Source organism: Cibotium barometz, chromosome 35 (genome assembly GCF_041138505.1).
Source record: "Cibotium barometz isolate CiBa-2024 chromosome 35, ASM4113850v1, whole genome shotgun sequence".
NCBI lineage: Eukaryota > Viridiplantae > Streptophyta > Polypodiopsida > Cyatheales > Cibotiaceae > Cibotium > Cibotium barometz.
This window is the reverse complement of record NC_141080.1, coordinates 41813180-41957358: the sequence shown is the minus strand read 5'-3', so window position 1 is coordinate 41957358 and position 144179 is coordinate 41813180. Positions and strand designations below refer to the sequence as shown.

Here is a 144179-nt window from a genome sequence, read left to right as displayed (position 1 = left end):
GTAAGAAAATGTGGTAGGTAGATCTCGTTGTCTTATAGGGATTACAACTATGCTTATCATAATGGGATCTCGGCTATGTTTGGTTGTGTCAACTGGGTGTCACGTTAAACTATGATGCTATGCCAACTGTAAGGTACTTGTTTGAACAAGTTCTAAAAGTTTATATTCTTTTTGTTTTAGAAGATTTTAGAACTTTATCTTATTTGTATTTTAATATTACTTAATTTTATGTGATTAAATGTAAGAAAATTTGGTAGGTGGATCTCCTTCTCTTATAGGGATTACAACTATGCTTATCATAATGAGATCTCGGCTACATTTGGTTGTGTCAAATTGGGTGTCACTTTAAACTATGATGCTATGCCAACTATAAGGTACTTGTTTGAACAAGTTCTAAAAGTTTATATTCTTTTTGTTTTAGAAGCTTTTAGAACTTTATCTTATTTGTATTTTAATATTACTTAATTTTATGTGATATAGGAAGATGAAGAAAAGAAAATAGGTGAGGAGGATGAGGATGAGTGGAGACCAGCCTACTTTATCATTATGTATTTTACCTTTGTCTTTGTGTATTCCATGTTACTTAACTCAAGACTTGATGTAGCTTACCTATCATGGAATTTTGGCTTTAACACAAGATGCAACTTGCGTTCTATGGCATTTTGCATTTCATACTTGATGTAGCTTGCCTTACATGATATTTTGGATTTAATACAAATAATGTTTTAGGTTTTAATATATTTCAAATGTATATTTCACTTATTTTAAGTACTTATATGTTTGAGTTTTTTTTAACATGTATTTTGATATGTTTGTGTATAAAAATTAGATCTATCATTTGTTCAATATATTAAATTAAAATAGAACAGATTGAGGATAATATACCAATATTTCCCAAAACAATTTGTTCTCAGCATCGAAGTGACAATTATAGCATCGTTTATACCGATGCTTATAGCATCGGTTATACTGATACTTATAGCATCAGTTATATCGGTGCATATAGCATAGAAAAAATAGCATTTCTTATAGAGGCACTTACAATGACGCTTACACCCCGACACTTTTCCAGTTTCCTCTATAAAATCCACGCTATAAACGATGCTATCCCCTCTTTCTATTGTGGTGCATCTAGATCATCATCATTGGTATGTTCGGATTCGATTGATTTATCCTCATCTTGGATAGGGACACATTCATCTTCATTGGTTGGTGGTTTCTTGCTCTCGGCATCTTGCACTTAATTCTCCGCATGTTCATTTTCAACTCCCACTTCTCTTCAACATCCACCTCTTAAAAAACACTCTTTGAATAACAAGAAGTAACTTGTATAATATACCAGTAGCGACTTATTATGTAGATCCGGTTGAAAGATAACCTAGTGCAAAAGAACACAACATACATAAGAAACTATATAATAAACGTTGCAATAAAATATAAATAGCTAGATTTTATTTGTTTACAATGTTGAGGTAGCACAAATGTGTCTCTCTGTTTGCAAAAACTTTGTAAATTCAATCGTAATAAATCATTTTGGATGCTTTTTTATGGTTGCTTCAGGACCTCGGTACACCACATCGTCGAACCATTTCACATACAATATAAAAATATGGAATTCCATGAATCCAACCTTTAGAATATTTTGAATTATGCCATAATAATCAAGCATTACTCCAATCTCTTAATCAAATCTTTCTAGAAGTTGCAATCTTGAGTATTTCTCTTTGTATCTTTATGTTGAGTGCCAAAGTGCCTTCCCTCAAACCACATGGAATTGTAAACCTTGTCCTACGACCAACACCAAACGAATTATATATATATAAATGAATAACCATATAACATGATTCTCTTTGGGCTAGTTAAGATTTATAAAGTTAAGATATATATATAAATGAATAACCATATAACGTGATTCTCTTTGGGCTAGTTAAGATTTATAAAGGAACACTTCCGTGAGACTCTCTTACTCCCATTCCATTTTGTGTCACCATCTCTCTATATTTTTATGCATTTTTCATTTCTTTATCAAGCCACTCAATGGTAAAATATTTCAGAAGTGATGCAAGGTTTGGTGGAAATGGTAAGCATCTTGAACGCATCCTAAATCTTCTTCTCTTGTGATTCATAACTTCACTACTGATTATACACAATTTATTCACCTTGTTCATCATTATTCTATCCATTCTCCTTTGCCTTATGGTACATGCAACACCATCTTCTCATCATTCTCATTACTTCATGATCGTGGCATTATGGGGTCCACCACTAGGGAGAGATACTTTGAAATATGGATACATGCTTCTTGCACTAACCACCCCTCTGCCATGATTCCTTCTAGCCTTTATCTTTGCCTAACAAAATCCTTCAAGTTCTTTATGAACTTCTCGAGGAATAACATCCACGAGTATGCACAACATCGCACATGAATAATTCATCTACTAAGTGCACCGCAAAATATAGTTGACCAATGAGTATAGATCTTATAAAGTTCTCCTTAATTATACACAAGCGGCATTAATAGTGGATGGATGTATCTCCTTGGAACCTATGTACCTAAGATGGAGATGAGTCAATTTATATAGCATAATTAACCCTCCAAACTAGCATAATAACAAAAGAAAACCATGTTTGAATTTTTCTTGTATATACCTCACCATCGCCCCCATTTTATATATGGTCTTGAACACTTTTTGATCTCCACACCCACCAATGCATATGGGAAGAATTAACTATATATAACAAAACATTGTAAATCAGTGTTACGTTATTATAATTAAATAATCATGAAAACTTTATAAAAAGATTGAACATACATGTAACATCTTATGCTAATCATGTGATTTTAGTCCATATAATTGTATTGAGCTCCTTTCTTCTTCTTTTTTTTGAATGCCCCTTTTAAAGAACACATGATACTTATAGGTGTATGAAAGGATTCGATTTGATTCTTCACTCTCTTATGCTCCTTCATTTTCAACATACAAGGTGCTGTTGATAAAAGCACCTTTCTATTCTCTTGAATGCTTGGCCAGGTGGCTGGTAGATGATCATCAATCAATCTCAATTCCTCTCGAATAGAAAGAGAATCTTTGTTGGCCAATTAAGTGGTCCAAAATGTTTATTTAGTGATAGACAACATCTTGAGGATTGGTTTAATTTCAACTCATTAGTAATCATGTTGTGCCATATTTATAAACTCTAGATAAGCTTTCATCATATATCTTTTAAGTAGTTAGATTAAAGAAAGCTTTGAATATCTCCGATGAGTGCCTAGGTTAATATAACAAATATAAATATAATTAAAATCTTTTAAGTAGTTAGAATAAAGAAAGCTTTGAATCTCTCCGATGAGTGCCTATGTTAATATAACAAATATAAATATAATTAAAATCTCAGAAAGGAGCAAAGGGAATTAGATAGTTGTTGGAATGATTTTTAATACTAGATTGGGGAGTTGACTCAAAATAAATAAGAGCCTCTACACTCCCTATTTTCGCGTTGTTCCGATAAAGGTTGTTATGATGGTCATGCTACATTATCAAATAGCTATGATGATCGGCATTCGGTTCCCTTTTCTCCTATGGCTAAGAGTTAAGCTGCTCAAAGTTAAAAATATTACTATTTATGTCCAAAGATCAATTGTCAACTAGTTGAGAAAATCAATATTCACTATGTACAACCCATAAATTTGATAATGGAAAATATATGGTAAAAAACTCACTATATGTACAACCCATTAGGGCCTAAAATTGATGGGTGTTTTGCTTGTCAAGGGCATTTTTACAAGTCAAAAAAGGTTTAAGTTTTATTTCATGTCAAAAAACATGCAATAACTTAAAAATTTATTGTCATTGTGAAATGTTTTATTTAAAAATGAAATAACTCAAAAGTTACTTGCTTTTCATTTTTTAACCTTATATATATATATATATGTATATATATATATATATATATATATATAAGCCTTATAAATAATATTATATCATAATAATATATCCCTAAAGCATCATTTTAATGTGATTTGAATTTTGTATTATCAATAAATTTTTAATTCTTAACTAGTCGATTATAGAAATGAAAATTGGATGCCCTTGAGTCTCACTGTCTCATAATTTATTCTCTTAAATTCAAAGCATGTAAGATTAATTGTTGGCACAGTGCTAGTAGCTACAACCTACCACCTCACCTACCCAAGTCTCTCCTTGCTTTAGTCATTGCATGTGTTGAGTGGTGCTAGTCTTATCTACCCTCATCGACTCCCTTGCTTTAGCCTTTTCATGCGTTGAGGTCCATCCACCTACGTGCTATTGACCAAATCCCTCATCTTGTCATGCTTCTATGTAACCCTCTAACGGTATGGGTGGGTGGGAGCAACACATCTTCTCTGGTTCGACCCCTCCACCGATTCTCACACGGTTGGTCCCTTGCTTTAGCCTTTGAATGTGTTGAGCTTCATCTACCGCCTCTATGTTGGTGGCCAAAAAGTCCCTCATCTCCTTAGGCTTCTCTCTAACCCTCCAACGGTGTGGGTAGGAGGGAGTAGTACACCTACTTTCTCTAAGGAACTCATGATGCATCTTGTCTCCTAGTGGACGGCATGAAGGACCTGCAGTGGCAGCCTTCTCATCCATTTGGCAAAACACTAGTGGCCACCAGGTAATATCCTTTTCTTTTCTTTTTATATTCATCCTACTTGTGGTCTACAAGAAATATCCACGGTTTAAGTCCATATTGTTTTCATCCTTTTATTAGTACAAAACAAGGTTAAGAAAGGGTTTGTAAGAGGTGCTCGGTGGAGGGGAGGGGTGTGAGGGAGGAAGGCGGGTGGGTTATGACTTGCTTGGTTTGGGCCCCTATGAACACTTTTGGGGGAGTGATTCATTCTTGAATCTTCCAAGATTTTCTTTGAAATCCAACTTTCCTCGCCCTCTAGAATATGCAATGCTGGATCTTCTTTGGCTCCACCTTTGTCCTCTACAACACGCCACTATTTGGTATTGTGAGATCCATGCTCTGAACATTCTCTGAGGAGCCCCGCTGAGGAGCCCCGGATCATTACTAATATCTCATGTTTGGTGCACTCTCCCATCCACTCTAATCCTCCTTGGGTGTAGTCCATGCTTATGGAATTGTGCTCTCTCTTTCTGCAGACTACAATCATCTAGTTAGTTTGATTGAACTTGATGGCTAGTTAGGTATTATATTGGGTTAACTTGAATTTTTATATTTTTCTTTGCCCCATGGTGATACATTTGACTAACTTGATGATGATTGAGTGTGGACAAAAAATGAATCTTAGAAAACTCAAAATAAATGCATTCTTGCAATATTGTAGGCGATTCACCTTGGTGACTTTCTTACTATTGTTACACAACTATCCCTACTTAACATAATTAAAGCCTTAGCTTAAAGTATTTTTCTTGGGAGGATGGGGTGCATTGTAAAAGTATTGATCTTGAGTCTTTCGTCATGCTAATGCATTTGGCAACCAATGATATATATATATATATATATATATATATATATATATATATATTCACCTTCGTCTTTAGATATGGAGGGTCGGTCTATGGTAATGTCAAATAGGGGGAGACATAAAATAGCCTCATTCATGCCCAAAGTGGTAAATGTCAATGCAAGACATGAGAGTGAGATCTCTCCAAATGATGCCATGGTTGCTTCTGAGTCTTCATCAAGCAAGTCCAAAAGGACGTGGAGAAATCAATGGAACCTTCTTCATCCTTCGGCATACTTGTGCAAGTCCCCATGTTATGAGGATAGGATCAAATGTACATGGTGTCAAGATATAGGCAAATTCAATACGTTTTCGGAGGGAGGATTCCAATGCATTTAGCTTTTAGCATTGAATGAGCATGCAAAATCAACTCTTCATAAAATGGCAGCAAGTGCTCATCGTGTGAAGATAAAGATTGTTGGAAAAGGACCAATAGATAAGGGTATTGAAACTATAGTGCATTCGAATATCTTAGAGAACTAACTACGAGAGATGCCCACATGGATACAAAGGGTAGAAGACATCTAGAAAAAGACATGGGAGCTATTAATGGAACAATTTCATATCAATGAGAAGGTGATGGAAGAAAGGAATGAGGTTAAATCATGGCTATCTAATAACTGCAAAAAGAAGAATGGCTAGGTCCTATCCCTACAAGGGATAAGGATAATAGGAAAAGAAGGGATTCCATTCATTGATTAAGGTGTAATTGAACCATTGTTGTGTAGAACGTAAAGGATGATATTTAGGAAATTCATAGCACAACATGGCTAGGTCCCACCTAGAACATCGTCTTAAGAAACAAAGGAAATGATATCCTAATAGAGTAGGAAATTAGAGGAGTGGAAATAGTCCTAATGACATGAAACTCAAACAAATCAACTCATAGCTTTAAAAAAAGACCTATGCAGTTAGAAATTAAGGCTTGCAGAGTCTCCCCCTGAGGATGTTGCAAAAATTAACCTCCAAGAAAAATGAAAGCCTAAGGTGTTGAAGGAAGGATGAATTAAGGCTTACAAAGTCACCTCACAACAAGGAACAAAGCTAAAAGAAATGGTGAACCAACAAGAAGAAAATCTGAAAGAAACCAAGGAAAAGTATGAGAAGAGGCTGCAAGAGACCAACCAAGCTAATAAATGAATGTCATGTTACAACAAACAAAGAAAGACTTTGAAGAAGAAAGCAAGAAGTAGTATGAAGAGAGCATAGGACAAATAGAACCTAACTGAGATTCAAAGGACCCCAAAGGTTCAAAGAAAACACATAGAGCATTTAGAAGGAGAACGTGAAGACCTTAATATACGACACTTGCACATGTAGTTCATTGTCTCCATGCAGAGGTATAGAAAGGGAAAGAGAAATTGGAGTTAGCCTATTGGTAGTATTTTTCAACAAATAGTCGCTCATTTAACAGATTCTATGAGTCCCTAGGAGATAAAGTTAAAAGTGCAAACAAAAGAAGAGCTTCTTAAAAATACTTTTCTCCACTTTGAAGAAATGGCAAGGCAAGCTCCGGACTCCAACAACAATTATGTCACTCTACTCTAAGCATGAGAAACTCATGAAGTAGAAATCATAACTTAAAAGGATGCCTCAAGTGTAGTAGCATTGGAACAACAATTGACTCAACATTAGAAGCCACAAGAAACACATCATCCCAATGATATTACGATGAAGCAGCTCGTGAGTGCACATCTCACTTCATTGTCGGGGGTGACTATGAGGGTCCCTCCACACACTTTTAACTTGTTTTTCTCAACACATCGCAGCTCACTTTGTTGTCTCAGAACACCATATTAAAGAATTTGGAAAAATCCCAATTTCCAATTTGCAAGATTGTAAATTAGGAAACCCCCTCATGTGACATATCATCAGAAAGAGTTTAGAGAGTAGGATCTAAATGCACATTCTCCAACTTCTTTCAAGTTTTTATGCTTAAGACACAAAAAAGTATATTGAAAAGAAAAATTCCCAAAGTCGGGGGATATTTCCAAATTCTCCAATATGATAATTCGGTGACTATGAGGGCCCCTCCACACACTTTTAACTTGTTTTTCTCAACACAAACACTCTCGTTATTGCAGTATGACATAGATATTAGTGAAGATCCAACACAGGGGTATATAGGCCTCATTTGCATCCCTGTGTTATAGATATTAGTAAAGATTTTTAACATAGGGACGCAGACCCCACAATCATCATAGCCATTTTCCATAGTGACATAGGTCTTATTGATTATACAAATTTGTATAGGGATGCAAACCCCACAATCATCATGGCAATTTTCCATAATGACATAGGTCTTATTGACTATACAGCTATGTACACTTATGCTCTTTATCCCATAGTACTTAGTTTTAGATCATGGTGTCGACGAGTACTCATGTCATGAACTCCATCAATCTAGATGTGAGGGAAGAAATGATCAAATTGTTCATGCCACCTAACTTTCCCTCCACACCAACCCATTTTGAAACCCTCTCTTATAGATTTACATGGTTCCAAACTCAGGGGTAGCTTGACGTTTAAGATACACATAAGTAATCATGTTTACATAAAATTTCTCTTTTATCATGCATAAGATGGTATACTTAAGCGCTTAAAAAAACACGTTTGCGAATAAAATAGGTAATATTTTCTAAAAAAAGAAACATTTCCAGGCATCTTTCAAAGATTCCTTGTAAAAAATACATTTTTTAAGGGTTTTTTTGAAAACATTGTACTCGTGTTTAAAGTGTGTCCCAAAAATGATAACATTTTGAGCACTGTGTACAAATTTGACATGATAGAAAATGACAAATAAACTCAAAAATTTGAGTTTTTTTACAAAATGTTACTTGAAAAGTAGACTTCTCAAATAAAAGTACAAATTCATGACATAATTTAGAGTCTTACATTAACGATTGGAATGTCAATAAAAAACAATATTATGCTCAGTGGTGCAGCTCCCATATTCTTCACTACTATTGAGTCATCACTATCGCTAGTGGCAGTCTCATCCCCTAAGGAAGTTGATGATGTGTACTCCTCCTCACTATCCACACAAGTACATTTTCCCCCTCTAAGTGAACTCTTAGAGCAAGAACTCCACTACTTCATTTGGCGTGTAAGCAACACATTTGGCAATGAACCATTTGCCTTATGCATAAAGCTATGCATGAGTCCTTATGCATAAAGCATTATGCATAAGGCTTATGCATAAAGCATGCATGAGGTCTTATGCATAAAGCCTGTGCATACAGCTATGCATTGCGGCCTTATGCATAAAGCTATGCATGAGGCTTATGCATAAAGCACTATATGCAAGCCACACTAGCCTAAATTGAACCATACCCTGGCACTATGCATTAAGCATGCATGCAAAGATCTTAATGCATGCATAGATTAAGCTCTATGCCTACATAAAGCTATATGCATAGAGCTTATTGCATGCATAGAGGGCTATGCATAGAGCTTAATCTATGCATAGATCTCTATTCATTATGAATGCATGCATAGAGCTTAATCTATGCATTAAGCTCTACGAATAGAGCTTAATGCATAGATTAAGCTGTATGATTAGAGCTCTATTTATAGATTAAGCTTTATGCATAGAGGACCTACAAAACAAAACCCCTCTTTTTGGTAGATAAAAATAGAGGAAAGAGAGGATAAAAAGAAAGGAAAGAGAGAAAAGATAGGAAAGCACTTACCTCTTTTTGGTGATGTTGAAAGAGAAGATTAGAAGACCTACAAAACCAACAAAAGTTTTCGGAAAGGATTAGTAATGCATACATACAAAACCCCTTAAGAACCTAATGCATACATACAAAATCAAAAAGATTAAGCTCTATGCATGCATAGAGCTTAATGCATGCATAGAGCTTAATCCATGCATAGATCTCTATGCATTATGAATGCATGCATAGAGCTTAATCTATGCATTAAACTCTAGGAATAGAGCTTAATGCATAAATTAAGCTCTATTCATAGATTAAGGTCTATGCATAGAGGACCTACAAAACAAAACCCCTCTTTTTGGTAGATAAAAATAGAGAAAATGGATGATAAAAAAATAGGAAAGAGAGGAAAGATAGGAAATCACTTACCTCTTTTTGGTGATGTTGAAAGAGAAGATTAGAAGACCTACAAAACCAACTAAAGGGTGAGGAAAGGATTAGTAATGCATACATACAAAATTGAAAAGAGAGGAAAGAGAGAAAAGCATTTACCTCTTTTTGGTAAAGTTGAAAGAGAGGATTATGAGACCTACAAAACAAAACAAAAATTTGAGAAAAGAATTAGTAATGCAAAACCCTAAAAGTGTGAATAGCATGGATACACAAGGAAGTCTAAGCCTTATGCGCATAAGGAGGTTTAAATATAAGCCTCTTATGTATAAGAGGCCTCTTATGTGTAAGATTCCTGTACTGGATATCGTTGCTGAGCTGCTGGTCTCAACAGAGAGTCCAGAGTGATATTGTTTTGTGAGAAACAAGGACTGAATGGAAATTTTGAGTTATGACATTTGTAACCAATAATTGTTTATCAATGGATTGTTTTTAAAAGTTAAAGTTTAAAGAGGAGTGTGTGTGTATCTGTATTGTAAGGAAAAAGTTAAGAAAGGCATTCAATTATGGGTGGGTGAGTACTTGTCTGGTTCTACTAATTATAGTGGTTGGGCGGTGGCTTACTCGAGTAGTTAAATAAAAGCCAGAAGACTTCTCTAATGAATAGATCAATGAATAGATCAATGGCTGTGCCTGATTCAATTAGGAAAAAGCGTCGATCCCTTCAAGTTAAGTCTGTAATAGTTTCCCTTCTATCTGGTTTATTTAGATGAAGGTTAGTTCAGTATTTTGACCTCGTTAGAAAAATTCGTTAAGAAAATAAATGGTGGAATCGTCCCCATTTTCTGGGCATGGGAAATTTTTTCGATTTTGATTTTCGGAATGACCACCAGCTTAGTCTCGTGCCCGGACATTTGAGGGCGAGGCCCCGAGTGAGAAACCCTACCCCGGGCAAGAGGAAGCTACTTCCGCTGCTACCATCTGAGAATTCGGTGTGCAGAGGGGACAGTTGGTATCTCACAGTTGGTATCAGAGCGCTGTTTGTAAATTTACGTAACAGCAACAGAAATTGCTTAAAATTTTAAAGTAAATCTGGGAAATAATATTTTCACTTGTTAATATTATGTTGAATGAACTTCAAAAATTGAAAACTCATAAATTGAATTGAAAATTTATAGATGGACACCCCGAATGTATCTGGCATTCTTGAACTCTCCCAGAGTCAGGATATGATAGCCTTTGCATTCGAGCACCTCATCAACTCTGCTATGATCCGAGTAAGTTGAGTGAGACTCGCACGTAATAATGAATTGTGTGTACCATGGTATGTCTCCTTCGGAGTTTCACTTCTTTATGCGTACACGATTGAGGCAGTGATTTTGGGAGCCGTGATGCTCTATGTATATATCGAAAACTTTTGATAATAAACAATGTTTTGTAAAAAAAAAATCCAAATTGTTTTCATGATTGTGAATATGGTTAATAAAATTATCAGACTAAATCATGTTCCATGAAGTATGATGAAATAAATATTTGTTTAAAGAATAAATCATAAAAATTAAATAATCATAAATCTGTTGTCAAAGTTAAGTTGATGAAAATCTCGTTTTGTCAGAATCATGAGGCGACGCGGCCCGTGCAAGGCAACCAGATCCTCTAACCGATGACGAAGAGTTAGATCCCGATGTTCGAAAAGCCTTGCACAGATCCCAGCCTGGTCCCTTCAAGGGTAAAGGGGAGCAGTTAGGTAAAGTAATGGAGAAGTGGATTGAGGCTATGGAAGAATACTTTGATGTATTTGGCTACAATGAGAGGAGCAAGATGGCTCTCGCTAGGTTAAAGATTGTGGAAACGGCCAGGGTCCCTTGGAGGAATCACTGCGAGACTAAATGTCTCGATCGGAATACCCAAACCTGGACGGATCTTAAAGCTTACCTCAAAAAAAGGTTTTGTCCTCTGGGCTTCCTTGAAACTAAAATGAATGAGTTCTTGGAACTAAAGCAGGATAGCCGGACAATTGAAGAGTACCATCAAGATTTTGCCCTTCTCCTCAAATATTCCCCACAATTGGATGAAGAGCAGCTGATGGTGGCCAGATTCATTCTATGAATGAACGAGCCATTCGACACTTTAGTGAAGAATGCCAAACCTGTCTCAATGGTCGAAGCTGTAAGAATGGCAAAGGACTTTGCCAAAGCCTTTGTAGTTAAGGTTCCGCTGAAGCCTGCACCCTCTAACTTTAAAAGATTCCTAACCTCGGGAAGTACTTAAAACTTTTCTCCCCCAAAGAGGCAGCAAGGCCCAAATCAGAATCAGGATACTGGGAGATTCAGAAGTGAAGGAAGACCCTTCCCATAGAACACTTTCTCAGGAGTCCCACCTCTTTCAAGGATTCAGAGGGATGAGCTCAAAAGTGAGAACCGGTGTTTTGGATGTCAAGGTTTTGGTCACCAACTGAAAGACTGCCCGACTCCTGCCATGTCAAGGGGACAGGGAAGACAAGGACTGAGAGTGCAGAGACCAGCCCCTTTCTATCAGTCAAATCAGGGTCCATCTCATCAAAATCAAGGCATCTGCCTCTGTCTAGAGTAGCCTCAGAACACCTTTCGAGAACTGGGGCAACCAAAGAGAAAGAGTTTCGCCCTCAAACTGCAACAGCCATAGCAGTCACAATAGCAAAAGTAGTGGAAGAGGAAAGAGGACAGATTTATGCAGCAATCGAAAACCAAGGGACAAATTGCCAATTCTCGGTCATTCATACTCTAGCCGAGTATCAAGGTAAGCCTTTTAAGCTTTTGATTGATTCAGGCAATACTCATTCTTTCATTTCCTCAGGATGCTTGCGTAAGCTAGTCTTAGAACAGAAATTAGGGAAACCTATGCAAGTTGAATTGGCTAGTGGGAAGATTCTTTTCACTCACCTTGAGACAGATCGTACTCAGTTCAATCTAGATGGGAATTTAACTGACTATCAATTCAGAGTTATACCTTTGGGAGTTTTTGACGGGATCCTTGGAATGGATTGGCTCCACAAAAATCAAGCTGACATTCACTGTCATAATGGAACCATTTCCTTCCGTGACCTTCACGAAAATAAAGTTCAAAGAATCGGAATTTCAGGATCCCCAAGTTTGCAATTAGTAAAAGCTTCTAAGTTACTAAAAGGACTTAGAAAGAAGCAGCTCATTTATGTTGTCAAAATGAATCCAGTAGACACAAAGTCAAAAGTTAAAGAAGCTGAATGGTTAAGTGATTATGATGATTTATTTCCAGCAGAATTAACAGAGATGCCTCCAATTCGGGAAGTAGATCATGTGATAGAATTGACCCCCGAGCTCAGCCAGTAGCCCTCTGCACGTACAAAATGCCAGTTCTTGAAGCCATTGAACTCAAGGAACAGCTTAGAGAGCTCTTAGAACAAGGGTTTGTAAGACCCAGTGTTTCACCTTAGGGTGCGCAAGTTCTCTCAGAAAAAGAAAGATGGAACGCTAAGACTCTGTGTGGACTATAGAGGCCTCAATCAGCTGACAGTTAAGAATAAGTATCCTATTCCTAGAATTGATGAGCTTATGGATAGGCTAAGTGGAGCCCAGATCTTCACAAAGATAGATCTCAAATCAGGGTATTATCAGATCGGGATTAATGAGCAAGATGTCCCAAAGACAACCATCAATACTCGGTATGGAAATTATGAATTCACTGTCATGCCGTTTGGATTGACCAATGCCTCAGCTACATTCAATCGCTTAATGCAGGACATTCTGAGAGAATACTTGGATGATTTTGTGCTTGTTTTCTTTGATGATATTCTGATTTACTCAAAGAATGCAGCTGACCATGAAGCTCATGTCAGAAAAGTGCTTGAGATTCTAAGGAAGCACCAACTCTTTGCAAAAAAGAGCAAATGCACTTTCTCTACCGACCATGGTGAATACTTGGGCTTTTTGGTATCCAAAGATGGAATTTCTCTAGATTCCGCAAAAGTCCAAGCAGTCATAGATTGGCCTGAACCAAATACAGTGAAAGAAGTCAGAGGATTCTTGGGATTGAATGGTTGGTATAGAATTTTTATACCAAAGTATGCTCTCATAGCTTCCCCCCTAACTAATCTTCTCAAGAAGAATACCCCGTTTTAATGGTTTGCCAAGTGCCAGAGTGCTTTTTATAAGCTGAATCTTTGATCGCCTTGGTAACCAATCCCATTCTGAAGTTGCCGGATTTCTCTCTACCCTTTGAGGTAGTAATTGATGCCAGTGGTTTTGCCCTGGGAGGTGCATGCAGGAAGGTCATGCAGTGGCCTATGAGTCCCGAAAACTCAGAATGCATGAGAGGAATTATGCTATCCCATGACTTGGAACTACTTTCAGTAGTATATGCCCTGAAGTTGTTGTGGAGACATTACCTACTGGGTCAAAGATTCACTTTGATGTCAGATCATCAGAGCTTAAAGTGGATCTTCACTCAGAAGGATCTCAACATGCGCCAAAGAAGGTGGATGCAGACCCTATAGGAATTTGATTTTGAAATCAAGTACCACCCAAGCAAAGAAAATGTGGTAGCAGATGCCCTCAGCAGAAAAGCCTCGTTGCTTGCAATTACTGTAGTGTCAAATCCTTTGATTATTGAAGCAAGAGAGAAGATCATGGAGGATAGCCCTATTGCTACCCTACTTATGCAAGAAAGCAAAATTCCATAGGAGTTGAACCGAGTACCAGGGTACAGCCTGGATGATGGAATTATGCATTATAATCGCACGTTATGCATTCCCAATGATGAGGGAACTAAGGGTCAAATTCTGAATGAAGCCCATGATAGCCTTATTGCAGGAGATCCAGGTTTCATCAAAACCTACATGTCTGTGAAGAAAAGCTTCTTTTGGTCTTGTCTAAAAAAGGATGTGCTTTATCATGGATATCCTGATCAACAGTCTAGATGTTCCTATTAGACTGTATGTTCATGAGAAGCCTATGATGTCTTAATCGGCACACCGACTTCCTTCATACCTTTGAAATGTATGCAATCTTAATTGACACCAACTTCCTTCATAAATTTGAAATGTATGTAGTCTATCCTAAAAGAAACTTCTTCAAAATGAAGATTAAAAAGGGTCTTAAAGATAAAAGGAGTAGCCGCCCTCACAAGCAGCCTATTAGGAAAGTGGTCAAGCTACCCAACAAAGAGGATTCTGTAGTATGTTATACAAGTTTCAGCTTGTTCAAAATATATCTTTCAAGATGAAGATGTTGTGGCCAAATATTTGGATGAGGTACAAGTACTACCTCAAATTGACTTGTTGGAAGAAGATGATGATGAAAATGAATAAAACAATTTAGAGGAGGCCAATCAAGACCATGAGGAACATTGATCCAAGGATGATGAGTCACCTCTCGATCATAACAATGCTTTATTGGATAATGATAGTGATATTGATATGAAACTCCATGTTTTCATTGAGCTTCCATAAGATATATAGATTGAGTGGGGCGTGGCAAAAGAACTCCTATTGAGAAGGATATTCATCATTGCACAAGTGATTTGAATTGTCCTCAAATTGGTGCAACCGAGTGTTTATGTGATTGGCCTCATATGCGCATGAACTTGTAAACACATTGAAAGTCGAAAATTGGGTGTAAAAAACCAAGGAAAGACAATATTCAAAAGATCAACTATAGCAAGTTGTGTAGAGTCACACTCATCACATCAACAATAAACAAGCGGTGCTTGTGTGGCGATGCTCCTCATGGTCCACCTACACACACTTGGCAAAATGATCGTTAATGTATTGCATAACAATAAAGTATAAAACAAAACATTGAAAGCAAGTAGCCCAAGCATTTAGGATTATCTCCCATGGATGCCATAATCAAAAACCCATCGTTAATTTGACAGTGATTATGTAGCCAATGAAACTCCATAGCACACATGATCCTTTGATAGTGTCTGAAGGAGGGTTAGAGACGGCTCCATGAAGAACACCTCTAAAATGGAGGTCCAAAAACATAAAATCATTACAAGAACATCAGAAAATAATAAAAGGAGAAGGTGGGAAAATGGAAATAACTTTAACGTGGTGGAACATTGCCAAAGTCACGGACTCTCAACCACCCTGTGCTCTAAACCTTGATATATGCATATGAATATTTGTGTATGTTGGATTTTTCATCCCACCTGAAAAAACCCTCCCAATAGCAATGTAGTCTCTCCAATAATAGCAAGACACTTTGTCACACTATGACACAAAGTTAGAATCAAAACACACTTGTATGAAACCTCATAGCCTCCTCACCTCCCTTTCTCTCCCTAGGTTAAGATAAAGATAAACACATCAAAGGTGAGATCATATTGCATATGGAAGGAAAGATGAAAGGCTCAGGAGAAGCAAGAATTTTTGCCAGTCTGGCAGCTCCAAACAAGAGGGCAATTCTTTGTTGGAAGAAAATCTTCCGACTTAGGATTATGTAAACGGAAACATACGAGGAATGTTGGTAAGGTTCATCCGTTCGAATTGGGCAATTTGGACGGAATATATTAAAGTAAAAGAATATAGCAATCACTTACAAGAGGATAAGACACATAGGATTTGCCTTTTGATTAGAGATTAAGAGGAATTAATCATTACTAAGAAGATTTAATGGCCAAAAGTCTATAAAAACATAGATACACAGAGAATTACAGTTTTAAATCCAGATAGACTATATAAAAGAATATTACATAGGTAGAGCTTTGCATCTATATAAAAACTTTCAAAAACGGACAACCGAGCGAAAAGTTATGAGCATTTTACTACAAGACTATAAAACTGCCAAAATTCGCCTAAAAGTTAGCAACTTTGGGAGAAATTCTGATCATCAATGAAGGAAAGGATTAAGAAATTAGTTACATGAGTGGAAAGAGAATATAAAGAGCTTCCTAGCCATATGATCAATTTTAGAAACCAATACCCGAGTGATGAGTAATTACCGGTTGAAATTTGGGTATTAGACCACAAAAACTGCACTTCCCTCTCTTTGCATGAAACCTCAATTTTCACATAGCCTCTTGCCTTTCATCTCCTTCATGATTCAAGCTAGAGGGTAAGGGTTAACATTGCTCACGGGAAAATCGTAAAGATTTATCTATGGTACCCAAAGTCTTTCCACATGCTCATTACTGCTAAAACCATTGGTACCTCCAAAGGTGGGCAGCAATAAGGCAAGGGCTACCTTGAGAAGTCACAGGCCCACCAAGATAATAACTCCTTATCCCACTTATCTCATGAATCATCAAAGAGGTCCAAAATTGGATTAAGCATGAGGAGCTAATGCCAAATGAGACATTCACATGTAAAGAGAGTGTTTGAATAAGGGTTTGAAGATAAGAGAATGGCAATGACACGAAATGCTCAATTGAGGAGGCTTCATTCATTGATTTGAAAGGGAGAGGAGGGCTCCTTTTATAGGTGGAGAATCACCCTCTCTTCCATTTTTACAAATTACAACATAAAAATCTTCAACCCTTCAGTGACATAAGGGTAGATATAACCATCAATTGTCCTCTTAGGCTAAGTCTTCTATTGATTATTAAATTGAAGACTTTTTGACTTTGAAAGTGTGATGAGATAATAGCCAAGTCTAAGTGGCATGTAGGTGGAGATCCCACTTACATATGGCTCCTTTTCCATGTAGGCATTCTAGAAGAATCTTTTCCAATTATGCACCTACACACACTCCTCCACATGCCTTCCACACTCCCCAACTTGTAGCCTTATGGTGAATACTATATTAATAATACAATTAAAATCCATGTGAGCATGAAGGCCCACTTTTATTTTCCACATCACTAGCCTATCTACCATACCAAAGTATTTATCAAGCATACTTGTGGCATTTACAATGTGTGCACCGTAAATCAAGTAAAACCATTATATTTGAAGATAGAATGCTGTTATCAGGGTAGTCGCCAAGCCGCCGTATCACCATGCCATTATTACATTGTGGGTGCCACAATCTTCTTGGACAAGCTTCCACCTTATTACCATTGAGAAACCATCAAAATATGCACAAAATTGAAAATGAAGGATATCAATTTCTCATGTCACATCTTTCCCCCCTAGCAGATCCTCCATGCTTATCTTGGGGATTTGCTGGCCATGGTGCTCGAGGGTAAAATATCTTTAGTCAGTACTCATTGGCACGTCCGAGAACCTCCTGGCCACTTGCATCCTCTAGAAGATAGGTGTTATTTTTGAACTTTTGCTTTATCCTGAAGGGGCCTTCCCAGCGTCGACGAAGAAGCTTCTTATCTAGCCGTTTCTCGGACATCATACCTCATGATGACTAAGCTTCCTTGCTTGAGTTCTGGCTTCTTCTTCTTCTTTGTGAGAGTGTCATGCCTTGCCTTGAACCGTTTGTTGTGCAGCCTCCAAATTTTGAAGTGCCTGAACTTGCCTCTCATCCAAGGTCTCCAGTTGTACTAGGCGTTGGGCATGTGTTTCTTCTTCATTATTCAAGCGTGTAAAAGATGTGTGAAGGGTTGTGATTTCCAACTCTATTGGCAAAATAGCCTCCATTCCATAAACTAATTGAAAAGGTGTGAGACCGAGAGAGAGTTTGTGAGTTGTCCTATAGGCCCATAGGACCTCTGGCAATGCACATCCCACTTTCTCTTCATAGTATCCACTAGCTTAGACAAAGATCCACAAAGCATTCCATTAGTTTTTTCTACTAAACCATTACATTGGGGATAATAGGGAGTTGACATAGCATGCTTTATTTTTAATTTCTGCACCAAAGCTTCAATCAAGTCATTCCTGAAAGACCTCCCCCCATCCGTAAGGATTTCTAATGGACACCCTAATCGGGCACATATGTATTTCTTGAGAAAGGATGCCACATCCACTGCTTTATTATTGACCATGGCCTTTTCTTCTGCCCACCTTGTTGCATAATCTGTGGCCACCAATATGTAATACTTCCCATGTGAGGAACGAGGAAGTGGGCCCACAAAATCTAATCCCCACCTTTCAAATGGACCATATGCTGCGATAGGGTTTAAGGGTCCGAGAACCAATTGCTTATGCCCATATGCTTGGCATACTTCATAGCTTCTGCGCTTAGACATCTTTGCTAAGTCGAGGCCAATAATAACCTGAAGGATAATGGAGTTGTGCTGGCTGAGGTAAAGTGACCTGAATATTCATGACATAATTCCATAATCCTTTTAGATTCTTACAGGCTCACTACCCTCCTAAGAATCTTATCCTTACCTTGCTTGTAAAGAACATCCCCTAGAATTGTGTAAGGATGAGCTTTCCTTGTAAGCCTTTGCTTCTATTGAGGATTCAATCCAGCAGGAAAGTATCCTGTATCTAAATAGTGTTGAACATCTTGGAGCTCAGGCCAACCTGTATCCATTAATGCAAGAGTAGCTACTTTAAAAGAAGCCAAGGTTTTAGTAGCCAATTCATCAACCTTTTGATTATCCTTCCTGTTAGCATGCACAAATTTACAAAACTCAAAAGCTTCTTTTAACTCCATTGCCCTTTTATACAATTCTTGGAGATTAGAACTCCTTGCCTTATATTCTCCTTTCATTTGTTGGATGACCAATTGTAAATCTCCTTTAACCTCTACCTCTTTAATTCCATCTTTTATGTAATCTTCTAATCCTCAAATTAATGCATTGTACTCAGCCACATTATTTGATATAGCCTTTGGAAATTCCCTACGCTTGGCCCATACCTCTTTTCCTTTTCTAGATCAAATAAAACTATCCCCCCAGCCCCACATTGCCTAGAAGGGCTAAAGGCTCCATCAAAATGCATAGTGAATGCAGTTGGTGGTGTCTCTAAATCTTCATATACTTCTTCCTTTGTTGATGTTCCTTCTTCCTCTTCCTTCCTTTTGTAAGAAAGTCTGCAAGAGAGGCCCTAGTAGTGTTTTCTATAATAAAAGTGAAAGAGAATTCTTGAAACTCACAAATCCAATTTGCAAACTTCCCTCCTGTATAGTAGGATTAGGTTTGCAAACCAAGAATTGTAAAGAAGGTTGAGATGTGAGGAAGAAAAAAGGGCGAGGTAACAAGTATGACGACTTGAACTTCTTTACTGCAAAAACAAGAGACAAACCACCTTTCTCCATTTCACCATACCTCTCCTCGGCATCAGTGAGTTGTTGGCTTGCATAATACACTAGTTTCATATGCCCTTGCTCTCCATTTTTTAAGAGTATAGCACCCACTAAATGTGATGAGACACTTGGATTCACATAAAAGTCCTCCCCCCACCTAGGAGGCTGCACAATTGGACTTTGACTCATGCATTCCTTGAGCAAAAAAAAAGATCGATCAGGCCCCCATTGGAAAGAAACATTCTTCTTTGTCAACAGATTTATAGGATACATCTTCTCGGAGAACATGTCAACAAAGCATTGGTGTAATACTTTGTTTTACCCAAAATCCTTCTTACCTCCCTTACATTGGTAGGTGGTGGGAGGGCCACAATTACCTGCACCTTCTCAAGATCCATCTCTATGCCTTCTTCTGAGACTACATGTCCCAAGAGAACCACCTTCCTTCATTCACCAAGCGGCATTTTCCACGATTAAGACACCCTTTTGCATCATCAATACTTTGCACGGCCAACCTCAACTTTTCCAAGTGATCCATGCAGCTTGAGGGTGGTTGCAGGATCAGGGTGCCCAGTTTTGTCCACTCAGACACCCTATAAATAGTAAAAAAACAGGCATTTATTTACCTTTTAGTGGCCAACCTCTCCTAGCTAACGAAGGATTTTCCTTTCAAGTTCTTTTGTTGGAACGCCACATGCAAAGTTGGGAATATAGTTGCATAATTTGATTAAGCATTAGATAGTTAAAAGTCCTCATTTCCTTAGGTACAAGCTCAATGTATACACCATGTCCCAAATTTGGGCTGGTTCCATAAAATGCTAATATCTTTCACATATAAACTCGTATGATATTTCCACTTTGCATCTTAGATCTTCACATAATATAGAGCTTAACTTGATTTTTTGAGAAATTTTTAAGCTATTTGTCTATTTTCTTTAAATATTTCAAGGTCTTTAAAGTGTTATAATATATGCCACTTTTTGCACCCACAATAACGACCACTTAAAAATGCCTAATCTTGTAGATCAAAAGAGTGGTAGATAGTGATACATTGGTAGAATGTGGTGGTTAGTCAAAATTGCAAATCCAATGGTTTGATTTTTAATGATCTCTTTTCTAAAATTCTTCTAGGCTATCAGAAGGCCTGCAAATACTAATAATCTAATTAGTAAAATTACATTTTTGATGTAAATCATCTAAAACCTATAGGGACTAGTGTACTTGTATTGGTGCATCTATGGAAAAAAAATTAGATCACTCTAAGTATGAAAAGATCATTTTTTATTATTTTATCATATTTTTGGTTAATTTTGATAAATTGGACTAATTTATATTAATTTAAGTTATATTGGGGTTAAACTTGAGTGTATGTGTATTTTCTATTAGTTTCTTGATCTCGTTTGAAGTACCTTTCTCCCCCAAATTCGTTGTCCAAGAATTGTCCCAGTCCAGCATAAACTGGACAAAACTGGACACCCTGATCTTGCAACAACCCTTGAATAAATTCAAAAATCATCCAAGAAGACCCTTATAAACTTTCCTGAGTAAGGTGCAAATACCTGACTCTCATGAACCGTTGAAAAGTTGCTGGTGAATTGGTCAAGCCAAATGGCATCACCCTATAGGCATACACTCCCCAAGGGGTGATAAATGAGGTTTTACTTTGATCTTCTTCACAAATCCGGATTTGAAAGTATCGAGAGTATCCATCACACACTGAATACAACTCATGACCTGTAACTTGATCCAAAATCTCATCTTGAAAGGGTAGAGGATAATAATCCCTCTTTGTGCATGCATTCAGAGAGCGAAAGTCCACACACACATGCCATTTTCCACCCTTTTTGGGAGTGAATACAGCTGGGAAAATCCATTCTCAATTCTCTACTGGAAAAATAAATCCAGCTTCAAGCAAATTAGTTACCTCATTCTTAAGCACCTCTGCTTGCACTACGCCTTAGTCGCTGTACCACTGGCTTACTTTGGGGCTTAAGATCAATCTTGTGCTCTACTAGGGTAACTTGGCGTACTTGTGAGTAGCTGTTTACAAAAAGGTTAGAAAATCCATCCAACATTTTTAAGTAATTCTCCCTTTCAGTACCTGTGCTATGGACTCATAAAGAAGAAGCTCATTCTGTTGGTGAAGACTAGTGAGGTGCACATCTCCTTTCTTGAACATGGTTGAAGAGGCTTTCCCTTCCAAGGCTCCATTTTCTTTAGCATCCCCTCGATCCCTTCCCAGGGAAAGATCAAATGAAACTCCCTCCACCTCCCCTTCTGAGATGAAATCCTCGTAGCTACCACTTGTCTCCTTTTCATCGGATGACTCTGACTCTGAACTTTTGGAAGTTGAAGGTTCACCTCCTACCACTTTATTGTGATGACTCTTGATGTTGTAGTGGACCTTCTTAGTCTCACCTTATAGAATAAGATCACCTATCTCCCACTTTTGAATTGCCTTCACTTGGCGAAGCCATGGCCTACCCAATATCAATGGGTAAGCCATAGCATCAGGCTTTGTAGGAATGACCTGGAAAGTTGTAGGCACAGAAATACCACATACATCCACTCCCAAATTCTTGACAGTTCCTATGGTTTTCACCCTAGTATTATCAGTAAGTTTGATGCGATAGGGAGAGTTAGTAGAAGATAACTTTAAATTGGCATCTTTCATTGGTTTTTCACTCATGACATTGATTAACACACCTCCATCAATGTATGCATTAGAAATTTTTTGCCCATCATCTCCTACATCAATATCCACCTTTTGAGCCATAGAAGTCCCATTATCGCTCTTCTTCTTTTTCTTAGATTCCTTTGTGCTAGCCAGCTTACCCCATTCCTTTCTAAGCTTTGGAGAGAGTGCCAAAAGCTGCTCAAATGTGATTTGTGTCGTTTTTGCTCCTAAGATCTGTTAAGAGGTCATAACTAAGAGATCCCTGTCCAAGAGGAAAGTCAGATTGTCCAATTTTTCTCCTAGACGACTTCTTCTTCTTCTTATTTTTCTCCTCTTCTTTAGATTTATCTTCTTCTTCTTGGCTCCTAGTTTTACGACCCCTTTTTGCCATTAATGGCATCAATGTTTCTTTCCTCTTCTCCTTCTGAGCATGTTTCCTCTAAAAGTGCTAAACTTTTATCCTCTCTTTTTCTCAATTTTGGACACTCAGTGCGATAGTGTCCCTTCTCTTAACATATAGCATGTGACACTACTTCTATCCCTAGGTTTATCCTCAACTCGTGGAACCCTAGGTGGCTTTGCGTTCACACTAAGTTGTGCAATGTTATGATCCAAGGATGGAGCTTGTACCTAAGATGTTGAGGCTATCTCTACTCGTGGTGGGGTCGGCACACTCGGAGAAGATTGGAATGTCAACTCAATATGAAGAGTGGCCTCCTTCTTCAAAGCAATACGAAGAGCCTCTTTAAAATTAGTGGGATCTTTGCTAAGAACTTTTCCATGCAAGCGGGGATCCAAAGCCATGATAAACTTGCTCATCTTAAGGTGCTCCATTGCTAAAGAACTCATTGAATCTCCCATAGAAGGTGGAAAAGAAGAAGCAACAACATGTAAAGCAGCTTGTTGATATTTGATGAACAAGGCTTCATATCTCACTGAAAAGGCTTCATACCTCACTGAAAAGGTAGAAACTATCTCTCCTTCCTTTTGAAAAATATGATCCAATTGCAATAGTAAAGCATTTGGTGACTCCACTGTCCCAAATCTCTCCTTCATTGCTTTGGTCAACCTTTCCCAAATCATTCTTGGACTCCTCTCGCAAAGCCTCATGCCAAGCTAAGGCCACACCCTCCAAGAAATCTGGAAGTATTTCTGCCCTCTCCTTCATAGACCAACCCGTCAAGAAGCATGCTCGGTTAAACTCTCGAAGATAACTCCCCGGGTCTTCTCTTTCGATTCTTGGAACACCAAAATGTTGAACATCTTGCACCAAAATATGAGTAGCAATGCCTTGGGGTTAGCCAGTGCATGTCTTACACATGACCCTATAAGCCTTGGATGTAGACAAATTGCCAAATGGTATGGTAGTATATCTTGGAAGGTGCCTATCAAAACACCAACCTTGAATTCTCTATGTTTCTTCAAGCATTGGGACTGGCTGAAAGGGTTGCATTATTTTTGAAATGACTCTCCAGATTGGCTTGTGATGCATCCCCAAATTGCATTGTCTGATTGCACATGGGAAAGTGAGAATAAAGATAACCATTTTCATCCACGATGTTGCATATGTGATGATTTCCCAACGTAGAAAGATTGTATGCCTTTCTTGGTCAAGTGGTGGATCAAACACACTACTCCAATGAATACTCTGCAACAATAGTGAGTTTCCTTGATTCAGAGGCCTACAAAACCATTTGAAGTGATGTAATATAGTTTGTCAATCTCGAATGAGAGCAGTCGAATATGGAGAGCCTAGAATACGACCACGGAAATGCCTCGATGATCCAATGTCCATATGCATTTGTTTGCATGTTAGTGCACAACCTCTCAACATGCGTATCTATGGTTTGACTTGCTCTATAAAGAGTGGCTTTTCTTGCTAATAGATGATAATGAATGTTAAGTACATTCAGCCCACCATGCATTTTGGGCGAACAAATAAGGTCCTACCTTAACAAACGTAACCCTTTTCTATCCGCTTTGATTTTTCACAGGCATTCCATTACTTTAAACATGAAATTGTCAATCTGTATGCTTGATCAAGGTAGGAGTGAAAGATAGAGTTGGACATATGCTATAACTATTGATTGTACTATATGCATTTGCACATGTAGAGGCCATGGAAATAATTTTCAATATTCCATTTTAGAGTGCAATTTCACCATCACCCATTGAGTTTCATCTTTTAGTATTTGAGTTTACAAAAGTCACTAAGCAAATGTCATGGATATATTACCTACATTGCATAATCCATATAACATCAAAGCCACTTCATTTGGGATCATAAAGAACCGATAGATAGTGTGGTCAAGTAGAGAGGTTTGTTTCAAATGAATTCTCTCCTTTGACATTGATATCTTTGCCACATGTCGAGATGTGCCAAGATCTTCCATGCAACATTCAATGACCTTTGGATGAATGGGTAAGTGATATAAATCACTATGACTTCCCGACACATGTCCTTCATGAGTAGAGTGTATATGAATCAAAGCATATGAATCGTCACTTGGATACTTCACTTGAACCTTGAACAGACAACCACGTTTCTTGGTTGATCTTAATCTCCTAATGGTTCCCTTTTGGCTTGCTGTACCAGCTCTATGGCACATGTAATCAACCACAACCTTGGATGCATTGTTCTTTTTGGTTGATCGAACCATTACTAGTCTAACCTTGTGCTCAATCATTATCTCTTTCAAGTGGTTTTCCACATTTGGCTTATCTACAGTTAGTACTGTTGCTTGTACTCTTTCTTTGGCTTGGCATTCTAGTTCTCCTCCATGGTTTGATCTCTTACAACCACCACAGGCATTGATGAAGTCCCTAATAAAACAAGTGGGTATCTCGTGTTTTCTAATATAAGTACACCATCTACATTTGATTCTTTCTATTATCTCAATTATGCCTTGATGATAATCATCCTCCATAATATAATCAGACAATGCCACAATGATTCCCCACTCTTCTAAGCATGCAATCCTTAGATTTGGTGTGGTATTCAAGAAAAGAAAAGGTGCAACATCTTCTTTCATCCCCAAGAAAAGGCCATCCATCATTCTTCTCCATTTCTTTAAATCTTGATTACCTCTAGAATCACGAGCTTTCAAGGTTTCCAATGTGACTATCACATCTCCTTGAATGCCTCTCATCATAAAGTTATAGCTTGCCTTGTCAAACGAAGAGTATTTAGGAGACAAATATAACATGGGATTGGGTGAAACAATGTTACTTTGATTGGATCAAACTTGAATACTTTGATTGCCGCTCTCGACGAAAGAGATTTTCCACGTCTGAATCATCACTTGATGAGGAGTGACTTCTATGACCATTGGAGTACTCTTCAATATTGAAGTCACTTTGGTCTTAGTTCAACAAATCCATCCTTCAAAGAACATAAACTGATTCAGATTGTATACAGCTTCATTTCAAGAACACAATACATATCCCACATTATCACTTCTATTTTATTTATGCTTTCCTTAATTGAGATTCAATTCTTATCTATTGTAAATGATAACATACATAATTTTGAGAATATACTTACAAATTTCAAATAAATAGAGAAGAAATCTCAATATGGATAAAGAAGTGATGGGAAAAATGTAAATTCGGTTCGAGTTTACTTCTGGTCCGAGTTCACTATCACTATATCCCCCATTAAAGACCATAAATTTTGCTTGTGCATGCGTCGTAATGACAATTATGTTGGTCCGAGTTTACTTTAGTTCTTGGTGACTGCTTCTCGTTGTTCACTGCTCCAGTGGTGTTCCTGGTTCGAGTTTACTTTAGTGTTGGTCGTAGAGATCCAATGGCACACAATGGTAGATGTGATCACCAACATGCTCAGCCATTGATCCCAACAACACTCCACCCCCGTGTGACTTATTCATGAGGGGGGGCAGAGTGGATATATGGGTGGAGTGGCGTAGCAGTGCGGGTATCTGCAGCAGCAGAGCAGGCAGCAGAGGCAAGTGTCAAATTATTGATCTGATTTGATCACTCCCGAATCCAATGCTATTTATTCTGCTTTTATTGAAAGAATGTGGTCTGCTCTCATAGCACTATTTTCCACTTCAACGAAGACATTAAGCACAAAATACAAAAATAAAATATGGCCTAAGGAGGCCGTGCCGTGCAACCTCTGGCCATATTTTATTTTTTTATTAGTAGAGGCATTATTTTAATAGTGGGATCAGCAAGGTGGTCGGCCAAGTTCTCAATGGGCCTTTGCAATGACAATTGGCAGTGGGTTAGGATGGGTAGCTCGTTTTCTCCAAATTACTTCTCCGCCTTGTCTCTTGCTTTGCGATGTGCCTGCGCTTCATGCTTTCTTATAATTTGCTATGTCCACGCAACTTTTCTTCTTAATATGTTTGAGCCCTGTTCCCTCAAGATGAGTCCTCGTACCTTGAAGCATGTAAAATATGGCTACGCCGGCACATCCTCCTCAAGCCATATTTTTGTTGTGAGGCCATAATTTGTAGCTCTACAAAATAAAAATAAAAGATGGCTTGAGGAGGTCACGTTAGCATGGCCTCCTGAGGCCATACTTTGTTTTGTGAAAACCCTCTTTTCTCTATAAAATATGTGCTCGACAGAGCAAGCAAAGAGGGTTTTCATAAAAAAACAATATGGCCTTAGGAGGCCACATCAGCGTAACCTCCCATGGCCATATTTTTTAAAAGCCTTATCTAGCCCTTTACTACTATTGCTCAATTTGAGAAAATGACCCAGAACATAGCTCAAGTTTGAGTCATTGTTAAATTCTATACTTGAAGAGAATGTTTCTTGTGAGTATCCTCAAAACATGGTTTACCCATGCCTACGGATGCAATATTGCAAGATCAAGTACATGAACCACATCCATAAAAGATCATTCAATAACCCTTTCCTTAGCACATAAAGCCACCATGTCATCCAAGACATCATCTAGAAGCTCATTAGCGTCATAATCACATGCATTATCCACTATATGTGGCATTACTTTATCTTTCAACTTCTATTGGATTTCTCTCCCCATACAAGTAGAGTCGACTTAAGATGATCCATGCATCATTGCCAACTCAAGAACCTCAGAACTCACATCTTCCACCCCTTAATTCTTTTTCTCTTTCGTCTCTCTTGGCACCAACTTGTTAAGCATCTCTTGGCACACCAACTTGTTAAGCTTCTCTTGGCACCAACTTGTTAAGCATCTCTTGACCAAGTTCCATAGCCCCAAAACCCTCAAATAATAAAGTACCCAAGTCCATGACAAGATCAAACATAACCTCATCACCACACACATCTAATGTATACACAACACCTCCATAACAACACACTCATCCATAATAGAAGTTCCACATTCTTGAAAACTCGAACTTCTAGAAGGAACAATCAGCTCAACCTCAAAAAAACGTTTGTGAAAGATAAATCCTCATCATCAAAGAAATCATCTCCTAACAAGATCCAACTCAGGCAAGAAGGTAGCACCTTCAGATGCTCTCTCATTCTCATAGATGTTTGAAAATTCTACATCTTGTTGGTCTTTAAGAACCTATAAAACTCTCTTTCCTTAAAGTTGGGAAATTGATAAACCCCTCTTTCTTCTTACTCCTTCCTTCTGCTTCTTCTTATCACTTCTTAGCCCCCCAATGTATTTCTTTTCTAATAGTGTAAGAAATCACACACTCATAATAATTCAATTTCTCCTTCTTTACTATTCTCCTAATTTTAATCCTCTTGTAATACAAGACATTTTGAAAGTACTAAAAGAACTACTTAGAGCACAAGTTATACCTTCAAGAAAGAGCTATTTCATGTACACATGGCATATCTTCAGACAGTGATGAGTACATAACCTCATAGTTGGGAAACTGATGAACCCCTCTTTCTTCTCACTCCTTCCTTCGGCTTCTTCTTATCACTTCTTAGCCCCCCAATGTATTTCTTTTCTAATAGTGTAAGAAATCACACACTCATAATAACTCAATTTCTCCTTCTTTACTATTCTCCTAATTTTAATCCTCTTGTAATACAAGACATTTTGAAAGTACTAAAAGAACTCCTTCAGTTTAGTTCTGCAAGGATTCCCTTCAACTAAACATCTAGATTTTGGATAAATATCAATTTAGTGATTTTACTAATTAAAATATCCAAAGATATTCTTTATACCACATGATTTCTCAGCCTTAATTCATTAGGTAGAATTATGGTGGAAATTCATCCTTTGACACTAAAATTTAATTCAAATCCATCTTTTCTTAAATATCATAAAAATTCTTCTTTTAACTAAAATATCAATACCTATTTTTTTAATAAACTTGAAATTCTTCTTTTTCTCATTTCAATGAGTGCAATCCAATTATCGTGGGAATTCCTCTTTTACCATAACTTAAATCTACTTAAAATTCTTCTTAAAAATTACATAAAAGTATCCATTAGATCCATTAAGCTAAAAAATCCACTTTTCTCATTCAAACATTTGAATTCCAATATGGTGGGAATTCCTCTTTCATCATTTAATCTTATCTATACAAAAAGATCAATTTAACTAAATTTTCTCTTAATATTTAAATAAAAAATCTTCATTAATTCCTTTACACTAGGAATTACACTTTCCTCATTTAAATATTTGGATTCCAATATAGTGGGAATTCCTCTTTCATCATTTAAAATTTATCTATGCAAAAAGATAAATTTAACTAAATTTTCTCTTAAAAATTTAAATAAAAATATTCATTAATTCCTTTACACTAGGAATTACACTTTTCTCATTGTAGCTCTCTCTCTCTACAACAACTCTTGGAGTTTCTCTTCTCCTCTTGGTGGACCAATTAATTGGTCGGGGGCTTCACTGCTAATAGAGAATCAAGCCAAACTTGGAGGTAAAATCAAATTTTGTGGTTTTTTCCAATTATCTCAATAACTCTCTTCTTCTCAATTCCTCTCAAGCTTGATAATATTTTTAAATAATTGTTTTAATTCAAATCAAGCTTTCTCTTAAAGTCTTAATGTTGAATTAAGAGAAAGTTAATCTTTATGCTTAATTGTAATGCTTTCTTTAAGTAAATCTCTTTCTCTCTCTAAAAGAATAGCCATCTTTACGACTAAATTCCTTGAAAAAGGATGCTTCTCAATGATAGTCTCTTAATTCAAAGCTAAACTTTAGGCTTGATAAACTAGAGATTAAGAAAATGGTATTTTTCATGATTTTGTGTTAACAAAATCATGGTTATTTCTTTTAGATTATTTATAAGTTGTTAAAAACTACTTTGATTGATTCTAATTGAGAAATAGATTATCCTATCAATTTGGGATATTTGGATTCCAATATAGTGGGAATTCCTCTTTCATCATTTAAAATTTATCTATGCAAAAAGATAAATTTAACTAAAATTCTTCTTTAAATTTTTAATAAAATATGCATTATTTTAGCATCACAATTTTTTCTCTTACTTCATTGGAATACATGGATTTCCATTGTCATGGGGATTACTCTTTTAACATAAAAATGGATTATTAAAAATTTCTCTTTTTTGTAATTAACTGTTTATGCATAAACATAAAAATCAATTTTCCATGATTATAATGAGAATCATTCAACTAGACTAGGATGATTAATTCTAGAATATGGTTGGAAGTCCTCTTTTCATAATATAAATGAAAATGATTTGTGTTTATTTTTCAAAAATTTTGCCATAGCTCCGCTGCTATTACTGATAATTCTAAATTTGAAAGAATAAAGTTTAGTGTTATACATGTGATTAGAATAACCACTAATTGGATCATTATCCAATTATGGATCGATTCTTAATTTTACCATAAATTAAATAGCATAAAAGTATTAAAAAAGCTATTATTTTGGCCTCCAATTAGACAAGCATAGAAATTACTTTTAGATTAGAGAAATGCTTCATGAGAAGCTTCATTTGAATTGAGAATAGATCATAGGAATGACATTATTTGGGGGAGAGAGAGAAATACTTAAAAACCATTATAAGTTAAGCATAAATGAAAATTTATGTGTTTCTTCATTACAATACATTAAAAAACTTCAATAGTATTCAAAAGCCATTCAAATTAATGCTTCTCAAGCTTGAGAGGGGTTGAGAAGAGAAACATTTGAAGATTTAAGAAAAAGAAGACAATAATCCACACTTTATCTCCTAAATTACTTGATTCTTTGATCACAGTAGAGGCCCCCAACCAATCAATTGGTTTGGTATGTTGTTGGAGTCTCCAAGGAAGATTGAAGAGAGAGAGAAGCTCCAATCTCTTCAATTTGTAGAGGGTTTTTAGAGGATAATAGAAAATAAGCTTAACCTAGAGTAATACCGGCATAGTTTAGTTCACACATGAGAATATAAAGGAATGAGGGTCTATTTATAGGTGAGGGAGGCCACTAACTGATTCCAATTGCACCTTCGAAAATCTATTTTGATTTTCTATTTCAAGGAATTTTTTTTTGATATTTTTAGAATTTATTTTAAAAATATCCCAATATTGATTTACCACTCTCTAGAATTTTTTATCTCACTAGGCAAAACAAGGAAAAACAATATTTTCTTATATTCAAAAACATAGAATGATTACAAGGGATTGAAGTAGAGGCTTAATCAATATTCAGCCCGAGGAGGAATCTTACACCCCCGTTAGAAGATTTTCCCAATGGTGGAATCACCCCTGCCTTCCGAGCTAGGGGAGTTTTTTCGGGCTCGGTTTCAAAGGAACCGGCGGGCTTGTCTCTCGTGCGGACATCCGCGGGTGAGGCCCCAAGTATGGATCCCCGCCCCGCGTGGGAGACTGACGCTGCTTCCTCCCCGCCAGCGCCCCCTCTCGGAGGGGGGTCTCATAGCTGGTATCAGAGCTTGGTTGAAAGCTAATAAGGAGAAATGAATTCTTATCAAAAAATTGTTTTAAAAAAAATCAGAAAGAGAATTTACATATTGTATTTTCATTCCGTAAGCCTAATTAATGAAGATTTTAATTAAAGAATTTGATTTTATAGATGGAAGTACCACACTTATCTAATGTTCCTGACCTTACCCAGTCACAAGACATGGCTGCGTTCACCTTCTTCGAGCATCTCATCTCTTCCGCTCTACAACAACTCGAATGAGCCGAGCCAGACTCCCATGCCATTTTGAGGATCTATAATTTTTCTGACCCAGCGGAGAGATGGCAGCACAAGTGGTTTGCAAGGCAGTATGTCCACACCTCTTGCAACCAGTGTGTGATGATGAGGCAGAATCTCTCATTGACCATGATTTTGATGAAGCTGAAAGTGATACATGGTGTTATTTTATATCACTCAAGGCCTCAAAATTTTAGACTTTCCTGCCAAATCTACAGACTCCTTAGTAGTCGCTTTATTCCTAAGGAGAAGATAATAGCTCCCTTAGCAGTAAGGGAACATTTGTATCAGCGCATGTCTATAGCCCAGTATCGTCGTCTTCTGCGTCTCCGAGGAGATTTTGACTTCTAGAGCCGAGCTGCTCTATGTATATACTGTAACCCTTCTATAAATAAAGAAATGTTTTGTGAAAAAATTCCTTGTTATATAAGTGATTGTTTATTGACGAATTGATAAAGTAAAATTTGTTATCGTACATATGTCATAGATCTCCTATAAAGATCATTTATCTTGTTTAAGATATGTTTTTTCAAACCTCTTAAGTCTTAGGATCTCGTGGACGATATCAAAATTAAAAAAAATTAATAATATATCATTTTTGGCAGAATCATGAGGCGAGGAAACCGTGGCCATCAACCAGACCCTCTCTCTGAAGAAGAAGAGCTTGACCACGACGTTCGCAAGGCTCTTCACAAAACTCAGCTGGACCCTTCAAAGGAGAAGTGAACCTGGGCAAGGCTGTGAAGAAATGAGTGGAAGCTATGGAAGAGTATTTTGATGTCACAGGCTACAATGAGCGGAGCAAAATGACTCTTGCCAGGCTGAAAATTATGGAAACAGCCATGGTGGCATGGAGCAACCATTGTGACACCAACCATCTGGAAAGGAATAGCGAGTCCTAGAACGATCTTAAAGCTTATTTAAGGAAGAGATTTTTTCCCCCCGGGTTTTTAGAGACCAAAATGAATGAATTTTTAGAGCTAAACCAGGGGAGCAAAACATCGAAGATTATAACTAGGCATTTGCTCTTCTACTCAAGTATTCACCACCTCTAGACAAAGAGCAACTTATGGGGGCGAGGTTCATCCGCGGAATGAATGAACCCTTAGACACACTGGTCAAGAATGCCAAGCCAGTGTCCATGGGAAAAGCTATCAGAATGGTGAAGGACTTTGCCAAAGCCTTCATGGTGAAAGTCCCACTAAAGCTAGCTCCCTCATCCTTCAAAAGATTTCCGACCCCAGGAAGTTCTTCCAATGTTCTGCCTCCAAAGAGACATCAAGGTCCCAAACCAGAATCTAGAGATGGGAAGTTTTAGGAATGAAGGAAGACCTTTCCCTCAAAGTACATTCTCAAGAACTCCAGCCCTCTCATGAATGCAAAGGAAAGAGCTTCGAAGCAAGAACAGATGCTTCGAATGTCAGGGGTTTGGGCACCAGCTCAAGGATTCCCCATCTCTCTCTGTGGGCCAAGGAAGCTAGATGCCGGAAATTTCGGACCACGGAATTACTTGCCTCTATAGCTGTCCATCCAACAGCCTTGGAAAACACCACGAGCCTGGGGTACCACCAGCACACTGGCTGGAACACTTCTCACACAATTCACCACACAACCCACACCAGAAAAAATAGCACAATGACCCTCTTCTAACCACAACACTCTGATCATGAGAGAGAGAGAAAAGCAGCGCCCTGCAAAACTTCATAGCTCTGCTTGCTACCAGTAGCAACAATACTAGCAAAAAAATAACAACACACCCTCTGGAGCTGGCAGCAAACAGGCCAATGAAGCGACACACACACACACTCTCTACATTCAAAGGAAGCAACTCAACCAGGTAGCCCACACACTCTCTCCTCTATCAGACACCGGCCGCCAGCAGTAATACTGTCATTGTTAATCCCCTGAGAAAAGCCCACACTACTGTAACAATCATGTATTTACAATAGCCACGACCCACCTCCTACAGAGCCGCCCAATCACTCATGGCATAGGAAAAAAAAACAAAAGAAATGCAGCTCTTCCATTGGCGGTTTGACAAGGCAACTTCACACTACTGCGCTACTAGCAGCAACCACAACCAGGTACTCCACATGTCAAAACTCTCTCTGCATCACCCGCTACAAAGAACTGGTGGCAAACACACAAAGTACCCACCTCTCCACAGCCTGCTAATCACCCAGCAACACCTAAAACTTCCGCTACCTATAGTGGCCAACTCAATGAGAAACTCGAACAGACTGAGAACTGGCGGCTCTCCAAAACAAAAAGAACCCCTTATCTCTGTCATAGCAACCCACCAAAACCCAACAAGATCACCCTGTCGTCCGCTCCCTTTTACTCTCCTTGCTACCAGCTTCTCCCGACGGCAAAAAAATAGAGCCACACCTCGAAAACTCTTACCCTTCCTCAAAACTCTTCAACTCTGCTCTCCGTTGTGCTTTTGCAAAGCTGTCGTCAGAATAGTGGGCGGCCAGGTGAACGTTGACTTTGCCGGCCACATTGGTGTCTCGAAAGGCCTAGAGGATGGCCACGTTAATATCTCGAAAGGTGGCCTTCATGCTCACGTCCACGATGCCAGGAGGGCCCCTCTGCGATCCCTCATGCTTCATTAGTATGTGGGGTGCCGGCACCTTTCCAAAATGAACACAAGAGCTGCCACAAGTCCTCGATCAGCTATATCATAATTTACCAAATATGGCCACTACCCATACACTGCCAACCTCAAAGACCTTCCGCAAGCCTTCCACACATTGGAGACCAACCTTCCTCAAGGCCACACACAGCTACAATGAAAAAAACTTCCAACCTCAAGAACCTGCTTTCAATAAAAACCATGCATGTACTAGCTTACTACCAAACCACCCACTCTGTACATCTGCCAGGGCATTCAGGGCCAAGTCTTTTTACATACCATGCATCCCATATGTACACAAACCCAAAACACCTTTACCAGATTTTGCCTGACACCAGGGTCCCAAAATTCAGAGACAAACTCCTTCAATCAGTCCAATCAGGGTCCCCCGTGTGCCAAAATCAGGGTAACCCCAGAAGAGTGCCAACTTAGTCTGCAGCCTCCATGCAAAGCAGTCTCCAAAATCCCTCTCGGAATTGGAGTAACCAAAGAGAGAGAGTTCCACCTTAGACTGCAGAACAGCAGCTAGAGCTGTCACTATAGCTGATGAAGTGGAGGAAGAAAAAGGACAGATCTATGCAGCAATAGAGCATCAAAGGAATAACCATCAATTTTCAATCCTCTAGACTCCATCAGAGTACCAGGGTAAGCAATTTAAGCTTTTGATTGATTCAGCCAGTACTCATTCCTTTTTTTCCCCACGATGTTTGCGTAAATTAGTCCTAAATAAAAAATCAGGGAAACCTATGCAAGTGGAATTGGCCAGTGGAAAGATTCTTTTCACACACCTTGAGACAGACCTTTTTCAGTTTAGCCTAGATGGGAACGTAACAGAGTGCCAGTTCAGAGTCCTACCCTTGGAAATCTATGATGGAATCCTTAAAATGGATTGGCTCCAAAAGAATCAGGCTGATATTCATTGTCACACACAAGAACCATCTCTTTCCTCAACCTTCATGGGAATAAAGGTCAAGGAACTGGAATTTCTAGATCCCCAGTGCTACAATTAGTCAAGGCTTCTAAATTATTAAAAGTGTTTAGAAAGAGGCAAGCTGTTTATTTTGTTAAGATGAATCCGGTAGACATAAAATGCAAGGCTAAAGGACCAAAGTGGTTAAGTAAGTATGCAGATGTGTTCCCTAAAGAGTTGACTGGGATTCGTGTGTCTTGCAAAGTAGATCATGAGATTGAGTTAACCCCCAGGCTCAGTCAGTAGCCCAGCGTGCATACAAAATGCCAGACCCTAAAGCCATGGAACTTAAGGAGCAGTTAAGACAACTGTTAGAGTAGGGATTTGTCAGACCCAATGTCTCACCTTGGGGTGTGCCCATTCTCTTTCAAAAGAAGAAAGATGGAACGTTAATACTGTGTATTGACTAACAGAGGATTGAATCATTAACAATTAAATCCTATTCCTAGGATTGATGAACTTTTGGATCGGTTAAGTGTGGGACCCAAATGTTCACAAAGATAGATCTCAAATCTGGGTACTACCAGATCATAATCAAGGAGCAGGACATCCTAAAGACAGCATTCAATATGCGCTATGGGCATTTGTGGACTGCAATGTGTTAGAGTGCCTTCCAAAAGTTGAAGACAGCCTTAGTAACCAACCCTATGCTTAAGTTGCCAGATTTTACCAAACCCTTGGAGGTAGTTATTACTGATGCCAGTGGGTTTGTCTTAGGTGGTGCTCTTATGTAGGAAGGTCATGGAGTGGCCTATGAATCCAGAAAACTCAGAACACATGAGAGAAATTATGCCGTCCATGACTTGGAGTTACTCTCAGTAGTGTATGCTCTGAAGTTGTGGAGACATTATCTTTTGGGACAAAGGTTCACCTTGATTTTGACAGATCATCAAAGTCTGAAATGGATCTTTACCCAAAGAGATCTCAACATGCGTCAAAGGAGATGGATGCAGACCCTATAGGAATTCAATTTGAAATTAAGTATCGACCGGGGAAAGAAAATGTGGTGGCAGATGCGCTCAGCAAAAAACCTCCTTGCTTGCAATTACAGTGGTGTCAAATCCATTGATCAGTGAAGCAAAGGAGAGAATCATGCAAGACAAATTCTTTGCCCTTATTGCTACCCTTCTAATGTAGGAAAGCAAGACTTCTCAGGAAATGAATCGAGTTCTTGGGTAGAAAGTGGATGAAGGATGCATGTATTATAATAATCGGCTATGTATTCCCAATGATGAGAGAATAAAGGAAAGAATTCTAAGAGAAGCCCATGATATCCTGGGACATCCAAGGTTTATAAAAAAACTATATGTGTGTGAAGAAAAGCTTCTTCTGGCCAGGACTCAAAAAGGATGTACTTTATCATGTGCGAAAATGCTTAATGTGTCAGAGAGTTAAGGCAGAGAGAGTCAAGATGCCAAGGAAACTGTAGCCTCTACACATTTCACAGATGAAGTGGGAGTGTATCACTATGGACTGAAAGAAGCAAGTTCACCCTTGCTCGCATCTAAAAATCGTAAGAAATTCCAAATTAGTTGGAAGTGCAATCAGGTTACAACTCCATTTTTGTGGTAGTTGACAGGCTAACCAAAGTTTCCCATTTGATTCCAGTAAAAGAAACATACACTGTAGTGGATGTTGCCAGAGTTTTCCTTAAAGAGATCTTCAGACTGCATGGCTTACCTAGGAGGATAGTAAGTGATAGAGATCCCAAATTCACATCAAAATTTTGGACTTCATTCTTCGAAGTAGTCGTAACTTTCTTGGATCTCAGCACAGCCTATCACCCCGAAATAGATGGCTAGACTGAAAGAGTGAATCAAGTAATAGAAGATATCCTTCGGTCATGCTGGGACACGGAACCCAAGAAGTATAATATCCTTTTATAGGCATTAAACCCTATCTTTTGACTCTAACTAAGAGGTTGTTCACACTTAGAGTGTTCCCACAAAATTGACTATTAAACTAATGACTAGATGCCCATATTTCTAATAGACATGTCATCAATCATGGTGCCAGGCCACCGATCCTGTTTGCATAATCACAGCCATGTAACTCACATGTCATCATTAGTCATGCATACATAATCATGGTTGTAAATGGTAATGACATATTACCATGCCCCTAGTTCCTATAAAATCATACAATGTTTTACATCATGAATATATTTTGTGCAATTTTGGGAGCTACCTATAGCCTTTTTTAAGGATAACATAATGATCTCATTGTGATTTTATAGTCTGCAGACTCATGACTAAGATTGACATGTCACCAATCACAGTGCCATCTCACTAATCACGATTTGTATAATATCGATCGTGACTACCACATCATCTTTGTAAAATTGTGACACCAATCATGACTACACAATCTCACAATAAAATATTCATCACATGCACATATCTAATTCTTAATCCTTGATCCTTATCTAGTGTTCTACTCTACCAAAAAGGCTAAAAAAACATAAGGTTTGTCAGGCCGTTGATATTGCATGCATCATGGCCCTGATATGACTGTCTTTCCAAAGAATTAAAATTCATCCTCCAGTACCCTGAACAATTCTGTGCTAGCATTCACAATTTGACCAATTCTAACAAATAAACTCTAACAAGGGAAAATGGTATGTTTTAGTATCATGGCATGAAAGGACATGAGTCCCAACCCATTGTACGAGGACTCAGGGTCACCATTATCCCTTGAGAGAAATGATAGAACACCCAAGAAGAGGACCAAGGGAAATATTTGGTCCACTAATAAGACAACATATATCAGACCTCTCAAGGATCAGCACCAAGGCACCATACTCAACCACACCTATATAGTAGCAAATAAGAAGGTTTATTTTGAGTACCATTCTTCTCAATATATGCACCTAGTGATGATGAAGTAGAAGACAAGGAGAAGCTAAATCAAACAAATCTTGGAAGTCTGGCGGCAAAAGCACTAAAATGTAAGGTGAATCCCAAGATTTGCACAAAATGTTTGGCATCTTACCACATCTTGTAGGGCTCCATGAGAGGTACAATCATCATTGGCACCGATGGGTCCAAAAGGCCATCTCTATCACAAAAACACAACCTACCCTTTGGCATATATCCCACACCCTTCTCAGAGAAGCTAGATTTCTTAGATATATGCCAAGTAACAAGGTTAACAACAACACATCTAAATTCTCTACCATCAAGGATCTAGAGTTAGGGAAAGCCTACCCACGTGCATGACAAGTAGGTGGCATCGATGATGCAGATTAAGTGAGCGAAGAGATATAACACAGTTGACATGCACAAAGCTTACAGATTGTATATAGGTGAGAAAGATGATTGGGCTAGGGTGCTCTACAAGGATTTCACTCACTACATGAGCAAGCATGGAAATATAGTGGTAAACCCTTATATCCTCACATAGGTACTAAGTCATGCTACCTGCAATTCCCTTGCTAGAGATCCACTAAGAAGAACCCAAAGAGATTTCCCTAAATAAAGAAGAATTGAGGAAGGGATTGGCAAAGCATTCAACAATGATAATAACGGAGACAAACAAATCTTGGGTTGGGATCTCCAAAATAATCAAAGAAGAAGAGAGTCAAGACCACCCCCCGATGCCACCCGATATATATTTTTTCACCACCATTGTAAGATTCCTCCTCAACTTGAATAGTGAATAAGCCTTTACTTCAATCCCCTATAATCATTCCCTATTTCTGAATACAAGAAAATATTATATTTCCTTGTTTTTGCCTAGAGAGATGAAAAATTCTAGAGAGTGGTAATTCAATATTGAGATATTTTTAGATATATAAATTCTACAAATATCAAAATCAAAATAAATTTTCCAAGGTACATTAAGAATCAATTAAAAATAATTTAAAAGACCTTAACCTAAGATTCAAGATTTTTTGAAATTTTTGGATTATGGTCCAATTAAGGTTCCTATGGGCAAATAAGATTAATCCAAGTGTTGGGATGAGATAAATCCAATGAATAAAAAAAATAAAAATGAGTAAATGCCCACATAAGATGAAAGTTGACTAAGTACAAGGTTTATTTGTTAAAAACTATGAGATATTACTAAAAAAAATGAGATTTTTTAGAGGAATCATACAATTTTCACACCTTGGTAAAGAAAGGGGGAGACTTCAAGGAGGCTCCTATTTCACACATGTGAATGAATTTTAAATTCAAAAATATTAAGATATTTTTATCTCTCCTCTCTCCTAGATCAAACCAAATAAAAAAGGGAGCCAAACTGGTCCAAATCTTGTCCTAATTCAGCCAAACTGAAGCTAGAAAATTCTAGAACATAGCTGGACTCAGTTATTGGCCTCACTCACCTATAAATAGACCCTCATTCTTTTGTATGAGGCTAGAGTGTGATTGTAGTCTAGAAGTTTGGAAAGAAAAAGTCCAACATGACAAAAGTCTTTGAGAGAGCACGAGCCAAGATTTTGAAATGAATGATATAAATCACGAATAGTCATAATCATTATATGATGTCCTTATAGTATGTGTGATGAAGATACAAATTACCAGTAATTTGCAAATGGATTCCTATCATCAATATTCAAAGAAGAATACTTTTAATTTAGAGTAGACAAATGACCCATTACTTAAAGAAGAATACCTTTAATTTAGAGTAGACAAATGACAAAGGAGAATACTTTTAATTTAGAGTAGACAAATGACCCATTATTTACAACAAAGCACGTGCTCAAGAGGATGACTCCCCAATACCTTTGATGTTTCATTGGGGAGTCATCCTCTTGAGCCTCCACTTTCTACTAAACTTGGCATCTTTATTGGGCTATGAGAATTCTTGATAGAGTTGTTCAAGGATGTGACTACTCTTTTCTTCGATTTTGTGCCCCTTGCAACCTTTCTTTTTACATGTCTTCCCACTTCATAAATGCGTGAAACTTGCAAGTGCTGATATTATACATCAAATTAGATTTATTTTTTATATCTTTTGTTGTGTATCCTTGAGCATAGTTTGTGTATGAAAAGATTATGCATGTGAATGTTAAGTTGCCAACACCATATGATTATGTTTTCACACATTGAATGAGGGATTTATTTTATTAAATTTAAATCGCTCATTGTTTGTCTTGAAAACATTTAATGTTTGGCTTATCTTGAGATTTACACTAGAGGTGGTTTACCAAGGTGTGGATCACCTCTATATAATGGAAGGTGGATACAAATTCCTATAATAGAGCTTAGTTTCATTGTTAAGACAAACGAGAAAAGCAACCTAGGTCTTGAAATTTCTTACACATTAAAGGATGGTACTTTTTTACAAATAAGATAAGAAGTCAAGGTCATGAAAACTACATTGAATCTAACATTTTTCTAGTACGGAAAGACTGCATTCATATAGTGCATGCACTTGCTAACCTGTTTTCTTATGCTCTGGTGTATATGTGAAGGCTAGTGTACTAATGTAGTCTAGAAGTTTGGAAAGAAAGAGTCCAACATGACAAAAGTCTTTGAGAGAGCAAGAGCCACGATTTTAAAATGAATGATAAATAGTCATGATCATTATACGATGTCCTTATACTCTGTGTGATGAGTGCTAGAAAATGAAGTTTCAAATTACCATTAATTTGCAAATGGAGTCCTAGAACCAACATTCTTGCAAATTACCATTAATTTGCAAATGGAGTCCTAGCACAAACATTCAAAGAAGAATACTTCTCATTTAAAAAAGACAAATGACCCATTATTTACAACAAAGCACATGCCAGATTAAGAAAATATAGAATTTAGATTATTTAAACAGTCATAAAATTGTAGCAATGGTGGATATTCAATACCGAGAAAATCTTTAAAAAATAAATTATTTAGACAAAAATCATCCCTCCAATCCTCACATTATGGTCATAGGAACAAAAAGGCACGATGCCCTTCGTTTATGCACCAAAAAATAGAGTTTGATTTTAGAATTAAGACATTCCATTTCCTCACTTTAGAGAGTTTCAGATATTTCTACATATGGCAAATGCTGGCGAAATTCCTCGTGCTCTCAGCTCAAAAACTGCCCATTATGAGCCTCGGATCACCTGTGTAATGGCCGAAAGTGGGGGGCTCATGTACGGCTACGATCTCGTTATTGCTATTTTTTGGTATTTTGCTGCCCTCTTGTGATCGCTTGTCATCCTCTTCAATTTTAAAATGCCCCATGCAAGCCAATGTCTCATAGCACTTTTTCTATTGCTTTGATTGCTTTTTAAGATAAGTGGGGAAATACGTGGTGAAAAGCTCATAATTATTGGCGTTAAACTAATAATTAAAAAGTCGCTTACAAAATTGCCTCCTATTGCAGGCGGTGCCAGTGTATTTGTCGGAGATTGCACCCCCAAGCATGAGGGGAGGCTTGAATCTACTCTTTGCAGTTTACATATCAATTGGGATACTCTCAGGAAATATTGTGAACTACATGGCAGCCAAGATACATCCATGGGGGTGGCGACTGTCACTAGGGTTAGCAGGAATACCAGCTCTTCTGCTAACAGCATGTAGTCTAATGGTGGTGGAGACACCCTCATCGTTACTAGAGAGGGGCCATCACGAGGAGGCAAAGGCAGTGTTGAGCAAGATCAGGGGCTCAGTGCAGGAAGTAGACAAGTATCACAAGAGCGTAGCCAAAGGTTTAAGCCTTACACGGAGCTCTTTTGTGAGAAGCACAATAGGGCCCAACTTGTGCTGGGTTTCGCATTGCCTTTCTTTCAGCAGGTGGCAGGCAGTGACGCCATCCTATTCTACGGGCCTTTCCTATTCAAGGTTGCCGGCTTCGGTGATGATGCATCCCTCTACTCCGCCATAATCACCGGAGCTACGGCCTTCCTCTCCATCTGCGTCGCCACCTTCGTCGTCGACAAAGTGGGTCGTCGTCGTTTGCTTCTCATTGGATGTGTTTTCATGACTGCACCCCTGGTAAAGACTCGTATAACTCCACTTGTAAGCTATAAATTGTGTGCGCGCGCGTGTGTGTGTGTGACAGAGAGAGAGAGAGAGAGAAGGTTTCTCGCGTAGATGAGAAGACGGACGACAAAGATTCCTCGCCAATGAGTGACAGGGCTCTCTGAAACGCGATTGGTATCCCACAGAGATGGCACCCATTTCTTCAAATTTGTTTATAATTGACGTTTAAGGTCGAGGTTGCATAAGTCTAGGTTAAAATTTCACTTGAGTTTACACAAGATATTGACAATCAGTTAACATTTAGGCTTCTCTCATACTCCACAAATGCTGTCGAATGTGGCAGGCTACGCCTTGCCTACACATGTAGCTTTTAAAAAAAAAAAGCATGGCTAGATCCACATGTGGCTTTGAACATACCGGAGAGGTAGGGTTTTTGGATGCATTCACATAATAGGCCATGTTCAAATAGGAGAGGTAGGATTTTTGGATGTATTCAAATAATAGGCCATGTTCAGAAAGAAAAACTTCTACATAATGTGGTGTTTACATATTAAATCATGCTCTTAAGTATCTTGTGGGTGTATGCAACCTCTATGCATTCACTACATATTTGGCACCTTATGATTGAATACTTGCATTTAGTAAGTATAATATATTTAAAACTATTTATGGATTTGTCTATTCACTTATGGTGGCAGGTGGTGATTGGAACCATTTTTGGGACCAAGCTTCGAGGAAATGTGAACAAGCTACCTCTAAGTGAGGATGTCATAGAGGTGGCAATGGTTTGTCTCTTTGTACTCGCATTTTCTCTATCATTAGGGCCCCTTGCATGGCTCATACCTAGTGAGATATATTCACAAGATGTTCGGTCAGCAGGACAAAGCCTCGCTGTGTTTGTGAATATGCTCTGCAAGTTTGTTATTGCTCAAACATTCTTGTCCATGTTGTGTGCCTTCAAGTTTGGAGTATTCCTTTTTTTTGCGGGTTGGGTCATAGTGATGGGAATTTTCACCTTACTTTTTGTGCTAGAGACCAAGCATGTACCTCTACACAAGATGATACAACTTTGGCAAACTCATTGGTTTTGGCATCACATTGTCCTTTCATCATCATCTTTAGATCCTTCCTCCTCACCAATTTAGATTGTAAATATCATTTTACTTTGTAATAAACTTGAAATACATATCATCTTGGAATGCTAGGAAAATAAATAAATTTATCTCTTGGTTTTAGACCATATCTTCTCTAGTTTGATGTAAGCAAAGAAACAACTTTCACTTTTATTATGTTCTCAAAAATATCAAGAATAGATTAAAATTATGTATTGAATAGGTTTAGTATTTCTTTGCTTTTATTTCTCCACTATAGAGATAAAGCTATGTAGACAAAGTTGGAAATTTACAAGGGCACTACAAGAGGATGAGGCATAGTTAAATAATGTAGTCGTGCCACTAGTGAGAGAGTGGTGGTTGAATGAATTGAGTGAATGTTGTAGGGGCATCGAATTTCAGCATGTGGCTACACATGTGGTTGTATCCGTGTGTTTAGCTATGTGTATGGTTGTATGTATAGTCGCATGCTAAGACATAAATCTAGAGAAGTAGACTTTTCATAATCACTTGAGAGAAAATATGTGTTGGTTTGTGGTGGGATGAAATAGAGGTGCCTAAGGGAGACCATTTACCACACTAATGTGTGTTGGTTTGTGTTAGGGGGTAATATAGGATGGCTACATGTATAGTCACATACTCAGATAGAATTCTAGAGAAGTAGACTTTTTATAATCTCTTGAGAGAAAATGTGTATTGGTTTATGGTGGGGTGTAACAGAGGTGCATAAGAGAGACCAGTTATTACATGAATGTGTGTTGGTTTGTGTTAGGAGGCACTATAAGAGATGGGGAGCATAGTCACATTGAAGAGGAGAGAGAATAGAGAGGGGACCCGGGTAGGTGCACAAGGTGTGCACAGTTGCAGTGCGCGGCTATAGCCACGTACTGGAAAACAAATCCAGCCATTCTAGAGAGCATTCCAAAGAGCTAAAAATATCTCAAAACCATACTTCCTTTTGCCCTCACTTTCTGTCTAACAAAATCCTTTAAGGCCTTTATGAAATGGTCAAGGAAGATCATCCATTGAGCATGCATAACACCGCACACTGACACTTCATCTATCAAGTGTACCACAAGATGTAATTGACTAGTGACTATAGTACTTGGGAGGTTTTTCTCAATCATGCACACTACCACCACTACCATTACTAAGGCTGCATCAATAGTGGATGGATGGATCTCCTTGGAACTTATATACTTATTATGGAATTGAGTCCATTTAATTAGCATGACATGTCTTACAAACTCGCGCAACAATAAAATAAAGCCATATTAGAATTTTACTTTTTCTTACCTCACCACACCGCTATCCCCATTTTGTAAATGGCCTCGTGTACTTTTTGATCTCCACACTTGCTAATTCATATGGGAAGAAAGAACTATGTATCACAAAACATTACAATCAATGTTATGTAATTACAATGTAAGACCATGATGAAGCTTTTATACGTAAATTGAACAATGCTTTCCTTGGACTCCTCAAGATGGCTAGCAATCGAGGACCACTCTAGAGTATCGTATGCCTTAGATATCTCTTTCATGTTGTAATTTGTTGTAGAAAAGGGTAGTAGGTGGCCCTCCAATGGCTCAAAAAAATAAGTACCACAAGAATCACAACAAAGCCAAGACTTGTTGTAGGAAAGGGTAGTAGGTTGACCTCCAATGGCTCTTGTAATTTGCTATAGGAAAGGGTAGTGGGTCACCCTTCAATGGCTCGAAAAATAAGTACCACAAGAATCACAACAAAGCTAAGACTTTGCAGTGGCTCAAACGTGAAGTAATCACACTAATGCAAAAAAATGTGATTAGTTAGTGTTTAAATAATGTGATTTAAAAACACATGGAACAAAATGGGGGAGAGATGTGGAGGGCACACATGTCCTGACATCTCTCCCCCATTTTGTCCCCATTTTATTTTTGTTGGCAGTTAGGCATGGCTATAGCCACATGTGGCTATGGAAGAAGACCAAAAATACATACCAAGAAAACTTAAACAACAATTTAAGTAGCCGAGTTATGATAACATAAAAGAGGGGATTCTCATCTTTGATCGGGTGGAAGGCCATCTTTCCTTACTCATTTTAAATGTATTTGACCCTTAATATTTTGTAATTAAAATTTTGGTTTTTCAAAGGGTTTAAACTTATACAAATTGTTCTTTTTTAATGTATGTTTAATGTAAGAAAATGTGGTAGATAGATCTCGTTCTCTTATAGGGGATTACAACTATGCTTATCATAATGGGATCTCGGCTACGTTTGGTTGTGTCAACTGGGTGTCACTTTAAACTATGATGCTATGCCAACTGTAAGGTACTTGTTTGAACAAGCTCTAAAAGTTTATATTCTTTTTGTTTTAGAAGCTTTTAGAACTTTATCCTATTTGTATTTTAATATTACTTAATTTTATGTGATATAGGAAGATGAAGAAGAGAAAATAGGTGAGGAGGACGAGGATGATGAGGATGAGGATGAGTGGAGACCAGCTTACTTTATCATTATTTATTTTACCTTTTTTGTGTATTCTATGTTATGTAACTCGACACTTGATATAGCTTGCCTACTATCATGGAATTTTGGCATTAACACAAGATGCAACTTGCGTTCTATGGCATTTTGCATTTCGTACTTGATGTAGCTTGCCTTGCGTGATATTTTGGATTTAATACAAATGATTTTTTAGGTTTTAATATATTTCAAATGTATATTTCACTTGTTTTAAGTACTTATATGTTTGAGTTTTTTTAACATGTATTTTGATATGTTTGTGTATAAAAATTAGATCTATCATTTGTTCAATATATTGAATTAAAATAGAATAGATTGGGGATAATATCCCAATATTTCCCAAAACAATTTGTTCTCAGCGTCAAGGTGACAATTATAGCACCGTTTATACTGATGCTTATAGCATCGGTTATACTGGTACTTATAGCATCAGTTATATCGGTGCATATAGCATCGAAAAAATAGCATTTCTTATAGCGGCACTTACAATGACGCTTACACCCTGACACTTTTCCAATTTCCTCTATAAAAGCCATGCTATAAACGACGCTACCCCCTCTTTCTATTGTGGTGCATCTAGATCATCATCATTGGTATGTTCGGATTCGATTGATTTATCCTCATCTTGGATAGGGACACATTCATCTTCATTGGTTTGGTGGTTTCTTAGTCTCGGCATCTTGCACTTAATTCTCCGCATGTTCATTTTCAACTCCCACTTCTTTCATGAGCTCTTCAACATCCACCTCTTAAAAAACACTCTTTGAATAATAAGTAACTTGTATAATATACCACTAGCGACTTGTTATGTAGATCCGGTTGAAAGATAACCTAGTGCAAAAGAACAAAACATACATAAGAAACTATATTTTAAACGTTAGAATAAAATATAAATAGCTATATTTTATTTGTTTACAATGTTGAGGTAGCACAAATGTGTCTCTCTGTTTGCAAAAACTTTGTAAAGTCAATCGTAATAAATCATTTTTGATGCTTTTTCATGGTTGCTTCAGGACCTCGATACACCACATCGTTGAACCATTTCACATACAATATAAAAATATGGAATTCCATGAATCCAACCTTTAGAATATTTTGAATTATGCCATAAAAATAAAGCATTACTCCAGTCTCTTAATTAAATCTTTCCACCAGAAGTCGCAATCTTGTGTATTTCTCTTTGTATCTTTATTTTAAGTGCCAAAGTGCCTTCCCTCAAACCACATGGAATTGTAAACCTTATCCTACGACCAACACCAAATGAATTATATATATATAAATGAGTAACCATATAACATGATTCTCTTTGGGCTAGTTAAGATATATAAAGGAACACTTCCATGAGACTCTCTTACTCCCATTCCTTTTTGTGTCACCACCTCTCCATATTTTTATGCATTTTTCATTTCTTTATCAAGCCACTCAATGGTAAAATATTTCGGAAGTGATGCAAGGTTTGGTGGAAATGGTAAGCATCTTCTTGAACGCATCCTAAATCTTCTTCTCTCCTAATTCATAACTTCACTACTGAGAATACACAATTTATTCACCTTGTTCATCATTATTCTATCCATTCTCCTTGCTCTTTCTTTGCCTTATGGTACATGCAACACCATCTTCTCATCATTCTCATTACTTCATGATCGTGGCATTATGGGATCCACCACTAGGGAGAGATACTTTGAAATATGGATACATGCTTCTTGCACTAACCCCTCTGCCATGATTCCTTCTAGCTGTTATCTTTGCCTAATAAAATCCTTCAAGTTCTTTATGAACTTCTCGAGGAATAACATCCACGAGTATGCACAACATCGCACATGAATAATTCATCTACCAAGTGCACCACAAAATATAGTTGACCAATGAGTATAGATCTTATAAAGTTCTCCTTAGTTATACACAAGCGGCATTAATAGTGGATGGATGTATCTCCTTGGAACCTATGTACCTAAGATGGAGATGAGTCAATTTAAATAGCACAATTAACCCTCCAAACTAGCATAATAAAAAAAGAAAACCATGTTTGAATTTTTCTTGTATATACCTCACCATCGCCCCCATTTTATATATGGTCTTGAACACTTGATCTCCGCACCCACCAATGCATATGGGAAGAATTAACTATATATAACAAAACATTGTAAATCAGTGTTACGTTATTATAATTCAATAATCATGAAAACTATATATAAAGAGTGAACATACATGTAACATCTTATGCTAATCATGTGATTTTAGTCCATACAATTGTATCGAGCTCCTTTTTTCTTCTTTTTTTTGAATGCGCCTTTTAAAGAACGCATGATACTTATAGGTGTATGAAAGGATTCGATTTCATTCTTCACTCTCTTATGCTCCTTCTTTTTCAACATACAAGGTGCTGTGGATAAAACCACCTTTCTATTCTCTTGAATGCTTGGCCAGGTGGCTGGTAGATGATCATCAATCAATCTCAATTCCTCTTGAATAGAATGAGAATCTCTCTTGGCCAATTAAGTGGTCCAAATTTTTTATTTAGTGATAGACAACATCTTGAGGATTGGTTGAATTTCAACTCATTATTAATCATGTTGTGCCATATTTATCAACTCTAGATAAGCTTTCATTATATATTCTTTAAGTAGTTAGATCAAAGAAATCTTTGAATCTCTCCAATGAGTGCCTATGTTAATATAACAAATATAAATATAATTAAAATCTCAAAAAGGAACAAAGGGAATTAGATAGTTGGAATGATTTTTAATACTAGATTGGGGAGCTGACTCAAAATCAAAAATATCCTCTACACTCCCTATTTTCACATTGTTTCGAAATTTCTTGTTTTTTATTTTTTAATTATATATATATATATATGTATGTATGTATGTATGTATATATATATTTGTATATATATATATACATATATATATATATAGGTCTTATAAATAATATTATATCATAATAATATATCCCTAAAGCCTTCTTTTAATGTGATTTGAATTTTGTATTATAAAATAAAATTTTAATTCTTAACTAGTCGATTATAGAAATGAAAATTGAATGCCCTGACTCTCACTGTCTCATAATTCATTCTCTTAAATTTAAAGCATGTAAGTTTAGTTGTTGGCACGGTGGTAGTAGCTACAACCTACCACCTCACCTACCACCTCACCTACCCAAGTCCCTCCTTGCTTTAGTCATTGCATGTGTTGAGTGTGCTGGTCTTAAGCATTTAGCTTTTAGCATTGAATGAGCATGCAAAATCAACTGATCATAAAATGGCAGCAAGTGCTCATCGTGTGAAGATAAAGATTGGTGGAAAAGGACCAATAGATAAGGGTATTGAACCTATAGTGCATTCGAATATCTCAGAGAACTAACTACGAGAGATGCCCACATGGATACAAAGGGTAGAAGACATCTAGAAAAAGGCATGGGAGCTATTAATGGAACAATTTCATATCAATGAGAAGGTGATGAAAGAAAGGAATGAGGTTAAATCATGGCTATCTATAACTACAAAAAGAAGAATGGCTAGGTCCTATCCCTACAAGGGATAAGGATAATAGGCATAAAAGTGTTACTTTCACCAATATTGATTCTTATGCATAAAATGATGCATAAAAGAATTTTCTTAAAATTATAAAAGTGTTACATTCAGCAGTATTGATTTTTATGCATAAAAGAATTTTTTTAATTATAAAAGTGTTACTTTCACAGATATTGATTTTTATGAATAAAATGCTTAAAAGAATTTTTTTTATTTATAAAAGTGTTACTTTCATCAAAATTGATTTTTTTACATAAATAGATGCATAAAAGGATTTTCTTTTATATAAAAGTATTATTTCCATAGAAGTTGGATTTTATGCATAAATAGATGCATACAAAATTTTTATATCAAAATAAGAGCTCTCTTTAATCCTATGTTTAGATCCCATGAATATTGGTAAATGAACAAGTAAATACGAGAAAGTTAGTTTAGGGAGAACCTTTCCATACTCAAACCCCAAATCAGACTATGACCAAGACTTAATCTCCTTCGTCAGTTTCAAGAAAGACGATGTGACTAGTTAAAGAAAATTTCACTCAAATCACCCACTGAATCTGAAATCAAGTTAAGACCATTGATTCTGATCTGAGGATCAAGGTTACAGAATCCAAGAAATTCTGTTGGAATTTTAGACCTGTGATCTAGAAGTATTGGGATACGGATTTAAGATATATCCATTGTATTCAAAAGAAAATCAAAACTAAAAACTTGCATAGAAACCTTGTTTTCTTATAGGACTATCTTACGCCAAAATGGTGGAGGGAGCATTTGGTATATGTGTTTTTCTGAGGGAAGTTCGGTTTGCAACAGCTGGCGGGGGAGTGTTCAAAGGACGGATCATGTGGCAAAAACCTGCCCAGGTCTTGACCAGCCTGGGTATGGGAAAAAATGGTGTGCTTTTGGTACGATGGGTGAGGGCCGACGAAGCGGTCCTTCCCTGAGTGAAGTGCCAGGACACCTAAGGAGAATCTTGGAGGGTTCTAACCAGGTGATGCATGGGCTTGCGGTGCTTAGGACATCGATGCGTATATTGTGGAAGATATATATATGTATGATGACGAGAAAATTATTGTAATCTCTTATTGGATCTCGTTGCTGACCTGCTGGTCTCAACACAGAGTCCAGAGTGATACTATTTTGTGAGAAACAAGGATTGAATGGAAATTTTGAGTTATAACATCTGTAACCAATAATTGTTTATCAATGGATTGTTCTTAAAAGTTAAAGTTTAAAGAGGAGAATGTGCATATCTGTATTCTAAAGCAAAAATTAAGAAAGGCATTCAATTATGGGTGGGTGAGTACTTGTCTAGTTCTACTAATTTGAGTGGTTGGGCGGTGGTTAACTCGAGTAGTTAAATAAAAGCCTAAAGACTTCTCTAATGAATAGATCAACAACTCTGCCTGATTAGAAAAAAAGTGTTGATCCCTTCAAGTTAAGTCTGTAATAGTTTTCGTTCTATCTGGTTTATTCAGATGAAGGTTAGTTCAGTATCTTGACCTCGTTAGAAAAATTCGTTAAGAAAAAAAATGGTGGAATCGTCACTCATTGTTTTCTGGGCATGGAAATTTTTTCGATTTCGATTTTCAGAATGACCACCAGCTTAGTCTCATGCCCTGACATTTGAGGGCGAGGTCCCGAGTGAGAAACCCTGCCCCAGGCAAGAGGAAGCTACTTTCGCTGCTACCATCCGAGAATCCAGTGCGTAGAGGGGACAGTTGGGATCTCACAGTTGGTATTAGAGCGCTATTGTAAATTTACGTAACAACAACAGAAATAGCTTAAAATTTTAAAGTAAATGTGGGAAATAATGTTTTCACTTGTTAATATTATGTTGAATGAACTTCAAAAATTGAAAACTCATAAATTGAATTGGAAATTTATAGATGGATGCTCCGAATCTATCTGGCATTCCTGAACTCTCCTAGAGTCAGGATGTAATAGCCTTTGCATTCGAGCACCTCGTCAACTCTGCTACTATGACCCAAGTAAGCAGAGTGAGACTCGCACGTCATTTTGAGAGTCTTTACTTTCCTGACCCTATTGAGCAACGTCGGTATATGTGGTTCTTTGGAGGATGATGTATTAATGTCAGTACCAGTCAGCGTTAGGGGCTCAGGGTAAAATATTTCCTTAGCCATGATTCTGATAAGGCTGGGACTTGTTCAGCATGTACAACTCTTTGATCATTCACCCAGGAACTTCAGAATTCCATGCCAAGTTTTTAGGCTTCTTAGCCGCTTTATCCCTAGAAGTAGAATTACAGCACCTCTTTCTGTAATGAATCGTGTGTACCATGGTATGTCTCCTTCATAGTTTCACTTCTTTATACGTATGCGATTGAGGCACTGATTTTGGGAGCCATGATGCTCGATGTATATATTGAAAACGTTTGATAATAAACGATGTTTTGCAAAAAAAAATCTAAATTATTTTCATGAATGTGAATATGGTTAATAAAACTATCAGAGTTAATCTTGTTTCATGAAGTATGATGAAATAATTATTTGTTTAAAGAATAAATCGCAAAAATTAAATAATCATAAATCTGCTGTGAAAGTTAAGTTGATGAAAATCTTGTTTTGTCAGAATCATGAGGCGTCGCGGCAGCGGCCGGTGCAAGGCAACTAGATCCTCTAACTAATGATGAACAGTTAGATCCGGATGTTCGAAAAGCCCTGCACAAATCCCAGCCTGGTTCCTTAAAGGGTGAAGGGGAGCAGTTAGGTGAAGTAGTGGAGAAGTGGATTGAGGCTATGGAAGAATACTTTGATGTAGCTGGCTACAATGAGAGAAGCAAGATGGCTCTCGCTAGGTTAAAGATTGTGGAAACGGCCAGGGTCACTTGGAGGAATCACTGTGAGACTAACTGTCTCAACCGGAATACCTAGACCTGGACTTATCTTAAAGCTTACCTCAGAAAAAGGTTTTGTCCTTCGGGCTTCCTTGAAACTAAAATGAATGAGTTCTTGGAATTAAAGCAGGATAGCCGAAAAATTGAAGAGTACCATCAAGCTTTTGCGCTTCTCCTAAAATATTCCTCGTAATTGGATGAAGAGCAGCTGATAGCCAGATTCATTCGAGGAATGAACGAGCCATTGGACACCTTAGTAAAGAATGCCAAACCTCTCTCAATGGCCGAAGCCGTAAGAATGGCAAAGGACTTCGCCAAAGCCTTTGTCTTGCACCCTCTAACTTTAAAAGATTCCTAACCCCGGGAGTACTTCAAACTTTTCTCCCCCAAAGAGGAAGCAAGGCCCAAATCAGAATCAGGATACTGGGAGATTCAGAAGTGAAGGAAGACCCTTCCCACCACAGAACACTTTCTCACTCACGAGCCCCACCTCTTTCAAGGATTCAGAGGGATGAGCTCAGAAGTGAGAACTGGTGTTTTGGATGTCACGGTTTTGGTCACCAGCTGAAAGACTGCCCGACTCTTGCCATGTCAAAGGGACAAGGAAGTCAAGGACTGAGAGTACAAAGACCAGCCCCTTCCTATCAGTCAAATCAGGGTTCATCAGTCAAATCAGGGTCCATCTCATCAAAATCAGGGCATCTACCTCTGTCCAGAGTAGCCTCAAAAATCTTTCCCAGAACTGGGAGGCAACCAAAGAGAAAGAGTTCCGCCCTCAGACTGCACAGCAGCCAGAGCAGTCACAATAGCAGAAGTAGTGGAAGAGGAAAGAGGGCAGATTTATACAGCAATTGGAAACCAAAGGCCAAATCGCCAATTCTCCGTCATTCATACTCCAGCTGAGTATCAGGGTAAGCCTTTTAAGCTTTTGATTGATTTAGGCAGTACTCATTCTTTCATTTCCTCAAGATGCTTGCGTAAGCTAGTCTTAGAACAGAAATCAGGAAAACCTATGCAAGTTGAATTAGCCAGTGTGAAGATTCTTTTCACTCACCTTGAGATAGATCGTATTCAGTTCAATCTAGATGGGAATTTAACTGACTGTCAATTCAGAGTTATATCTTTGGGAGTTTTTGACGGGATCCTTGGAATGGATTGGCTCCACAAAAATCAAGCTGACATTCACTGTCATAATGGAACCATTTCCTTCCGTGACCTTCATGGAAATAAAGTTCAAGGAACCAAAATTTCAGGATCCCCAAGTCTGCAATTAGTAAAAGCTTCTAAGTTACTAAAAGGACTTAGAAAGAAGCAGCTCATTTATGTTGTCAAAATGAATCCAATAGACACAAAGTTGAAAATTAAAGAACCTAAATGGTTAAGTGATTACGATGATCTATTCCCAGTAGAATTAACACAAATGCCTCCAATTTGGGAAGTAGATCATGTGATAGAATTGACCCCCGGAGCTCAGCCACCACTAGCCCTGTGCACGTACAAAATGTCACTTCCTAAACCCACCAAACTCAAGGAATAGCTTAGACAGCTGTTAGAAAAAGGGTTTGTAAGACCCACTGTTTCACCTTGGGGTGCGCCAATTCTCTTTGAGAAAAAGAAAGATGGAATGCTAAGACTCTGTGTGGACTACAGAGGCCTCAATCGACTGACAGTTAAGAATAAGTATCCTATCCCCAGAATTGACGAGCTTCTGGTGGGCAGGCTAAGTGGAGCCCATATCTTCACAAAGATAGATCTCAAATCAGGGTATTATCAGATCAGGATTAATGAGCAAGATATCCCAAAGATAGCCATCAATACTCGGTATGGGCATTATGAATTCACTCTCATGCCATTTGGATTGACAAATGCCCTAGCTACATTCAATCGCTTAATGCCCCAGCTACATTCAATCTCTTAATGCAGGATATTCTCAGAGAATACTTGGATGATTTTGTTCTTGTTTTCTTTAATAATATTCTAATTTACTCAAAGAATGCAGCTGACCATGAAGCTCATGTCAGAAAAGTTCTTGAGATTCTAAGGAAGCACCAACTCTTTGCAAAAAAGAGCAAATGCACTTTCTTTGCCGACCATGTTGAATACTTGGGCTTTCTGGTATATCCAAAGATGGAATTTCTTTAGATTCTGCAAAAGTCCAAGCAGTCATACATTGGCGTGAACCAAAGACAGTGAAAGAAGTGAGAGGATTCTTGGGATTGAATGGTTGGTATAGAATTTTTATACCAAAGTATGCTCTCATAGCTTCCCCCCCGACTAATCTTCTCAAGAAGAATACCCCGTTTCAATGGTCTACCAGGTGCCATAGTGCTTTTGATAAGCTGAAGATCGCCTTGGTAACCAATCTCGTTCTGAAGTTTCCGGATTTCTCTCTACCCTTTAAGGTAGTAGAACTGATGCTAGTGGTTTTGCCTTGGGAGGTGCACTCATGCAAGAAGGTCATGTATCTTCATGTGCTTGATGAAGGTCATGTAGTGGCCTATGAATCCCAAAAACTCAGAACACGTAAGAGGAATTATGCTATCTACGACCTGGAACTACTTTCAGTAGTATATGCCCTGAAGTTGTGGAGACATTACCTATACTGGGTCAAAGATTCACTTTGATGAGACAGATCATCAGAGCTTAAAGTGGATCTTCACTCATAAAGATCTCAACATGCGCCAAAGAAGGTGGATGCAGACCCTGCAGGAATTTGATTTTGAAATCAAGTACCGCCCAGGCAAGGTGGTAGCAGATGCCCTCAGTAAAAAAGCCTCCTTGATTGCAATTACTGTAGTGTCAAATCCTTTGATTATTGAAGCAAGAGAAAAGATTATGCATAGGATAGATTCTTTGGCCCTATTGCTATCCTACTTATGCAAGAAAGTAAAACTCCATAGGAGTTGAACTGAGCTCAAGGGTACAGCCTGGTGGATGATGGAATTATGTATTATAATTGCAGGCTATGCATTCCCAATGATGAGGGAGCTAAGGGTCAAATTCTGAATGAAGCCCATGACAATCTTATTGTTGCAGGACATCCAGGTTTCATTAAAACCTACATGTCTGTGAAGAAAAGCTTCTTTTGGCCTGGTCTAAAAAAGGATGTGCTTAATCATGTACGTCAATGTCTAACCTGTCAGTGTTAGAAAAAGTGATCTATGTCATATCATAGACAAGGTCAAAGGGATGTGGATGAATGTGGTGAAGGCTAGGAGTTATCCCACATGCAAAGGCAAAGCCCATATGGTACTTGGACCTATATAAAGGGTCATTTCAATGTAATGTAGAACAATAACTCATTCTCAAGTACACAATCTCTTGGTCAAGTAAGTGCATCTTGTGTTGCTTTGTATTGTTTTTTGTCATTTGTTTATAATCATGTTTAGCATTATATTTGAACCTCCATAGGCTAGCCTAGCCCTGGATCCATGATTTCCAACATGGTATCAGAGCCTGGCAGGCTGTGGCTTAGCTTAGTTTAGTTGTTTTGCCATTTCTCTTCAATATGGTGCCCGCAAAAGGAAGTGCCATTGAGAAGAAGGAATAACAAAATTATTGCATTAGTCTTTGCATCATTAGGGTTTCCTTAGGTGTTGTCCATTGCATTCATTTCAAAGAAGTAGAGAGAGCTTTTGCTCTTGTTCCCGCATTGCACATCAAAAGCTAGCTCACTGTCATTAGAAAGAAGCGGTGTTCTCCATAGCTCACAAGCAGAGAGAGAAGAAGAGTCCTAGCAGTGGTGGGACTTGACACTGTCAACAGTCAGCAAGAAAAAGAAGACCAGCTAGGCAACGCATCAACGTAGTAGCTTACTCGACAGCAGCAGCAGGCTGCAAGCATTCCATCGCCAACACGTAGAGACAAAGAGAGAGAGGCTAGAGGGACCTCCCTCCTCCTCAGCAATAGTCAGCAGCCTCAGCCCAGCAGCACAAGTGTTGTGCCTGTGCCCATCATCATCGTTTAGCAAACACAACAAGGTTTCTCTCGGCTTACGCCCTCACTACTTCACGTAGTCATAGCAGTCAAAGCCACGCAACAGCTATGTACATTGCTTTGTGATGAGCAAGGGGCCCTTCAAACAGCAAGGCTGCCCACATGTGACCCACTTCAGCTCCTTAGCCACCACTGCGTCTACAGAAAGGCTGTCCACGAACCTTCAACAAAAGAGCAAAGCAAGAAGCTGACGGCAGCGAGGCGAGTGATGATCCGCACATCAGCACATCAGAGATAGCTCCATCAAGGCAATAAGCTGTAGAAGCAGCATCAGAGGCGGCATATTTGTGGCAGCAAGCGAAGCAGGCGATGCAGTTGACCAGATCTAGAATCGGCAGCGTGGAGCCCTTGACAAACTAGATCCGAAATCAGCGCAGCGCCGGTGGAATAAATCTGGCCATTTTTTCATTTGAAATAAAGGATTTTTATTCTTTATTTTGAGACTAAGGTTTGAAAAACTTTTAAGTAATATAAGAGGTTATTCATATGGTACTTAAGAAAGGGTGTATCTTTTACCTTTTTTGGAAAATTCTTTGTACTATGTGGATGCCACAATGGAATGCCCACATGCATTATGAAGATGCCTCAAGGATGGGAATGCACGTACGTCCAGTCTATGTGCAATGTCAAGACGAAGAAGATGCTATGCAGAATGAAGATGCAGATGAAGATACAGACAAAAATGCAAAAATGGATGGAGACAAAGACGAAGATGTCAATGAAGATGAACAAGATGCTGTCTATGTTTATTATTATGTCATGGCTCACATGTCATAATGACGAATGAAATATGCCCTCTCTTACCCAAATGTTTATGTATGGACACCTCTAACCACCGATGATGTAGGTTATGTGTTATTTTTATGATGCCCACAATATCTCTCAGTAGGCCATGTAGCCCTCAAGGGCGGATTGATGGGGAGTTGGGTCTCCATGACCAACAAATGATGATGATGCCCATGGATATGATGATGATGATGCTATGATGATGATGGGGTATGGGAGAGGAATGTTTTCATGTAGGAATGTTTTCATGTCATGCTATTTTCTTTTTGCAATGTAGAAGCTATGCTCCCTATGAGCGATGCTAATTTCTTTTATGTACTGTAGAGCTATACTCCTTATGACTTAAGCTTTTTCTTTCATGTAATGTTAGAAGCAAGGAAGGGCATTATGATATGCCTTGATCAAGGAAGGGTGTTAGAAAAACTGATCTATGTCATATCATAGACAAGGTCAAAGGGATGTGGATGAATGTGGTGAAGGCTAGGAGTTATCCCACATGCAAAGGCAAAGCCCATATGGTATGCCTTGATCAAGGAAGGGTGTTAGAAAAAGTGATCTATGTCATATCATAGACAAGGTCAAAGGGATGTGGATGAATGTGGTGAAGGCTAGGAGTTATCCCACATGCAAAGGCAAAGCCCATATGGTACTTGGACCTATATAAAGGGTCATTTCAATGTAATGTAGAACAACAACTCATTCTCAAGTACACAATCTCTTGGTCAAGTAAGTGCATCTTGTGTTGCTTTGTATTGTTTTTTGTCATTTGTTTATAATCATGTTTAGCATTATATTTGAGCCTCCATAGGCTAGCCTAGCCCTAGATCCATGATTTCCAACAGTCAGAAAGTCAAGGCTAAGAGAGTAAAAATGCTTGGGAAGTTACATCCATTAGACATCCCCCAGATGAAGTGGGAATGTATCAGTATGGATTTTATTATTGGATTACCTTCAGTGCAATCAGGTTACAACTCCATCTTCGTGGTAGTTTGATAGACTAACCAAAGTTGCCTATCTAATTCCAGTAAAAGAAACCTACACTGCATTGGATGTGGCCAGAGTGTTCCTCAAAGAAATCTTCAGATTGCATGGCCTACCCAGAAGAACAGTAAGTGAATGAGACCCCAAATTCACGTCAAGATTCTGGACTGCATTTTTCGAAGCAGTAGGAACTTTCTTGGATATCAGCAGAGCTTATCACCCCAAGACCGATGGTCAAACTGAAAGGGTGAACCAAGTAATCAAAGATATACTTCGGTCATGCTATGGCAGGGAACCCAAGAAGTGGCTAAGCTATCTACACCTAGTCGAGTTCAGCCTACAATGCTTCTTATCACCAAAGTATTCGGATGAGCCCTTTCAAAGCTCTGTATGGACAAGATTGCTTAACTCCATTAACTTGGTCCGACCCATTGATTAGGGTCGAGATGTCCGCACAGATGCTTAACGACATGGAGCAGCACATGCAGTCAATTCGCAAAGATATAAAAACTTCCCAGGATAGACGGAACCAATATGCAGATAAGAAGAGGATAGACAGAAAATTCGAAGAAGCAGATATGGTCTTCATTCGAGTACACCCCAGGATAGACGGAACCAATATGCAGATAAGAAGAGGATAAACAAAAAATTCGAAGAAGCAGATATGGTCTTCATTCGAGTACACCCCAAAAGAAGTTCTCTATCTCTTGGGAAGTACAAGAAGTTATCCCCCCCCAGATATTATGGGCCATATCTGATTACAAAGAAAGCAGGTGACTTAGCCTACGAGCTTCTTCTGCCTCCTCATCTCAAAGTACATAATGTATTTCATGTCAGCCTTCTTAAAAGTATATACCAAGCACGAATCATGTGCTTGATGAAATCTTAACTTCTTCAACCCAAGGGCAGATGGAACTCCAACCTGAGGAAATCCTTAATGTTCGAGAAAAGGTTCTCAGCAATAGAATTGTGAGAGAATTATTGGTGAAATGGGAGTTCTATCCTTTTGAAGATGCCACCTAGGAGAAAGAAGCTGAACTGTTGTGGGATTACCCCCAGTTTGCGAGATGAGAAAATGTCACGTTTTTCAAGTGGGAGAGAATGTAAGATTCCTCCCCAGCCCCTCAAGATGGCTCGTATGTTCCCCCTGTAATCAATTCCCTCTTCAGAATAATAAAAGATCTTGTTCTTACCTATTTTGGCTTAGAGAGAGAAAATGTTCTAGATAGAGGTTATTCAGATTTGAGATATTTTTGGATGGAAAAATATCTCTTCTTATTAAAATAAATTCCCCCGAAACAGAAGTTCAAAATGATTTTCAGAAGGTGCATTAGAAATAAATTATAATCTATTCAAAAGGCCTTATTCTAAGAGTCCATATTTTTTGAAAATTTTAAATTAACGTTTCAAGGGGCCAATCAGATTCATCCAAATGTATGGAAGAGATAAATTGAAGAAATAAGGAAAATCCCCCCAAAAATGAGTAAATACTCACATAAGATGAAGAGTGGACTAAGGACCAAAGGAAATACTAAAAAAATGAAGAGTGGACTAAGGACCAAAGGAAATACTAAAAAAATAAAATTTTGACACCTCGAGTGGGGATTCCCCCTCATGAAGGAGGCGCCTATTTCACATGTGTGGTGGAGTTTTAAATTCTCAAATATTGAGATACTCCTCTCTCCTAATTCAAGTCTAGTTCCAAAAAGTAAGCTAAACTAACCCAAAAATGGTTAAAAATTGACCAAACTGATCTGGAAAATTCTAGAGTCAGTTTGCTTGGTTAGAAGCTCACTTTTTCCTATAAATAGAAGCCTCTCCCTTTGTAGAAGTTTAATAGTGTTTTATGCATTGTTACTCTACTCCACCCCAAAGCTAAAAACAGTGAATTTATTGATAATCCATTAGTTTTTGACCATTCCCTCTTCAAAAGAATTGGTGGGTACTCTTGTTGCAAACAAGAGTAGATCCCTCAAACCATCAAGCCAAAGGAAAGCTCACAGAAATTTAAGTAAGCTAGACTTCTCTAATGAATAGATCAACGACTGTGCCTTATTCAATTAGGAAAAAAGCGTTGATCCCTTCTAGTTAAGTCTATAATAGTTTCCCTTCTATCTGGTCTATTCAGATGAAGGTTAGTTCAGTATCTTGACCTCGTAAGAAAATAAATGGTGAAATCATCCCCATTTTTCGAGCATGGAAATTTTTCCCGGTTTCGATTTTTGAAATGACCACCAGCTTAGTCTCGTGCCCGGACATTCGAGGGGGCGAGGCCCCGAGTGAGAAACCCTGCCTCGCGCAAGAGGAAGCTACTTCCGCTGCTACCATTTGCGAATTGGGTGCGCAAAGGTGGCAGTTGGGATCTCACATTATGCATAAGCCTCTTAGGCTTATGCATAAGAAAGCGAGAGAGAGAGAGAGAGAGAGAGAGAGAAGAGAATACCATTCAAAAATTTTAAACATAAGAAGCTTATGCATGAGAGAGAGAGAAAGAGACAGTGAAGAGAATACCAATCAAAAACCCTAATTCTAAACATACCATTCAAAAATCATGAATATATGAAGAGGTGGGAGAGACAAGTGGGATAGATATTACCTTGTGATGAGGAATCGTCCTTGGGAGGAGACTTGAGAGGAGACTTTGTGAGGAGAGGACAAAGGGTGAGGTGCAGCCATCATGAGGAAGAGGTACAACATAGGGAGCAGAGGGCAGGGAAGCGAAAATAGTTGCAGCGTCGACGCCGACCAGATAATTTGAATTTTTTTTTAATAGAACGTCTATAGGTGCGTCTATACACTACAAGGGATCGGGCTCATACCCACGCTCCTAGCCACCGCAGAAAATGACTTGTGGAAAAAAAGTAGCGGGCCCGTATATCAATGCGTGTATCGCGACCAGAGACATGCGTGTAAAAGCGCGTATATAGACGTAGTCAGCCACGCTGATACAAGGGCTTATACATGCGTTTTGTAAGTTTAGCTGCACTTATACATGCGCATTTCACAGAGTATCCACGTATATACACGCGACTTTTACAGAGTTGACGCGAGAGCCAAAAAAAAAATCCAGAGAGTGCTATTTGGTACTTGAATGCTGTTCTAGCATTCCAGCACCCAATAGCACTCTCTCGATTTTTTTGGGGTGCATTGCACCATCCATGAGGAAGATTTAGTGCATTGTCATTACACGATTCAAGAACGACATGAATGCATACATTGTCAATACACGATTTAAGATAGACATGAATGCAATACTATCAATTCACGATTCAATATTACTATCAATATTCTATGTGTACACATATACAAGCCTTATTATACCTGGTAAATAAGCCTTGCACCATGGGGAGAGTCACACGATGGTTACTATTATTGTTGGAATTTGACTTTACATTCACGGTAAGAAAAGGAACACAACATTTGTTAGCCGATCATATGTCAAGAATTCCAAATGGGGAACCAGCAACTCGTGTTGAAGATGATCTCCCTGATGCTTGTTTATTGAAATTAGACATGGTACCCGAATGGAGCAAGGAAATATCAGATTATCTAGCTCATGGTTTCGCGCAGGAAATACCTTTGAACAAAGATAAAATGTGATGGCTTATGAAGCTCACTTCACCTTATCAACTAATTGTGGGAGAACTATAAAATCTAGGAAAAGATAATGTGCTAAGAAGATGCATTAGAGAAGATGCGTTCTGTCTCATAATATTGGATGAAGCTCATTCAGGGATAGCAGGTGGGGATTTTGCTAGAGAGATCATAGCTCAAAACATGCTTCAAGCAGGACTATGGTGGCCTATATTATTTAGAGATGCCATAGAATTTGTCAGAAAGTGCAAAGAATGTCAACATTTCTCTATCCCACAACAAAAGGACAAGATGCTGCTCACCACTATTATTGTGAGATAACCATTCAAGAAATGGGGAGTTGATTTTGTTGAACCTATTAGTGTAGCGGCACATTCATTCTAAGCTCGATACGTGATCATGGACAAAACCACGAGCTATTTCACAAAATGGGTAGAAGCCAGAGCCTCAAAGAAAGCTGATGTACGAACAACAGTAAAATTTTTATACGAGCAAATTATCTCAAGGTCTAGCTGCCTAGTAGAATTAGTTAGTGATTGCGGCTCACATTTTATTAATCAAGTGATTGATTATTTACTTGTTGTAGGATTCTTAGTGGTCCACCATCAAAAATCATCACCTTATTATCCACATGCCAATGGTCAAGGAAAGAGTACAAACGAAATTTTGTGTACTATCTTGACAAAAACCTTGGAAGCAAGTCAAACAGACTGGGAACATAAACTCACAGCCCTATGGGCATATCAAACATCATATAAGGTAGTGATGGGGTACACTCCTTTCCGTCTAGCTTATGGTGTTGAAGTAGTTATGCCTATGGAATACCTTGTCCCAAGCTTAACGATTGCAGCACAAGAACTTCTGATAGAGAATGCATTAGCTAAAAGGCTAATTGACTTAGATAAGCTTGATGAGACTAGGCTAATAGCATCACATGGACTTATGGTTGAAAAACTACGTAGGAAACATTGGCTTGACAAAAATATAAAAAAAAAAGAATAGACCTTGTCCTCATGTATGGTGTAGGAAGCACTAGGAAAAAGAAACTTAAATACTGAGGCCTAGGACCATTTCGAGTATCTGAGATCATGCCTCAAGGGTTAGTTCGAATTGAGACAATTGACGGCATACAGATGGAGGGTTACGTCAATGGAAGTAAATTAAAAAAATATTTTGGACCACTGACCCAAGGGATGCTCTTGCAAGAACATCTCTTAAAATAATAGAAACAGCTCACAAAGGAAAAAACCCAGCAAGCTCAAGAGGAAGGTAAGGCCAAGGAGGCCAAAGCTAAACAATTACTTCAAAAGAGACTGATACATGTCAACATGGCTTCTAGGACTCTCTCGGTGGACGAACGAGAACTAAACATTGAGCTAGCATGACTCAAGGTGGGACTTACTACAGCTAAAGGCCATGTAACAAGCATTCCATTAATAGATACGGGGTCAAGTCATAACTTGATCTCGTATGAGACCTGGGTAGCATTAGATAGACCATGCCCAGAGCCCACTGACGCATAAGTATATAGTGTTCACTTAATAACTACACGAGGAAAGGGATTTTTAAATGTTAACATTTCCATCAAAAATAATTCCTGGGAAGGTGTTTGTCATGCATGTAGGTTCCATGGAAGAGAAAATGATTCTATGACGATCCTGGATCTGTGCCAGTAAATGCAATATCCAATGGGAAGAGAGGACAATGTTGTTGAGCGCGGGTTGAAAAGATGCAGGGGGGAAGAGAGCTTGAGCTCTTGCAAGCACACACACACACTCACAAAACCCTAATAGAGAACACACAAGGTGAGAGGCTGAAAATCTTCTTCTCTACTCAACACTCAACACACCATATACAAGATAAGAGTACACACAATATGAAAGGTACTCAACCAATACATACACGGGTTCTCTATAGTGTGAACCCGACTAAATGAGCTAGCGCTATAACTATGCTAGTCTCTAGAATGATTGTCACACAGCCTGTCATCCCACTGGCCGCATATCTCCCAAGATCTCACCATGCCAGTGGTGTAAGTGTGGGGCCTATCCCCCAGGCGGGTCATCAGTGGCCACCGCCTCACTAGACGAGCTCGATATCTCAACACTCCCCCTCGAGCTCAACTCCATCTCATGTACACCAAGCGAAGCCCTGAATCTGCGGAGCTTCTCTGTACCCAATGCTTTGGTGAAGATGTCAGCTACCTGATCCTCTGTGCTGACATAAACAAGGTCAAGGTCTCCTGCCAAGACCTTCTCTCCGACGAAATGGTAGTGAACCTCTATGTGCTTCGTACGAGCATGAAAGACTAGGTTCCTGGCCAACTGTATACTGCTAATGTTGTCACAAAAAATGACAACTTGTCTATCCACTGATAGACCCAAATCTGCAAGTAGCTTTCTCAACCAAGCTACCTCACATGCTGCCATAGAAGCATCTCCTCTGTACTCAGCCTCTGTACTCGATAGAGCAACCGTAGGCTGCTTCTTGCTGCTCCAAGTCACAGCAGCACTCCCCAAAGAAAACATGAATCCACTGGTAGATCTTCTATCTGAGGTACTACCAGCCCAATCAGCATCTGTGTACCCATGTACACATATCTCTGTCCCAGTCTCATAGAATAGTCCACAATACAAAGTAGACTTCACATACCTCAGTATGCGTCTCACTGCATCCAAATGCGGTTTCCGTGGAACCTGCATAAACTGACTCACCAACCCAACAGCATAGCTCAAATCTGGTCTGGTGATCGTCATGTAGATCAAACTTCCTACTATGCTCCTGTACATAGTAGGATCCTCCAAGATCTCTTCTGAATCTGCACTCAACTTGCCATTCTGATCCAATGGCACAGAAATAGGCTTACAGCCTGTCATACCATACTTGGACATGTCCAAGCCATACTGTCTCTGCAGTAATCCAATACCATGTGGTGACCTAATCATCTCAATGCCCAAGAAATATCTGAGCTCCCCCAGATCCTTCATCTCAAACTTTTGTCTTAGCAAGATCTTTACATCAAGGATCTCTGCATCATGGTCCCCCGTAAAATGATCAAGTCATCTACATAGATGACAACAAGCACAACTCCTCTATCACCATGTCTCACATACAATGAGAAATCTGCATTGGCTACATGAAAGCCAATAGTGACAAGATATTCAGAAATCTTGTCAGACCATGCTCTTGGTGCTTGTTTTAAGCCATACAAGGCTTTCTTTAACCTCTGCAAACATGCTCGGGGTGTCCCACATCCTCATATCCAGGTGGCTGCAACATATACACCTCTTCTTGCAAATCCCCATGCAAGAATGCATTCTTTACATCCATCTGATGTAAAGACCATTGTTTTGACGTAGCCACTGCTATCACAACTCTCACCGTTGCCATCTTGGCAACTGGGCTGAAAGTTTCCTCATAATCAATCCCATATGTCTGCGCATATCCTTTGGCTACCAATCTAGCCTTGTACCTGTTTATGCTTCCATCACTGTTATGTTTAACTTTGTACACCCACTTGCATCCAATGGCTTTCTTGCCTTCAGGCAATTGCACTAAATCCCAAGTCTCATTTCCATATAGTGCATCCATCTCCTCATCCATAGCTTTCTCCCAACACACATTTCCAACAGCCTCATCAATGCATGTGGGCTCAACAACCTGCACAACCTTTGCCATATACGCATAGTGATGTGCCACATAACCATCATATGTAAATCTCTGCACAGGGTTCTTCACTCTCCCTGATCTTCACAGATTTTCATTCATGGCTTCCATAGCCTTCTTTACACCAGGTGTTCTCATAGCTGGGATCCCAAGCTCCTCATCAAGACTCATATCTGAGCCACTAGACTCTCCATCAACATGAGAATGCCCTGCAGAAATGTCAAGCATACCAAGGGGCTCAACCACTTTCTCTTTTCCTTTACGTGATGTACTAATCACATTTGCAGGGCTGGTATTATGACGCAGCCTGCCACTCCATGGTCTATCAACAGACTCACTAGATGAGGACTCTCCTGGTCCACTCAAAGACTGTGATTGCTGACCTGCATTCTGTGCAACCACACTTCCACTCACATCAGCCCCAACAGCTTCTTTTTCAGCAGCATACCAGCTGCTCATCTCATCAAAAACAACGTCCCTGCTTACCCTCAACTCACGTGTAGCAGGGTTATAACACCTGTATCCCTTTTTCTCAAGGGAATATCCAATAAACACACATTTTTCAGCTTTCGGATCCAGCTTAGTTCTCAGCTCATCTGGCACATGCACATATGCAATGCATCCAAAAACTTTCAGATGAGACAAATCTGGTTTTCTGTCAGTAAACCTCTCCTCTGGAGTCACATCATGTATGGTTGCAGTTGGAGTCCTGTTCATGGTGTATACTGCTGTAGAAACAGCCTTTGCCCAATAGCAATGCGGCATATTCTTCTCTTCCATCAATGCTCGCGCAATCTCAGCAATGTGCCTGTTTTTCCGCTCAGCAACTCCATTTTGCTGCGGAGTGTATCTGCATCCGAATACCATTCTTCTTCAAAAATTCAGAGAACTCATTGGAGAAGTACTCTCCCCCTCCATCTGACCTTAGGCACTTTACATATTTTCCTGTTTGCTTTTCAACCAAAACTCTGAAATTCTAAAAGTCAGTGAATACCTCACTCTTCTCCTTCATGAAATATACCCACACTTTCCTCGTGTGGTCATCAATGAAAGTCACATAATACCTGTAGCCTCCCATAGATATAGTCTTCGTAGGACCCCATACATCTGAATGCACAATATCTAGTGCATTTCTGCTCACATATCTGTTACGTGGAAACACATGCTTTGTTTGCTTCCCAAATTGGCATGCTTCACATATTTTCTGCATACCTTCCACTTTAAATTTTGGCAGCCCTGTCACAATTCCTTTTGTCTGCATAGACTTCAATCTCTGCACATTTACATGTCCAATTCTTTTATGCCATATGTCTGTGTCTGCAACAACTCCTGAACCATTTGCAAACATCGCAGCACTCATTTCAGGCATGTCTACATTCAATGTAAACATTCTGCCCACTCTGTTGCCTTTTGCAACCAACCTGCACTTGTCTTTAAAATCTTCAACATAACACCCATCAGGGTTAAACCGAACCTGCAAACCCTGCTCAATCATCTGGCCAACTGAAACCAGATTCTTTGTTATGTTCGGTACATGAAGTACATCTGCAAGGTACTTCACTTTGCCATCCTGCATAGACAATGGTACATCTCCAACATGGGCAATTGGATGAGCCGTGTCATCCCCTGTTTCCACAAAACCTGGTCTTTCCGGGTTTTTCATCTCCTTGAACCACTCCCCATGACTCGTCATGTGGTTCGAAGCGCCTGAATCCACATACCATACATTATCTTTTTGTGCTGCATCAACATTTTCAGACATGGCATTCACAACATGCTGCATAACAAACAACCTTTCATTATCCTCATTATTTCTACTTGAGGATGCATAGTTGTTTTGCTGCACTTTCCCATTTTGCATGTCAGCCTGCTTCTTATAACATTCTGCCTGCACATGTCCAGGCTTACCATAGTAATAGCATTCACGTGCATCATTATATTGCCTTTGCCAATTTCCACAGCCTCTTTGACTCCCCCTGCCTCTGAATTTGCCTCTTCCACCTGCGTGTTGTTGTTGTTGTTGATTCTGGGACTGTTGTTGTTGTTGCTGCTGCTGACCATAATTCTGATTACCTGTTCGGCCACCTCCTTGACCACGTCCACGGCCTCCTCTACCTCGTCCCCTTCCTGAACTCGTGTAGAAGGCCTATTGCTCTGAACTGTTTTTGCTTTGTGAAGACTGTTGGTCTTCACCCAAGTTCTTCTCTTCGATAATCAGCATAGACACCAAATCTGTAAAGTTGGGAATGTTTTCCCGAGTCTGAATAGACGTCTTGAACGCCTTGTATTGTGGCCCGAGACCATGTAGACAGACTTCCACCTTGTCATCATCATCTACTAACACACCAATAGATGCAAGGGATTCCACAATACCCTTTATCTTCAATGCATAGTCATTCACAGACATGCTCTTTTTCTCCACAGTATGAAGCTCATTCTTCAACTATATCTTGCATGCCTTGGTATTTGTTTCATAGAGCTTTACCAAGGTGTCCCACGCGCCTCCTTGGGGGACTTGGCATCCTGAATGTGCCCAATCATGGTGTCCTGTATACTAATGGAGAGCCAATACATGACTTTCCTCGCTCCTTCGTTCCAGTCTTTAAACTCTTTCACATCTGCAGCAGTCGGATTTATATCCGGTATCTCCGGTGCCTCTTCATGCTCACCTTCTATGTAGTCCCAATAGCCTTTTCCCATCAGGAAATTCGTCAACCTGAACCTCCAAGCATGGAAGTTATTCTTATCCAGCTTCTCAGCCACAATCTGTGTTATGCCATCATTAGACATCTTGCCAGACACACAATTTCACCAGAAACTGCACTCTGGTTTTTCCTGCACAAATGCTGTATTTTCTGCAGCGGTACTGTAGTACTCTCAAATGTCACAACCAGTGACTTCAATGCACATACATACACCCAATGGCAACTGTAGACCTCTTTGCAGCACCCACAGTGTCTGCACAATCAATCTGTCTTCCTGCAGTTCTTAAAACAGAGTTCTGCAGAGAATCGATGACTTACCCGCAATGCTCGAAATCGCCTGCTTTTTGAAAAACGGAGGTCCAGACGCGCCCGAAACGCGTTTTCGGCCCGAAAATTGTAGTCCGAAGGACTGTATAGTTGCCCTATAGCTTTAATCCCGCGAAGAAAGCTCCTCAATCAGAGACCGTTTGTCGGTGCCTCCCGTAGAGCTCCCGACAACAAGGGTGTAGTCACCAACACAATAGGGAAGAGTAGTTGAAGCTCTTACCCTCGTACCGCTTCCTGTGGTTCTCTTGCTTGCAGCTCAGCCCTTAACACGAACCAGGCTCTGATACCATGAAAAGATGCAGGGGGGAAGAGAGCTTGAGCTCTTGCAAGCACACACACACACTCACAAAACCCTAATAGAGAACACACAAGGTGAGAGGCTGAAAATCTTCTTCTCTACTCAACACTCAACACACCATATACAAGATAAGAGTACACACAATATGAAAGGTACTCAACCAATACATACACGGGTTCTCTATAGTGTGAACCCGACTAAATGAGCTGGCGCTATAACTATGCCAGTCTCTAGAATGGCTGTCACACAGCCTGTCATCCCACTGGCCGCATATCCCCCAAGATCTCACCAACCATGCCAGTGGTGTAAGTGTGGGGCCTATCCCCCAGGCGGGTCATCAGTGGCCACCGCCTCACTAGACGAGCTCGATATCTCAACACGGGTGACAAGGTCATGTCCATACCCTTATGGAGCTTGACAAACAGAGGGAAACAGATCATAAATGATGAACAAACAACATCGAATACAGTGGCAACACCTCTTAAAACAAAACAAGCATCAGTCCCACGAAGCTCACACACACAATACCCAAAATCTAAGGGTACACAAAAGTGGGTACCGAAGATTCAACTTAAAATCAACCTTAAAAAAAGTACACCATGAATTATGTGGGACCACAAGAAGAATCTACAAAAAAATAAAAAATCTGACCTTGCTGACATAGACAAATGGGCAGGACTCCAAGCATCCCAAGATACCTCAAGGGTTCCATAAGGAATAGGTCCGAAAAGACTTACTGCGAGCACAAGGATACTACCAAGGCAATATGGCATTATGGGTACCCAAACCCCACTCAGTGGTGGCCAACACCACAAGCAGTTCAAGTCATAAAAAAGAGAGTAGTAAAAGCATACAATATCAACTCCCACCTCAAGCAGGAACCTCACCAACCTTTGTGTGGAGGAAAAAGACAACTCAGCAAAATGGGTTGGGAATTGCCAAAGCAATGATAGTAGCCACTCCAATTACAGAATTGAACAGAAAGCCTAAAGGTAGAAACAAAGAAGTTCAGCAAAGGAACACAGATAGAAGCCCTCGACCACAAGGCAAATTAATAACATTGTTTAGCTGGGTGGAAGGAACAATTAAAAACTCCCACGTAAAGCTGAAATGACTGCATAAACAAATGCCCAAAAGTGTTCAGGTGACCCCTTGGTTCTCATGGTAGTAACACAGAAGGGTATCCAATGGTTGCACAATGGGTACAAGGTAAGCATGGTATCATTCACTCATTTTGTGCATGTTTGACTACTTGAGGATGAAGAAAAAAGAGAAGGTATCAATCTTATGCATTCATGATTCAAAAAGGTTCATGCCATGGACCAATTCAGAAAGGTTCACACCGTGAACTGATTCACAAAGGTTCACGCCGTGAACCAATTCAAAAAGTTTCACGTCATGAATTGATTCACAAAGGTTCACACTGTGAACCGATTCACAAAGGTTCATGCCATGAACCAATTCAAAAAGGGTTATGCTGTGAACTGATTCACAAAGTTTCACGCTGTGAACCAATTCAAAAACCTTCACACTATGAAACGGTCATTTCTCACGGGCCAATCTAGCAACGCCACCATGTGGTTTTCTTCATTAAGGCATATGCCCTGTCTGACGACTGCGTTATAAAATCAAATTTCTTTCCTCTTCTATCATTTTGCATTGTGTAACCTGTACTTTCAATTGCACGTCGCTTTCGCTCCTGATGAATGTGCATCTTCCATCTTGGATTTTGGGCTTAATCGATTGTCTCCTTTCAATGTGGGAGCTTGATCCTTTTTCTTTTCATTTCCTTTTTCTTCTTGTATTTTTTGATCTTCACGATTGATCGAAATCTTGTCGGCAATGCTTATTGTACATACATCATAATTATTCCAAAAAATAAAATCATGGTATCCTCACATGCATCTTAACAACAAAAGCAAAAATGAAAACCCTCATACTAAACGGCATCGTCACTAAAGATTCACGATATTTTCACCTTGTGGTTTAACGAAATCTCAGGTTCATGAACCTGCAGTTTCATAGAACCTAAACGGTTCATGGAACCTCAATGGTTCATAGAACCTGTAGTTTCATGAAACCTCAATGGTTAATGGAACTTGCAGTTTCACGAAACCTAACCAGTTCACTGAACCTCCCTATTTCACGGAACTTAACTTCACGGCCCATAGTTTCACGAAACCTAACTGATTCACGGCCCGTAGTTTCACGAAACCTAACCGGTTCATGGAACCTCAATGTTTCACGGAACCTCACAGTTTCAAACATACCAAAAGGCATTGCAAGAGACCACTATTATCCAAACAACAGAGGAGCTCCTGCAACAAGTTACTCCCAAATCTTCATGCCAGCAACATCTGCAAACATATAGGAGCAAAGAAAGAAAATTCTTACATGGATACGGGCACGGCACAGAATTTCACATCGAGCAATTGTGGGGCTAGTGTCAGATTTTTAAAATTGCTAGTGGTGTTGATTGATCAACCAAAGGAGCCCTACAATGGCTATGAATCTGAACAATTAAAGTTTGACATGAACCAAGGGCTATCTGACAGGGGCATGATGATCTACTACCACCGTCCGAGATGTCTTTTGAGCTACACGTATGTAACATTTGAAGACATGGAGGATGCAAGATTTTGGCGATCCCACTCAACAGTCTAACACTACAAGGGATCGGGCTCATACCCGCGCTCCTAGCCGCTAAAAATGACTTGCAAAAAAAAGTAGCGGGCCCGTGTATCAGCGCGTGTATCATCGCGGCCAGAGACATGCGTGTAAAAGCGCGTGTGTAGGACAGCTCCGACGCGCTTATACACGGGTGTATACACGCGTTCTGTTCATTTCAGATGTAGTCAGACGCGTTAATACATGCGTCTATACACGCATTTTTTTATTTAGATGCGCTTGTACACGCGTTTATACACGCATATATTCAGAGTATCCGCGTATATACACGCGATATTTAGCAGTTTTAACGCGTTCATACACGCGAACAGAGAACAAAAAAAAAAATCCAGAGAGTGCTATTTGGTGCCTGAATACTGTTCCAGCATTCCAACACCCAATAACACTCTCTTCTGGATTTTTTTTTTTGTGCATTAGACCATCCACGAAGAACATATGCACGAGGAAAATTAAGACAAGAACGACATGCATGCATACATTGTCAATACACGATTCAAGACAGACATGAATGTAATACTATCGATTTACGATTCAATATTACTATCAAAATTTCACACATATATACAAGGGAGTTCATATCTCGAAGTAGCCCATGGCTTCAGTTTACAAAAAAATATATACAACCACATCCTCAATATGGAATGTGATACTATAAGTCTGAGTACTACTCAGACCCAGATGATGACTCGGTGCTCCCTCCAAAATATATACAAGGGAGTTCATATCTCGAAGTAGCCCATGGCTTCAGTTTACAAAAAAATATATATAACCACATCCTCAATATGGAATGTGATACTATAAGTCTGAGTACTACTCAGACCCAGATGATGACTCGGTGCTCCCTCCATGCTCAGATGAGCTCACATCGGTCGGAATGTCCGATGAGTAGTACTCACGTCCACCCTCTGCAGTGGCGGCGGGTGGATCATCAGCAGCTTGTGCCTGTTCAAGTAATATATAGTATATAAGTGTATATATATGTAATTTAATAAACCAAAATCATTCGTTTAGAATTTTCAAGTACCTGTCGATCGTATGGTCTCATGGCTATCTCAAACTGCGCGTCCGTAATACATCCCTCGGCTCTGAAGATGGCCCACGTGTCACGTCTGCTATGCCGGCGAGCATACGCAGTATCGTGGGTTGTGGGCTTCCTCCCCGTAACCCGTCGCTGTATCATAATCAACACAATTTGTAAGATTAAAACAATCATAGAATCAATGAATTAAGTAAACAATCAAATAAAGTGGCAAGATACTTACGAACTCTGCCTCCCATGACTCGACGCCCCCAGATCCGAAATGCGAAGATCCAATGGTCTCCATCTGGATCCGTCGTGCCTCCACATGCTGCCTGCTCTTCACGCCACCCTCTACTCGTTTCTTTGCCTCCTTCCACTCGCGTTTGTGCGCAGTGGCAGGTTTCTCGGCAGGATAGCCACCCGCAGCTACATTTAGCCGGTCATCGTACGCGAGTTTTTTAAGGTGAGATCTTTTATTACTTAAGATCTCCCTTATTCGCGTCCTTCCCCATACATCCGAGAATGTAGCATGTGGGGGATTGGGGTACCGACTATGTACAGCCTCTATCACCTCCCCAACTAATCGGCTATTTTGATCTTTAAATTTAATAAAATAATTTCTATATGAGTTTGATACTACCCCACGCATGTACTCCATTACCTCCCTCCCCCCTGCATCCATCACTATCCCGCCCCTATCCGTCACATCATAGCAGACCACTCTCTCCATCTCTCTCATCTCCTCCTCTTCCGAACTGTCTCCTCTAACTCTTCTCCCTCTATCTCCTCTCTCACCGCGTGCCCTACTACCTCCCCCACCTCCCCCACCAAAGCACCCGCCGCATCCTCCACTCCCACTCTTCCTACTGCTGCGGTGGAGTCACGACTGGGGGATTGTCTACGTGACGGTGGCTGTGAGCCCTGACGTGACGGTGGCTCTGAGGGAGCACGTGATGGTGGCTGTGAGGGTGTACGTGAGTGTGTCTGGGACGAGGTATGTCTCCTCGGTGGACGTGGAAGAGGAGAAGCTGCATGCCGTCTCGTCGGACTCGGTGGGATAGACGGCACTGGAGTGCCCTGGATACTCGCGAGACAGGGGTATAGACACCAGGCATGGAAGGAGGGGGATGGGCATACATATACTCTGTAAGCTCAACCGGACCAGGATGGCGCCCAAAATGATTCAGCATCTCCATCAGCCAATTGCTGTACGCAAATGGATCGGATGAAGAACCTGGAATATCCATAAAGAACCTGCAACAAACATCTTCATGTATATCATGGGCTGTCTCTTGACTCACACAAATATCATCATTCAAGTCAGTTGCCTGCAAATCATGAAATCTGAAACGCTTCAGTCTCCTGCAGAAACGCGTGTATACACTCGTCAAAAAACGCATGTATACACCCGTCCAGAAACGCGTGTATATGTGCGTGAACAGACTCTGCAGACAGGTTACACGCGCTTTTACACGCGTTTCTACACGCGACCTGCGAAATTTTTTTTTCGAAAAGACCGACCCCCCGACAAAGATAGAGTGTCCTTATAAAAGGACCAACCATTGTCGCCCCTGTCAGGATGCAGTAACCCAATCGTGTGCAAAAGGACAAAACCAAAGAGCAAAGAGCAAAATAAACAAATCTGACAAAAGAGACAAGGCACAGGACAAAGTGACTCACCTCTGAAAAAGTGAGTCTTCTCTGCTCCTTCTCTGCTCCCTCCTTCTCCCGTGTGTGTGCTCCTTTCTCTGCTCCCTCCTTGTTGTTGGAAGAGGCGAAAACAGGCGAAAACGCATACAGAGTCAATTTCTTAGTTCAAAATCTATATTTGGGGAAGGCGGGCTATTTTTAGTTTAAACATACCGTCCCGTTTATATTCGCGTTTATAAATGCGTGTATATTCTTGTGTATGATATTTTAGCTGCGTTTATACACGCGTTTTGTAGAGATTACCCGCGTTAATACACGCGATTTCTAGGAACTAGCCGCGTTAATACACGCAATTTTTAGGAAATAGCTGCGTCAATACACGCGATTTTTGTGCTTTCATTAAAAACATATAATGATATTGTGTTTTCTGATTTGTACACAGGATGTCATCAACCTCTTCAAGCAGTTCTGGGGAAGATGAGACAATGGGTCATCGTAATCGCGATGTGTGGTTGGGACAACGGATCAAATGTATGTGTAATCGATGTCAAGGATGCATTGTACGAGCACGTCGAATTACCTTGAATCACATCTCCATGTATGGAGAATGGAATCAAACAGGTTTAGAGGTGAGTAGATGTAAATTGATGGTATTCAAATGACTCATGGTATCCAAATTAAATTAATAGAGTTGTAACATATAATTTGATAAATTGAAGCAGGATGCAGTACCACACCCTAACATGGTACCCTACGCGCGACGAGAGCACGTAAAGCGTCGACGAGATGATGCTGGAGCTTCGGGATCTATTGTCAGAGATGAGTGGGAAATGGATGACAATAGCCCTGCACCCCACGAAGTTGTGGAAGAGGAGGTGCTTGATGATATGGTGCGGAATCTTTTTAAGGATGATCCCAAAGGCATGGACGACGATGATATGGAACAAGAGCATCTTTATAAGGCTTCATCGACACCGGTGTTTGAAGGGTGCACATTCTCAGTTTTACGTGCTTCACTTGAACTACTTAATATACAAACAGTTTATGGATGGAGCAATGCAAGTCTTGACGCATTGTTGAAGTAAGCATTCTAACTTACAAATTTGAATTAGTGGTTTAAGGTTTAGGATTTAAGACTAATTATAATTGATGATATTGGATGCAGGCTATTATCAAACATGCTTCCAAAGGAAAATAGACTACCCACCTCAAGAGACATAGCGAGGCGCTATGTGACATCTCTTGGAGGACTGGATTATGATAAAATACATGCATGCGTCAATGATTGCATTCTCTTTCGTGGGACGCATAAGGAGGCTCTACATTGTCCCACTTGCGGTGAAGCAAGGTACAGAACAGATATGAAGAGTTTTGATATACCTCGTAAAGTTTTGCGACACTTTCCTATATATCCTCGCATCAAACACATGTTCAAGTGCAAATCCATAGCAGAGCTCATGTCATGGCATTCCTCACATCGATCGGATGATGGCATGTGGAGAATTCCCGTAGACACTCCTGCTTGGAAGCATATTGAAGATGAGTGGCCCAGCTTTAAAACAGAGCCCAGAAACTTGAGACTTGGCCTCGGTATGGATGGAGTGAATCCATTTGGTTTCAAAAGCACCACATACAGTGTGTGGCCAGTTGTGTTGGTGAATAACAACCTTCCACCATCAACGGCGATCAAGAAGGGACATCTTATGTTATCCCTTCTAATTCCAGGGAAACATAAAGTCAAGCATATGGATGTTTATCTTGAACCACTGATTGATGAGTTGGAGGAACTATGGAGAGGTGTTGCGGTGGTGGACATTAGTAGGCCTCCCTCCTCTCGACACTTTGACTTAAAAGCAGTGTTGATGTGGACAATGCATGACTTTCCAGGATACAGCGATTGTTCTGGTAAGAATTCTAATTACCTCCCTACTCTATTACTATTGGCTATATATATTAATTAGACGGTTTGACTTTATTATTCTAACTTTTATTTATATTTTAACAGGTTTGAAAACATCGGGTAAACATGCATGTCCTGTTTGTGGCCCTTCGTTAGTACATGAGTATGCTGATGGTTTGTGTAAGACTATATTCGATAATCATCATCGATTTCTCCCCTCAGATCATCCTAAATATGTTGCTAGTAAGAGTAACATTCCTCTACAAACACTTCGTGCAAAAGATTGGAAGCGTATTTGGGAGTCTACAACTATTTATCCTCCAGATGGCATGAACAGGTATAGTGATGTTTTTTCAATCTTGTTTTGTGTAGTCTCTAATTGGATTAAAGGTCACATAGAGCAATCCCTTGTGCAGGTACTCTATTTTTTTCCGGCTGCCATATTGGACCCATCTTAAGATCAACCATCTTCTTGATCCCATGCACATCTTCAAGAATGTGGGATCTGGTATTTGGGAACATATTACTGGTAAACGAGACAATGTTAGTGTACGTGAGGACTTGCGGGTCGCAGGACGTATGCGTCAAGTTTGGCCACGAGAGGTGGGTGGGCACGTTCGTCTTCCGCCTGCACCATGGATTATATCAAAGAAAGAGGAGAAGCAGGTAAAGCAGGCCATCACCACTTTGCGTACTCCCACTGGATGCATGAGATCATTGAAGGGAGCCTTTACAACCACTAAGAAAAGAGGCGTTGAGCAACTATATGGGTTGAAGTCCCACGATTGGCACAAGATGCTTCAAGTAAGTGTTTTCCAAGTCTTGTACGTACGTTGAAATTAAATTTTGTAATGCCATAAACCATAAATGTGCTCTTATGTGCGCAGTTCATACTACCTACTAGCATTGATCATTGTGCAAATAAGAGTTTGAAAAAATGTATTTATAAGATGGGCGAGCTTGTGAGGTATGTAAAACCCATGCTCAGATCACCCTTCATTATACCTTGCAAAATGAACGTGCATGAGGTATAACGTACTATTTATTTATTTTTTAGATATGTTAGTTCCAAAGCAATTGATCCAGCCATGTTGGATGATGCGCGTGTTATGGCAGTGGAGGTGGTTTGTTTGGTAGAGGAGACTTTTCCGCGAACCATTCTCACAAGTCAACTACATCTCATTGTGCATTTAGTGGACGAAATTGCTTTATGTGGTACTGTGCATGCACGCTGGATGTTCTTCCTAGAGCGCTTCATGAAGACCTTAAAAGACTTTGTGAGGCAAAGTGCAAGGCCTGAAGGAAGCATGGCCGAGGGTTGGTTGATACAAGAGTCTCTTGTATATATTTCAGAATTTCTTGGTCAGGTGGACAGCTCTTTGCCACGACTATGGAGCAATGAAGAGGACTTGAGGATGACCTCTATTGTGCCTCAAGGAAAAGGACAGAGTAAAGTAATTGACAGAACATTGATTGATGATCTCAATTTCACTTGTATCCTTAATAGTGATGTGATGAGCAGATGGGTTACAAGATATGAGGATGCAAAGACAAAAAGGCAAGCAGAAAGAGCTCTCTTTCGGAGGCAACATGGCTCTCGAAAGACGTACCCTAAGCATCTAGCAACACTTCCGAATGATATCCATGTTGATTGGTTGCATGAGGAAATGGAGAGAGCAGAGAGCGACGAGGGGCTGCATATCACGGCGGAAGAATGGGAGTATGCACGAGGATGCATGTCAAAGGTACATAGAACTAATGTTTTGCATTAGTTGTAAGTGATTTGCTTTTAATATTTATTCACATTGCTTACACAAATATTGCTTCTATTTTGGTCCAGTGCACTATGTTCAATGCTATATGGTGTGAAGGAAAGCATTTTCGAACACAAAGAATTGATGAAAAGAGAAATACACAAGATTGCTGTGTCATTAGTAGCTTTGAGGGAGCTAATGGAAAAATGGATGATTATTGTGGCATAATCCAAGACATATTTAGGCTTGACTTTCGTCGCTTCTTTGTGTATGTTTTGGATGTCAAATGGCAAATGAACGTGGTGGAAAAAGGGCCTGATGCAACGATAAAACGCCATGCAAGTGGATATGTAACTATTGACTCTACAAAGTTCTGGCAAACAAAGAAAGATAGGCTCGTATTGCCACAACAATGTGAGCAGGTATGCATTTTTTTACTAATGTGTTTCATGTACATATATATCTAAGCTCGCGTACCCCTTGACTTTTGATATGCTAATTAATTACTGTACTGTGTGTATTTGAGTAGGTTATCTATCTACCAATGGTGCATGACATCAAATGGTGGTACGTCATCCCTATTGCACCACGTTCCAAAGTGATGTATAATACATTCACTGATATGGAGCATATGGAGGATGTAACAAGCCGCAATGAAGATGATGTTGAACATGCCATTGAAGATGTTGTGATCGATGATCAAGAAATAAGAGATGATCATGATAATGAGGATGAGCATGCCATTTCTCATGATCATGAGAATGACCCTACCATTGAGGATGATGGTGATGTTGATGAGGATGATCAGGACGTCGATACCATTATCAATGGAGTACCCCTTGATGATAGTGGAATAAATTTAATCGTAGCCTTACCAATTGATCAAATGGATATTGATGTTGATCGTTTGGCAAGGATGGATCTTATTGAAGATGAGATCGAACCCTAACCAATCCGTCACTGTATGTTCTAAATTGATGACATTTCTATCATCTCATATGCATGATTTATTTTTGAATATATTTCATTGTTGTAAATGCATGTAGTGGGATTGTGTAATGATGTATACTGTAATCTACTATGAGATGGTTTAAGGAAAATAGTTTTTAATTTTGTAAAGGAATTCAGTTTTTTTTCAGTTTTTCTCTGCCATGCGTGTATTAATCCGTGTATAGTAGCGTGTATTTATCCGTGTATAATAGCGAGTATTACCCCGTGAATATTATCGTGTATAGATATGCGTGTATTACTGTGTAAATGCATGTAGTGGGATTGTGTAATGATGTATACTGTAATGTACTATGAGATGGTTTAAGGAAAATAGTTTTTAATTTTGTAAAGGAATTCAGTTTTTTTTCAGTTTTTCTCTGCCATGCGTGTATTAATCCGTGTATAGTAGCGTGTATTTATCCGTGTATAATAGCGAGTATTACCCCGTGAATATTATCGTGTATAGATGCGTGTATTAGTGCGTGTATATAAACGCGTTTATACACGCGTTGATAAATGCAAACATACACGCGAACTTAAATGCTAAAATACACGCGCCCGATTCTATTCAAATACAAGCGCGACCATACACGCGTTCGTAATTTATCGCGTGTACAAAATGCGTGTATGGCAGCATTGTCTTGTAGTGTAACGCACACTTAGAAATCTCCACTCCAGAAGAAATTTCTACCGACATGAGTTCGAGTCTTTAGACCTCGGTAATATGTTATGTGGACATACCCTACATTAGGAAGCGGGGGATGTTAGTTCCATTTTGGATTAAAAAACATGATCCTCCAATTGAGGACATTAATAAGTGTCATGAAACGGCACTATTAAAGTTTTACATTATGAGAAATTGGCCACCCAAGGCCAAGCTCAATAACTTTTGGGCAGCAAAGTGTGAATAAGGGCCAAATGTATATAAGGCATTTTCTCATAATGAAAAGACACAATCCCCTTTGTGCTATAGAGAGATCTTCCTTATGTCTTGAGAGAGTGATAGCATTATGGCATTGTTCCTCTTCTATGTTTGTATGCTTCATGCTTGTGTGGGAGATTGCCTTAGGTGATGGTGTGAGGGACTCTACGGTGACAGGATGGAGGTGGAGCTTGGAAGTTGGAGCTTAGCAAGTGAGCTTGGAGGCCTCAAGGGACTCAAGTTTGATCGGTAAGTTCCCTATGACAATTGTGATCTATTGCTCATCCTTTAGGTGAATGCATTGAGTTCCCTCTTTGGAGGTGTGGTAGCCCATAACAGGGGCCATCAGCTAATGTCTGATTCGAGAGATAGTCAATATCTGATCTGTGTACATCAATTGGGAGAGATTCAAGTCAACGTACTGGTCAGGTGCGGTCATCCAAGGCATATAGGTTAAAGTTCAAAAGTCTTGGTGGTTTGATCTGACCGAGAACGGCAATTAGAGGTAACAGCCAAGAGGTCAGAAGCTAGAGTCTAAGCTGATTGGTATCTTTTGAGTTGGGATACTAGCATCCCCAAGTTCTAATCCTTATACATTTTCTTCTTATGTTTCTATTGGTGGTGTTATAAAGGCCATCACCCAAACACCACACATACTTTGCTTCCCCCACTGAGGACCAAAAAGCTCTTGCTTAAGGCTTAGATTTGCAGGCTAGAAACCGCTAGTAGACCAACTCTAGACTTCTGGCTAATTGTGCACATTATGTCTTTAGAGGTTGAGGGGAGAAGATGTCTCCCAATTCTTAAGGAGGGTTGAGTTGATAGAATTGAAAAATAATAGGGATGATGATGTGTATAAAGCTTGGATGATAGGACTTCTTCTAGAGGGAGTAGCTTGGGAGTGGTATGAAGATGTGCTGACAGAGGAACAGAGGGGTAATTGGGATTATTTGAGAAATGCATTAAGGAGGAAGTATGGGAGGACAAAAAGTCCAAGGGAGCTTTGGAAGGAGCTCAATAGGTTGTATCAATGAAAGGACGAGGAAATTTGTACTTTTGTAAACAAATTTGAAGACGTTTGGAGGAAAATTGTGAGGGTATTAGGGGAGAATTAGATATCTCCTGATTTCTTGAAGAAAGATAGATTCATAGGAGTGCTGCACGGGGTTATTAAGGATAAAGTTGAATTGAAAGACCCTGATACCTATGCTGAGGTAGTCATGCTTACATTAGAACAATGGAAAAAGAGGTTACGGAGGCAGGAGATGGCTCGTAAATTAAAGAAAGGGAGGTAGGTTTGTCAGCCAAATGAGTGGGATACTTGTGGACATGTTGTTGAAGTTCATTGCCAGTTGAAATTCACCTACGGTGTTGGTGGAGCCCAGAATGTTGTCTAAGAATAAAAATAGGGTTTGCATGCTCTAGGATACTAGGAAGCCTCGACCTCGACAATTGAGGTTGTGTGGTTGGATTTGTCCCTTTATATTTTTAACTAAAGTGAAGATCATTTGTAGGGCATTGATTCCTTGTTCTCTTGTTAGCTAACATGTCAGACTTATCTTCCTCTAGTTCTTCCTCAATAGTCTCAATCATATGTACATTTCCCAAAGGGCATTGAGGTGATACCTACCCTTGTATTGTCCCGTGTTCCCATTATTCATCTCCCTATTTCCCACTCCTTTGTTTCCTTATTCCTTTCATTGTAGTGCACTCGTGTCTGATAAAGACAGTGTCTAGAGAGTAGCTTAGATAGTGTAATGCTCGTTCTCTTCTTTTTGTGGACTTCCATTACCTTTTTGTAATGTCTCTTTGTAAGTTCACCTTTTCAAATCTATGTATCTTTTTGTAATCATTGGTAAATGGTGAAAGTGAAATCTCTTGCCATGTCTCTTGGGTGTGTGTCCAATTGGGATGTGTGTATCTCGAATTGTTGTATCTGTAGCAATGGCCTTTATGAGCGTGAAAAAACAAGGGCAACTCAAAATTTTTGGATTCACGCTAAAATTTTTAAGAATGATGCAACAAACCTCAACTTAGAAGAAAACTTTAGATTGTGTCAAAATAAAAACTTCATTAAAATAGAGCAATTACAATAGATTGCAAAAAATAACAACTTCGTTTAAAAGAGCACTATTTGTTGAACTGTGATATGACTCAAAATAGGAGTTATGTCTAGTATTTCTTTTATAACCATGAAACTTTTCTTGAGATGTTAGAAATATTTTGTGTTGATTATCTCGTGTATAGGTGAATATTCTCACTATGCATGATTTACATATTAGTAAATTAGAGTATGTGAGGTGTTATGTCTAGTACTTGTTATAACCATGAACCTTTTATTGAGATGTTAGAAATATTTTTTGTTGATAATCATAGTGTATAGGTGTATTCTAACTATGCATGATTTTCATATTAGTAAATTAGAGTATGTGAGGTGGTTTATATATATGTAGCAATCAGATTGCAAGAGATAGCTCAAAGAATCACTTTTGGTGGGCCATTCAGCTCGGTAATATTTGAATAAAAATACATCTCGCTCTCTCTCTCTCTCTCTCTCTCTCTCTCTCTCTCTCTCTATATATATATATATATATATATATATATATATATATTATCAAAGGGAGGAAGAATTGAGTGAGTACATTACTCTCCTAAGTTGAAAGAGATTTATTTTTTTGTATGTTTGTGGAAAAATCTCTAAATGAGAAGCTCCCTAAATTATAATTCTCTAGAAACTATTACCCAACAGGTCATCAATCTCCACAGCATTAGTTGAGCTGAATATCTCAAGAGTCATTTCACATAATCTTTATAAATTTTATAGTGAATTTTTATGACACTTATTGCTACTCTGGTGTGTAGTAGAGAGTGTTTTTGTTAATCCCAAAATGGGGTTAACATCTCCCTTTACCTGATAGAAGTTTCGTCTGGAACTTTTATCAAGTAGTTTTCTCTTCTTTTGGGCCCCTATTCAGGTCAAAGCATAGTGAGTTTCATGAATCATATGATGCTATGATAGGCTTGATCGGGTATTCTTTGGTAGTATCATATCCGTAGGAGAAGACTTTGTCTTTGGCTCTCTATGTTGTCGAAGAGTGGTAGATCAAACAATCAAGCATGATAACAAACATGAGAGTCCTTCTTTTTCTTCGTAAATACAATGAACTCCACTAGTGTGAACCTCCTTTTGATTGTGGCATGTATTTAGGATTTAAGTTAATTTTTTCCAGTGCATTCTACCCACCACAGATGGATGATTAGATGAAGATTTATAATCAATTGGTAATCGATGTGCTGAAGTGGAGATGCCCATATATATATATATATATCTAGCGATATTCATAAATGGTTAAAAAACATTGCATCCCCTTTGGTTGGATACAAAAATCTTCAGTCTTTGGGTTTTCATCATTTGTCTCTAACTTTGAGGTGTGTACCAGATGTTTTAACCTTCTATAGCTATAAGAAATCATATATGTACTCTCGAGTAGATCCTTGAGCTATGCATTTTCGAGCTTAGTGTCACTGCAACATTCTCCCTCAATGCATCTTTCCCTTCAATGGGCATAAGATCCTCCTACTTTGGCATGGGGGCCCTTCTTGGATATTGCATACATGTACATGAAATTTTTTTGAGGCTTGTATTGTATGCTTCTTAACAAAAACCCTACTTCAGGGGTTGAAGGGTGTTATCTATGCCAATAGAACTTTGAAAAATATTCTCAAGGGTAGCATTGAATTTCCAAATCTTATCATATCTTCACATTCTACAACATGCAGCTCCTTGAAAATATCTTTGTCATCATAATCTGTTGGTAGAGAAATAGGAGGTAGTGGTGTTACCTTTGCAAAAACGTTCACTTAGCCTTGCTATCGGGGGTGACTCCTTCTCCATAGGAAAGTCAATGAAGATTCTACATTAGTAGGTTGGTCAAGAGTATTGCTAGTGCAAGGTTTATGTGAAGAAATGATTTTATATAGAAGAGGGAGATTGAGAGGGTAAGTATAATGATAAATAGTACCTCCTTCTCTATCTTCTTTACGTGTGGGTGGTGGTGGGGTCTTGGTGCTACTAATGAACATATCTATACATGTTTTATCCTTTGAGGTTATTAGTATAGGATGTTTGATATGATCAATAGTAAAATTAAACACTATGGATAGTATTTACTCAATATGTTTATATTTTTAACACGTTTGCAAGTAAAATAGGTGACCTAGATTACTTGGAAAGATTCCCTTCCAAATATTGAAATAATATATATATTTTTGAGTATTAGACATAAATCTACAATTAAATTCTCACAAAAGACTAAAATTTGCTTAATTTTTAAATAACTAAAAGTAAATCAAAGAACTACCTTCAAAATATATCTAATTTTTTGTACTTGAATCATCTATAAAATAGCTATGTTTATACAATGCTTAATTTTTTAATTATTACACAAATAGCATCTTCTAAAGAAACAAAAGTTTGCGTGATGATGTGGCATGTTTAATGTTTAAATACTTAAACATACAAGGCAAGCTAGAAAAATAATTTATTAGTTTCTTTGAAAAAAATTCAAGCGATTTAGTTAGCAAATTTTAAGTTAATTAAATTGTAGAGCTTGTGTAATGTTACATTGTTTTATATAGTAAAGCTTAATATTTTGATAATTAATATTGCAATCATTAATGATATATCAAAATCTATAATTGAATAAACCAATTACAATGCATCATCATTTGAAGATAATAAATAGTGCTCTAACATTTTTCAACAACAACAATTTCAAATTACAAGTAAACTAGAATCAATTAAATTCAAAGAAAAAAAAGTAATGCTAAAAAGATTATTAAAAAACATATTGAGTAAAGTCTAATTGACATACAAAGTTTCTACTTTGCTAAGGAGAAACCTAGCATGACTAAAAGCTATTAAAATCATATGATTACATCCTATTATTGGTGTATATGCACCTTGTTCAATTACAAAGTATCAATTCTCGAATATAAAGTCCTATCAATCCTACTTTTACTCTGTAGTACCAAAAACTTAACTAGGGATCAAGTATTTGATCTGGGGTTGGTGATATTTTTTGCCTATCATTCTTATTTTCATCTCCCTCCATTATATATTCTTCTATGTTTGAAATCATTAAAACATTACCTTCGCCTTCCACCTCAACTTACTAATTCCGTTAACTCATCAGATAGAGGATATAATGGTTCTTTAAAAGCAAACTGAAACTTTTCATTGTTCTCAATAGAGGTTCCAACGACATCTTCGTCTTGATCAGGTAGCTCTGCCCTTGATTTGCATGGGTATAAAGCATGCTTGAACCTCATCAAGCATCACAGCCACACAATTCCATCTGCATTATAATGCACAAGTTATAATCATCCCTACAATAAAGTTTAAATCTTTTAAATGAAAATACATACTTTGAGATCTCAAAACAAAAAAGGTTAGAAATCCAATATATACCTATCCCAAAGAAGAGATCCAAAACCGAATCATCTTGAAGTGAGAAAAGATCAATCAAACGATTTTTTAATCATTGAGGCTTCTAATACAAATTTATGAATGATTTGGACTCTGATACATGACAAAGCTTGAGAGTGACAGTAGGAAAAACTAAAAGATTAGAGACATTTTTTTCTGAAACATGAGCCTTAGTACGTTTTTTCTCTATCTCGTCGTAATATCCAACTGTCATCACCTTAAAGTAGCTCTTAAAATGAAACCCAAGAATGTGATCAATATTGGATTTGACCCTATAAAAGGTAGTAAAGTACTTAAGATGTAAAGCTTTTCATATTGAAATACAAAATAATTTTGAAGAAAAAAATAAATTAAACAAAAAACAATGAGACATACCACACTAAAGACTCATGAGCATGAGTCTCTCTCTCCAAATCAGCATTGCTTGCATAGTACTATGAAAAATAACCACTCGCCAAAGATAAGCTATTGTAATAAGTTGGAAATCCTTCAACATCTTTAAGACTTGCTTATATGTAAAGTATTTCTCATCATTAGTAGATAAAGTCATATTGAATCCATAAGGAATATCGGCCACACAATGAAGGTGTATTCTTTTCTAGACACAATATCAGCAACATTTGAGACAACACAAGTAACAACCTTGTAAAAATAAACATTTGAAGACTCTGTAGGATGAAATAACTCTTGTAGCTCTTCTTCAATTGGTGGAGTAGTATTTCTAAGTAGCAAGCACTCTTTCTCATGTTTAGCATAATTCAAATTTACAATGAACTGTTGAGGACAATCACTATCCTCACCACACTAGAACTTGATCTCTTCTTTTGTTTGGTATTTCTTGAGGGGGGTTTCTATTGTTAAAGAAAATAAACAAATGTTTCAAACTATGATAGCCAACTTTAATACAAATAACATTTAGAAACTATCAGACACAAGAACCTAGCACAAACCAAAACATGTATTAAAAAAACCAACAAGGAAAAACTTTACTCATACTAATTCCTTTGCACTTGTAGACAAAAAAAAAATATATTTTGAAACAAAAAGGATGTTATAAATCCATTTTGAAAGAAACTAGATGTTCAACATATATTTTGAAATGAAATGGATATCGAACATCCATTTTGTGCCAATTTGGATGTTAGACATCCATTTCAACACAAAAAGGATGTTAAACATCTAGATAGTGCCAAAATGGATGTTCAATATCCACCTTCATGCATATATAAATATAAATATAGATGTTGTACATCCATTTTAAAATAAACTAGATGTTCAACATATATTTTGAAATGATATGATTGTCGAACATCTATTTTGTGCCAATTTGGAGGTTGAACATCCATTTTAACAAAAAATGGATGTGAAACATCTAGATAGTGCCGAAATGGATATTCAATATCCACCTTCATCCATCAATTAATATTAATAATGCATATCCACTCACCAACAAATCACAATTTGCATTTCTACTCAAAGGTAATCAAATATTGGTGGTTAAAATTTAAAAAAAACTAGCCATAGTAAAGCAATTTACAAAAGACTTAAAAAATTTCAAGAAACATGAGATAAAATTACTATTATTTAAAATTATAAAACATACCCAATCTCTAAAAGCAAAGTAGAACTCTTGATGAAGGGAAGCTTTTGAGGTTGAGTGTGGATATTGTTCTCTTACTTCCTCCCATGAGTGGTGGTAGTTCAACTTATTTATCATCACAGCTTGGATTTTCATAAAAACTTTGTGACTGGAAAACACAAATCAAATAATATGAAAAAAAACCTTATGTTAAAAGACTGCACAAATAAAAGTACATAACTTACTTATTGAGCTCATCACTTATCTTTTCAAGTCTAAGCTCCTTCCCAATCACCTGCTTCAGGACATAAAGAATTACTTTCTCGTCCTTGATAACTTGAAGGGCTCACCAAGGCATCAACTTCATATGTTCTGGAAGCTCTTCAATAGTGAAGCTTACCTTTTTATTGTGTGATTTTGAAACAACACTTGAATCATCAATTTTCTTTGATGATTTTTGGCCTTTCAATTTGGTAATATTCTTTCTTGAGCACTAGTACAAAATGCTAGTTGGAAAAAAGAATTATACTTTCGTAGCCCATATGATTGCTTCTCATTCTCCATTCTCCATGGACCTTGTGTTGGTTGTGCTTGTAGAAAAGGTGCCAAAGCAATAAGTAGATTACTAGATCTTTGCAAGGTAGTAAAGAGGGTTGGAGGCCCACATTGACTGATCTTAAGGTTTCCTTGCATAAGAAAGTCAATTACACGATCCTTTACAGCAACTATAAGAAGAACATGTTCTCCTGCTTCATCTTCTCCTGTAGAGTCAACATTCAAGACTTATCCACAAATCTTTTGATCGTCTTTAAGCTTCTGTCCACCACTAAGTTATGCAATAACAAAATATAACGAGTTATCTTGAAAAGTAAGAGACCACTCATGATTTGGATATGAATGCCTTAACACATTAGAACCAGCAGCAGCAGCAAGAGAGGTTATTTGAGGTGAAGCATTAATAAAACCCTAATGCCATGTGAAGGAGCCACCTAGTAGCTTGTGTTTTTGAAATCAATCTTTTGGGATGGTCTCGGATCCATCTTTACAGCAATCATCCCACTATCATGAGAATCTGAATTCTCTTAAGAAGGAGATGTTTATTCTCCACCACTAGGAAACATTGGAGAAGCTAGAATTGGTTCTTTACTTGCCTTGTCATGGGAATAACCCTTTGGCAAGTTGTATATAGTTCCAAGGGTGGACCGAGATACAAATGATTTTGAACACTTGAGTCTTTCTTCTCTTGAGATACAAATGATTGTGTTGATGAAGAAAACAAGGACTTGTTCTTTGGTATGGTTGAGGCTAAAGTAATATTTCCTATTGGTCCAGAGCCTGCTTTTATGGCCTTCTTGGTCTCTGCTTGCAGTGGAAAATCAAACTCTTTCATCTCTTTAATCACTCTTTTTGTTGAGTTCTTACTTTGGTTTCCCCTAAATAAAAAGAAAAATTGCATTCCAAGGAATAAATCAGCCAAAAATATATCAAAAATATAAATCTTAGGTACACAAAATATAGAGTAAAAAATTAAAAAAAAACATACATACTTGTTTAAAATTTGGACTTGCTCAAAGTTTCAAGGTTCTAGCAAGTGGGTAACAGAGACAAGTGGGTAAGATGCATTGAGGAGGAGGGGGGTTGAGGCCAAAGCTGGGCGGAAGGGAAAAGAGGGAACATAGACAAGTGGGTAAGATGCATTGAGGGGGGTTGAGGCCAAAGCTGGGCAGAAGGAAAAAGAGGGAAGAGGTGGGGGTAGTATGAATGGGATGGATTTGTGTTGGCACCCTTGCACCCTTGGCCACTTTAAGCTTGTGAGCAGGGAAGGTTCATGAAACTTTATCACTTGGCCACTTTATCTCTTGGCAACCTGAAGCTTGTTGGTGATGTGTTTTATTTGGTTTTTGCAATTAAAACAAAAGGTTCGACACTCTTACATGAACACACTCTTGGCCCTTGGAGACCCTTTGGTTGGAGCCATGGTGGCCAAGCACAACCAAGCAAGAAGAACATGAATCTTGCGAATCTTGCGTGTGATGTGTTTTACATGGTTTTTGCAATTAAAACAAAAGGTTCGATGCTCTTACATGAACACATCCTTGGCCCTTGGGGACCCTTTGGTTGAAGCCATGGTTACCAAGGACAACGAAGCAAGAAGAACACAGAAAAAGACTTGTGGAGGCAAGGAGATGTTGAGCAAGAGCAACATGCTGAGGAGGCAGCTCTTGTAGTCTCTGTGGGTGTGCGCCACTTTTCGAGGCCTACAAGGCTCTGCTAAAATGCGCATGTTCTTGAGATGTATTCCATCACATGTCCGGCTTGCTGATGTAGGAACAAGGTCTCTCAAAGTCGCGGGCTGAGTGGTGGAGAAACTGATTCTCGAGGCCTTCAAGTCTCTACCCCAAAACTGAAGTATGACACCCACGGGCTTGTACTATCTATAGAGGGTGGCTAGAATGCGGGCAGCTAGCTAAGGCTTATGGGTGGTCAAGATGTGCTTGTGGTGGAGTGCGCTGCTTCAAGGTATCTACAAATACCTGCAAACAGCCCCGCCAGCCACTTTGTTGACTTTGTGGAGTGCGCCATTTTTGTTTTTCCTTCCCGCTGCTTCTGTGTGTTGTGTGCAGCGGCCATGCCATGATCATAGTTTTACAAAGACAAAGCTACATTTCATGGTAGGAGAAGAAACTATAAAGGTATAATTTGTTGAAAGGAAAATGCATAATGAGTACTCTAGGTTAGGAATCTCATGGTAATATCATCATCTTATAGCCAAACATAACAAAAAACATTATGGATGGGAGGGTTCAAACACATTATGGGTGAGAGGGTTACCATAATTAGATTCTCAACTCACGCATGCTAATATCATCATCTCTAGGTTCTAGAAGGTGCATGCTATGAAGTTTGTCTAACTTGTACATACATGTAACATGATTATTGATACACCGAAAAGGCACAATGCACATGCTTTGAAGTTTGTCTAGCCTCTACGAATTCTAGAGTCCATAGTAAACCTTGTTGATTAACAAGGTGCGGATGGCTACCCATGTTAATTTCTATATGTGAAGCCACACTTACCATCAAAGGCATGTGTTCCAAAAATTGTAAGAAGGTGCCTTCTTGCATTGAAATTTTTTCATGCATAGTTTGGAGAGATCAGGTGAAATTTTGTAGCAATCTAGATGTTTAACATCCAAATTGCCACAAAACTTCAAAACATTTGTAGAAAACAAATTGGATGTTCAACATCCAAATTGCAACACAACTCAACCTAGAGTGATATAAACAATCAGCGAAACCACTATTGGTGATATCAAAGAACAAGAGGTTAGGGTTACACCAAATTGGATGTCCCACATCAAATGGTTGCGAATAGGTTGGTATGATAGTTTACATGTTTTTTCTAAGTTAGTTATTGGAAGCTGGACAGACATCCAAATGATACAGTCATGGATGTTGGACATCTAAATGGAAACAAAATGGATGTTGGACATCCAAATTAAAACATAATGGTTTTTGGAAATCCAAAGATGTAGAAATGGATGTTGGAAATCCAAATGGAAACAAAATGGATGTTGGACATCCAAATTGAAACATAATGGTTGTTGGCCATCTCAAGCACAACCAACACAAGGTCCATGGAGAATGAGAAGCAATCATATGGGCTACGAAAGTATAATTCTTTTTTCCAACTAGCATTTTGTACTAGTGCTCAAGAAAGAATATTATCAAATTGAAAGGCCAAAAATCATCAAAGAAAATTGATGATTCAAGTGTTGTTTCAAAATCACACAATAAAAAGGTAACCTTTACTATTGAAGAGCTTCCAGAACATATGAAGTTGATGCCTTGGTGAGCCCTTCAAGTTATCAAGGACGAGAAAGTAATTCTTTATGTCCTGATGCAGGTGATTGGGAAGGAGCTTAGACTTGAAAAGATGAGTGATGAGCTCAATAAGTAAGTTATGTACTTTTATTTGTGCAGTCTTTTAACATAAGGTTTTTTTTCATATTATTTGATTTGTGTTTTCTAGTCACAAAGTTTTTATGAAAATCCAAGCTGTGATGATAAATAAGTTGAACTACCACCACTCATGGGAGGAAGTAAGAGAACAATATCCACACTCAAGCTCAAAAACTTCCCTTCATCAAGAGTTCTACCTTGCTTTTAGAGATTGGGTATGTTTTATAATTTTAAATAATAGTAATTTTATCCCATGTTTCTTGAAATTTTTTAAGTCTTTTTTAAATTGCTTTGCTATGGCTAGTTATTTTTAAATTTTAACCACCAATATTTGATTACCTTTGAGTAGAAATGCAAATTGTGATTTGTTGGTGAGTGGATATGCATTATTAATATTAATTGATGGATGAAGGTGGATATTGAATATCCATTTCGGCACTATCTAGATGTTTCACATCCATTTTCTGTTAAAATGGATGTTCAACCTCCAAATTGGCACAAAATAGATGTTCGACAATCATATCATTTCAAAATATATGTTGAACATCTAGTTTATTTTAAAATGGATGTACAACATCTATATTTATATTTATATATGCATGAAGGTGGATATTGAACATCCATTTTGGCACTATCTAGATGTTTAACATCCTTTTTGTGTTGAAATGGATGTCTAACATCCAAATTGGCACAAAATGGATGTTCGATATCCATTTCATTTCAAAATATATGTTGAACATCTAGATTGTTTCAAAATGGATTTATAACATCCTTTTTGTTTCAAAATATATTTTTTTTTGTCTACCAGTGCAAAGGAATTAGTATGAGTAAAGTTTTTCCTTGTTGGTTTTTTTAATACATGTTTTGGTTTGTGCTAGGTTCTTGTGTCTGATAATTTCTAAATGTTATTTGTATCAAAGTTGGCTATCATAGTTTGAAACATTTGTTTATTTTCTTTAATGATAGAAATCCCCCTCAAGAAATACCAAACAAAAGAAAAGATCAAGTTCTAGTGTGGTGAGGATAGTGATTGTCCTCAACAGTTCATTATAAATTTAAATTATGCTAAACATGAGAAAGAGTGCTTGCTACTTAGAAATACTACTCCACCAATTGAAGAAGAGCTACAAGAGTTATTTCATCCTACAGAGTCTTCAAATGTTTATTTTTACAAGGTTGTTACTGGTGTTGTCTCAAATGTTGCTGATATTGTTTCTAGAAAAGAATACACCTTCATTGTGTGGCCGATATTCCTTATGGATTCAATATGACTTTATCTACTAATGATGAGAAATACTTTACATATAAGCAAGTCTTAAAGATGTTGAAGGATTTCCAACTTATTACAATAGCTTATCTTTGGCGAGTGGTTATTTTTCATAGTACTATGCAAGCAATGCTGATTTGGAGAGAGAGACTCATGCTCATGAGTCTTTAGTGTGGTATGTCTCATTGTTTTTTGTTTAATTTATTTTTTTCTTCAAAATTATTTTGTATTTCAATATGAAAAGCTTTACATCTTAAGTACTTTACTACCTTTTATAGGGTCAAATCCAATATTGATCACATTCTTGGGTTTCATTTTAAGAGCTACTTTAAGGTGATGACAGTTGGATATTACGACGAGATAGAGAAAAAACGTGCTAAGGCTCATGTTTCAGAAAAAAATGTCTCTAATCTTTTAGTTTTTCCTACTGTCACTCTCAAGCTTTGTCATGTATCAGAGTCCAAATCATTCATAAATTTGTATTAGAAACCTCAATGATTAAAAAATCGTTTGATTGATCTTTTCTCACTTCAAGATGATTCGGTTTTGGATCTCTTCTTTGGGATAGGTATATATTGGATTTCTAACCTTTTTGTTTTGAGATCTCAAAGTATTGTGTTTTCATTTAAAAGATTTAAACTTTATTGTAGGGATGACTATAACTTGTGCATTATAATGCAGATGGAATTGTGTGGCTGTGATGCTTGATGAGGTTCACTTTATACCCATGCAAATCAAGGGCAGAGCTACCTGATCAAGACCAAGATGTCGTTGGAACCTCTATTGAGAACAATGAAAAGATTCAGTTTGCTTTTAAAGAACCAATATATCCTCTATCTGATGAGTTAACGGAATTAGTAAGTTGAGGTGGAAGGCGAAGGTAATGTTTTAATGATTTCAAACATAGAAGAATATATAATGGAGGGAGATGAAAATAAGAATGATAGGCAAAAAATATCACCAACCCCAGATCAAATACTTGATCCCTAGTTAAGTTTTTGGTACTACAGAGTAAAAGAAGGATTGATAGGACTTTATATTCGAGAATTGATACTTTGTAATTGAACAAGGTGCATATACACCAATAATAGGATGTAATCATATGATTTTAATAGCTTTTAGTCATGCTAGGTTTCTCCTTAGCAAAGTAGAAACTTTGTATGTCAATTAGACTTTACTCAATATGTTTTTTAATAATCTTTTTAGCATTACTTTTTTTTCTTTGAATTTAATTGATTCTAGTTTACTTGTAATTTGAAATTGTTGTTGTTGAAAAATGTTAGAGCACTATTTATTATCTTCAAATGATGATTCATTGTAATTGGTTTATTCAATTATAGATTTTGATATATCATTAATGATTGCAATATTAATTATCAAAATATTAAGCTTTACTATATAAAACAATGTAACATTACACAAGCTCTACAATTTAATTAACTTAAAATTTGCTAACTAAATCGCTTGAATTTTTTTCAAAGAAACTAATAAATTATTTTTCTAGCTTGCCTTGTATGTTTAAGTATTTAAACATTAAACATGCCACATCATCACGCAAACTTTTGTTTCTTTAGAAGATGCTATTTGTGTAATATTTAAAAAATTAAGCATTGTATAAACATAGCTATTTTATAGATGATTCAAGTACAAAAAAATAGATATATTTTGAAGGTAGTTCTTTGATTTACTTTTAGTTATTTAAAATTTAAGCAAATTTTAGTCTTTTGTGAGAATTTAATTGTAAATTTATGTCTAATACTCATAAATATATATATTATTTCAATATTTGGAAGGGAATCTTTCCAAGTAATCTAGGTCACCTATTTTACTTGCAAACGTGTTAAAAATATAAACATATTGAGCAAATACTATCCATAGTGTTTAATTTTACTATTGATCATATCAAACATCCTATACTAATAACCTCAAAGGATAAAACATGTATAGATATGTTCATTAGTAGCACCAAGACCCCACCACCACCACACCTAAAGAAGATAGAGAAGGAGGTACTATTTTTCATTGTATTTACAAAGAAAAAGAAGGACTCTCATGTTTGTTATCATGCTTGATTGTCTGATCTAGCACTCTTCGACAACATAGAGAGCCAATGACAAAGTCTTCTCCTACGGATATGATACTACCAAAGAATACCCGATCAAGCCTATCATAGCATCATATGATTCATGAAACTCACTATGCTTTGACCTGAATAGGGGCCCAAAAGAAGAGAAAACTACTTGATAAAAGTTCCAGATGAAACTTCTATCAGGTAAAGGGAGATGTTAACCCCATTTTGGGATTAACAAAAACACTCTCTACTACACACAAGAGTAGCAATAAGTGTCATAAAAATTCATTATAAAATTTATAAAGATTATGTGAAATGACTCTTGAGATATTCAGCTCAACTAATGCTATGGAGATTGATGACCTGTTGGGTAATAGTTTCTAGAGAATTATAATTTAGGGAGCTTCTCATTTAGAGATTTTTCCACAAACATACCAAAAAATAAAGCTCTTTCAACTTAGGAGAGTAATGTACTCACTCAATTCTTCCTCCCTTTGATGATATATATATATATATATATAGATAGAGAGAGAGAGAGAGAGAGAGAGAGATGTATTTTTATTCAAATATTACCGAGCTGAATGGCCCACCAAAAGTGATTCTTTGAGCTATCTCTTGCAATCTGATTGCTACATATATATAGACCACCTCACATACTCTAATTTACTAATATGAAAATCATGCATAGTTAGAATATTCACCTATACACTATGATTATCAACAAAAAATATTTCTAACATCTCAATAAAAGGTTCATGGTTATAACAAGTACTAGACATAACACCTCACATACTCTAATTTACTAATATGCAAATCATGCATAGTGAGAATATTCACCTATACACGAGATAATCAACACAAAATATTTCTAACATCTCAAGAAAAGTTTCGTGGTTATAAAAGAAATACTAGACATAACTCCTTTTTTGAGTCATATCACAGTTCAACAAATAGTGCTCTTTTAAATGAAGTTGTTATTTTTTGCAATCTATTGTAATTGCTCTATTTTAATGAAGTTTTTATTTTGACACAATCTAAAGTTTTCTTCTAAGTTGAGGTCTGTTGCATCATTCTTAAAATTTTAGCGTGAATCCAAAAATTTTGAGTTCCCCTTGTTTTTTCACGCTCATAAAGGCCATTGCTACAGATACAACAATTCGAGATACACACATCCCAATTGGACACACACCCAAGAGACATGGCAAGAGATTTCACTTTCACCATTTACCAATGATTACAAAAAGGTACATAGATTTGAAAAGGTGAACTTACAAAGAGACATTACAAAAAGGTAATGGAAGTCCACAAAAAGAAGAGAACGAGCGTTACACTATCTAACCTACTCTCTAAACACTGTCTTTATCAGACACGAGTGCACTACAATGAAACGAATAAGGAAACAAAGGAGTGGGAAATAGGGAGATGAATAATGGGAACATGGGACAATACAAGGGTAGGTATCACCTCAATGCCCTTTGGGAAATGTACAAATCGTCCTTTCATTGATACAACCTACTGAGCTCCTTCCAAAGCTCCCCTGGACTTTTTGTCCTCCCATACTTCCTCCTTAATGCATTTCTCAAATAATCCCAATTACCCCTCTGTTCCTCTGTCAGCACATCTTCATACCACTCCCAAGCTCCTCCCTCTAGAAGAAGTCCTATCATCCAAGCTTTATACACATCATCATCCCTATTATTTTTCAATTCTATCAACTCAACACTCCTTAAGAATTGGGAGACATCTTCTCCCCTCAACCTCTAAAGACATAATGCGCACAATTAGCCAGAAGTCTAGAGTTGGTCTACTAGCGGTTTCTAGCCTGCAAATCTAAGCCTTAAGCAAGAGCTTTCTGGTCCTCAGTGGGGGAAGCAAAGTATGTGTGGTGGTTGGGTGATGGCGTTTATAACACCACCAATAGAAACATAAGAAGAAAATGTAAAAGGATTAGAACTTGGGGATGCTAGAATCCCAACTCAAAAGACACCAATCAACTTAGACTCTAGCTTCTGACCTCTTGGCTGTTACCTCTAATTGCCGTTCTCGGTCAGATCAAACCACCAAGACTTTTGAACTTTAACCTATATGCCTTGGATGACCGCAGCTGACTAGTACGTTGACTTGAATCTCTCCCAATTGATGTACATAGATCAGATATTGACTATCTCTCGAATCAGACATTAGCTGATGGCCCCTGTTATGGGCTACCACACCTCCAAAGAGGGAACTCAATGCATTCACCTAAAGGATGAGCAATAGATCACAACTGTCATAGGACACTTACCGATCGAACTTGAGTCCCTTGAGGCCTCCAAGCTCACTTGCTAAGCTCCAACTTCCAAGCTCAACCTCCATCCTATCACCGTAGAGTCCCTCACACCATCACCTAAGGCAAGGGTGGTTGCAAGATCAAGGTGCCCAGTTTTGTCCACTTAGGCACCTTGTAAACAGTAAAAAAACAGGTATTTGTTTACCTTTAGTGGCTAATCTCTCCTAGTAGATGAAGGAATTTCGTTTCAAGTTCTTTTGTTGGAACATCATATTCAAAGTTGGAAATATAGTAGCATAATTTGATTAATCATTAGATAGTCAAAAGTCCTCATTTTCTTAGGTACAAAGTCAATGTATACACCCTGTCCCAAATTTGAACCGATTCCATAAAATGCTAATATCTTTTACATATAAACTCATATGAGATTCCTACTTTGTACCTTAGATCTTCACATAATATGGATCTTAACTTGATTTTTTAAGAAATTTTTAAGATATTTGTCTATTTTCTTTAAATATTTCAAGGTCTTTAAAGTGTTATAATATATGCCACTTTTTGTACCCACAATAGCTACCACTTAAAATCCTCAATCTTGTAGATCAAAAGAGTGGGTAGATACTGAGACATTAGTAGAATGTGGTGGTTAGTAAAAATTGCAAATCCAATGGTTGGATTTTTAATGATCTCTTTTTCAAAATTCTTCCTGACTATCAGAAGGCCAGCAAATATTAATAATCTAATTAGTAAAATTACATTTTTGATGTGAATCATCTAAAACCTATATGGACTACTGTACTTGTAATGGTGCATCTATGGAAAAATAAATTGGATCACTCTAAGTATGGAAAGATCATTTGTTTATTATTTCATCATATTTTTGATTAATTTTGATTAGTTAGACTAATTTATATTAATTTAAATTATATTGGGCTAATTTAAGGGCAAGCGTATTTTCTATTATTTGCTTGATCTCATTTTAAGTACCTTGCCCTCCAAAATTTGCTCTCCAAGCATTGTCCCAGTCCAGCATAAACTGGATAAAACTGGACACCCTGATCTTGCAACAACCCGCAATCTCCCACACAAGCATGAATCATACAAACATAGAAGAGGAACAATGCCAGAATGCTATCACTCTCTCAATCTCTCTCAAGACATAAGGAAGATCTCTCTATAGCACAAACGGGATTGTGTCTTTTCATTATGAGAAAATGCCTTATATACATTTGGCCCTTATTCACACTTTGCTGCCCAAAACTTATTGAGCTAGGCCTTGGGTGGCCAATTTCTCATAATGTAAAACTTTATAGTGCCGTTTCATGACACTTATTAATGTCCTCAATTGGAGGATCATATTTTTAATCCAAAATGGAACTAACATCCCCCGCTTCCTAATGTAGGGTATGTCCGTATAACATATTACCGAGGTCCAAAGACTTGATCACCGAACTCATGTCAGTAGAAATTTCTTCTGGAGTGGAGATTTCTGAGTGTGCGTTAGACTATTGAGTGGGATCGCCAAAATCTTGCATCCTCCATGTCTTCAAATGTTACATATGTGTAGCTCGGAAGACATCTCGGACGGTGGTAGTAGATCATCATGCCCCTGTCAGCTAGCCCTTGGTTCATGTCGCGAACTTTAATTGTTCAGAGTCATAGCCATTATAGGGCTCCTTTGGTTGATCAATCAGCACCACTAGCAATTTTAAAAATCTGACACTAGCCACAATTGCTTGATGTGAAATTCTGTGCCGTGCCCGTATCCATGTAAGAATTTTCTTTCTTTGCTTCTATATGTTTGTAAATGTTGCTGGCATGAAGATTTCGGAGTAACTTGTTTTGCAGGAGCTCCTCTGTTGTTGGATAATAGTGGTCTCTTGCAATGCCTTTTGGTATGTTTGAAACTGTGAGGTTCCGTGAACCGGTTAGGTTTCGTGAAACTACGGGCCGTGAACCAGTTAGGTTTCATGAAACTATGGGCCGTGAAGTTAAGTTCTGTGAAATAGGGAGGTTCAGTGAACTAGTTAGGTTTCGTGAAACTGCAAGTTCCATTAACCATTGAGGTTTCATGAAACTACAGGTTCTGTGAACCATTGAGGTTCCATGAACCATTTAGGTTCTATGAAACTGCAGGTTCACGAACCTGAGATTCCGTTAAACCACAAGGTGAAAATATTGTGAATCTTTAGTGACGATGCCGTTTATTATGAGGGTTTTCATTTTTGCTTTTGTTGTTAAGATGCATGTGAGGATACCATGATTTTATTTTTTGGAATAATTATGATGTATGTACAATAAGCATTGCCGATAAGATTTTGATGAATCGTGAAGATCAAAAAATACAAGAAGAAAAAGCAAATGAAAAGAAAAAGGATCAAGCTCCCACCTTGAAAGGAGACAATCGATTAAGCCCAAAATACAAGATGGAAGATGCACATTGATCAGGAGCGGAAGCGATGCGCAATTGAAAGTACAGGTTACACAATGCAAAATGATAGAAGAGGAAAAAATTTGATTTTATAATGCAGTTGTCAGACAGGGCAGATGCCTTAATGAAGAAAACCACATGGTGGCGTTGCTAGATTGGCCCGTGATGAGAAATGACTGTTTCACGGTGTGAAGGTTTTTGAATTGGTTCACAGCGTGAAACTTTGTGAATCAGTTCACAGCATGAACCTTTTTGAATTGGTTCATGGCGTGAACCTTTGTGAATCGGTTCACAGTGTGAACCTTTGTGAATCAATTCATGAAGTGAACCTTTTTGAATTGGTTCACGGCGTGAACCTTTGTGAATCAGTTCACGGTGTGAACCTTTCTGAATTGGTTCATGGCATGAACCTTTTTGAATCATGAATGCATAAGATTGATACCTTCTCTTTTTTCTTCATCCTAAAGCAGTCAAACATACACAAAATGAGTGAATGATACCATGCTTACCTTGTACCATTGTGCAACCATTAGATACCCTTCTGTGTTACTGCCATGAGAACCAAGGGGTCACCTGAGCACTTTTGGGCATTTGTTTATGCAGTCATTTCAGCTCTACGTGGGAGTTTTTAATTGTTCCTTCCACCCAGCTAAACAATGTTATTAATTTGCCTTGTGGTTGAGGGCTTCTATCTATGTTCCTTTGCTGAACTTCTTTGTTTCTACCTTTAGGCTTCCTGTTCAATTCTGTAATTGGAGTGGCTACTATCATTGCTTTGGCAATTCCCAACCCATTTTGCTGAGTTGTCTTTTTCCTCCACACAAAGGTTGGTGAGGTTCCTGCTTGAGGTGGGAGTTGATATTGTATGCTTTTACTACTCTCTTTTTTATGACTTGAACTGCTTGTGGTGTTGGCCACCACTGAGTGGGGTTTGGGTACCCATAATGCCATATTGCCTTGGTAGTATCCTTGTGCTCGCAGTAAGTCTTTTCGGACCCATTCCTTATGGAACCCTTGAGGTATCTTGGGATGCTTGGAGTCCTGCCCATTTGTCTATGTCAGCAAGGTCAGATTTTTTATTTTTTTGTAGATTCTTCTTGTGGTCCCCACATAATTCATGGTGTACTTTTTTTAAGGTTGATTTTAAGTTGAATCTTCGGTACCCACTTTTGTGTACCCTTAGATTTTGGGTATTGTGTGTGTGAGCCTCGTGGGACTGATGCTTGTTTTGTTTTCAGAGGTGTTGCCACTGTATTCGGTGTTGTTTGTTCATCATTTATGATCTATTTTCCTCTGTTTGTCAAGCTCCATAAGGGTATGGACATGACCTTGTCACCCGCGCTCAACAACATTGTCCTCTCTTCCCATTGGATATTGCATTTACTGGCACAGATCCAGGATCGTCATTGAATCATTTCCTCTTCCATGGAACCTACATGCATGACAAACACCTTCCCAAACAAGGAATTATTTTTGATGGAAATGTTAACATTTAAAAATCCCTTTGCTCGTGTAGTTATTAAGTGAACACTATATACTTATGCGTCAGTGGACTCAAGGCATGGTCTATCTAATTCTACCCAGGTCTCATACGAGATCAAGTTATGACTTGACCCTGTATCTATTAATGGAATGCTTGTTACATGGCCTTTAGCTGTAGTAAGTCCCACCTTGAGTCATGCTAGCTCAATGTTTAGTTCTCCTTCATCCACCAAGAGAGTCCCGAAAGCCATGTTGACATGTATCAGTCTCTTTTATAGTAATTGTTTAGCTTTGGCCTCCTTGGCCTTAGCTTCCTCTTGAGCTTGCTGGGTTTTTTCCTTTGCGAGCTGTTTCTATTATTTTAAGAGATGTTCTTGCAAGAGCATCCCTTGGGTCAGTGGTCCAAAATATTTTTTTAATTTACTTCCATTGACGTAACCCTCCATCTGTATGCCGTCAATTGTCTCAATTCGAACTAACCCTTGAGTCGTGATCTCAGATACTCGAAATGGTCCTAGGCCTCAGTATTTAAGTTTCTTTTTCCTAGTGCTTCCTACACCATACATGAGGACAAGGTCTATTCTTTTTTTTTAATATTTTTGTCAAGCCAATGTTTCCTACGTAGTTTTTCAACCATAAGTCCATGTGATGCTATTAGCCTAGTCTCATCAAGCTTCTCTAAGTCAATTGCCTTTTAGCTAATGCATTCTCTATCAAAAGTTCTTGTACTGCAATTGTTAAGCTTGGGACAAGGTATTCCATAGGCATAACTACTTCAACACCATAAGCTAGACGGAAAGGAGTGTACCCCGTCACTACCTTATATGATGTTTTTGATACGCCCATAGGGCTGTGAGTTTATGTTCCCAGTCTGTTTGACTTGCTTCCAAGGTTTTTGTCAAGATAGTACATAAAATTTTGTTTGTACTCTCTCCTTGACCATTGGCATGTGGATAATAAGGTGATGATTTTTGATGGTGGACCACTAAGAATCCTGCAACAAGTAAATAATCAATCACTTGATTAATAAAATGTGAGCCGCAATCACTAACTAATTCTACTAGGCAGCTGGACCTTGAGATAATTTGCTCGTATAAAAATTTTGCTGTTGTTCGTGCATCAGCTCTCTTTGAGGCTCTGGCTTCTACCCATTTTGTGAAATAGCTCGTGGTTTTGTCCATGATCACGTATCGAGCTTAGAATGAATGTGCCGCTCCACTTATAGGTCCAACAAAATCAACTCCCCATTTCTTGAATGGTTATCTCACAATAATAGTGGTGAGCAGCATCTTGTCCTTTTGTTGTGGGATAGAGAAATGTTGACATTCTTTGCACTTTCTCACAAATTCTATGGCATCTCTAAATAATGTAGGCCACCATAGTCCTGCTTGAAGCATGTTTTGAGCTATGATCTCTCCAGCAAAATCCCCACCTGCTATCCCTGAATGAGCTTCATCCAATATTATGAGACAGAATGCATCTTCTCTAATGCATCTTCTTAGCACATTATCTTTTCCTAGCTTTTATAGTTCTCCCACAATTAGTTGATAAGGTGAAGTGAGCTTCATAAACCATCACATTTTATCTTTGTTCAAAGGTATTTCTTGCACGAAACCATGAGCTAGATAATCTGATATTTCCTCGCTCCATTAGGGTACCACGTCTAATTTCAATAAACAAGCATCAGGGAGATCATCTTCAACACGAGTTGCTGGTTCCCCATTTGGAATTCTTGACATATGATCGGCTAACAAATGTTGTGTTCCTTTTCTTACCGTGAATGTAAAGTCAAATTCCAACAATAATAGCAACCATCGTGTGACTCTCCCCATGGTGCAAGGCTTATTTACCAGGTATAATAAGGCTTGATGGTCCACAAAGAATACAATTTTTTTAGCCAAAAGGTATGTCGATATTTCTTGACAGCGTAAACCATGGCCAATCCTTCCCTCTTTGTGGTGGTGTAGTTCACCTCTGCATCATTTAACTGACGACTAGCAAAAGCAGACTGTATAATCCAATTTGAACTCACCATGCTGGGCTAGTATGCAACCAATATAAAAATTTGATGCATCAATATGCACATGAAATATGAGATCCTGATTGGGGGGTCATAGAATTGGTGCACAAGCCAATTCTTGCTTCAGTCAATCATATGCTTCCTAGCATTTCTCATTCCATTTAAAGACAATGAGGGGCTTGTAAAATGGTCTGGCTATTTCTACATAGAAAATAATGGAGTGGCGATAATACCCCACATGTCCCATAAATCTTTGCACACCTTTGTAATTGGTTGGCAGGTATAGCAGCTCCAATATCATCTTGACCTTGCTATCATCCGTGGATATACCATTCTTTAAGATAATGTGTCCCAATATCACACCATGTTTGACCCAAAACTGACACTTTAAAGGGTTCAAGGATATACAATATAATTGACATCGCTTGAACACTTTCCTTAAGCAGGCCAAATGGTCTTCCCATTGGAGTGTACACAGAGATCGTCAATGAATACCTCCAACCACTTCTATAAGTAGTCCTTGAAGGCTGTGCACATCAACCGCCATTGAAATGTTGATGGTGCATCGGTGAGGCTGAAGGGCAAAACCTTGTATGCAAATGTCCCCCACATTGTATTGAAAGCTATCTTATGCTGGTCCTCTAGTGCTATGGACACCTGATTGTAATCGAAGAATCCATCCAAGAAGCTGTAAGCTTCCTCCCTAGCCACTCTTTCCAAAACATGTTCTGTATGGGGTAGTGGATAATGGTCTTTCCTAGTGGCTGCATTGACCTTTTTATCAAGACAAGCACAGTTTGACTCCGTGCAGTATTGATCCATGGGATAAGCAAGGGAGCTTCAAGAGAGAGTAACACATACCCTAAGTTTTCCATTCTTTTTTGGCACTATTATGATTGGTGACAACCAATCTGTATGTTCGATTTCATAGATGAAATCCGCGGCAAAATGAGCTTGTCTATTTCCTCCTTCACAATTGCCCCGTACTTAGTATTCATCTGGTATGGTTTATGCCTGGTTGGCCTTGACCCTTCTATGATGATTGGAATTGTTGTTATACCACCTCACGTGATACTCCCTTCATCTCCTTGTAATTCCAGGTGAAACAGTCCTTAAACTCCTTAATGAGAGTGACAAGCTCATCTTCTTCAGGCAAAGTCAAGTCCTTAGTAATGTATACCGGTCACGCTTCCTCCCCTGGTCCCACAATATCCACTTCCTTGACTTCTGTGTTAGGCCATTGTATGATGTGAACATCCCATCCTCCTTATGTCATCAATCCGACCACTTTTCGTTCATCAACAATATAGGTTTTAAAGTGGTTGGGTACTGAGAGCACGTCCAGTTTGCCCTCATTTTCACTTTTGGTTTTAGTCATGATCTTTCTAGCCTATCATTCTGCTTCTGCCAAGTCTTTATTGCGTTTTCGGCATCCAGCTTTTGTAAGCTTGGGTGTTTCTAGCTCTTGAAGGGTAACTTTTTCCTTTTGTCTTCCCTCCAACGATATCTTACTCAACTCCTCACCCCAATCCTTGGAGAACTCATCGTCTACCTTTCTAGCCTCAAGGTATCTCTTCCACTCGGCATCCATGGGTTTTCTTCTCATGACATTGAGTGGTGTGATATTTCTAGGTTGTACACTAATTGTTCGGATGGTGGCCTGATTGGCAGTAGAATATAAACCACTTGCGTGGAATGGACAATCCGTGATCAAATGATCAATCCCACATTTAGTACAGGTGAGTACTAGCATGGCATTGGGCATAGCAGCCACTTGTTGGGGTTGGTGCGTATGAACCATATTCTTGTTTGGGCATTTGGCGACTCGATGCGGCCCCCCGCACCCAAAACATTATAGCGGTCCTCTTCTCATGTTTGAGTTCATGTCCTTGCCCTTCCACTCTACCATGTTTTGAAACACAGGTACTGGCGTGTTATTCTCTAGGACATACAATTCAAGCATGACCTCTGCTGTTTCCTCATAGTACTCTCTACTAAGTTCTACTTCACGCACCATATCAACATCTTCTGATGTCTCTTCAATCAATACTTGATTGATTTTAGCCTATAGTGGTTGTGGTGGTAGAATTGGTGATGAAAAAGGTGAAGCGTATTATACTTAGGACATCCCCCTAGGTAAGTAGGAAGAGTTGGATTGTCCTGGAGAAACGGTGATCTGTACAGGTGGCATAGGTAAATCCAATGGAGCTCTAAGTGCTGGTAGCTTGTGCAACATTTTTGAATCTTAGATATCTTCACATTGAAGTGTCATGATTCCCTAATTTTACACAGTGGGCATAATAGAGTAATGGCCTCGCTATTAATTGTGGACATTCGGTGGTAATGTGATTCAATATGCACATAGAGCACCACACCAATTTACGGGGGTAGAGATGATTATGCCCATTTCTCTTCCCTCCTTTACTTCCAATTACTCTAATATAGCATTACTGCACTTGTCCACTATTATGTTTTTGACTTGCTTGCTCTAAGTTCCAATTTCTTGGTGACTCAAGACATGCGAAGTCGTAGTTGCTGGAAGATGTCAAGTGTTTTGACATCTTCTAGTTGCGGCCATTCTAGCATATTATCTTCATATTCAATTGCCAATTTGCAACATGCATCAAGAGTAGCGGGTCCGGCTAGTCCTGGATAATCAGGCATCTTGTGGTCTCTAATCCCTCTCTAGAAGCAAGGCAATAACTGATCCGTCAGTTAACCTCTCATGTAATTTGCACCTTGAAATTGAGTGCTTAAGTCAAGACACATAGTCTGTCTCATCGACTCAACTTCCTTTTGTTTGATATTATGTAGCTGTGTGCCACACAGGGCTCCATTTGTCACCACTTTGGGAAAAGCTAGGCACAAAAACATTCTTGAGTCTTGTGAAGTTAACCTTATCCTCACGCTTGAGAGTTTGGAACCACTAATGAGATTTTCTCTTCAGGGTCAGTGAGAAGGCATGAATCGTTGTTACATCACTGACAGGCCCGTAGGTTTCACATGTGGATTCAAAAATCACTACATGTTAGATAGGATCTCCATCCCGAGAGAATTTTTGGATGAGTTTAGAGATGATATGTGGCTTCATCTGCTGGGAGGGTCGGGATTCTAGAGCAATGCTTAGTTCTCTAACCATTCCTCGGCCCATCTCCACCACCATGTTTAGTAGATTTGTCCTTGTGGATTAAGGTCAATGGTTGGATCCATCCTTGGCCTTTGAGGAATTGCTCCCCCCTTCCTAGATCTTGTTCCCTTCTTGCATTGGCTCTTCTGAGTATCTCTTGTCCATGGGATGGTCCTACCGTTGTACCTTGGAGTGGCTCATCATTAGTCACCTCCATACGCCTTTGCAGAATCAGAAGTTCCATGTCTTGAAGGAATGTAGGATGATTGATCGTCTCCTCAATATCGTTTTTGGTGTACCTATGATCCTCCACTTTGCCACTCTGACTAGGTTGTCCTCTTCTTCTATGGTTGTAAACCCTCCCTCAGCTCTGGACTCCTCATTTATGGGTTCCAAGTTTGGAATTTCTCCCTCACTTCTTTCCATAACCAATTCTGGTTCCTTATCCCCGTGATTGGAGTAGGTTTAAACTTCGCATTTCCTTTTGCTTAGCTCTTGTCTTGGAGTATTGAGATCTTGTTTCCTTAAGCTCAACTCTTGTAGTTGTCGCTCCACCTCGCTCCTCTTCTGAGATCTAACTCTAATTTCTCCAAGGTGGGGAAGAATATTTGACCCGTCCTGGCCGCACTTTCCATCTCCTCTCTCATTCGGGGGGGTGCTGGTGTTCCACAGCCTAGAATTTGATGTTTGGTGGATGGGAACTTCTTGTCGTGGAGGATCGAGTCCAACGCTAGTTGATGGACCCATTCCCACATATTGGGCTTCTTTGTTGACTGGTTTGGCACTCTTCTGGGGTTACCCTGATTTTGGCACGGGGGACCCTGATTGGACTGATTGAAGGAGTCTGTCTTTGAATTCTGGGACCCTGGTGTCAGGCAAAATCTGGTAAAGGTGTTTTGGGCTTGTGTACATATGGGATGCATGGCATGTAAAAAGACTTGGCCCTGAATGCACTGGCAGATGTATAGAGTGGGTGGTTTGGTGGTAAGCTAGTACATGCATGGTTTTTATTGAAAGCAGGTGCTTGAGGTTGGAAGTTTTTTTCATTGTAGCTGTGTGTGGCCTTGAGGAAGGTTGGTCTCCAATGTGTGGAAGGCTTGCGGAAGGTCTTTGAGGTTGGCAGTGTATGGGTAGTGGCCATATTTGGTAAATTATGATATAGCTGATCAAGGACTTGTGGCAGCTCTTGTGTTCATTTTGGAAAGGTGCCGACACCGCACATACTAATGAAGCACGAGGGATCGCAGCAGAGGGGCCCTCTTGGCATCATGGACGTGAGCATGAAGGCCACCTTTTGAGATATTAACGTGGCCATCCTCTAGGCCTTTCGAGACACCAATGTGGCCGGCAAAGACAACGTTCACCTCGCCGCCCACTATTCTGATAGCAGCTTTGCAAAAGCACAATGGAGAGTAGAGCTGAAGAGTTTTGAGGAAGCTGGGTGAGAGTTTTCAAGGTGTGGCTCTATTTTTTTGCCGCCGGGAGAAGCTGGTAGCAAGGAGAGTAAAAGGGAGCGGACGACAGGGTGATCTTGTTGGGTTTTGGTGGGTTGCTACGGTGGTTGGTGGCGACAGAGAGAAGGGGTTCTTTTTGTTTTGGAGAGCCGCCAGTTCTCAGTCCGTCCAAGTTTCTCATTGAGTTGGCCGCTATAGGTAGCGGGAGTTTTAGGTGTTGCTGGACGATAGTAGCAGGCTGTGGAGAGGCGGGTACTTTGTGTGTTTGCCACTAGTTCTCCGTAGCGGGGTGATGCAGAGAGAGTTTTGGCATGTGGAGTACCTGGTTGTGGTTGCTACTAGTAGCGCAGTAGTGTGAAGTTGCCTTGTCAAACCGCCAGCTGGAAGAGCTGCGTTTCTTTTGTTTTTTTTTTCCTATGCCATGAGTGATTGGGCGGCTCTGTAGGAGGGTGGTCGTGGCTATTGTAAATACATGATTGTTGTAGTAGTGTGGGCTTTTCTCAGGGGATTAACAATGACAGTACTACTACTGGCGGTCGGTGTTTGATAGAGGAGAGAGTGTGTGGGCTACCTGGTTGAGTTGCTTCCTCTGAATATAGAGAGTGTGTGTGTGTGTCGCTTCATTGGCCTGCTACCGGCTCTCCAGAGGGTGTGTTGTTGTTTTTTTGCTAGTATTGTTGCTGCTGGTAGCAAGCAGAGCTATGAAGTTTTGCAGGGCGCTGCTTTTCTCTCTCTCTCGTGATCAGACTGTTGTGGTTAGAAGAGGGTCATTGTGCTGTTTTTTCTGGTGTGGGTTGTGTGGTGAATTGTGTGAGAAGTGTTCCAGCCAGTGTGCTGGTGGTGCCCCAGTCTCGTGGTGTTTTCCAAGGCTGTTGGATGGACAGCTATAGAGGCAGGTGATTCCCTGGTCTGAAATTTTCGACACCTCACTTCCTTGGCCCACAGAGAGAGATGGGGAATCCTTGAGCTGGTGCCCAAACCCCTGACATCCGAAGCATCTGTTCTTGCTTCGAAGCTCTTCCCTTTGCATTCGTGAGAGGGCCGCAGTTCTTGAGAATGTACTTTGAGGGAAAGGTCTTCCTGCATTCCTAAAACTTCCCATCTCTAGATTCTGGTTGGGACCTTGATGTCTCTTTGGAGGCAGAACATTGGAAGAACTTCCTGGGGTCTGAAATCTTTTAAAGGATGAGGGAGCTAGCTTTAGTGGGACTTTCATGATGAAGGCTTTGGCAAAGTCCTTCACCATTCTGATAGCTTTTCCCATGGACACTGGCTTGGCATTCTTGACCAGTGTGTCTAAGGGTTCGTTCATTCCCCGGATGAACCTCGCCCCCATAAGTTGCTCTTTGTCTAGAGGTGGTGAATACTTGAGTAGAAGAGCAAATGCCTAGTTATAATCTTCGATGGTTTTGCTCCCCTCGTTTAGTTCTAAAAATTCATTCATTTTGGTCTCTAAAAACCCAGGGGGGAAAAATCTCTTCCTTAAATAAGCTTTAAGATCGTTCTAGGACTCGGTATTCCTTTTCAGATGGTTGGTGTCACAATGGTTCCTCCATGCCACCATGGCTGTTTCCACAATTTTCAGCCTGGCAAGAGTCATTTTGCTCCGCTCATTGTAGCCTGTGACATCAAAATACTCTTCCATAACTTCCACTCATTTCTCCACAGCCTCGCCCAGGTTCACTTCTCCTTTGAAGGGTCCAACTGAGTTCTGTGAAGAGCCTTGCGAACGTCGTGGTCAAGCTCTTCTTCTTCAGAGAGAGGGTCTCGCTGATGGCAATGGTTTCCTCGCCTCATGATTCTGCCAAAAATGATATATTATTAATTTTTTTTAATTTTGATATATCGTCCACGAGATCCTAAGACTTAAGAGGTTCGAAAAAACATTTCTTAAACAAGATAAATGATCTTTATTGGAGATCTACGACATATGTCCGATAACAGATTTTACTTCATCAATTCGTCTCAATCTCTGATTTTATATTCACGTGATCACAAAATTTTTTTTGTTAATAACATGTGTGAACATGTTATTAACATGTTCACATGTTAACATGTTCTCAAAAAAGCCGGTGGCAAGCGACCTGGTAACCGGGAAAAATCCCGCCGGGCTTTTGCTTATCCCGGCGGGCCCGCCGGGATAAATCAAAGCTCGGCGGGTCCCTGCGGGGTCGTCATATAGCCCGGCGGGGTACAATTTTCTATATATATGGGCCCGGGGGGCCCTTTGGGATTTCATTGCTGACAGCATACACATGTAATGAAAACTTGTGTGTGTGTGTGTGTATGTGGGTGTGTTCGTGCGGGCAGCCGCCCACTGTCGCAATGCGCGGCAGGATGTGGGTGGTCCGCCACACGAGGGATGTGTGTGTGGGTGAGTTCGTGCGGGCAGCCGCCCATTGTCGCAATGCGCGGCAGGATTTGGGTGGCCCGCCACACGACTGGTGTGTGTGTAAGACCATTCTTCGGAATGGTGCTTACCCTGGGGCACTTAGTCGGTAACGCGGCTAGTCTGTGTCCTATGGTAAGTATGACACGCCGTAGCGGTACTAGTCGGTAACGCGGCAAGCATAGTATCGTTATGGCGATGTCACCTTCCCTTCCCTTCCCTTTGTCAAATGCGGACATATGGTCGGTAATGCGGCCAGTGTATGTTCGTATCCTATTGGTATTCCCATAGAATCGGGCGGTATTTTGTCGTTAACACGGCAAGTTGGTGTCGTCCGCTACCCTAGTGCATAAAATGTTTTTTGCATATTGCGACATTTGATCGTTAACGCGGTCGAAAAAGTGTCATAAATTTGCTTGCGTATTTCGGCATATGATCGTTAACGCGGTCGAATAAATGTCGTAAATTTGTTTGATTTGACTTGTATTGTTTTTATTGTGTTTGATCCATGCGATACTTGGTTGCTAACGCGGCATTAGTATTTCATGGATCAAAGTTTACATCATATTGTCTAAACGTTTTATTTTATAAAATCGTGATTCGTAACTCGAAAAATATGAATCTCTCTCTTCTTACCCCCCTCTCTCTCATGATACACTTCACAACTCTTTCTCTATCTCTCTCATGTTTCACTTCACAACACGATAGATGTGTAGATAATGATTTTTTTTATTTCTCTTAAAATATACATAATTCTTAATAATTTCTTTTTTCTCCCTCTATTTACTTAAAAATTAAAACAATACATTATTTTTCTCTTTAGGAACTCACAAAAACATTAAAAATGTCATTTAATGTTTCTTCTCTCTATCTGTCACAACTCTCTCTTCCTCTCCTCTCTCTCTCTCTCTCTCATGATACACTTCACAATTCTCTCTCTCTCTCTCGCAATGATACACTTCACAACTCTTTCTCTCTCTCTCTCATGATACACTTCACATCTCTCTCTATCACGATAGGTATGTAGATGAGGAGTGCTTTAGGATTACAAAACATTATTTTTCTCTCTTTAGGAACTCACAAAACTATAAAAAATATCATTTAATGTTTCCTCTCTCTATCTGTCACACCTCTCTCTCTTCCTCCTCCTCTCTCTATCTGTCACACCTCTCTCTCTTCCTCCCCCTCTCTCTCTCTCTCTCATTCGATAATGTATACACTTCGTAAGTAATAATGCGCTTGTTGCGGTTGTCTCACGTTCGATAATGTATTGCATGATGTTGAGTTCAGTAATGTTGTTTGATATATTCTGTTTTTGTTTGATCATTGATAAGTAATGATACACTTATTGCTGTTTTCTCACGTTTGATGATGTATTGGATGATGTTGAGTTTATTAAAATTATTTGATATTCCGTTTTTGTATGAACATTGACGATAATGATATACTTGTTGCTGTTCTCTCACGTCTGCTTGATGTTTATTTCAGTAATGTTTGATATTCTGTTTTTTTGTGTTTAGTGTTATTTGCTAGATTTACGAAGACGATCAACATGCTTTCTCCCGAAGAGCGCAAAATTATTCTGCGAGCAATTCGCGTTGAAGCGGTCATCACAGTATCACAATGTACTGATGATGTCGTCAAAAAGATCAATGAGTCTGAGATACTCATGCGAGATCTCATAGACCAAATATGGGAAAATGCACAGCGTCCGCTTCGAAGCGGAGGCAACGCTGAGCTGCTAGACAGACAGAAGATAGCAGATTTCAACCATCAGCACATAACACGAACCATTTTGGGGAGCATGCGTGTAGCATGCAGTGATCTTAGAGATGCTGCCCCGCCTGAAGCCAATATGCAACGTCTACAGTTATGGGACATTGTATGGAGCGAGAAAAGAGCCAAGAGCAAGCGCATGAAGGCGTTGGATGCAGAGTCCCTCCCCAAAAGAGTGCGCATTGCCCAGGACGTCGCTGCAACGTCCAGTCAGGCAGATGCAAGTGGTACAGGTGTCATTAATCGTACCATCTACAATTCTATGTGCACACATCTTATTGGCATCTCGCACGAAGCTCTTCACGAAGGACGAACAATAGGCTCCGATGTGTTTGGAACAGTAAAAGAGTATGCAATTAAAGGTATATCATTTTTACCGGAGCACATCACTTTTTGGGGAAAGCACTACAAAGGAGAAGGCAGCGCGAAGTTCGAGAGCTTCCAGGCAGAGCAGGGTATGCAAGTGCTACATCCATCGATTGTCCGATGCATTGCCTTTACAAAAGAGGCTCCATGGATCACAATTTTTCCGTACTATAATGGCGGCGCTCTTGGTGATACTCTTCTGAAGGTTCCCTTCAGATTCAGTGAGTTCACCAGAGCCATTTTTTGTTTGGATCGAGGATGGAGACAACCCCCGCCTGATAATATCCCTTTAGGTCATCTAGAACTTTCAAAAATAAAAGAGGTAGTAATAAACATGCCACATATTATGCATGCCCTGGTGGAAGGTCTAGCGGCGGCAGCACATATGGCAGGTATTGTACATACCGACCTACATCCTTTCAATGTAGTGTTGGATTATACAAAAGAGCTAAAGCCACGCATAGGTATTATCGATTGGGGGTTGCTGCTGAGAGCGCCCAAAAAATGGGTGTCTCTTAATTTTGTTTTTGAAGCAGACAAGAACCCCGAGAAGGTGGCACAGGCAGTCTCCCACGCAGACAGAGAGCGAAATAAACGGCCGTGGATAGCCCCAGAGCTTTATGATCCATTTTTGGCAGATGCATACACTCCTGCATCTGATGTTTTTGCCTTGGGATATTTATTACAAACTTTATATGACTTTTGGCAGAAAGTGCAAGAGTTGTGGATGGATAATAGTTCCCATGACAAAGTTACCATGGATACTATTATTCATAGAGTCAAAAATTGGATGTTTCTTCCTAATCGCGATGAGCGAAAATCAATTTTGCAAGTAGTTGAATTTTTTAGATCACTAAATACTGACCCTACGAGGGCACAACGTCCTCTTGTAGAGCTATCGGTGGCATTCACCCCAACTTTGTAACGATACAGTATCAAGAGATTAAGTTTCACGAATGGCATTTTGTTTCTCTCTTCAAAATTTGATGTGTCCAATGTTTCAAAATTTTGTTTCTCTCTTCATTGAGTCTTTGCAACATCTCTCTCCTCTTGTGGTGTTTAGGTTTATGTTTTCTCTTCAAAATTTGATGTGCGAGCATTGTTTGAAGTGTTTTTGGAGTCAAGTGGATATTTCTCATCGAGTCTTTGCAATACATATCTCCTCTCGTGGTGTTTGACTTCAAGATTTTGAGAGTAATGGTCAATTTATCTTACGTTGATCTTTATAGTTCATTAAAATCCTAAAGTCATTTACATTCATGCAGATATGGAGCAGGCACAAGCGAACGAGCATCAGGAGTTAGCCAAGAAGGCATACGAGCGAATGAAGGCCCTTGCACATGGCCTGACAGCCCGCGAAGCTACAAGAACAGCATGCAGGTTATCGAAATGGACAAATCCAACTTATGCCCAATGGAAAGACATAAACAAACGCGTAACCACAGAGATGATAAAGGAAATATGGTCATGTCCAGATGGCGAGATTAAGAAGGGAAGATGGAAGATTTCTCGTTGCACTCACAATGATATCAAAACTAATGCCGAGCGCATTTTCTTGGAGGTGTACGGTCGTCCTCTCCATAACGCCGACGCTCCACTCTATTTTGCTAAAATGCTATATGCTCACTTTATCCTAGAAACTCCAGTGGACTTCGCCTCCAGAGAGGCCACTGTCAACACCCACGACATACGTGAAGAGACAGTGACATTCACAAGAGAAGAACTTGCTCTCATGGTGGAGGGCGCTGGACTGGAGTTAAACCAGGTCAAAGAAAGCTTAGGGGCACAGCTAGCAGAGAAGGAGAAAGAAGCTGACCGATTAACTCAAGCGTCAACTCCTCCCCCGGCCAATAGAGGGATTCAAGAGCAGCTAACAAAGATCAGCCAAGATGTGCAGAGCATCTCCTCACGTATTGCTCCTGTGCGCCAAGGAAACCACATCTCTCATTTTTTGATACATCCTGATCTTGTGGGAGTTTCTGCTGAGGCTACAAGTTCCTCCACCCCCCAATGTCCTGTATGTTACAAAGTATTCGATGGGTGGAGCGGCCAGTATATACTACCATGTGGACACTATTACCACTTAATATGTTTAGTGAGACAAATGCAAAATACTTCCACATGTGCATTGTGCAGTGTCCCAATAAATCAAGGTATTTATACAGTGTTCGGCATGGCTAGCGAATATAAACCACCAGGACCTTTAGATGCAACTCCTAGTGCAATTCGTAATTTATTTCAAGATGAGAGCTAAGAAAAACAAATTCTACTTTTGTATTGATAATTTCTCCAAATATGATCATTTGTACAAGTACTTTTTATTAAATTAATGAAGTGACTTCTTCCTCTATGTCAGTATCTTGCTCCAAAATTCTTTCACCGTTTACTCTCTCGTCTGCTAAATTAAGCTCATCTAAGTCAATGTCTAAATTGTCTTCTATCTCAAGGGTGGTGCACAACGTACGTCCAACATCAAAGTTCTCGTCTATTACATCTTCACAATTGTACATCCATCTGGGCATATCTTCTTCATACTCTTCGCTTTCGATGTCTCGCAAGATCTTTTCATTGCAGTACATGTAAACAAGTTTATCTGCTTGATCTGCAAGAAGTCGATTGCGAATAGTACTATGAATATATTTATACATGCTCCAGTTTCTTTCTGAGCCTGAGTTTGAAGAGCACTGACTTAGAACCTTCATCGCAAGGTTGCGCAATAAAGCATAATGCTCACCACCGTTCATCATCCACCACTTCCATGCAGGTTGCTCTTTAGCCATTTGTTGAACAAGGGAGTTGGAAAATAAACCCTCTTTCAACCAAAATGAGGTCGTCTCCTTTATGCACTGTACACGATCATCATCATTATTATAGAAAGTGTTTACCACTTTATAAAAATCTTGCACCACCTCAACGTTGGACATCAAATCCATATTCCAATATTCAGGATCTAACATGTAAGCAGCACTGTGCAGTGGTGAATGTGTTCCAATCCATCTAGCATGAAAGTATTTCAACAGAACTTTTCTTTGTCTACTGGAGAATGGTACACGCCATTGCTTTTCCACCACTGAATGCTCTAATTTCTCAGGACACTCCAAACTCCGCTGGACAGTCCACCATTGCATCCATGCTTTTCCGAGATTAGGCGCTCTTTGATCAAGACTTCGTACAGCATACATAACAGGCATCATTACATGGTATGCATCCATCACACTGTTCCACCAACTTCTTCTCGTAAGTGCTCCCTTCAAGACTTTGATTTTCTCTTTCACTTTTTCAAGTTGAGTGTTCTCCCAGTCATGAAATGCCATGCATGTAAATGTTTCACAAACTGCATCTTTATTTCTAAGAAGAGATTCAAAAGTGTAAAAGTGAGTGCAAAACCTAGTCTCCGCTGGAATTTAACATAACTGACATGCGAGGTCAAAACATATCTAAAACTCTCTGTCTCTTGAGCATGAATTTCACAAGCTGGCGAGCAGTGTCGACGATTGAGGCAAACCATTTGGTATCATCAGATTTATACCAATCTTTTAATACAAGATTCAAACTATGAGTATTACAGCCTACCGGAAAAATATGTGGATATTGTCGCTGTAGGATTCTGGATGCATTTTTACAATTTTTTGCATTGTCCATGACGACTTGGACTACATTTTTGGCACCCACTTCCTCTATCACACAGAGCTAATGACTTGAGCAATGTAAGCCCCAGTTTTGATTGAACCAACTGAATCCACGGCACAGATGAAAGTCTCACCTCTAGGTGAAATAACCATTACATTAATTAATGGTTTTCTTTGCACATTAGACCATCCATCACTTACTATACTACATCCAGAAAGCTCTATATTGCTAAGAATTATTCTTTGTACATGTTCTTTTACCTGCGCATAACATTTCTCTAATAGATCATTTCGCATAGCATGGTACGTAGGCGGTGAAAACCCTGGTCCAAACTCACCAATTTTCTTCCATGCTCTCTTCCAATGCTCACTGTCCACCATCATCATAGCACTCCCAGAAAAGTAAATCGCTTCAGCAAGGACGAGTTGTGCATCATCAAGTCGACCTTGTCGTAGGCTTTCTTGCAATGAAGTTTGACGCATGGGTATATTTCCTATGTCAAAGTTTCGCTTGCAAGAAGATGCACTGGGTAGATTACTTTCTGGTTGCACATTGCCGTTCGGGGTACAAGTAGGCGATGTAGCGGGAGTTTGATGATTAGAACAACAGTGTTCTTGCTGCCTTGATACATTAACGGTAGGAGTGTCATGTTTTCTTGAATCTTTCTTTTGAATTTCTTCTCTTATGCGTTTGGCCACTATAGGTGCAGAGGGGTGGGTACATGACTTTTTCTTCGGTTCGCCTAAAAAGTGTTCTCTTAGTCGAGGCGCCCCACCTGATTTTACTGCATGGCATAGCTTACACTCCCAATCTATGAATCGATCACCAACGTTAATTGCATATTGCCACTCTATCCCAGGTGCCTTTATTTTTCTGCTATTTGAAATTTGGACTCTATTGGAGGTATCACTGGATCCAACATTGTCCTCCATCTCAACAAATAACCTATTCAACCAAGCATATAACAATGAATACACAAATGAAAAAATAACAAATCACTCACGTATGACAAAACATACATCTGCAGACAAAGTACTTCGAAACTATCTTGACAAATACAAAAGATCATCACATAACATAAAACTACTTCAAACTATCTTGCAAGGTCTTACTACAAAACTACTTCGAGACTATCATGCACATTGCACCCCCAATGAAGGATGCCTTTTGTACCCAATTAAGGATACTTTATACAATCAAAGATCTATGCTTGCCCAATACTCTAGTATAGGACAATTCTAACATTCACAAAAAAAATCAAAGATCTATTCTTGCCCAATACTCTAGTATAGGACAATAGACCCTTGTCTACTCTAAACTATATCAAGTATCAAGAACCAATACAAGCCCCTAAGTAGGACTCTTGGCTCCATCAAACCATTCATAAAGCAGAATGAGGTAGGTAGATTACGTACGTGGCTCAAATGCAAGGCTGAATGACTCCAAATTTGTCCCTAAATCTCCGCAAGTATTAGCTACGAACCACACCCTGCCCCCAGTTCAAAGAACTAAGGACGAGTGGCCCAATAGCCTTAGGAGTGCCTACAAGGAAAGACGACATCCCCTAAAATAAGGACGTTCTTTCCAAGAGGACACTTCTAGCAACTCGAGAGCTCTACAAGTACTTTGAGGAGAGATATCACGCCCCCAAAACAAGGACTATCTTCCCAAAAGTTGTACGATGGGTGTCGGGCAGTGTTTATATACATAATAATACCCCGCCGATGTTCCTTGTTTTTCCCGCCGAGCCCGCCGGGCTTTTGTCTTTCCCGACGGGCCCGCCGGGAAAACTCTGTATCCCGGCGGGCCCGCCGGGAAAGATAGAAGCCCGGAGGTGTTACTGGACTAGTGGGTTCCGGCAGGTCATTTCTCAGGTCATGTGAATATACAATGTGATCACAAGTTTTAATATGTTAACACTAGGTTTTGTTAACGTGATCACGAAATTGTGAAGACGTTAATGAAATCCCTGGTCTTAATAAACAATCACTTATATAATAGGAAATTTTTTCACAAAACATTTCTTTATTTATAGAAGGGTTACAGTATATACATAGAGCAGCTCGGCTCTAGAAGTCAAAATCTCCTCGGAGACGCAGAAGATGACGTTACTGGGCTATAGACATGCGCTGATACAAATGTTCCCTTACTGCTAAGGGAGCTATTATCTTCTCCTTAGGAATAAAGCGACTAAGAAGTTTGTAGATTTGGCAGGAAAGTCTAAAATTTGTAGGCCTTGAGTGATATAAAATAATACCATGTATCACTTTCAGCTTCATCAAAATCATGGTCAATGAGAGATTCTGCCTCATCATCGCACGTTGGGGTTGCAAGAGGTGTGGACATACTGCCTTGCAAACCACTTGTGCTGCCATCTCTCCGCTGGGTCAGGAAAATATAGATCCTCAGAATGGCATGGGAGTCTGGCTCGGCTCATTCGAGTTGTTGTAGAGCGGAAGAGATGAGATGCTCAAAGAAGGTGAACGCAGTCATGTCTTGTGACTGGGTAAGGTCAGGAACATTAGATAAGTGTGGTACTTCCATCTATAAAATCAAATTCTTTAATTAAAAATCTTCATTAATGAGGCTTACTCCGAATGAAAATACAATATGTAAATGCTCTTTCTGAGTTTTTTTTTCAATTTTTTGATAAGAATTCATTTCTCCTTATTAGCTTTCAACAAAGCTCTGATACCAGCTATGAGACCCCCCTCCGCCGAGAGGGGGCGCTTGGCGGGGCGGAAGCAGCGTCAGCCTCCCACGCGGGGCGAGGATCCACACTCGGGGCCTCACCCGCGGATGTCCGCACGAGAGACTAGCCCGTCGGTTCCTCTGAAACCGAGCCCGGAAAAACTCCCCTAGCCCGGAAGGCAGGGGTGATTCCACCATTGGGAAAATCTTCTAACGGGGGTGTAAGATTCCTCCTTGGGCTGAATATTGATTAAGCCTCTACTTCAATCCCTTGTAATCATTCTATGTTTTTGAATACAGAAAAATATTATTTTTCCTTGTTTTGCCTAGTGAGATAAAAAATTCTAGAGAGTGGTAAATCAATATTGGGATATTTTTAAAATAAATTCTAAAAATATCAAAAAATATTTCCTTGAAATAGAAAATCAAAATAGATTTTCCAAGGTGCAAATGGAATCAGTTAGTGGCCTCCCTCACCTATAAATAGACCCTCATTCCTTTATATTCTCATGTGTGAACTAAACTATGCCGGTATTACTCTAGGTTAAGCTTATTTTCTATTATCCTCTAAAAACCCTCTACAAATTGAAGAGATTGGAGCGTCTCTCTCTCTTCAATCTTCCTTGGAGACTCCAACAACATACCAAACCAATTGATTGGTTGGGGGCCTCTACTGTGATCAAAGAATCAAGTAATTTAGGAGATAAAGTGTGGATTATTGTCTTCTTTTTCTTAAATCTCCAAATGTTTCTCTTCTCAACCCCTCTCAAGCTTGAGAAGCATTAATTTGAATGGCTTTTGAATACTATTGAAGTTCTTTAATGTATTGTAATGAAGAAACACATAAATTTCCATTTATGCTTAACTTATAATGGTTTTTAAGCATTTCTCTCTCTCCCCCAAATAATGGTCATTCCTATGACCTATTCTCAATTCAAATGAAGCTTCTCATGAAGCATTTCTCTAATCTAAAAGTAATTTCTATGCTTGTCTAATTGGAGGCCAAAATAATGGTAAAATTAAGAATCAATCCATAATTGGATAATGATCCAATTAGTGGTTATTCTAATCACATGTATAACACTAAACTTTATTCTTTCAAATTTATTGAGAATTATCAGTAATAGCAGCAGCGGAGCTATGGCAAAATTTTTGAAAAATAAACACAAATCATTTTCATTTATATTATGAAAAGAGGACTTCCAACCATATTCTAGAATTAATCATCCTAGTCTAGTTGAATGATTCTCATTATAATCATGGAAAATTGATTTTTATGTTTATGCATAAATAGTTAATTACAAAAAAGAGGAATTTCTAGTAATCCATTTTTATGTTAAAAGAGTAATCCCCATGACAATGGAAATCCATGTATTCCAATGAAGTAAGAGAAAAAATTGTGATGCTAAAATAATGTATATTTTATTAAAAATTTAAAGAAGGATTTTAGTTAAATTTATCTTTTTGCATAGATAAATTTTAAATGATGAAAGAGGAATTCCCACTATATTGGAATCCAAATATCCCAAATTGATAGGATAATCTATTTCTCAATTAGAATCAATCAAAGTAGTTTTTAACTACTTATAAATAATCTAAAAGAAATAACCATGATTTTGTTAACACAAAATCATGAAAAATACCATTTTCTTAATCTCTAGTTTATCAAGCCTAAAGTTAAGCTTTGAATTAAGAGACTATCATTGAGAAGCATCCTTTTTCAAGGGATTTAGCCGTAAAGATGGCTATTCTTTTAGAGAGAGAGAGATTTACTTAAAGAAAGCATTACAATTAAGCATAAAGATTAACTTTCTCTTAATTCAGCATTAAGACTTTAAGGGAAAGCTTGATTTGAATTAAAACAATTATTTAGAAATATTCTCAAGCTTGAGAGGGGTTGAGAAGAAGAGAATTATTGAGATAATTGGAAAAAACCATAAATTTTGATTTTACCTCCAAGCTTGGCTTGATTCTCTATTAGCAGTGAAGCCCCCAACCAATCAATTGGTCCACCAAGAGAAGAGAAACTCCAAGAGTTGTTGTAGAGAGAGAGAGCTCCAATGAGAAAAGTGTAATTCCTAGTGTAAAGGAATTAATGAAGATTTTTATTTAAATTTTTAAGAGAAAATTTAGTTAAATTTATCTTTTTGCATAGATAAATTTTAAATGATGAAAGAGGAATTTCCACTATATTGGAATCCAAATATTTAAATGAGGAAAGTGTAACTCCTAGTGTAAAAGAATTAATGAAGATTTTTATTTAAATGTTAAGAGAAAATTTAGTTAAATTGATCTTTTTGTATAGATAAGATTAAATGATGAAAGAGGAATTCCCACCATATTGGAATTCAAATGTTTGAATGAGAAAAGTGGATTTTTTAGCTTAATGGATCTAATGGATACTTTTATGTAATTTTTAAGAAGAATTTTAAGTAGATTTAATTTATGGTAAAAGAGGAATTCCCACGATAATTGGATTGCACTCATTCAAATGAGAAAAAGAAGGATTTCAAGTTTATTAAAAAAAAATAGGTATTCATATTTTAGTTAAAAGAAGAATTTTTATGATATTTAAGAAAAGATGGATTTGAATTAAATTTTAGTGTCAAAGGATGAATTTCCACCATAATTCTACCTAATGAATTAAGGCTGAGAAATTATGTGGTATAAAGAATATCTTTGGATATTTTAATTGGTAAAATCACTAAATTGATATTTACCCAAAATCTAGATGTTTAGTTGAAGGGAATCCTTGTAGAACTAAACTGAAGGAGTTCTTTTAGTACTTTCAAAATGTCTTGTATTACAAGAGGATTAAAATTAGGAGAATAGTAAAGAACGAGAAATTGAGTTATTATGAGTGTGTGATTTCTTACACTATTAGAAAAGAAATACATTGGGGGGGGCTAAGAAGTGATAAGAAGAAGCAGAAGGAAGGAGTGAGAAGAAAGAGGGGTTCATCAGTATGAGGTTATGTACTCATCACTGTCTGAAGGTATGCCATGTGTACATGAAAGAGCTCTTTCTGGAAGGTATAACTTGTGCTCTAAGTAGTTCTTTTAGTACTTTCAAAATGTCTTGTATTACAAGAGGATTAAAATTAGGAGAATAGTAAAGAAGGAGAAATTGAGTTATTATGAGTGTGTGATTTCTTACACTATTAGAAAAGAAATACATTGGGGGGCTATGAAGTGATAAGAAGAAGCAGAAGGAAGGAGTAAGAAGAAAGAGGGGTTCATTGATTTCTTACACTATTAGAAAAGAAATACATTGGGGGGCTAAGAAGTGATAAGAAGAAGCAGAAGGAAGGAAGGAAGAAAGAGGGGTTCATTGATTTCCCAACTTTAATGAAGGAGAGTTTTATAGGTTCTTAAAGACCAACAAGATGTAGAATTTTCAAACATCTATGAGAATGAGAGAGCATCTGAAGGTGCTACCTTCTTGCCAGAGTTGGATCTTGTAGGAGATGATTTCTTTGATGATGAGGATTTATCTTTCACAAATGTTTTTATGAGGTTGAGCTGATTGTTCCTTCTAGAAGTGCGAGTTTTCAAGAATGTGGAACTTCTATTATGGATGAGTGTGTTGTTATGGAGGTGTTGTGTATACATTAGATGTGTGTGGTGATGAGGTTATGTTTGATCTTGTCATGGACTTGGGTACTTTATTATTTGAGGGTTTTGGGGCTATGGAACTTGGTCAAGAGATGCTTAACAAGTTGGTGCCAAGAGAAGCTTAACAAGTTGGTGTGCCAAGAGATGCTTAACAAGTTGGTGCCAAGAGAGACGAAAGAGAAAAAGAATTAAGGGGTGGAAGATGTGAGTTGTGAGGTTCTTGAGTTGGCAATGATGCATGGATCATCTTAAGTCGACTCTACTTGTATGGGGAGAGAAATCCAATAGAAGTTGAAAGATGTTAAAGTAATGCCACATATAGTGGATAATGCATGTGATTATGAGGCTAATGAGCTTCTAGATGATGTCTTGGATGACATGGTGGCTTTATGTGCTAAGGAAAGGGTTATTGAATGATCTTATGTGGTTCATGTACTTGATCTTGCAATATTGCATCCGTAGGCATGGGTAAACCATGTTTTGAAGATACTCACAAGAAACATTCTCTTCAAGTATAGAATTTAACAATGACTCAAACTTGAGCTATGTTCTGGGTCATTTTCTCAAATTGAGCAATAGTAGTAAAGTGCTAGATAAGGCTTTTAAAAAATATGGCCATGGGAGGTTGCGCTGATGCGGCCTCCTAAGGCCATATTGTTTTTTTATGAAAACCCTCTTTGCCTGCTCTGTCGAGCACACATTTTGTAGAGAAAAGAGGGTTTTCACAAAACAAAGTATGGCCTCAGGAGGCCGTGCTGACGTGACCTCCTCAAGCCATATTTTATTTTTATTTTGTAGAGCTACAAATTATGGCCTCACAACAAAAATATGGCTTGAGGAGGACGTGCCGGCGTAGCCATATTTTACATGCTTCAAGGTACGAGGACTCATTTTGAGGGAACAGGGCTCAAACATATTAAGAAGAAAATCCTAACCCACTGCCAATTGTCATTGTGGCAAAGGCCCATTGAGAACTTGGCCGACCACCTTGCTGATCCCACTATTGAAATAATGCCTCTACTAATAAAAAAATAAAATATGGCCAGAGGTTGCGCGGCGCGGCCTCCTTAGGCCATATTTTATTTTTGTATTTTGTGCTTAATGTCTTCGTTGAAGTGGAAAATAGTGCTGTGAGAGGAGACCACATTCTTTCAATAAAAGCAGAATAAATAGCATTGGATTCGGGAGTGATCAAATCAGATCAATAATTTGACACTTGCCTCTGCTGCCTGCTGCTCTGCAGATACCCGCCTGCTGCGCCACTCCGCCCATATAGCCACTCTGCCTCTGCCCCTCATGAATAAGTCACACGGGGGTGGAGTGTTGTTGGGATCAATGGCTGAGCATGTTGGTGATCACATCTACCATTGTGTGCCATTGGATCTCTACGACCAACACTAAAGTAAACTCGGACCAGGAACACCACTGGGACAGTGAACAACGAGAAGCAGTCACCAAGAACTAAAGTAAACTCGGACTAACATAATTGTCATTACGACGCATGCACAAGCAAAATTTATGGTCTTTAATGGGGGATATACTGATAGTGAACTCGGACCAGAAGTAAACTCGGTTTGTCAAAGTAAACTCGAACCGAATTTACATTTTTCCCATCACTTCTTTATCCATATTGAGATTTCTTCTCTATTTATCTGAAATTTGTAAGTTTATTCTCAAAATTATGTATGTTATCATTTACAATAGATAAGAATTGAATCTCAATTAAGAAAAGCATAATTAAAATAGAAGTGATAATGTGGGATATGTATTGTGTTCTTAAAATGAAGCTTTATACAATCTGAATCAGTTTATGTTCTTTGAAGGATGGATTTGTTGAACTAAGACCAAAGCGACTTCAATATTGAAGAGTACTCCAATGGTCATAGAAGTCACTCCTCATCAAGTGATGATTCAGACGTGGAAAATCTCTTTCGTCGAGAGCGGCAATCAAAGTATTCAAGTTTGATCCAATCAAAGTAACATTGTTTCACCCAATCCCATGTTATATTTGTCTCCTAAATACTCTTCGTTTGACAAGGCAAGCTATAACTTTATGATGAGAGCCATTCAAGGAGATGTGATAGTCACATTGGAAACCTTGAAAGCTCGTGATTCTAGAGGTAATCAAGATTTAAAGAAATGGAGAAGAATGATGGATGGCCTTTTCTTGGGGATGAAAGAAGATGGTGCACCTTTTCTTGGGGATGAAAGAAGATGGTGCACCTTTTCTTTTCTTGAATACCACACCAAATCTAAGGATTGCATGCTTAGAAGAGTGGGGAATCATTGTGGCATTGTCTGATTATATTATGGAGGATGATTATCACCAAGGCATAAATGAGATAATAGAAAGAATCAAATGTAGATGGTGTACTTATATTAGAAAACATGAGATACCCACTTGTTTTATTAGGGACTTCATCAATGCCTATGGTTGTAAGAGATCAAACCATGGAGGAGAACTAGAATGCCAAGCCAAAGAAAGAGTACAAGCAACAGTACTATCTGTAGATAAGGCAAATGTGGAAAACCACTTGAAAGAGATAATGATTGAGCACAAGGTTAGACTAGTAATGGTTCGATCAACCAAAAAGAACAGTGCATCCAAGGTTGTGGTTGATTAAATGTGCCATAGAGCTGGTACAGCTAATCAAAAGGGAACCATTAGGAGATTAAGATCAACCAAGAAACGTGGTTGTCTGTTCAAGGTTCAAGTGAAGTATCCAAGTGACGATTCATATGCTTTGATTCATATACACTCTACTCATGATGAAGGACATGTGTCGGGAAGTCACACTGATTTATATCACTTACCCATTCATCCAAAGGTCATTGAATGTTGCATGGAAGATCTATTTGACGTTGGCACATCTCGGCATGTGGCAAAGATGTCAATGTCAAAGGAGAGAATTCATTTGAAACAAACCTCTCTACTTGACCACACTATCTATCGGTTCTTTATGATCCCAAATGAAGTGGCTTTGATGTTATATGGAGTATGCAATGTAGGTAATATATCCATGACATTTGCTTAGTGACTTTTGTAAACTCAAATACTAAAAGATGAAACTCAATGGGTGATGGTGAAATTGCACTCTAAAATGGAATATTGAAAATTATTTCCATGGCCTCCACATGTGCAATTGCATATAGTACAATCAATAATTATAGCATATGTCCAACTCTATCTTTCGCTCCTACCTTGGTCAAGCATACAGATTGACAATTTCATGTTTAAAGTAATGGAATGCCTGTGAAAAAACAAAGCGGATAGAAAAGGTTTACGTTTGTTAAGGTAGGACCTTATTTGTTTGCCCAAAATGCATGGTGGGCTGAATGTACTTAACATTCATTATCATCTATTAGCAAGAAAAGCCACTCTTTATAGAGCAAGTCAAACCATAGGTACGCATGTTGAGAGGTTGTGCACTAACATGCAAACAAATGCATATGGACATTGGATCATCGACGCATTTCCGTGGTCGTATTTCAGGCTCTCCATATTCGAGTGCTCTCATTCAAGATTGACAAACTATATTACATCACTTCAAATGGTTTTGTAGGCCTCTGAATCAAGGAAACTCACTATTGTTGCAGAGTATTCATTGGGGTAGTGTGTTTGATCCACCACTTGCTTTGTCTCAACCAAGAAAGGCATACAATCTTTCTACGTTGGGAAATCATCACATATGCAACATCGTGGATGAAAATGGTTATCTTTGTTCTCACTTTCCCATGTGCAATTAGACAATGCAATTTGGGGATGCATCACAAGCCAATCTGGAGAGTCATTTCAAAAATAATGCAACCCTTTCAGCGAGTCCCAATGCTTGAAGAAACACAGAGAATTCAAGGTTGGTGTTTTAGGCACCTTCCAAGATATACTACCATACCATTTGGCAATTTGTCTACATGCAAGGCTTATAGGGTCATGTGCAAGACATGCACTGGCTAACCCCAAGGCATTGCTACTCATATTTTGGTGCAAGATGTTCAACATTTTGGTGTTCCAAGGATCGGAAAGAGAAGAACCGGGGAGTTATCTCTGAGAGTTTAACCGAGCATGCTGCTTGACGGGTTGGTCTATGAAGGAGGGGGCAGAAATACTTCTAGATTTCTTGGAGGGTGTGGCCTTAGCTTGGCATGAGGCTTTGCCAGAGGAGTCCAAGAATGATTTGGGAAAGGTTGACCAAAGCAATGAAGGAGAGATTTGGGACAGTGGAGTCACCAAATGCTTTACTATTGCAATTAGATCATATTTTTCGAAAGGAAGGAGAGATAGTTTCTGCCTTTTCAGTGAGGTATGAAGCCTTTTCAGTGAGATATGAAGCCTTCTTCATATCAACAAGCTGCTTTACATGTTGTTGCTTCTTCTTTTCCACCTTCTATGGGAGATTCAAAGAGTTCTTTAGCAATGGAGCACCTTAACATGAGCAAGTTTATCATGGCTTTGGATCCCCGCTTGCATGCAAAAGTTCTTAGCAAAGATCCCACTAATTTTAAAGAGGCTCTTCGTATTGCTTTGAAGGAGGCCACTCTTCATATTGAGTTGACATTCCAATCTTCTCCGAGTGTGCCGACCCCACCACGAGTAGAGATAGCCTCAATATCTCAGGTACAAGCTCCATCCTTGGATCATAACATTGCACAACTTATGGCAGAATTTGCTGATTTGAAGTTACACTTAGTGTGAATGCAAAGCCACCTAGGGTTCCACGAGTTGAGGATAACCTAGGGATAGTTATATGTCAAGAGAAGGGACACTATCGCACTGAGTGTCCAAAATTGAGAAAAAGAGAGGATAAAAGTTTAGCACTTTTAGAGAAAACATGCTGAGAAGAAGAAGAGGAAACATTGATGCCATTAATGGCAAAAAGGGGTCGTAAAACTAGGAGCCAAGAAGAAGAAGATAAATCTGAAGAAGAGGAGAAAAATAAGAAGAAGAAGAAGTCGTCTAGGAGAAAAATTGGACAATCTGACTTTCCTCTTGGATAGGGATCTCTTAGTTATGACCTCTTAACAGATCTTAGGGGCGAAAACGACACAAATCACATTTGGGTAGCTTTTGGCACTCTCAAAGCTTAGAAAGGAATGGGGTAAGCTGGCTAGCACAAGGGAATCTAAGAAAAAGAAGAAGAGGGATAATGGGACTTCTATGGCTCAAAAGGTGGATATTGATGTAGGAGATGATGGGCAAAAAATTTCTAATGCATACATTGATGGAGGTGCGTTAATCAATGTCATGAGTGAAAAACCAATGAAAGATGCCAATTTAAAGTTATCTTCTACTAACTCTCCCTATCGCATCAAACTTACTGATAATACTAGGGTGAAAACCATAGGAACTGTCAAGAATTTGCGAGTGGATGTATGTGGTATTTTTGTGCCTACAACTTTCCAAGTCATTCCTACAAAGCTTGATGCTATGGCATACCCATTGATATTGGGTAGGCCATGGCTTCGCCAAGTGAAGGCAATTCAAAAGTGGGAGATAGGTGATCTTATTCTACAAGGTGAGAATAAGAAGGTCCACTACAACATCAAGAGTCATCACAATAAAGTGGTAGGAGGTGAACCTTCAACTTTCGAAAGTTCAGAGTCAGAGTCATCCGATGAAGAGGAGACAAGTGGTAGCTACGAGGAAGGGGAGGTGGAGGGAGTTGCATTTGGTCTTTCCCTGGGAAGGGATCGAGGGGATGCTAAAGAAAATGGAGCCTTGGAAGGGAAAGCTCTTTTAACCATGTTCAAGAAAGGAGATGTGCACCTCACTAGTCTTCACCAACAGAATGAGCTTCTTCTTTATGAGTCCATAGCAAGTACTGAAAGGGAGAATTACTTAAAAATGTTGGATGGATTTTCTAACCTTTTTGTAAACAGCTACTCACAAGTACGCCAAGTTACCCTAGTAGAGCACAAGATTGATCTCAAGCCCCAAAGTAAGCCAGTGGTACAGCGACTAAGGCGTAGTGCAAGCAGAGGTGCTTAAGAATGAGGTAACTAATTTGCTTGAAGCTGGATTTATTTTTCCAGTAGAGAATTGAGAGTGGATTTCCCCAGCTGTATTCACTCCCAAAAACGGTGGAAAATGGCATGTGTGTGTGGACTTTTGCTCTCTGAATGCATGCACAAAGAGGGATTATTATCCTCTACCCTTTCAAGATGAGATTTTGGATCAAGTTACAGGTCATGAGTTGTATTCAGTGTGTGATGGATACTCTGGATACTTTCAAATCCGGACTTGTGAAGAAGATCAAAGGAAAACCTCATTTATCACCCCTTTGGGGAGTGTATGCCTATAGGGTGATGCCATTTGGCTTGACCAATGCACCAGTAACTTTTCAACGGTTCATGAGTCAGGTGTTTGCACCTTACTCAGGAAAGTTTATAAGGGTCTTTTTGGATGATTTTTGAATTTATTCAAGCCGCATGGATCACTTGGAAAAGTTGAGGTTGGCCGTGCAAAGTATTGATGATGTAAAAGGGTGTCTTAATCGTGGAAAATGTCGCTTGGTGCATGAAGGAAGGTGGTTCTCTTGGGACATGTAATCTCAAAAGAAGGCATAGAGATGGATCTTGAGAAGGTGCAGGCAATTGTGGCCCTCCCATCACCTACCAATGTAAGGGAGGTAAGAAGGATTTTGGGTAAAACAAAGTATTACCAATGCTTTGTTGACATGTTCTCTGAGAAGATGTATCCTATAAATCTGTTGACAAAGAAGAATGTTTCTTTCCAATGGGGGCCTGATCGATCTTTTTGTTTGCTCAAGGAATGCATGAGTCAAAGTCCAATTGTGCAGCCTCCTAGGTGGGGGGAGGACTTTTATGTGAACCCAAGTGTCTCATCACATTCAGTGGGTGCTATACTCTTGAAAAATGGAGAGCAAGAGCATATGAAACCAGTGTATTATGCAAGCCAACAACTCACTAATGCCAAGGAGAGGTATGGTGAAATGGAGAAAGGTGGTTTGTCTCTTGTTTTTACACAGTAAAGAAGTTCAGGTCATCATACTTGTTACCTCGCCCTTTTTTCTTCCTCACATCTCAACCTTCTTTACAATTCTTGGTTTGCAAACCTAATCCTATAGGAGGAAGTTTGCAAAGAGGAAGTTTGCAAATTGGATTTGTGAGTTTCAAGAATTCTCTTTCACTTTTATTATAGAAAACACTACTAGGGCCTCTCTTGCAGACTTTCTTACAAAAGGAAGGAAGAGGAAGAAGGAATATCAACAAAGGTAGAAGTATATGAAGATTTAGAGACACCACCAACTACTTTCACTATGCATTTTGATGGAGCCTTTTGCCCTTCTAGGCAATGTGGGGCTGGGGGGATAGTTTTATTTGATCTAGAAAAGGAAAAGAGGTATGGGCCAAGGGTAGGGAATTTCCAAAGGCTATATCAAATAATGTGGCTGAGTACAATGCATTAATTTGGAGATTAGAAGATTACATAAAAGATGGAATTAAAGAGGTAGAGGTTAAAGGAGATTCACAATTGGTCATCCAACAAATGAAAGGAGAATATAAGGCAAGGAGTCCTAATCTCCAAGAATTGTATAAAAGGGAAATGGAGTTAAAAGAAGCTTTTGAGTTTTGTAAATTTGTGCATGCTAACAGGAAGGATAATCAAAAGGTTGATGAATTGGCTACTAAAACCTTGGCTTCTTTCAAAGTAGCTACTCTTGCATTAATGGATACAGGTTGGCCTGAGCTCCAAGATGTTCAACACTATTTAGATACAGGATACTTCCCTCCTGGATTGAATCCTCAACAGAAGCAAAGGCTTACAAGGAAAGCTCATCCTTACACAATTCTAGGGGATGTTCTTTACAAGCAAGGTAAGGATAAGATTCTTAGGAGGGTAGTGAGCCTGGAAGAATCTAAAAAGATTATGGAATTATGTCATGAATATTCAGGTCACTTTACCTCAACCAGCACAACTCCATTATCCTTAACACAGGTTATTATTGGCCTCGACTTAGCAAAGATGTCTATGCGCGGAAGCTGTGAAGTATGCCAAGCATATGGGCATAAGCAATTGGTTCTCGGACCCTTAAACCCTATCCCAGCATATGGTCCATTTGAAAGGTGGGGATTAGATTTTGTGGGCCCACTTCCTCGTTCCTCACATGGGAAGTATTACATATTGGTGGCCACAGATTATGCAACAAGGTGGGCAGAAGAAAAGGCCATGGTCTCAATAATAAAGCAGTGGATGTGGCATCCTTTCTCAAGGAATACATATGTGCCCGATTAGGGTGTCCATTAGAAATCCTTACGGATGGGGGGAGGTCTTTCAGGAATGACTTGATTGAAGCTTTGGTGCAGAAATTAAAAATAAAGCATGCTATGTCAACTCCCTATTATCCCCAATGTAATGGTTTAGTAGAAAAAACTAATGGAATGCTTTGTGGATCTTTGTCTAAGCTAGTGGATACTATGAAGAGAAAGTGGGATGTGCATTGCCAGAGGTCCTATGGGCCTATAGGACAACTCACAAACTCTCTCTTGGTCTCACACCTTTTCAATCAGTTTATGGAATGGAGGAAGGATAGGGATTTGAGAGCTCAGGATCACTAGGCAAGTTTTGGTCATCATGTATGTAAGTGTAAGGTGTTTTTAAAATACCCCTTGAGCGCACGTGATATATAATTTTTTAAGAGGTGAACCCCTCGAGACCATTTAGCCCTAGATCATTAGCTTTAATTTAACCTTCCTTTAACTCCCGAGCCTCCTATCACATCTTAGGGTTTCATTTTACTTGGAGGTTCATTTTTGCACTTTTCTTGAGGCATCCTTGTTGTGAGGGGACTTTGTAAGCCTTAATTCATCCTTCCTTCAACTCCTCAATCTATGACACCTTAGGCTTTCATTTTTCTTGGAGGTTAATTTTTGCAACATCCTCGGGGCAGGGGGAGACTCTGCAAGCCTTAATTTCTAACTGCATAGGTCTTTTTTTAAAGCTATGAGTTGATTTGTTTGAGTTTCATGTCATTAGGACTATTGCCACTCCTCTAATTTCCTACTCTATTAGGATATCATTTCCTTTGTTTCTTAAGATGATGTTCTGGGTGGGACCTAGCCATGTTGTGCTATGAATTTCCTAAATATCATCCTTTACGTTCTACACAACAATGGTTCAATTACACCTTAATCAATGAATGGTATCACTTCTTTTCCTATTATCCTTATCCCTTGTAGGGATAGGACCTAGCCATTCTTCTTTTTGTAGTTATTAGATAGCCATGATTTAACCTCATTCCTTTCTTCCATCACCTTCTCATTGATATGAAATTGTTCCATTAATAGCTCCCATGTCTTTTTCTAGATGTCTTCTACCCTTTGTTTCCATGTGGGCATCTCTCGTAGTTAGTTCTCTAAGATATTCAAATGCACTATAGTTTCAATACCCTTATCTATTGGTCCTTTTCCACCAATCTTTATCTTCACATGATGAGCACTTGCTGCCATTTTATGAAGAGTTGATTTTGCATGCTCATTCAATGCTAAAAGCTAAATGCATTGGAATCCTCCCTCCGAAAACGTATTGAATTTGCCTATATCTTGACACCATGTACATTTGATCCTATCCTCATAACATGGGGACTTGCACAAGTATGCCGAAGGATGAAGAAGGTTCCATTGATTTCTCCACCTCCTTTTGGACTTGCTTGATGATGAAGACTCAGAAGCAACCATGGCATCATTTGGAGAGATCTCACTCTCATGTCTTGCATTGACATTTACCACTTTGGGCATGAATGAGGCTATTTTATGTCTCCCCCTATTTGACATTACCATAGACCGACCCTCCATATCTAAAGACGAAGGTGAATATATATATATATATATATATATATATATCATTGGTTGCCAAATGCATTAGCATGAAGAAAGACTCAAGATCAAATCAAGATCAATACTTTTACAATGCACCCCATCCTCCCAAGAAAAATACTTTAAGCTCAGGCTTTAATTATGTTAAGTAGGGATAGTTGTGTAACAATAGTAAGAAAGTCACCAAGGTGAATCGCCTACAATATTGCAAGAATGCATTTATTTTGAGTTTTCTAAGATTCACTTTTTGTCCACACTCAATCATCATCAAGTTAGTCAAATGTATCACCATGGGGAAAAGAAAAATATACAAATTCAAGTTAACCCAATATAATACCTAACTAGCCATCAAGTTCAATCAAACTAACTAGATGATTGTAGTCCGCAGAAAGAGAGAGCAAAATTCCATAAGCATGGACTACACCCAAGGAGGATTAGAGTGGATGGGAGCGTGCACTAAACATGAGATATTAGTAATGATCCGGGGCTCCTCAGAGAATGTTCAGAGCATGGATCTCACAATACCAGATAGTGGCATGTTATAGAGGACAAAGGTGGAGCCAAAGAAGATCCAGCATTGCATATTCTAGAGGGCGAGGAAAGTTGGATTTCAAAGAAAATCCTGGAAGATTCAAGAATGAATCACTCCCCCAAAAGTGTTCATAGGGGCCCAAACCAAGCAAGTCATAACCCACCCGCCTTCCTCCCTCACACCCCTCCCCTCCACTGAGCACCTCTTACAAACCCTTTCTTAACCTTGTTTTGTACTAATAAAAGGATGAAAACAATATGGACTTAAACCGTGGATCTTTCTTGTAGACCACAAGTAGGATGAATATAAAAAGAAAAGAAAAGGATATTACCTGGTGGCCACTAGTGTTTTGCCAAATGGATGAGAAGGCTGCCACTACAGGTCCTTCATGCCGTCCACTAGGAGACAAGATGCATCATGAGTTCCTTGGACCAAGAGAAAGTAGGTGTACTACTCCCTCCTGCCCACAGCGCTGGAGGGTTAGAGAGAAGCCTAAGGAGATGAGGGACTTTTTGGCCACCAACATAGAGGAGGTAGATGAAGCTCAACACATTCAAAGGCTAAAGCAAGGGACCAACTGTGTGAAAATTGGTGGAGGGGTCGAACCAGAGAAGATGTGTTGCTCCCACCCACCCATACCGTTAGAGGGTTACATAGAAGCATGACAAGATGAGGGACTTGGTCAACAGCACGTAGGTGGATGGACCTCAACGCATGAAAAGGCTAAAGCAAGGGAGCCGATGAGGGTAGATAAGACTAGCACCACTCAACACATGCAATGACTAAAGCAAGGAGAGACTTGGGTAGGTGAGGTGGTAGGTTGTAGCTACTAGCACCGTGCCAACAATTAATCTTACATGCTTTGAATTTAAGAGAATAAATTATGAGACAATGAGACTCAAGGGCATCCAATTTTCATTTCTATAATCGACTAGTTAAGAATTAAAAATTTATTGATAATACAAAATTCAAATCACATTAAAATGATGCTTTAGGGATATATTATTATGATATAATATCATTTACAAGGCTTATATATATATATATATATATATATATACATATATATATAAGGTTAAAAAATGAAAAACAAGTAATTTTTGAGTTATTTCATTTTTAAATAAAACATTTCACAATGACAAGAAATTTTTAAGTTATTGCATGTTTTTTGACATGAAATAAAACTTAAACCTTTTTTGACTTGTAAAAATGCCCTTGACAAGCAAAACACCCATCAATTTTAGGCCCTAATGGGTTGTACATAGTGAGTTTTTTACCATATATTTTCCATTATCAAATTTATGGGTTGTACATAGTGAATATTGATTTTCTCAACTAGTTGACAATTGATCTTTGGACATAAATAGTAATATTTTAAACTTTGAGCAGCTTAACTCTTAGCCATAGGAGAAAAGGGAACCGAATGCCGATCATTATAGCTATTTGATAATGTAGCATGACCATCATAACAACCTTTATCGGAACAATACGAAAATAGGGAGTGTAGAGGCTCTTATTGATTTTGAGTCAACTCCCCAATCTAGTATTAAAAATCATTCCAACAACTATCTAATTCCCTTTGCTCCTTTCTGAGATTTTAATTATATTTATATTTGTTATATCAACATAGGCACTCATCGGAGAGATTCAAAGCTTTCTTTAATCTAACTACTTAAAAGATTTTAATTATATTTATATTTGTTATATTAACCTAGGCACTCATCGGAGATATTCAAAGCTTTCTTTAATCTAACTACTTAAAAGATATATAATGAAAGCTTATCTAGAGTTGATAAATATGGCACAACATGATTACTAATGAGTTGAAATTCAACCAATCCTCAAGATGTTGTCTATCACTAAATAAACATTTTGGACCACTTAATTAGCCAACAGAGATTCTCTTTCTATTCGAGAGGAATTGAGATTGATTGATGATCATCTACTAGCCACCTGGCCAAGCATTCAAGAGAATAGAAAGGTGGTTTTATCAACAGCACCTTGTATGTTGAAAAAGAAGGAGCATAAGAGAGTGAAGAATCAAATCGAATCCTTTCATACACCTATAAGTATCATGTGTTCTTTAAAAGGGGCATTCAAAAAAAAGAAGAAGAAAGGAGCTCAATACAATTATATGGACTAAAATCACATGATTAGCATAAGATGTTACATGTATGTTCAATCTTTTTATAAAGTTTTCATGATTATTTAATTATAATAACGTAACACTGATTTACAATGTTTTGTTATATATAGTTAATTCTTCCCATATGCATTGGTGGGTGTGGAGATCAAAAAGTGTTCAAGACCATATATAAAATGGGGGCGATGGTGAGGTATATACAAGAAAAATTCAAACATGGTTTTCTTTTGTTATTATGCTAGTTTGGAGGGTTAATTATGCTATTTAAATTGACTCATCTCCATCTTAGGTACATAGGTTCCAAGGAGATACATCCATCCATTGTTAATGCTGCTTGTGTATAATCAAGGAGAACTTTATAAGATCTATACTCATTGGTCAACTATATTTTGCGGTGCACTTAGTAGATGAATTATTCATGTGCGATGTTGTGCATACTCGTGGATGTTATTCCTCGAGAAGTTCATAAAGAACTTGAAGGATTTTGTTAGGCAAAGATAAAGGCTAGAAGGAATCATGGCAGAGGGGTGGTTAGTGCAAGAAGCATGTATCCATATTTCAAAGTATCTCTCCCTAGTGGTGGATCCCATAATGCCACGATCATGAAGTAATGAGAATGATGAGAAGATGGTGTTGCATGTACCAAAGGAGAATGGATAGAATAATGATGAACAAGGTGAATAAATTGTGTATTCTCAATAGTGAAGTTATGAATCACAAGAGAAGAAGATTTAGGATGCGTTCACGATGCTTACCATTTCCACCAAACCTTGCATCACTTCTGAAATATTTTACCATTGAGTGGCTTGATAAAGAAATGAAAAATGCATAAAAATATAGAGAGATGGTGACACAAAATGGAATGGGAGTAAGAGAGTCTCATGGAAATGTTCCTTTATAAATCTTAACTAGCCCAAAGAGAATCATGTTATATGGTTATTCATTTATATATATATAATTCGTTTGGTGTTGGTCGTAGGATAAGGTTTACAATTCCATGTGGTTTGAGGGAAGGCACTTTGGCACTCAACATAAAGATACAAAGAGAAATACTCAAGATTGCAACTTCTGGAAAGATTTGATTAAGAGATTAGAGTAATGCTTGATTATTATGGCATAATTCAGAATATTCTAAAGGTTGGATTCATGGAATTCCATATTTTTATATTGTATGTGAAATGGATCAACGATGTGGTGTACTGAGGTCCTGAAGCAACCATAAAAAAGCATCCAAAATGATTTATTACGATTGAATTTACAAAGTTTTTGCAAACAGAGATCAGACACATTTGTGCTACCTCAACATTGTAAACAAATAAAATCTAGCTATTTATGTTTTATTCCAACGTTTATTATATAGTTTCTTATGTATGTTGTGTTCTTTTGCACTAGGTTATCTTTCAACTGGATCTACATAACAAGTCACTAACAAGTCGCTATACTGGTATATTATACAAGTTACTTCTTGTTATTCAAAGAGTGCTTTTTAAGAGGTGGATGTTGAAGAGCTCATGAAAGAAGTGGGAGTTGAAAATGAACATGCGGAGAATTAAGTGCAAGATGCCGAGAGCAAGAAACCACCAACCAATGAAGATGAATGTGTCCCTATCCAAGATGAGGATAAATCAATCGAATCCGAACATACCAATGATGATGATCTAGATGCACCACAATAGAAAGAGGGGATAGCGTCGTTTATTGCGTGGCTTTTATAGAGGAAACTGGAAAAGTGTCGGGGTGTAAGCGTCATTGTAAATGCCGCTATAAGAAATGCTATTTTTTCTATGCTATATGCACCGATATAACTGATGCTATAAGTATCAGTATAATCGATGCTATAAGCATCGGTATAAACGATGCTATAATTGTCACTTCGACGCTGAGAACAAATTGTTTTGGGAAATATTGGGATATTATCCCCAATCTGTTCTATTTTAATTTAATATATTGAACAAATGATAGATCTAATTTTTATACACAAACATATCAAAATACATGTTAAAAAAAACTCAAACATATAAGTACTTAAAATAAGTGAAATATACATTTGAAATATATTAAAACCTAAAACATTATTTGTATTAAATCCAAAATATCATGTAAGGCAAGCTACATCAAGTATGAAATGCAAAATGCCATAGAACGCAAGTTGCATCTTGTGTTAAAGCCAAAATTCCATGATAGGCAAGCTACATCAAGTCTGGAGTTAAATAACATGGAATACACAAAGACAAAGGTAAAATACATAATGATAAAGTAGGTTGGTCTCCACTCATCCTCATCCTCATCATCCTCATCCTCATCCTCCTCACCTATTTTCTCTTCTTCATCTTCCTATATCACATAAAATTAAGTTATATTAAAATACAAATAAGATAAAGTTCTAAAAGCTTCTAAAACAGAAAGAATATAAACTTTTAGAACTTGTTCAAACAAGTACCTTATAGTTGGCATAGCATCATAGTTTAAAGTGACACCCAATTTGACACAACCAAATGTAGCCGAGATCCCATTATGATAAGCATAGTTGTAATCCCTATAAGAGAAGGAGATCTACCTACCAAATTTTCTTACATTTAATCACATAAAATTAAGTAATATTAAAATACAAATAAGATAAAGTTCTAAAAGCTTCTAAAACAAAAAGAATATAAACTTTTAGAACTTGTTCAAACAAGTACCTTACAGTTGGCATAGCATCATAGTTTAAAGTAACACCCAGTTGACACAACCAAACATAGCCGAGATCCCATTATGATAAGCATAGTTGTAATCCCTATAAGAGAACGAGATCTACCTACCACATTTTCTTACATTAAACATACATTAAAAAAGAACAGTTTGTATAAGTTTAAACCCTTTGAAAAAACCAAATTTTGATTATAAAATATTAAGGGTTCAAATACTTTTAAAATGAGTAAGGAAAGATGGCCTTCCACCTGATCAAAGATGGCCTTCCACCCGATCAAAGATGAGAATCCCCTCTTTTATGTTATCAAGACTCTAGGACCCCTTACCATCAATCCTTATGCCACTTATTATCTAAAGCCTTAACCTTGGCCCCTTATAACTAACTCTAGCTAAGTGCGAGTAGTCAACTAAAATGCCATAGTAGTCTAGGTATACCATGTTTTGGCATGACTATCTATGGTCCATTGAATCCAATCATGTTCCTAATGGTAATACTAATCAAGTCATATTGTCTATGAATAAAAATAACCTAATTCTCACTTATATACTAGCTATTTCTATTATAAATAACTATTTGGTCAGTTTATTGACCATGAGCCTTAGTTGCATGTATCAGCTTGCTTCCTCTAATCGTGGGGCTCTCCTAATCATTGCTAGACTAGATCACTAATCCTAAATATTAGTGCTAGGTATGTAACATACTTCCCCTCCTTAGATTTTTCCACTCTTGGAAAACAAAATCTGTCTAAGAAAGAAAATTGGGAAACCTATGTTGTAAACTAGTAACTTGCTCCCCCAAGTCAAAGACATTCCTAGTATTGGAAATAAACATGGAAAATGCAAATTTCCTTTATCAACAAGCTCAATAATATGGTTCACCACCATTCATGCACTTTCCACTCATAACTCTGCCATACGAACTAACTAAATCTACAACCAATGTCCCTTTAACTATCTTAGTGGAACTAAAAATAGACCAAATCAAACCAGATTCGTAAGGAACACCCTCAATCCAACTCCTAAGAAATTGGATAATTTAACATCACAAATAAAATTATCATATAGCCAATCAAATTACCTGTCTTATTAGGATGGGTAATTCCTCATACCCGAGGGATACAAATATGTTCCATATCTAAGAACCATAGAATTATCACATATCTGAACACTCTTGCTATAAATTTCCTATGAAAGTCTTCGTATCAAGAGAGTATCCAAGCAAGAACACCCATGATATAATTTTATTGGCTACAACAAATACAATTGTTATAGCCAATCAAATTACCTATCCTATTAGGATTGAGTAATTCCTCATTCTCGAGGGATACAAAAACCTTCCCTCTCTAAGAACCATAGGACTATCACATATCTGAACACTCTCGTTAAATATCATTCGAAAGTGTTTCTATTAAGATAGTGTACAAGCTAGACCACCCATGATATAGCTCTCCTATTGTATCATATCCTCTATCAAACGCACAACTCTGAAATTAGTTATATAGCAAGTCAATTCTTTCTAGGACTACACCTAAAACTATATCTTCCAGTTCTAATTCTCAAGGGAAACTTGGGTTGATATACCAAAGGTAACATGTTCAGTATTAACATAGGTTGATCCTGACCAATCAAATGATCTCTCATTGAACAGATGCAATGTTCCACCGGATTTGATGTATCCTCCCTTCTATTGTTTGACAGACTGAGAAACTTCAAGTTCAAACTCATTCCACCACTCTGTTAAGGTGATCATATCAACATTAACACTCTCTACTCAAATTAGGTCATTAGAACTAGGTCAACCTAATATAATCCCACCACTAAATACCTATCTACATAACTCTAGATATTAGCCTTAAAAACTGATAACCTCAAAATTTTCCTCGTTTGAAGCATGGCTCATAAAATAAATCCACCTCGTCTAAAAATATTGTCTCACATGTTTCTTCAAGAATGCTTTTATTGGGTTGTGGTAAAGTTTCTTGTGGTGAGGTGAATATTAAAGGTGTGCTTTTACCCTTGAAATATAAAAATTTAACTTGGATTAGCACTACAAAACCTAAACTTAGGTTCACTCAGCTTGAGTTTTAATAGCATATGAGGAAAGTGATGTTTTTATGTTTTTTTCTTGAGTAATGTTTGATTAAATTCTCTAACTTATATGTTGACTATAGTGTTATACTTACGTGTGCATGTCCTTCTTTTTAGAGATTATTTTGGCAAGTTTTTCTTGGTTTTTCCTTTGCTCAAAAAAATTCACTCGGAGAATGGTTTTACCTATTATTTTGCTACTATTTTCACTGCTTAGCAATAAAATAAAATGTAGAAGTGTTATTTTGCTACCACGATCATTGTCTTGCAGTGAAATTTCACTACTGAGCAACAAAAATAATTTTGTTCTCAGTAGCAAATTCACTGCTATTTCTGCTACCTAGTATGGAAACTTTGTTGTTGAGCAGGACAAAAACCCCCGACTTCCTAGATGCTAGGAGAATGAAATGAGGTTTCCAAGACGAATTAGTTTAGTCTAACACTAGATGGTAAGGCTAGGGATTAATACAAAACTCCAAAGGGCAAGGAACTTTTCAACTTCATCGCCCTTAGGATATTGTTCTTGAATCAATTTGTGCATGAAGGAGTCTTATGGGGTGTAGCTTCACAGCTACACAAAGCCAAGAGAGAAGAATAGCTGGTTCGATATTTCATTAGCTAGCTCAAGCATTTGAAATCTTGTTACGTTCCACATGAATGTTATTCGAATAATCAACTACTTGATAGCTTCATCCATGGTCTTAAACATGAAGCAATCTATAATGATTTAGTCATTTAGAGGGATCACTGAGGAAGTCATAACAAATGCCATCCAACTAAAAGATAATCTGATGGTAATACATGAGGCTTATTCACTAGTCTTGTGCATAAGGTTTATGCATATGGCTAATGCATAAGCCTCATGTATGAGGCTTATGCACTAGCCTTGTGTAATGAAATGCATATGCACATGGGGGATGGGGCTTAGGCATTTGAGCTTGAGTCATTTACATGTGTAATTTTGGGAGCCTTGGGCTATATTACGCATATGGCTCATAGATATTGAAGCCTTTTAACATTTTATGATATAAACATCTATGTCTTCTTGGGGCTCATATGCCCAAGCTTCCATGGTGACCTTCACCCATTTCTAGACTTCCATGTAAATGAAGTCTCGTGTCTTTAGAACCCACATTAATGAGTCTCTATCTTTCCTCCCTTCTTTCATTGGTATTAGAGCCTGATATTTGATCCTAGTTTAGGTTTTCCTAATCTTAGATTAGTGAAAACCTAAATTTTGTATTTTCTTGTCAAATTTAAGAGTTTCAACCGTTTTATAGATTATCTCTTGGTGTTGTGATTAGAGAGTGATTTGTCATTTTGATTTTTACATAGTTTTTAGATTTACTAATTTCTTGATTTGAGAAGATTAATAATGAAATTATGTTAATCATTTTAAAATTTATATTAATCATTATTTTTTGAAACCGTAATCCACTTTACTTCTTCATTTCTTGAATCTCTTAATCTTATTAATCTTCATTTCTTAAAAATTTTCAAAATTAGGGTTTACAAAAAAATCATCAACCATTTTTGAGTGATTTCTTGCATTATCTTGCTTGGGGAGCATACTTTGTGATTTCTTGCATTATCTTGCTTAGGGAGAATACTTTTTAAAGATTAGTCCTTAGGAGTATGGATTTCTCCAAGTTATTGTTCTCTCATATCTATGTCTATGCTACAAATATGAGAGCAGCAAACTCTCCAATGATCTTCATTCTATGAGTATGGATTTTTCTACGTTGTGCTTTCATTTTTGTGTCTATGCTACAAATATGAGAGTAGTAGACTCTCAAATTGCCTTCATTCTTTGAGTATGGATTTCTTCTAGTTGGTTGCACTCTCATAACTATGTTTATGATGATCCTATGTAAGAAAGTATTGACATACCCTTGTCTTTCTTTTCCTAGATGACTATGCCTCCATCTTAAGAAGAAATTGGTGACAAATTTGGCCACAATCATTGCTTTTATAGGAATTTCAAAATCATGGCCTAATCTATTGCCTTTTTGTCTCTAAACTCCTAGAAGCAACCATTATTTAGTGGGTTGTACCACTCTAGCTTTATTCCCTGTGGAGGATGGATTTCTTCTTTGTCGATTAGCCCATGTGGTGCATCTTCCATGTTTTGTTGGGACTAACATTTGTGTGTGTGTGGTTATTATATTTGATAAGCTCTTCTTCAACCTAGTTTACCAATTCTAATTAAGTTAAGTTCCCATGTATATATAAAGGAAGGCTAGTGTAGTGAAGGCAATGTGTGGGAAGAAAAAGTCCAACATGAGAAAAGTCTTTATAAGAGTAAGAGAACATTTTGAAATGAATGATATTAAAAATGATTAATAGTCATGAGCCATGATCATTCTACATTATCCTTATAGTACATGTGATTAGTGCTAGGAAGAAAAAAAATGGTCTATTTTTACCCATCAAAAATAGTAAATAACGACTAAGGCTTGGTTATTAATTTTGATACTTTTATGTTAGTAAACTAGTATCAGGGGTGGCTGCACAAATGTGGACACGAAATAATTCAATGTATGTCACTTCCTCGTTTCATAGGTGTTTACAAACAAGCTCCATTGGACCCACCATCATCGACAACTTTTCAAAATACGTATAGCGACGACAGCCCACCTCCAGACAAGGGATGGGCATCCCTCCGAGAGACCCAGGTTCAAAGGTGTGAAGGACATGGGTACTTGTCAGCCTAGAAAAGTGGGGGACTTCCCTTGGTGACTTCAAAGGCATGGAGAACAGGGGTACTTGTCTCCCTAGAAAAGTGAAGGACTTCCCTTGGGACGTTTGCCCTAAGTTTGTCCGACCTAATTGGTTTTAATCCATAGGTGGTAGGTAATGGCTAACGTGAGCGTGTGGTGACACTCCACGTAACCGTAAAAAAGGTCGATATCGCAGCCCTGTGTGTTATTGCGACTCGAGAGAGACTCGAGAGGCACGCGTGACTTGATCAAAGCCACCAAACCATACCCCACATTAATATATTCACGAGATTGATTGAGAGACTAGAGAGAAGAAGAAGTAGCAGCTCTTTTAACGTCGTAGTAACAATCCCAAGAGACCAAATAAGAGAAGTGGTGTGCGGGGAGGGGGCAGCTTGTTAATTCGAGCTTAATCACTCGTTTAGTCCCTAGTTCCTGTGCCTTAATCCATTCTTATGTTCTCACTATGCAGCTGCCCACAATGTGTGATCTGTTTCTCTCAGCAATATCTGCCGAAAAAGCAGAAGTTGATGAAGGAGTCCATACTTATTAAGGTTTGAGTCCATAATTTCCTCACTTTCTAGAGAGTTTCAGCTATGGCGAATGTTAAGGGAGAAATCCCTCGTGCTCTCAGCTCAAAGATTGCCAACTATGAGTCCCGGATCACTCCCTACGTTATATTCACCTGTGTAATGGCCGGCAGCGGAGGGCTCATGTACGGCTACGACCTCGTCATTGCTGGTAATCTCTTCTTGATTACACCATAGGTTAATTAATCACCTCATCATGTAGCTAAAATAATTTATTTCTTCTCTAATTATAATTATAAGAAACAAAATCTAAGGTTTATACTAGGATTTCTGGCGTGTTATAACCACTGATTGTGCGTTCTCCTGCATGACCGCATGTGGTTTTGATCAAATTAAGCTAGTATAACGGCTTAATCAAGGTTGCATTAAGTAGGACTTGTTGATAATATAATAAATGACATTAATTAGAGAGATTAAAGTGAGGGGATTATAGCTGAAATGATTCTCAGCATTTTTTCGGAAATCCAGCATACCCGTTGATAGTGTAATAAGAAAGATTAAAGTAAGGGGATTAGTAGCTTGTTTGATTCTCAGCAGTTAAGTGGCAAGCTAAAAATAGTCAAAAGGAAGGGGCTTATAATTAGTACTTGGGCAGTGTAATTAGAGGAATCAAAGCTAGGGGATTAATTTAATCACTTGGAATTTGGCCCCCAATTTTGGCAGGTGGGATCTCTGTCATGGATGACTTCCTACTGAAGTTTTATCCAAGTGTATACAGACACAAGCATGATGCAAAGGAAAGCAACTATTGCAAGTATAACAACCAAGTATTTCAGCTGTTCAGCTCTAGTCTCTATCTCGCAGCCCTTGTGGCCACTTTATTTGCTTCTAGAATAAGCAGGAAATTCGGAAGGAAAGCCAGCATGCTGTGTGCAGGAATACTTTTCATGCTCGGGACTCTCCTAGGCACTTCAGCTCAAAATCTTGGAATGCTTATCACCGGCCGAGCTCTTCTAGGCTCTGGGCTTGGCTTTGCAAATCAGGTATGCATTTAGTGATCTACAACATCGCGTCCCATTGGTTCTCAAAATTAGAACAAACCCTAAACCCGAATAGCAACTTAAAATCAATACCCATATCTCTCAATTTATAAACGGTTTTGATAAATCATACAAGCTGAGAGACTTTAACTTTTTTACAGTGTTGTGACATGATGGTTGTTATGATGGGCATGTTATATTATCAAATAGCTTTAGTCTATGTAAGGTACTAAGTGCTGGCGAAATTCACTATATATATGCAAATCTTTAAAAGAGGTAGAAAGTATCTTTTTGCTATGGTTGTAGGAGTAAAGCTCAAGTGTATGTATGTAGTCAAAATGGTTGATATGTATGGTTTGCAATGGTTGATGATTACATGGTTAATGATCACTGCTACACGGTCAATGAATTAAGCTAAAGTATTATCTATGTAATCAAAAGGATTGATGTTTATGCGAATGATCAATGGTGATGGAAAGGTGGAGGGGTAATTACAAAATTGCTTACATACAAAGTGATTGTTACTACAGGTTGTGCCATTGTATTTGTCAGAGATTGCACCGCCAAGCATAAGGGGAGGGTTGAATTTGCTCTTCTCGGTATATGCAACAGTGGGGGTACTCTCAGGGAACATTGTGAACTACATGACATCCAAGATACATCCATGGGGTTGGAGACTGTCACTAGGGTTAGCAGGAATACCAGCTCTTCTACTAACGGCATGCAGCCTAATAGTGGTAGAAACACCCTCATCGTTATTAGAGAGGGGCCATCACGAGAAGGCAAAGGTAGTGCTGACAAAGATTAGAGGATCGTTGGATATAGAGAGGGAGTTTGAGGAGCTTCTTGATGTTGCAAAGCAAGTAACACTAGAGCAGAACCCTTACAAAGAGCTCTTCTGCGAGAGGCGCAATAGGGCGCAGCTTGTACTAGCTTGTGCGTTGGCTTTCTTTCAACAGACGACTGGCAATGATGGCGTCCTATTCTATGGGCCTTTCTTATTCAAGGTCGCCGGCTTTGGCGATGAGAGTTCCCTGACCTCTGCCGTCATCATCGGAAGTATCGGCTTCCTCACTGTCTGCACCGCCGCCTTCATCGTCGACAATCTCGGTCGCCGTCGTATGCTCCTCGTTGGATCCATCTTCATGGCTGCACCCTTGGTAAAGTCTAACTCCACTCACCAGTCGTGTGTGTGTGTGTGTGTGTGAGAGAGAGAGAGAGAGAGAGAGACAGAGAGAGAGAGAGTTTGTATGTGAGAGTGAGAGAACTCAATACATGATGTAGGTTTTCGGTAGGGTTGGTGAATTAACACTTTGTTCTATGCAATGTGCAAAGGGAAACTATAGATGTAACTATAATTTAAGCTTGTATTGCCTTTTAAACTTGTATTTATGGATTTAAATTCAAAACTCCTCCATAGATGGAACAATTTTTAAGCTTATATTTATGGATTTAGATTGAGAACTTTTACCATATGTCAGGTGGTGATTGGAAGCATTTTTGGGACCAAGCTTCGAGGAAATGTAAAGAAACTACCTCAAAGTGACGGTATAATAGAGGTGGTTATGGTTTGCATCTTCAAGGTTGCACTTGATCTATCAATAGGACCACTTGCATGGCTCATACCCAGTGAGATCTTTTCTCAAGACGTTCGCTCAGTAGGACAAAGTGTGACAGTGTTTGTGAATATGCTCTTCAAATTTGTAATTTCTCAA

At 38.6% G+C, this 144179-nt stretch overlaps 2 protein-coding genes across 2 annotated transcripts in view; both read left to right on the top strand.

Moving 5' to 3' along the window:
- Window positions 1–74533: 74533 nt before the first annotated feature.
- On the top strand, window positions 74534–122287 carry LOC147618459 (uncharacterized). The gene is made up of 3 exons (XM_086775253.1): window positions 74534–74784; window positions 74869–75086; window positions 122130–122287. Exons 1-3 carry the CDS (start codon window positions 74534–74536, stop codon window positions 122285–122287), a joined length of 627 nt encoding a protein of 208 aa, XP_086631379.1.
- An 18929-nt stretch (window positions 122288–141216) lies between these two features.
- LOC147618458 (sugar transport protein MST4-like) overlaps window positions 141217–144179 on the top strand; it is a 3328-nt gene continuing 365 nt past the window's right edge. Inside the window, exons 1-4 of the mRNA XM_086774896.1 lie at window positions 141217–141635; window positions 142148–142467; window positions 142995–143624; window positions 143946–144179. The exon at window positions 143946–144179 is cut by the window's right edge and continues 365 nt beyond it. Coding sequence (XP_086631022.1) covers window positions 141491–141635; window positions 142148–142467; window positions 142995–143624; window positions 143946–144179 — 1329 coding nt within the window. The 5' untranslated portion in view covers window positions 141217–141490. The remainder of the gene's footprint in view (window positions 141636–142147; window positions 142468–142994; window positions 143625–143945) is intronic.

Excerpts from the sequence above, each read along its gene's own strand:
- LOC147618459 (XM_086775253.1), top strand. The coding sequence starts at position 74,534 with ATGGATGACAATAGCCCTGCACCCCACGAAGTTGTGGAAGAGGAGGTG. Across the intron at positions 74,785-74,868 it reads AGTCTTGACGCATTGTTGAA|GCTATTATCAAACATGCTTC; the intron begins GTAAGCATTCTA and ends TATTGGATGCAG. Across the intron at positions 75,087-122,129 it reads GAAGAGTTTTGATATACCTC|ATACCCGCCTGCTGCGCCAC; the intron begins GTAAAGTTTTGC and ends GCTGCTCTGCAG.